Below are 139,876 nucleotides of genomic sequence, written 5' to 3'. Positions count from 1 at the left end.
CAAATATTTCCAGATATTTCCATTTCTTCCTGCATTCCTCCTCTTAACACAGGGTAAAAAAGGATGTCAGCTAACAGCTAGTCAGCTCCCTAACATTAACCCTTAACATTACAAAGTAGATGAGACTCAGTTTGTTTTGATATGTCTTGCAGTTTGCAGAGAAGTCGTTGAAAGTGAGCTAACGGTCGCACAACACAAACCACAAGCTGTAATGTTACACTACGAAAAAGTTAACTATTTGTAGCCTACAGTTGAAATTAATCAAAATAACTTACCCGAAATTTCAAGAGCCACGCTTATTTGCCTCCAGGCCAGTTGTTTTTTGTTAACATCATGGTACTTTGGATTAGTAAAATCATAAAACTCTGGGGAACCCGCAACAGATACCACTAATCTCTCTTCCATGTCTGATGTCTCCATGGAAATCAACTGGATGTCGTCATCCACACAGATTCCATTCATCCGATTGGACAATGAGAAAAAAACACCCGACGATGAGGGCTTTTCTGCTTTGAGTTGAACTTTTTTCAACTCGAGGCGCTCGGAGCGTTTCCTCAAAAATGTGAAGCGCACAGAGCGGAAAAACGCGAGCTGCTAAAACGTGTCCTGTCTGATCGGGCCCTAAGAGAACACATCAGGATGACAGGTATAATGACACAGTAAGATGACACATCAGGGCGACAGGTATAATGATGCAGTCAGATGACACATCAGGGCGACAGGTATAATGTCGACAGGTATTACAACGTAATCAGACGACACATCAGGACGACAGGTATAATGACAAAGTCAGAAAACACATTAGGATTACAGGTATAACAGAATGTCAGGTATAACGACGCAGTCAGACTATAAAATTGGGTGATAGGTTTCGCGACACAGTCAGTGACACAGTAGTAAATAGTATGCTGGCCAAAATCTCTAAATTAAAAGTATTTAATAAAAGCCATTCAATTCTGCAACCTCATTTAAAAATGCCATCAGAGAGGCCAAAATACAAAGGTACCCTTAACAGCTTTGCGGACAAAATACCTAAGCTTTAGTAGAATTGAGGAATTAATCTTTCTTGGAAATATATTCCATAACCATTGAAAAAAAACTGGAGATCGGCCCTAAAAAACACTATTCTTTATTTCCTGACTATTTCATGCTTGAGGTCAATATTAAGTTGGGTCATTTTTAGCAGCAGTTATAGGCTCCAGTGTTTGTGGATTGGTCAAGATCAGCTTTGCACATCTGAATTCATTTTTACAAAAAATCTAATTTAACAAGTGAATTTCCCCCAATGGAGGATCAATAAAGTCTAGCTTATCTTATCCTATCTTAACATTGTATAGGGGCACCAAGCCCTGGTAGAAATTGTGGTGGCAATTTCTGATGACGAGTCCAATAAAGTTCTTTGGGAAACAAAGATGTCTTTTAATGTCATTTAATTGAAGAATAAAAATAGATGAGTAAAAGCAGTTCACAACTCGAAATGGGTCAGACCAGTACTACACAGAACACAGCTGTCTAGCTGACTGACACAGAATCAAGGTTCACAGTGTATTTTATACATTACAGAAAGAATTCCTTCACACTGAGACAAAGCTAGGTGTTATTGTTTTGACTTTAGCTGAGGCACCTGAATATCTAGAGTTTACCCTTAGCCTTGGAGCTCTCAGCCCCAGACAAGGCCACCAACTATCTCTTGAGGACAGAAGGAGCAACAGTAAATCATGTACAAGATCCTGGAGAGGAGCAAACACTATCTCTACAATAATCATATGCATGCATCATCAAGTTAACCTTACCTGATTATGTCATGATTATTGACTCTATAATAGTAAAGAAATTTAAACACATGATCCAACAGGTTAACATACAAATTTCCTTCTCAGAAATTAGTGCTCGGTGTTTGCCAGCTGCATGTTAGGATGTGGGACACTTGGACACTACAGTTGTTCACAACACTGTGGCATCCTTGATATTTATCAGACCCACTTTCTTGATAAGATATTATCATGGTCAATGTTACATTGACGTTTTATTTGCCAAATGAACAGACCTGTTGCGCATTTAAAAGCATCAACATTGTCTTCATTAAATTAAGTTCCGTGCCAGATCCTTACCATGGTGCATGCTGGCGACCTGACAAAGCTTACTAAGACAATTAAATGGAATGAAGCCATCTTTATTTTTCAGTGACAGCCGTGCTTTGCTGCTCCTTGCCCCTTTTATAATTTAAACTGCAGTAAGTAAATAAGTAATTAATTGCAGTTGCCAAGAGAAATTGTTAATTGAACAACAAATAATAACTTTATTTATTAGCTTTTATCCCAACAAGAAACCTTTTAAAATAAAAATAGTCTTAAATACTCTCTTTAAAATCATCAGTATACAGTTATACACATATTAGACATTGGGACGCGGGTGAAGCTTTTTAAGTTAAATAATTTCAGTCAGACAACTCACGTTGATACTTTGAAACGCATTTTGCAACAGCAGAACATAGCTTGTGTTTGGCGCCTGAGCTCCAACCTCATCACTCCTTGCAGATTTAGTTTAGTGATGAGTGATGAGATAATATCTTAAACCCCTAGTCGGAGCCTGCGGGTGGATGCTGGGGTGGTGGTGGAGCTGAAAGTATGAGAGCAGTTATGGTGCAGGGCAGAGGCGGCAATGACTGAGCAGAGGTAGAGGCTGGAAATCTTGCAGCTTAAATAGAGGGCCAAAATGGAAGGAAGTGTTTGTCAGGTGATTGTGGAGAGTGACGCATGTCTGTGTGAAATCAGTGCAGCACGAGTTGTCTACCTGAACTAGCTCACAGGCGTCGCCCCATATAATTTACTCTAAATACTGATAGTGACCAAACCCTGACAAAGTGATGGTACCAAAACTTGCCTTTAACTGTGGCAATAAAATGTGATCACTGAGCAGTTTGCTTTTTATGCTTTATTCAGTCATGATGTGTGAATTTCCAGTTAAAATAGGAGATAACACCTGACATTATTCAGGAGCTTCTACAATGAGGGGTGAGATGTATTGTGAGTGACGCAGTCCAAAGGAGAAGCTTGGAGCTTTTGCTCTTGTGTTGATCACCTAGGATGACAAAAAGGTAAGTGCATTAACACAATGAAAAATATCTGGGGCATTGCTCATCAACTAATACAACATTATGAGGTTTTCCTACCTTCTCAGGATAGTGTGCGCCAGGTCCTGGTGTCTTTGTGGTATCACCTGGGGTGTAGTTGCGGCCTGTCATGCTGAACTGGGGAGGTTTTTGCATGTAAGTATTCAGGTCAACGGCTTTGTAGGCAGCAGGACCAGGAGTCTGGAAAGGAGAGAAAAGTACAGAGACCAAAAGTGGGTTACAAGATTTATAGATTTTTTTATATGTTATTTTTGAAAGGAAATCGGAGGACCTAAATACTATGTACATGAACCTTCTTCGGGTCGCCATGGAAGGTTCCAGATTTGCTGCGTCCACAGATGGAGTAGCAGGGTGCTGAGGATTTGCCCATAGTTTTGGGCCCAAACATAGGAGGCAGACTGTAGGCGGCTGGACCTGCAGGATAAGCAACAGGTGACGTTTACATTCTTTATTCCTTAAACTTTGAAATCCAAGGCTTAAAAAAGTTGACAAGAAGTGCAAGATGTTACCTGGTGTTAGGTTCATGCTTTGCTCTTTGGTCCTCCCGGATAGAGAATAAGCAGGAGATGATTGGAAGATCGACTTTCCTGAATGCTCGGGGGAGTATTTACCTAAAACACCAAAATAAATGTATATAAAAACGGTGCTGACAAAATCTATTCTATTGTGTAGGAGGTTTGGCAGACCTGGTCCAGGGGCATTGAACACTTCTGGCTCCTTTGGACGGCCATGGAGTGAAAAGGCAGGTGTGCCGTCTCGGCCCACTCTGGTAACGTTTGAAGGGACGAAGTATCTTGGTCCAGGGGAGCAGTCACAACTGGCCTGTTCATGACGCATCCCAAAGCTGAACATTGGTGCTTTGTATTTAGTGGGGTCATGTTTAGAATTTCCTGGATGGAGAAAAGGGACAATCAATGTCAGTTAGTGTTTTTCAAAAATTTAGAAAAGATTGCATCATGCTGAAGGCCATTTTGGCTGTACCTGTGAGTCCAGGCAGTGCATACTTGGGCCCTGGGCTACCGTAGAGGGCAGCTATGGGCCCTCTAGGCTTGTGGGGCCTCCAGGTCCCAACCCAACCTTTGGTGGTTGACATTACACTGATAAAGAGAGATGGATTGTGGCCATAAGCAAATTTGCAGTCTGTGTTTTAGCTCACATTACTAAGATTTGGTAAGTTTGACAAAACCATAAATATACTACATTACTCAAAATAATGTGTGACAAAAATATCTTAACTTTAACTGAGGGTTTTAAAACCAACAAAACAAAAACGAAAGATAAAAGCGTCTTACATATACATTAAATGTAGTAATATAAATCTCTCCCTGTCTTTTTGTTCTGTGGTTGATTATTTCCAAATCACACTTTGCATAAAAATGCACTCAAGTGAATCATAAATCATTTAACTGGCCAGCAAAGCTCACAGGTAGCAATTTTTGTGACTTAAAACCTAGGCCTCCCTGCAGTGTCAGTAAGGTACAGCAGTATTACTCAGGTACTCAGATGAATTACATGAACATTTATTAATTAAGGTCTACTTTGAATTGGTCATTTGTGTTTAAAGTGAAACCAATGCTACACCAAAACCAGTCAACACATACACCCAGAGAGGCCTGTATACAGATGTCTAGCATGTGCATCCAAATTAATCAAATCAGCATTCAGTTGGATTCAGTCAGTGACTTAAAATGAATAAATACATCATTTTACCTTATAAGACTCCTGATGCTGCTGTAAGTTTCCCCTGTATGTCAGGTTTTACCCCCGGAGCTCAGAAATGTGCACTGAACCCAAACAAATACTGTTTAGTGCATGTCAACTTTGCTATGACAACGTTGCCATAGAGATGACTCTTTGACAGGCATTCTTAATGTGTGTGTGTGTGTGTGTGTGTGTGTGTGTGTGTGTGTCTACAGTGCAGGAATTCCTAAAATGTGAAAACATAACACACTGTACGCAGGTGGTGTAAATGATTTATTAGGTATGAAAGGCAGAAACACACACAGTTTGAATCTAATCTGAGGTCCTGAATCTTAGTGAAAGTACACATTAAACAAGATGTAAAACTCTACAGGAAGAATGATATCAGTGTCATTATAAAATGTATTTCAAGTTTAAGCATTTTAACATGCAGGACTGGGCCAGTTCTAGGGTCCCAACCTTTACACCTACCACAGGACTACCTTATAGCCTATGTAATTTTGCTTTCAAGGATACATATAGGATCTTTATAGAAAACATAAATAATGCTTAGTAGCATACATACAAGGAGTAGCATGTAGCAGAAAAATGTTTATGTGTAGCTTGGCAACAGCTTTTGCTGTTCCGGAATACGTTGAGTTGGTGGAGCCAAATGAATGATTGAATCAACATCTTCTTCTTTTAAAGCCGTTGGTTAAAGCAATATTATGTGAGGTCATGCTGTTGTAGTGTATAGCTGCACAGCTGCACAGCTGTGATTATCTTTGGCCTTATACCAGTGTGCAAAATACCCAGTGGCAATCGGGGGGTCCCCCCTACCTAGTGCTCCAGCATTATGCTTAAGTCTTACACAGAATCAATACGCAATATACAAGATTTCATGTATGCAAGCCATGGCAATCAGCTGCACGTGTTGCATGCACATCACCAAAATTTCTATAAGTGAATGAAAAATTAGCATGTAATGAACTCTGTTTTCTCTTTGACATATTTCCCGACTTAATGTGCACATATTTTTCACCGTGTGTAATGATGAAGTCGAAGCAGAAACAAAGCCACAGCTTTTCACTTTGTACCGGGTAACGTTGGGTTCTCCAAATGGATTGCGGACCATTTGCAACAACGCCACCCTTGGAGGAAGGCATTACCAGAAACAACCGCGTATTCAATAATATGCTATAATAGGAAACACCACAACAACATTTTTCTGTAGGCTATTCATATTTGTGCATAAATGTTTTTGAATGATAGATAGTGGACATAGTAAGCTTTTAAAATTAAAAGATTTTCCGAGAGACCCCCAACATTTTGCTGTTGAGGCTGTCTCTGGAAATTCACACCCTGCCTTATACTAACCCTGATCCCCACCTAAGCTTAGGCTGCAACAGGAGCTGGAAAAACATAGTTCTTATTGCTTATGTTGGCAGTTTTTTAATATATGTAAAGAGTAAAAAGACGAATGGTGTTGTGTACTTGTGATATTATATTTAAAAATAAACATCTGTTCCACATTGTCAAAAGGTCCTTGATTTTGCCAACTGTCATGTGCCCTGGATGAACCACCAACTTTTTTTTTCAACATTGCTTTTGCTCTTCAAAGTGTGGCGTTGGTGCTGCAGGGCCTGGTGAGGTTTTTGTAGTTGTGGTAGGTTTCTCTCAAACTCGCCTTCAGGACCTTCATCAAAGTTGCAGGGCTTTCCATTTCCTCTTGGGGGCGCTGGTGGTTTGATAAAAATTCCAGTTATTAAACTTAACTAAACACCCTCATATACATACAGACTATAATGGGAACAATAAACACACAGACTTAAACTTTGCATGATTCCACATTTGTCTTACCCTTGTAAGGGTCCGCATCAGTCGTAACAGCAGTGCCTCCTCTCTGTGTGGACACAGGCTGCTCACTGTACTCACACAGCTCAGGAGACAGGAGATGGTGTGTCTCTGTGGCTGGAATAGTGTCGTGAAAATGACTTTCTAAAGCTTTGCTTAAGAGGTTTGGAGTACTAAGGTTTCTTTGTATGACACAGGAGTTAAAGATGACTTTTCATACATCTGTTTTCTTACCTTCTTGAGCTCACTGAGGGGCGTCTTGTTGTTTGCTCTCAGACTTAGCCTTTCTACATCCTCTGCACTCAAAACAGGCTCCTGAATGAGGTTGAGGAAACAGAAATAGGACCAAGGGAAAGATTTTACCCCAGAACGTGTAAGCAGAAATAAATTATACTACAGGCATTATGTCCTCATGTTAGATGCCACTGACCCTTAACCTTTCCAGCCAGGTCCACAACAGGCAGCTGAGAACAAGAGGATCTGACTCGGTCACCAACAGAGCCCAGCCACAGTCACTGCTGTTCAGTTCCTCCTGTTGAAAAGGTGACAGTGGCTTTAGAGCTCAAAATCATACTGATAGGTTTTATTGTAAACCCAAGTCAGCTGCTGTGTTCTTCACCTGCAGCAGAGCCGATCTTTGCAGGATGGTTTCTCCTGGAGGAGCTTGGTCTGCCATTGCCTTAGCAACAGCACGAGCGACTGAGGTTGGGACTGGGTTATGTGAGATTCTGCACAACTTTATATGAAAGAGATCACGAATGTTTAAATGCATGCATTAAAGTTTTCTTTATCAGCTTTTGAAGAATCACACTTACCTCAATGTTGGAGCTGGATTTGGGAAGTGGCTTTTTAGCCGCACACCTGGACCTCTTAGCACAGTCATGGCTTATTCTCATGCTCGATATTGGGATGTTGAGTTTATGAGATTCCTTATTGGTGGTTTGGTGGCCTGCTGAAAGTGCGGCAGGGGTCAGATTAACTGGTCTCAGATCAGGTTGTATCAGATCTTGAACACACCAGTGTCTCTCATGTCCAAGTGCTGGGGCAAAATATGGACTTAACTCCAGATCCTTAAGGAAAAAAAGCAACAAAGCCTCTATGACCTCGATATTTTTGGAGAAGACTTTCATCAAGTTTATGAGATTCTGGACAAATACTATAAAACTGTACCTCATTTACTGCGATCTTGCTGAGGTCAGAGTCACTGTAGCTGCGTTTGTCTAACAGCACCTCTCTCTTCCTCTCCAAGAATCCCAATGGCTCGTCCCAGGAGGATACTGAATCTGTGCCCACCCACGAGCCCTTATGACCCTCCCTCAGTAAAGGCAGGTACTGCTTGGCCGCCAGGGTCTCCCTCACAATCCTGCCTAGCGACCTCACTGCTGACCTCTTTTCCAGCTCAGCGTGGACCTCTGGAGGAGCGGGAAGACCCTGGGCTAAGCAGGAGAGCTGCATGCAGAGAAGGTACACCACCTAATGAGAGGGTGAAGAGGAGGTCAGAAAAGGAGTAGGAGGTAAATTGTTCTACTCATATAGTCAGGATTAATGTGGTACAATGATAAAGTCCAGACCTTAGGTGTGTGTCTGAGTACGCGTGCCTCTTGGCCGTGCAGCAGCAGTGCCTGGCGGTTGAGGTAATGCTGCAGAGTGAAAGGGGCTCCATGCCGCAGGCTGAGGTCTGGGTATTGGACCAGCTGTGTGCCAATCAGGCGGGCAAAGTCAAACACCTGGCTAATCTGTGCCCGGGTTTGGATAGAGCGAGGCCGTTTGATCCGCACGTAGTGGACGGCCTCGCTCGGGCTGATGCGGAGCGTGTAGATCAAATAGCAGGCTATCAGGACACCTGAACGCACCAGAGACACACAGGCAAACACACTGAATAAACATGAGAGGGTGATGTGTGCACAAGATAACACACACATTATTTATATGGACACAAGAAACAGGATGTTTGTTTGTTCTCACCTGTCCTGCCCAGGCCTGCATGGCAGTGCACAGCCACTCTTCCCTCCTTCACTGCAAAGGCCAAAACCTTCACTGCATCAATTATATTGACCAGAGAGGACACACCGAAATCTGGCATCCCAAAGTTGTAAAAGTAAACTGCAAAAAACAAATGTGAGCACACATGGACGCTTTTAATAACACAACAGTCATAGTTATTAATAATATAAAACTGCTTAGTGCTGCTGTATTATATAGAAACATTGATTGTGTATAACAAAACTGATCGTTAGTTGCTGCCCAGTTGGCACAAATCACAGACCTCTCTCTTAATACTTGTTCAAACCTCAGCTGTTTCAGTTACATATATCCCACTTTATGAGTGGGACAGATTTAAAGAGGGCTTTTAATTTCAAATCCTCTCAGGGAAATGTACAAAGCTACCTAATTAAACTTGCATGTTGTGTATTTACTGTATACAAGATCTTACTGTCATTGTCCATGAAGGTCTGTGGAGAGTATGTGAAACCACTTCGAGGGTCCAGGGGCGGTCCACAGTGAGCGTGCTCTCCAGGGAACTGCATGTTGATGATCGATCTGATGTTCAACCTGAAAAAAAGCCATAACTGCATACCCTCATTTTACCCAATAAAGTAACAGAAGGTGTTGTGCAAACTGTACCTCAAACTGTAGTGCATATCCACACAGAGCAGACACACTAAAAATAATAATAATAATAACTTAGACTGATATGGTGCCTTTCATGGGACCCAAGGCCGCTTTACAGAGTAAATAACGAACAGACAACAGAATAAAACAAGCAAACAAATAGGCAGAGTCCAAAGGCCGTGGTGAACAGATGGGTTTTGAGGGTGTTTTTGAAAATGTCCAGGAGGCACCGTTGTGTATCTCTGCAGGCAGAGAGTTCCAGAGGGTGGGGGCAGCAACATTGAAGGCTCGGTTCCCAACAGTTAGGAGACGATGGTGAGGGATGGAAAGCAGGCCTGCATCTGAGGACCGCAGATTCCGGGAAGGGGTATACAAGAGAACAGCACAAACATTTCAGGAATAACAGTGAACAGTGATTACCTCTGAAACTGTTCTATCATGTTGTACTTCTCAATTAGATGATTGGATGGTCTTGCCATGGCAATAATGTCGTCTGTCACCCTGCAATAGCAGGCAGTTCTCAATTAATAAACTACCAATAAGTGTTTTTGATACAGCACAAACCACAGGCAGTAACATCACAGTCACAGAGCCTCACCAGGAGGAGAAAACGCCTCGGATGACCTGTTGATTTAATTTCCAGCACTCTGGTCCTTCATAGCGACAGTCGAGTCCTCCGCAGGCCAGCAGACAGAGGAGCTTTGGTGGGATAGCCTTCACCAGATTCTCCCTGGCTTGGGAATAGGATGGCCGTGGTACAGGAGTGTGCGGGGTCAGAGTCGGTGTCATCCTGCACAATGGGAGACCCTCAAAGATCAGCTTGAGCTATCTGTTCCACAGTTAGTGGCGCAGAAATTAAAAACTTACCTTACTTATTATGTTGAAAAGCGAAGCTGTATATCCCATTTAATGTATTTCCAGAGTTTAAGTGTCACTGAAAGCAGCAGAGCATGTGCTCCTCAGCGCTGACCCACCTTCTGCTACACAAACACACACATACACAGAAGAGTACGCTGACCCAGCTCCACTAAGCCTGATTATCTATGATAAATACATTAGAACAGACATGCACACATCACAGCAAGCCAATTATATAATGCTTATACCTTCACTTATATACACTGTGTGTAAAGGTCCTAATTACCTGGCTCCAGCTTCAGATGCAAACAAATGTTGATTTCGCTGTTATTAATATGCACCAATAGTGTGTGTGTCTGTGTGTGTTTACTCTCGAAGAAGAATTGTAGTGTTGTTCATGTGTCCAAACACACCAGCACTGTTTCTATCTACACCATATTTCTGGGCAGATTAATACAGATAAATATATGATGGATGATTGGCATAACAAACCTAAAGGAGGTTGTTATTATAAAGAAAATGTATTTATTTAACTAGATTGTCTTCATCTCTGGTATATGTCAGTTTTCTGTCATGCCAAGTCCTGAGGCTTAAATTTGTGCCAGGTCTGCTGGAGTGGCTCTGAACATATCGCTCCCTTCAGTGCAGCAATGGCAGCCACAACAGCAGTGTGAAAAGAGACAAAATAACCATAAAATAAATGTTTTTATTTGTTGATACTTTCATATAGTCTTTTTAAAAAGTATTATGTAATTCAGAGGATATTTAAACATGAAATTATACCAACTTTTTAAGTCTTGCAAAAGACAGAACCAGCAGTGATGTATATAAGACATCATTGTAAGCCTTGTACTGTTAATTTATGGCTTCATACATGGCTGGCACAACTTCATCTTCTTGCACTTGATACCAGTATTTATGTTTTTATTTAACATTCTTAGAAGTAGGTTTTCCTTTTAGCTTTATAAAATGTGTTTCCCACTTCTCTCTTTATTAATCTCTAACATTTTTGTCACTTTAAATACTGTTTAGTTCCAGAGGCTTGTTCCTCTCCCTTGCACATCATGTTTGTTACTGGGATGTACTATTGCATTATTCTAACAAAATAGACTCTGTACTCTGTGTTAATGTCTGATCCCCCAAATACATTATACATACACTGACATTTATTTTCAATCTAATTCTGAGTTCCAAACACTGCAACTGTATGATTAGAAAACAATCTTTTATACAGTGCGCTGTCTATTCTCCCCTTTATTTCCATACAGACTGCTGGTCTGCTCTCTCTCAGTTAACCAGACAACAATATAGATTGACATGTTTTCCTGTTATCGCCGCATTCTCTCCAGTCGTCCAATAACATTAGAGGTCAGAACAAAGGTCGACGGCAGTGTAGGTCATGTAGAATCAATGTCTCGCTTGGACAAAGTATTGCTCTGCATTTCAGATGAACGCTTACTTTCAGCTCTGCAGTGCTAAAGCTGTTTAAGGCTGCCAGAGAGCCACGTGGCAGCTTATTACACCGATAACCTTTTAGGTCCTTTTCAAAACAAGTTTACAGAAGCAGCATCTTTTGCTGGATCAAGATGTTTTTTATTCATTTTTAATTCTGCAGGTTTGGGAGATTTTAGGAGGTAATTATTTATGACATAAAATTAAGAAGGCATGGTATGATTTGACCTCCTGTGAAAGCACTAGTAACAAAACCTTTTAATAATCAGCAAAAGCCTAAAGATTCGGTAAGATGCCAGTCTTTACAAGGAATGGAGTCCAAAACAAAACTTTTTTTTTCATTGGCTTTATTTAGAGCTTCTTTTTTTTTTGTAAAATATTTTTAGCAAATATTTTTAAGAGTGGCAGCTCCAGCAGCTGCAATCATAGGTTGGAATGTATACACAAATAAATTGATGGGCTGGTGTGTGTTTGTGTTTTAAGAAGGGTAGAATAACTAAGAATATTATACAGTATATGCCACAGACAGAACAACAACCTCAGCCCCAGGTGCAGCAAAAAAATACAGGACAAACAACATAACAACGAACACATGCTACTTGACTGTGTTGCACTGAAAAGACACTTCCTTCTTCCTGTTAGTGTAAAAAAAAAAGAAATTGTGATTAAATCCTTTTTTCAAGGTGGCGATTATAAAAAAGGAAGCAAGTCAAGTGAGTGAGGTTCAGAGGGGAAGAATCCAGGTTGATAGTGAAGTCAAAAAGCCATAAACACTCTGCAGCAACAAAGCACAAATTGCAAAACCACAGGAAGTGTGTCATTGCATTATTTTTCTTTCAAAAGAAAAAAGACACTGTAGCGTCTTAGGAGGAAGAATGAGATAAAGAAGGGTTACTCAGATTTGTGTTCAGAGGGGACCAGAAGGCACAGTGCTCCTTTAAGGATGCATTTACTGGGAGGCAACGTGGTTCCACGCAACATTCAAAATCTATTTTAGAAATCAATGCAAGTCCCATCCAACCCTTCGTCTTTTTCATTCTATGTGCTACAGGCCTTTACAGAAATCAGCTGGCATCAGATTGAGGACACAGCTGTGGAGAGCAAAGGGTCACGTCGGGAAGGGAGTCAAATATCCACAAGGGGTTGTGGAGATGAACAGCTTGTGGCAGCCTATAAGTTGTCCTTCACCAAAACTCAAAGGTTATATTATCATATCCCCCCACCCAGCTCAATAAAAGCTATAAAGTAAGTGGTTAATTAATGCAAATGCTGAGACTGGAGCCAATGTGTCGAGAAAAAACAACTCCCTTACCCGATTTATTGTTTACAGTAAATTTCCCAAATAGGCCGTTTGCTCGTCATGTGACTGAATGTGTTATTACAACCTGTTGCCATGTCAGAGTTTGGGAGCAAAAATAGAGGCTATGTAAAGAGATAAGACGGTAATAACTTTGACAATAAAAGAAAAAAATTCAAAATATCCCAAGGATGATTATATTGTCCACCAAGCCTCGGTGAACAATGATGCGAGAAGACTTTTGTGGGACTGATGTGTGTGCCTTCTCTCCCGTCCTGTGCTGTACAGTCTCTCTCTCTCATTGGTCCGGCCGATCCTTATTAGCCTCTGTTCGACAACTCTTGGGAAAGCCAGTCAAGTCCTTCATACAGGCCAGTGCCCTGAGTGGCGCAGGCTGCCTCAACATGCCACTGTGGGGTCAGACATTATATGGTGCTAGTTAGCCTTGAGTCAGATGTAGATAAAGATCTGCACATGCAAACAGATATGATGATACTGCAGGTGTGCGTAGCATGTTTGTGCTTATATTACTCACAGTTTTGTTGCGGAGTACTGTCAGGCCGAGTTTTTCTGTGATTTCGTTTAAATTTAGGGCATTGGGAAGGTCCTGCTTGTTAGCGAACACCAGCAGAGCAGCGTCCCTTAACTCATCCTCACCCAACTAGAGGGGCAGAAAACATATTATGACATCAGCTTTTACACCTGAGATTACGATATATTAGTTTAAGAGACCTGAACAAGGCGGTTGTGGACATATTCCTGAGCAATAATGAAAAAAGGCAGTTTTTGGAGTGTTTATGTTTCAGCTAATAGAAGCAGTGTATAATATTTAGTTGCATCAACATGTGAGATTGATTGCAACCAACTTGCTCCCCTCACCCTCTGATTGGAACAAGGAGGACAACCTCAACATTCTGAGGGAGACCCCTTTCCCTGTAGATATATTTGGGTCGGGGGAAATAAAAATCTTCTCTCCTTTTACAATTCTTTAATACATTTTTGGTTTCCTTAATTGATTATCTTCTGTCTCTAGCCTGATGTTTAGGAACAACTAAATATAGCCGATTTCTGTGTCTGAGTGTTCTGTGTCTCAGCTTTGTTTTAGCAGGCCAGGAAATCACAGCCCAATTGCACGCTTTGCAAATCCTCCCACGTGATTCTATTCAGCCAAACAAATCTCACACAGATACACATACAGAGGACAGATGAGGGATCGCAGCCAGAGAATTAAGCAAGTCAGAGAAAAGTACTTTCACATGGCTTTCTCTAAAACCAGAGGCGTTAACAGCCAAATCAGAGCTTTCAATCAAGAATGGACTCTAACATGTTCGGAGCCAGTATGTCTCACTGTGTCAATCTAAGCAACACTACAAGACAAAGCTCTCCCTCCAGTTAAAAGTTGTTTTTACAGGTTTAAGTCATTGTGTTTGTTTGTTTTGGAGAGGTTGAGATCTCTGCGGATAATGTGGCTGCAGGTAAAAAACTCCTGGATGATGAAAACTGCAGGAACAACCTTTAAACACGCAGAGAACCTAAAAACAAGCCAAGCTAATCGCCCTCTATAGTATAGTTTTAATAGTTATTTTTTTATCATGACTCATGATATTTAGTCTATAAATGGTTTGTTGTTTAGAAAACAAACATAACAGTATCAAATCAAGACAGAATCATATCGTCCCAGGAACTACAAGAGGTCCACTGAAAGGTCTGCATTTTCCATATACGCCACACAGACATTTATGGTCTTAAAGGGCCAGTTCTCTGATTTTCAACCTCATAATGCCATTATGGTAAAAAAAAAAATGCAATTTGGCTCTGTGCCTTTGGAGGACGCTATCCGCTTCTCCAATGGGCCCTGGAAAACCTCCGCCAGACTACATAAAACGCGTCATCTGGCGGAGGCCAGGGAGGTCGGTAAACACTTCCTCAATCTAGGAAGCCTGCCTCCGATGTCATGTCTCGTTCAAAATCATCAAGTTTGAAATGAAGAAAGCAGACCTGAAGAGTTTTTAGATGATCCTTAGACGGATTCCATATTTTCCTCATGAGACATAGCCGACACATGGAAATGTATGAGTTTAAAACGTCCTAGAACACTTGTGATTTGAGTTGTAAAGTTTGTTTTAAAAGCAAAATATGATGTGATGGACTTTCCTGCAGTAATTTATACGGTTGTGAATTTTCCTGCATCATACATTTAATTCATAGTTTCATTTTTGTTATTTTCTCCTACTTTGTGTGTGAAACATCGAGAATATTCAGAGATCAAATGCCCCCGAACCCCCGGCTGTCAAATGTATTATTTGATTTGAGAAAGGCAGTGCACGATGAGAATATTTAAACTCATTGACATTATTGTCATGTGAACTTATTTCCTTTGTCCTCACCTCATACTATTTTGGTGACTTATGAAGAATGAGACCACACCTACTATGATTAACATGTTACGTCATTAACTGACACGGACAGCACAGGATAGTCAGAAAATGAGGATTACAGTGTGTGGGAACAGAAGAACTCAACACGCTTATCCAAGACTTTCAAAATTCATGGGAGCAAATAAATACAGTTAAAAGAACAGTACAGACACAGTGAGTTTGACTATTTACAACTGAGTGGTTTAAAGGACTTTCATTCAATATACAGTTTAAATAAACTAAGTTCCTTGAAAACCCAGTGGAAATATATTTGAAGCGTGAAATACATCTTGCAAACATTAGGTTTTGGCCTACATGTGAAGATATAATGCTACTCTTCATATCATAACATTAATATTAAAAATGAAACAGTCTGGAATTCATGACTGCACAGAGGACACTATTCATGTATCACCCAGTCGAATATATTAAAAACTTACCATCTTTGTAAGCTCCTCAGCAGCCTCTCTCACTCTTTCTCTGTCGTTACTGTCCACTACAAAGATGAGGCCCTGGATGAAAAAACAAACAAACATCATTATTGAAGTGGTTAGCTTTTCTGAATTTTAAAGCTTATCAATTAATCGTTGTGTGTCATTTTTTGGCGAACAGGTCTGATTTAAGCTTCAAATGTGACTGCCTTAGCCTCTGTGTAAAGTGACTTTGAATTTTGTTTCTGACATTTTATAGACAAAGAAATTTAATTGATCGAAATAATCAGCAGATTAAATTGCAAATTAAGTTATATAAACAGTCCTTTTTAAGAAATTATCAATAATTTAATATGATCCAAGATCAAACTACTATTAAAATAGTTGGGAGTAAAGTAGTACTTATAATTTAATGGACATAAGATGCAATGCTACAAAACATAAACAATAATTTAGTTGCAATTAATCACTGAGATCCACAGTGTACATGGTGAAGAGATTGAAGTATATTATTTGACATCTGAGCATTACATTTATCTACTTTTACCAAAAGCTGTAAAGAGGCCAGAGGAAAATAAAGTACTTAAGCTTAAAAAAAGTTAATTGGAAAGTTTCCCCGTAACTGAGCAGTGAAGCTGTTTGTGCAGCATATATTCAAGATAACCTAAGTTTTGTGCCAAAACATCTTTGCTTTGTGCTCCTCGTAGAATAGTTTCAGAGCTGCAAGCTACAACCGCTCCTCACTGACCCTGCATTATCATATCTAACATTCAACACTGATACCTGTGTGTTCTGAAAGTAATGTCTCCAGAGGGGCCTGATCTTATCCTGGCCACCCACGTCCCATACTGTGAAACTGATATTTTTGTATTCGACGGTCTCGACGTTGAAACCTGTACAAGGGAGAGAAGAGAGAGAGATCTCAATGTCAAACATTTTTAGGTACACATTAAATTATTAAAGGGACAAAAACTTAACTTGATAACAACTGTCTGCCAGTGTATGTCTTACCGATGGTCGGGATGGTGGTCACAATTTCACCAAGCTTCAGCTTGTACAAGATAGTCGTTTTTCCGGCAGCATCAAGTCCAACTGCAGGGAAAACATATGATGAAAACACTTTTATCAGGAGAGGATACATGTTAGAGCTACGGGTAACAACCAGCTGTAAATACTAAAACAGGCGTTCACCTTAGGATCTTATCATCAGACAGCAGAGAACATGCAATAACAGTATATGAGACCAAAGAAGAGACAAATCAAATCACATGCACTGAGACGTTTTATTCATCCGTCTGAGGGAACAACAATTATCAAAAGCTGATCTTAAAGCTCCTGTGAGGAAGTTTCGTTTGTGTCGATTTTGGCGCCCCCTGTGGACAAAGCCGTACCTCTTATCTCTTTTGTCCTGTACATGCTTAAGTAGTGGTTTTTAACAAGTAATCTCATTCTGCTTTCTTTTAACAGTCATATGTATCACTCACTTCGAATGTTTGCCCTGGAAAATGTAAACAAAGTCATTTAGTTAATCGCTTCGTCTGACATCTACCCCCTCGCCAGTGGTTTCAGGCATTAAAAATAACTATATAGAAATAAACAATCTTCTTCCTGATGGTCTGGCTTGCTTTTTTAGGTCATATAGAGTAATCAGAATAAATTTCAGTCTGTTTCATAACCAGTGAAAAACTCCTCAAAGAAGCTTTAATATCAATTTATATTAAAGCCATCAAGAAGATATTACTCCCTGACTGTCTGACAAGAGGAATGAAAATGAACTCAACACAATGACACATATCAAGTTACAAAGAATAATATTGCTCAGTGACAAGTTAACCAACGTAAGAAACGCCATTTACACGTCAGGTTAATAAATGAAAGCTTACTCAATAATTAAAATGCATCATGAGTCAATGCAATTTTCACCCATTGACCTTCCTGTTTAAAATGTTTTTTGTAAAAGGCTAAAGCAAGTGCAGCCAAATACCGTTTCAAGAAAAACTACTATAACTGTTAAAACATATTTTCAACATAACGTCACGTCATTGGGAAACTTCCTTAAAAAGGTACACCCGAAATGTTTCTATGCTAACGCTGGGTGTGAAACTAATTACTAAACTAAATATGCTTCCTAACAACAATTACTTAAATGGCCCTGGATTAACTAGGCTTCTGTCCCAAATGTAAACTGTTGTTAAGGATTCAGAGCTTAAAACTGCCACAAAAAACTTGTCAAGAACAAACCAACTAATCGTGAAGTTAGCATAAGCTAATGCTAAAAAACCGTGCCTCAAGCTTTTACTCACCCATCAAAATCCTCATCTGTCTTTTACCAAAAAGCTTGGTGAATAAACCCGAGAATGTGAGCCCCATAACTGTCCGAGGATGTCTGAAACCAGGAAAGAAAAACTAATGTCAGCCACTGAAAAAAGCAGTGTCTGATAATATTACTCTAATCTGGATGCTGTGGTTTACACATAGGACTACTGCTCTCCGACTGCCACGTCCGGGCCAACGTGGAATCCACGACGTCATCAGTTTGAATCAACTTTATCAACACACGCGCAATCCTTGAAACAGTGACGTCTTTAAATACAATCTGATGTTTTACTAAATTAATAATATTACTAATAAAACTAATATTTGACCTTTTTTTTCACTTGAACTTTTATTGATTTTCTCAATAAATAGACAAAGGAAATATCATATTTTACTTGCATTCCAACATAGGTATCTATAAAAAGTGAGAAAGAAAAACAAAAAGTATAAAGAAAAATTAAATAACAAAATATATAATTTTTAATGAAGAAAGAAAGAGGGATTATAAGTATCTTAGTGAGATGAGGTAGCGGATAAACTATCCAAAAATATTTCGAGCCATCTGTCAAATAGAGTTAGAAATAAACAAGGGATATATGCACCACTTATGTTGCATTGGAAGTATGCCTGGAGATTCGGGGGAAAGTAGGTATTTTACGAACATTTGACCATGTAATATATTTAAATGATACCCTGCGAAACCAGTCGGGCTATACACACAAGACAGTCTCAAACCGTCTCAAAAACACCTTACTGATGTTTTTACGATGTTATGTCCGATTTCTACCGCTAGATGGCAACATTGTGCGTGTCCTGTCCAAGAGGGTCTAGGGAAACTCGTTAGCTCGATACCACAGACAGATACTACACATGGAGCGTGAGTATCTATAGGTGTTCATTATGGAACTATCTAATAAGTTATACATTGAAGAGAAATTATCTTGACAGCATAAACATGAGATATGGCAGCATGGGCATATGCAATGGTTATTTTGGTCGGAAATTACGCCAACCAAGCGAGGGGGGATCCCAAAGGGGAAGAGATAGTTAGGCTACGTTTCACTTTGTTCTTGTTTCCTTAATTATGTGTATTCCTGTCTTGCAAGACTGTAGGTAAGACAAGAAATATTGCAAATATTACCAGGGATTCCCATTTACAGTAGGTTACGCAGTTACACAAAGATAGAAAGCGCACACTCAGAGCAGGTGGAGTCAAAACAGAAGCACGTGACAAAGTGCAGCCTTATAGCGGTGTGCTTGGATAAGAAATCATCACATTTTCACAAAGCCCTGTTATGGAGATAGGTAATGGTAGTGTGAGAGTTGAATATACTGATACTTCTTTGGTTACAATGGAGCTCAAAGGTGTCCTGGATGATAAGCAGGTAGGAATTATTACACGTCATGCTTTTTTGAGCACTTTATTTGTGTGTGTGTGTGTGTGTGTGTGTGTGTGTGTGTGTGTGTGTGTGCGCGCGCGCGCTAAAATGGAAATTTTGACTAACATTACATTTACAATAATTCTAATTGTGATTCCATTTTTTAGATTGAAGTTCTCACGATTGTGTACTTGGTGTTTCTCCCTCTCAGGTAACATGCTTCCTAGTACTTGTCATTTCCCATGCATGCACCTCATCAGCAATGTATGTAACTTATGTATATCACAAAGTTATAAAGCAACCTGATTATTGTGCAGTCGGTGTATCATATCGGCAGAATAATAATCTTATTGCAATCCGGCAAACCAGTTTATGTTTTCTGTCTAAATTCCTCCAGTATTTCTTCATATTGTTCCTCTTTATCAAAGATGCCACCTATGTTACTTAGTGTATATCTTATATTTGTTTATATATTTAGATCGTGAAAACATAAAACTCCCCTCAGTGAACTCTGTAATCCTGCTGATGTTTCTTTGTTTATGAGTGTCCTTTTATCAAAGAAAGGAAAGAAAAGAAAAAGAAACAACCAAATGATGCTGGTGAAAATGCCGGAAGAAATTCAAATCCTCTGTCGCTGCCGTTAGTTTTTATTGAGCCAAGGCGAGGGTTGTGTTTAAAGTGTGTGTCTTTTTACAGCTTTTTATACAAGTGTCACATGTGTCTGAGATAAGTTGTCTTTCAGACGTAAAAGTCTGTCTCATCCTCAGACACTGACCCTTGCAATAAACCTTGGGTCAGGTTTCGTGTCAAAATGGTGCCAAGTCACCATCTGTTTGCAACTGCATGTTCTTCATTCATTTTTAATCCTATACACATGGCCAAGAAAATGATGAATGAAATTCATGCAGTGATGATTTCATTTTGCATAAAGCCTCTTAAGTGATTTTTAATACTTGTCTTATTTCTGATTTACTGCAGTGTGATTGGGAGCTTTTCCGTACTGGTGGTTTCTATAGTGAGATGGAAGCAGCTACAAGAACAGGTGAGTCGGAGTCAGGTTATATTTTCTGTATGTGCATACCTGTGTCTGTGAATTTTAATGTGTGTCTAGATCTTTATTGTCATATGGAAAACAATTACAGAAAAAAAGGGTTTGACATTGAAATTTTTAAATCTGCAGGCTGTCCCTACAGTGCTCAAAAATATTCATAACAAGCAAGTAAAAGAACTGCAGACATAAGATATCAAATTGTGCAAAAGTTAAAACAGGAATAGAATACAAGCAGAAATAGTATCGTTGTGCAAGTTTGCAGGAAGCATGTGTATTTGTGTCATTGTATTTTGTGGCTAATAATGTACCTTAAGTTTTTTATTTTCAATAGTTGCACATGTTGGTGATGTTCTGTATGTGTTGCTGAATGCTCAGAGTTTTCCAGCAAATCAACATCCATTGTGGGTATTTTCCTGCAGGTGCACCTCCTGGTGCAGCTCGCCCTGGCAGACCTCCTGGCTGCTCTGATTCTGATGTCCACAAGTGTCTTTAACCATGTTAGTTTTGAAAGTGGTGTGGTCATCTGCCAATACCTCCTGCCACTTTCACTGGTGAGTAACAGTTACTTTCACTCTGTTAGACCCCTTAGCCTAATAATTATTCTTCGGGTTGTTCCCAGAAGGGGAAGTGGTCACACCTGAGGGGAGGCTTGGGTAAATGCTGGTACTTCCCAGCTTAAGTATCTGTAGTTTCCAGTATCTAGTGTTCATCAGATCACTGTCTCAGTGTATAATTACACAGTAGTAAATTAAAGCATTGCTTTTTATATTGCACATAAGAATAAGAATGCTTCTTAAAGTTTAACATAAACTACATTTACTTTGAATCTAAAGTTTTCTAAAGTGAAATTCCATTTTAAAGTGTGAGATATAAGATATTAGTTCAGGGCAGAGTGGATATTTACTTTACACAAAACAAACATAGGAAAGAATGTCATTCAGTTCAGACTGTGGATTTATTTCAAAATGCAGATACTGAAAATATTCAGCCCTTTAAAAACTGAGTTTGCTTGACAGAAGTGACGCTGAGCCTAAAATGAATTTCCACGACTTTCGACAGTCTTTTATTGTTTTACATGGATGTAGAATCTGTGGCTGCAATAAGCGGTGCAATAAAGCTGCTGTTCTTTTGAACCAACAACTAAGACCAAATAATAAAAGATCTATAAGAGGATAATCACACATAGCAGACTACTTATGGAATATCATTTTTAAGCCCCTGTGAGGAGTTTTTTGCAGGTTATGAAACAGACTAAAATTAATTCTGATTACTATATATGACCTACAAACACAAACCAGAGACAATATTGAGTATTTCTATACAGTTATTTTTAATGCCTGACACCGCTGGCGGGGGGTAGGTGTCAGATGAAGTGATTAAATGCACGCTGCCTTTGATTACATTACAGGGCAAAAATTTAGAGTGAGTGATACATATGACAGGATAAGATGTACAGGACAAAATAAGCAACGAGATAAGAGGTACAGCTTTGTCCACAGGGGTCGCCAAAATGGACACAAACCGAAAGTTCCTCACAGGAGCTTTAAGAGATATGATATAACATGTATATATCCATGTTGAAGACCTAAGACTGCTCTAAATCTGCATGTGAATAAGTAACTACTGTAAAGTAGATGTGGAAGTGAAAGTAAGTTTTTTTGATTGAAGGGTGTCGATGACAAAGTCAACACTCAATCCAACTTTACTTGAGATGAAAACACGATATTGCTTCACATTTATTCCGGTGTATGTTTTAATGTTTTACTGTTCTTACTCTGATATATGTTTTAACTCAAAATGTAAATAACAGTATGTCTTAAATAGGAAAATATACAGCAGATCTTTATCTGCAGGGATGGGACAATAAAAATGTACCCAGGTAGAATGTCCTCATAAAGATAAAGGGCAAATATCTGAACATGGTTTAAATGATGTTATGAAAACTATGGTGGCCCTGAAGGTCAAAACACAAAATTATTTCAGAAAAACAGAAACAAAACCAAACTAAAAAACTATTTGTACTTAGACTGTTTGAAATGTTGTGGGGGGTTTTTTATGTTGTGTTTTGATCTTCAGGGCCACCATACAAAAGTCTCCTTTTATGAAGTTGGACACATTCGCAGTGTTATTAGCTGACATTCATTTGAATTAAGAGCCCTGTTACATGTCTGCAAACTAAAATGAGTACCTTTATAAAGTAATAACTGCTCAGATCCCGATATATTAGACCAAAATACAATGCCACACCCCTACTAAAATATTGTATCTGTTCGTGTTCCTCCATTTCTTTTTGCAGACATTTTATTTTATTTCTTTTCTGCTGGTGCTGGTCTACGCTTGGAAGTCCAAGAGCCCAATTCAAGGGTGGAGAGCAAGTCCCACAGAGGATGAGGTTGGGCAGGTGAGCCGTCCACTGGATTTGTAGATTTTAAGATGTACAAAAACCCTCTACTCTGATTTAATAATGTGTTTCTCTTTATCTTTCCTGGTTTACAGAGTCAGTGTAGGAGGAAAATCGTCGCTCTACCTGTATATGCCATTGTGTGGTGAGTTTGTTACCTGCATCTTTACTTTTAATTACCTTTCCCTGGTGCACGTCTAACTCTGTATCTCTGTTCGTCCAATATCACAGGCTGATCCCCATCGCAATGTACGTTGCATACGTGCACACCCCCTTCATAACATCTGCTGATCTGATTAAATTCGCTGACTTATCAGTGAATGCGATCGCCCGCAATAATAGCAAATACTGCACCAGGTGGGCACACAAGCTTCATGATTAACTCCTTTTAAAGTCACTGTGTTCAGGAACAACGAGTTAAGTCTTTTTGACCCCATTTTTCTTTTTTTCACAGTTGTATTTTGTTCTTGCATGTCTGGAGAGATTCCTGCTCTGATCCTGTGAGTATAAAACTGTAGTTATGTGGTAAATCATGATGAAATGTGAGGCAGCTTTAACGGATGAGCAATGTGCATTTTTGCTGATATGATTTATTTTTTCTCCAGGAGGAAATCCATGACGACTTCATTAAAATTTCTCTTTTCCTGGTTGTGATAACAGTTATGTTGTCTTGCTCTGTAAGTCGTACGCATCACCTTACTCTTCATTTGTTTGTCTTTAATATTTCATCTAAATGTCTCTGTCAATATAATAATGATTAATAATTTTACTCCTAAAGGCTCTAAACATGTAGGCTGTAATCATTTATTTTTTCTTGTATCAGGTCATTTACTATACAATTGGTAAATGGTATAAAGCAAATAAGCACGAGGGCCTTTTTCCTGTGGAGGGAGATGGACGTTCAAGAAGGAGGATCAGAAGAGTGTTTTCTACTGCAAGAAATATGGTCATGGTCATCTTATTCTGCTGGACTCCAGGTACACACACACACACACACACACACAAACATAGTCATTCAAAATCAACCTATTACATTTCAACAAAATAAGCCAACATCTGATTGATGCCGTATGCTTCCTTCCTGATGTAGCTCTCGTCCTCATTCTGCTGTGTGGCCTGCTCTATCGGAGTCGCATTCAACAACAGAGCCTGTTTTTCCTTTATGTGATACAGGTACGTTTCATTTATTGTTCACAGTGAAAAAGTGAAAACTGCATAATTTTGTGTTTTTCAAGAATTACATGTTTAAAAAGGTCGCCTCTGAAATGGGCCGTTCAGAACAGCTGCAGGTTTGTACGTAGAACCTTGCTTTCGCTGAAATCGACCAATCGTCATTCACCGTCATTCGCCTCATGCTGCCTTCTCGCTCTAGCTTGTAGTCAAGATTTCTTACCATTCCGATACCGCCTGGCGATTCTGACTTGTACATATAAGGCCGAATAACTGATCCTTGAGCAGCCATGTTTTCTACAACTTTGGAGTGACGGTGCAGTGCGGCCGCTCCCCAACGTGTACAATTCCATGGGCTCAAATACTGTCAGCCAATCATGGCTAAGGTCTGACCTTTGAATGGCAAAATGCCTTGCTCGTTTCCGGAGGAAGGAGAGGCTCTGAAAAATAATTAAATTAAAATATGTACACAATTTTTGAAACGAAACAAACTTATAAAAGAAAATTGATTGCTCAGCTAAAATATGTCCCCTTTAAAAAAATCATCTGATGTCTAAGTTGCATGATTATATCCTTATGTCATTGTTCTTGTTTATTTCAGGCTGCCAGTGTGTCCCTGCACGGCTTCCTTAACAGTATGGTGTATGCCTGGAGGCGGCCGAACTTCACGGAGGCTGTTCTTGGGGAGAACACGCCTCTAGTGGGGCAGGACCGCGTGGCCTTCTTTGATGAATCCCTGAGGAGCTCGTTATGATGACATTGAAGGCGCCGAGAGGCGTGCTCGCGCTGCAGCCTGAGAAAGACTGAATGCACACAATTCATAACTTCAGGACAGTTCGACTGAAACATAACGTTTCCTCATCGGTAGACTGAAGGTGAAAAGAAACGGTGCAAAAAAAGGAGGAATCGCACAGACTGTTTAAACAACCAATGACTGATTCTGTGTGGTTCACTGCTGCTGCTGATGTCCAAGTGTGGAGTTTCATATTTTAGTTTAAATTTGCACAACAAGGACTTTTGAATGAACTGTTGTTATTTAAATACAGAAATACCATAAATGTTCTGTAAGGTGTCAAAAGGAATACTAGTTTTATTCACTGTGTAACTTGTGTTTTGTCACATGTATTTATATTGCTAGATATAAGCTTTTTAAATAACTGTTTTATTATGACATGTTATCCACCTGTCTCTCAGTTCTCTGTAGTTCAAGAGAAGAACGATGGGAAACTTGTCAGGGTGGCATATTTTGCAGTCAGTGCTGTGTCATGTCTGAAGCACGTGTCACTTGATAACATAGAGTTCAGTCTCAGGAGCATGTACTCCACACCGTACAGTATGTGCTGGAACAATGACAACAGCTGAGACATTTCAGACAAAAGACGTTTCATAACTCAGGCATGGGCACAAAGATTAGCACGCTCTCATGTTCGAATATCCTGAACTCGCTGACCATGTTTAAGCATGTGTGTGTCTGTAAATGGTTCACAGTCAACCAACCTGTTAGTGCTTATGTAAGCACTCACCTGAGTCACTGATTCATCTGCTGTATTGTAAAGTCAACTGGGTGTTTAGCTATGGTTATGCACAGTCCATTTCCTTGTGGCTGCACAGTCACCAGCACGAGACTGATACGTGCCATAATACATGCCACAACACAGGACTTGTATCATCTAATCATTTCTAAGTTGAATCATAAGGTTGATGACAAATTGAGACATAAAAAATGTTTGCCTTTTTAATGTGTTAGGTATGAATTTTGTTTGGAAAGAATAAGAAACATCTCTGTACAATGAGTTGAGCTCTTGTCATAGATTCAAATTGTTGAGTCATATTACTGTAATAAAAAGCCATACAGCCTGCAACACCTGCATCTGTTGACCTACTTGTAATTTCCTTGAACAATCGATTACCTGATTTGTCCCACACATCAAGCCGATTAATGGATGCTGTGATAAAATGAATGACTTTGTTCTACAGTGTTACAGTAAAAGCAGCCATACTCAGCAAATACAAAGTAGCTGGGAAAAACAGACCCATGTCCTTTTATGCAGTTTGATCATATTTTTTTTCTTTTGGAAGCCAACCAGAGCAATCAGACTATACTTTGAGGTCAAACACCATGGGTACAAGAGGGGTTACTTGCATTAACCCATACTGTACCAATAAGATTGCATGTTTAAAGTGATAATCTCCAAGATCTCAGTTTCGTTCTTTTATCAGGATAGTGTTGCATGTGTGACGCTCCAGTTGTAACTCTTAACTTTCCTTGCTGTCGGTCGCTTTCCTTTTGAGACTGTTTGCCTCCATCTTAGCGTCGTATTTGTTTCTTTGTCTTTGGGTTTTCACATATTTAGTTAATTCACTTATTCACTTAAGTTGTATCTGTAGTCATCGTTATTTTCTTTGTTTGTTCAGCCATAGTAGATTACTGGGAGAGACCGTAAAAGCAGCCGCTTAGCTCCGCCTACCCTCTCTGACAGACCAACCACTGCTGGGTGATAGAAAACGCACCACTAACTGGGCGCCGCTTGTGATTTTTCCATGAGTCTCGCCACAGACACCCAGTCCATAATAATACTATATTTTGCAAATGTAAAAGCTTTCATCAGTGGGCCATAGGCTCAATCACCATTGTGTTACCTCATTCAGCGATAGTGACTTAACAGACATTTATTTAAATGAAAATCTTCGAGATTATCACTTTAAGTGTTGGTCTTTATGTACACATGCAGCTTATGATGAATGAACAAGACCTGCTGACGACACAGCCAGGCTGTGGCTTACAAATGACTTTTGATTTTTAAATGTGTCCTGTCTTCTGGCTCCAAGGTTGTCTGAGTAGTTTGGCACACTGCACACTAAGCTGTGTTTCATAACAAAGGTGTGGCAGTGGCAACATTTTTTGGGGGGTTATTTTTAAGATTACATAATCAGCTTATACAATGTCCTGCTTTATACAGGAAATTCCAACCAGCATGTGAGAAGCACCGTTACGAACAGAAAACACTTGTGGCTGGTTAAGCAGTCAGATTTAGCTGTGCTGACAGTTTGGTAATTGTACCAGCTTCAGGGGATATGGAGCGGTTTTATTTACCGTGCCATCAGGAGCTGGCAAAGATCTGAAGTACATAGCGCAGAATAACCTTCAAATCCAACAACTTTGATAAAGGTCAGAGTGTAAACTGAACTGACATGTAGCAGCTCCCACCTGGCACCTTTATTCATTAGCCTTCAGGGTCCTCTGCACTGGACAAGTCAAGACCTGCTAACACACTAGTAAGATTCAGTTGACCTAAAAACAAAGTATTCTCATGTTTTATAACCATAAGTGTGGCAGTGGCACAAGTTGGGTGCTTTTAAGGATATATAATTAAATTATACAACACCATACTTTATATCCTATGAGGGGAATTTAGGCCAGCATCCCTGTGTGAAATACATATAAAAGAGAACACACACGTGTTAGTGGTTAAGCAGTCCAACTCCACTGCACTGACAGCTTGTTAATTGTATGTGAAGTGTTTTATTCACTGTGTGTTCACATTTTATGCACCACACTGTCAACATGTTTATTCTGTTTTGGCATTTTAACGTTGGCCTAGTGGGGATTGACTCACTTTTGGAGCGGCCTCAAGTGGTCGCTAAAGGAACTGCAGTTTTTAGCACTACTGTGTCGACTTAATTTTTCAGCTCAGAAGGTTTGTGCTTTCTGGCCTCCTTCTTGACATTAACATGTTGTCCACATTACCTGCTTAATGTGTACATATTTGTGTGAAAGTAAATATATATTTAATGTATATATATAATTATCATGTCGTTATTAGCACTCACACTGTTCCATTTATGATTTCTTAATGCTGGTCTTGCTTATTAACAACCTGTATTTGAACGTCTGGTTCTTTGCATTAGACAAGTCAAAACCCATTCATACTCGAGTTACATTCAGAACCTAAAAATACAAAAAGAAAATGAAACAAAACCTCCAGTGTTTCACGATGAAAGGTGTGTTTATGGTAAAAAGTTTGTTGCTTTTGAAGGTTGTATAATTGGATTATACAACAACATACTTTATTCTTATGAGGGACATTCCAACCATCATACCTGTGAGAAACACGTTTTACTGAGCGACACACACCTGTCTTGGATGGTAGTAAACGTGACTGCCACAATGCGAATGAGTAATTTCATAGCTGGTGCTAAAACTGACTTGAAATTGGATGAAATATGAGACTGCACCTAAACCAACAGTGCAGACATATTAAATCTCAGGTTTAACAACACTGAGATGTGATTTTTCCTCTTCGTAAAAGTCGTCACACTTCCTCTTCAAGCATTCTTTAAAACCTGTTTGAAAACATATCTCATCAAAATCTATTTGCTGTACAGTAAAACATATTAAACAAAATACATGAATAACAAGAACATTACACAGCTTTTTCCCGTCTTCACCTTTACACTGATCACAAATATGATCACGCCTCCCTGTCGGCCGTTTCAGAGTCCAAGCATCATCTTAAATTTCTAGAAACTCCAGGAGGAAAGCAGGAAACTCCAACCTCATCACGAGGTGTTGAACCAAGAGAAGATAAGAATCACTTCTTAGTCATTTCTCGTTGTAAAGAAGTTAAGTGAGAAAATGACACTCCTCTCTTCTGTGTCCTTGAAAAGTACTTCTTGCAGTTTATCACAGAGCAAACCTTGTCTTTTCTTTCAGAAGTCCATAGACAAAGATCTCTGCTGGGCCATTTCATAGTTCCCCCTTCGGCCTCCTCCTCTGCGTACGTACACAGCGTACCTTTCATCTTCCTCCTCCTCTTCGTCCTCCTCCATCACTCTGTCCTGCCGCCCCATTGCTCTATCCCCCAAACCGTGATGGCTCTGTATTCGACCTGGTTTCATACTAGGCCAGCTTTTCTTACGCAGACTGCTGTTTAAATCCCTCAAGGGCGGTAAGGAGCTCTGGAAGTCCCCTCTGAAAGGAGGAAGCTCCAAGGATCCCCTGCCCATGCCGTGTGCAGCTTGACTAGCTTTGACTGAGTTGACAGATGCCTGAGAGCCACAGTGGTGTTCGTGAATGCATCGCGAGCCTGATGAGGATCTCCTGAGCGCCTGCAGGGACTGGAGTTCCTCTGATAACTCCCCAAGGTCACCGGACATCTCCTAAAAATGATAATATTATTACTTTTGTTATTTAGGAATAATCTCACACGTACAGCTGATAGTAAGATGATCAAACTCACCTTGTCTCTGAGAGTAAAGAGTTCATAGTGTGGAGGGTCGAACGCCTCCTGGAAGTCGCCCCGTTGGAACAGGTTATTCTTACGTACCAGCACCTTTAAATTATGATAAAGTACGCATGATTTATCAGGTAATTTTACACAAAATGGAATTAAGATTTAAATACCAAATAAATTAATTATCTTAAAGGGATAGTTCGGTTTGTTTGAAGTGGGGTTGTATGAGATACACTACATACAGTGGATGCCAGTCAGCATGGCACCGTTGTTTAGTAACCGGCCAGAGTGCCGGCACGGACGCTAGGCTATATTCCGCTGCAGATGGGGTCAACTTCACACGTAATTTATCCACTTATAAGGACGTCTCACCTAAAAATCCCCGGCATCCACTGTATGTAGTACACCTACTATTGATAAGAATCTCATACAACCCCACTTCAAACAAACAGAACTTTCCCTTTAATTACCTTTTTTCGTGGCTGTTTCACTTGAACCAGGATGGAGACGATGAGGAGCAGCAGCACCACACCCGTAGAAACACAGATTATTGTCCCATGAGTCTTTGTGATCTGGTGAAAAACACCTTTGCTCTTTTTCTCTGTATGACGGATATGAAGAGAGAGATTAAACATGAGGGACATTTAGAGGTAATAACATTACATCACTGATTTACTCGCTGCCCGTCAGGACAGTCTGTTTCTTTAATTTCCAGGAACAATTCAGAGCGTTCACTAAAAGCCAAAGACTTGATTAAAAGTCCTCCAAGCAAATTGAGGTGTGTACTTAAAAACCAAAAGGCCTTGAAGGTCTTTTAGCTGGAAAAGCTTTATAGATGATGAGATCATTATTTTCCTGCCAAAGCAAATTTAAAGGAATATTCTGTGCTGTCTAACATGAAACAATCTGCTGTCTGGTATCAGGGTGAAAAACGACATAAAGGACTTGCTGAGGAAAGGAGAAGAGGGGGGCCTGTGTGCGTGTCTTGTCGCAGACATTTAGCAGAATTTTAGCCGCACATTTTCAAGGAGGCTCAATGTGACACAACAGAGCAGGACACGACGTGGATCATCTTACATAACGCGACACAACACGTTTTAAAACAGCACAGCACAGCAAAGCAAAGATTTACAAAGTGTTTGGCAAAATCTAGAGTACCTTTGCAGTTGCTTTCATCCCAGGGAAAGACACAGTTTTGTATGCCATTGCAGACCAGAGAAGTGTTGATGCACATGTTGCTGTGGCAAAAGAATGAACTGGCTGCACAGGGTGCTGAAACACAAACACCGGTACATCAGTGTGTGATGCAAACAGTTTACTAAGGCAACCTAAGACATGTACAGTGAGAGGAAATTCTGATGTCTCTTTCTTTTCAAAAGAGAAACATGGAAACTCAGACTTTTTATAATATACTTCTACTTGAATTTATTTTCCACAACAGATACTAAGAGAATTTTGCTCTTTAACAAGCTGCAGTATTGAGTAGATTCCACAGGAGGGTGCTGCTACAAATCTATTTGCAGTCATAGATTCAACCCACTACTGTACTCGGCCTGTCACAGCTGCAGATGCTAAACAAAAGGTTTACAAAAATCTCAAGGAGAAACTCACGGTCTGCAAAAGAAGTAAACAGCATCCGGAATCTGCTGAGACGGCTCGTCTCATCCGCCCACATCCTCACCACTCCCACACCAGTGTCCAGCATGATGTCATTAGCTACTGTACTACAGAACTTGGCCTGCAAGAAACCACACACCGTTTTCTCTTACAGTGTCCGGATGTGTAGTCTCATTGACACCAAGGTCTCCAGAACAGTTGCTACATATTTATGAAACAGATACTATAATCATAAAGAAGAATGTTGGACAGACAGATAAACCCTGCTGTGTAGCAGAAAGAGGGAATTGACAGTACAATGTGATGTGCAACACATGAAGTTCATCAGATTAAAGGGCTTTAAAGGTATAACTTTTACAAATATAATATAAATCATCACTTATGGGCCTCTATACGTGTGTTAGTGAGTGTGTGCAGAGTTGGCCGTCTTTATGTTGGACAGGTAGGTGCCTCAAACCGGATAGGACAAGCTAGCGCAAAGGTAACCGACGGTGAGCATGCTAGCACAAAGGTAACTGGCGGTTAGCATGCTAGCACAACGGTAACCAGCGGTTAGCATGCTAACGCAACGGTAACTGGCGGTTAGCATGCTAGCACAACGGTAACCAGCGGTTAGCATGCTAGCACAACGGTAACCAGCGGTTAGCATGCTGGCGCAAAGGTAACCCTGATGCTGTCTGCGTTAGGTCGGTGGGGTGGGCGTGTTCTCGCACTAGAGACTGAGAGTGAGCTTCTGGTGATGAAGAGCCCAGCAGGAGGGGCCCAGTTTGAATGTGTTGTCGACAAAATGCAAGGAGAAATCTTATGAAATGTATTACCTTTAGGTCCTCAATGGCATTACTGCCATCGTAAACTGCCACAAAGTTCTTCTTACATTCATTTGAGTTTTCCATCTGGTATTCCAGGAATCGCAGGTAAATCTGCACAAGACAATGAGGAGGGGAACACTGTACACTTTGTTGTTTTTGTTTTTGTGGAGTATTTGGCTTTGTTATCAGAGGACACGTCCCATTGAAAGCATCATTGCATTAATGGATTAAATTTAAATCATTTCAAGACACCTTTATTGTTTGAATACTCATCTAATCAATGTAAATGTTTGCTTTATACTTCAGGTGCACTTATGCTGAGCTATGGATGCACTGTCAATTAATGTTTTATAATTGGAGGGTTAAATAGCATTGATATAAGGTTTTTCTTTGAAGAAGCTGAAATCCACACACATTGCAAGGAAATGGAACAAACACATCACAACCCATTGGCACGGTTGCAGAGATGAGCAGCGATGCAGGCTGCAAAACAGCCTGCAGGCTGCAGACTCATCTTTTAAACCACTGTGCTGTTTGTCATGTTGTTTCCAATGAATCACATCCCCTCTCCTCCACTTAATTCTGCAGAAAAGTTGTGCATTACGATAAGTGGCAAAAACATTCATTTTTAACGGGTCATTTGGCATACCTTGTGGTTCTTTGGTGCTCGTATAGTCCAAATGCAGTCAACTGCCTGCTCCGGCTTCACTTTGTATTCCTCCTCCACCTGACTGGAGCGGATCATGCCGTCAGCCCCTGACAGCTCAAACTGACAGTCTGACCCACAGACAGCGATGAAGGGCAATAACAAAGAGGAAGATAAAAGAAAACAGAGGAGAAAAAAGAGATGAGAGGTGATGCTGAAAAGACTTTGCATCATATTGATGTTCAACTGCAATTATCTTTGTGGTTGCAATACCTGGGATGGGGTTTAGAAGTCCTCCCACATGCAGATGAAATTCAGGGTCTTTCGGTGAAAATCAGAGTCAGAAAGCAATATTATACTTTAACAGGAATCATCAGAAGGAGTAAAGACATTTGGATGGCTAATAACAGCTTTTTTTAATCACCTGCAGTAAAGCTGTACTGGACCTGGAAGCCGACCCCCTCCAGCTCCTCATCACTAAAGAAGCGGATCCACATGAAGCGTCCGCTGGAGAGGACAAGTCCAGGACTGGCTGAGCCACAGAAGCGATTGATGAGCGGCGAGAAGCTGAAGGGGCCGTCCCGCACCTCGATGTGGTCGAAACGACACTCGAATGACGCCTCGATGTAGAAGGCCCCGTGAAACAGCAGCTCTATCCTCTGGCGGGGCAGGGCTGAGGGAAGCAGCGGGGGTATGTCACATCTAGTGCCACAGAGGTGATTCAGGGATATAATGCTAACAGAGAATACACAGATATGGGCTGCATTCAACATTACTTAGTTTTGTTCATATTTTTACATAGATGTTTCAAGTTAAAAATAGTAAAATGAATGCACAAATTGAAGAGTATGTTCAATGCATACTTTGGTGTGAAAGATAACAAGGATTGAACTCTGAAAAGTTATTGCCTGCCAGCTTGTTGCCACTTTAACCATAATAGAGGGAAAATTATAACTTACTCAGACATTTTTTGGCTTTGTTCGGCGTATCCAAACACATTTTTTAAAATAATATGTTTAGAGTCCTTATATAAAATCGAAACACTTTTTTAAATAACAGCATTTCACTGGACTAATCAGTTTAGTTTTTTTATATATATATATAAATAATCAATTAACCTTTTAATCTTTTAAGATATAATCTCTAGGATCTCAGTTTCGTTCTCTTTGGCAGCACCTATGGCAATAAACAGTAATTGCGGGAGCACACTTCCCAGATATCCAGACAGTGTCTCATGTGTGACGTCCACGGTTGGCTCCGGTTGTAACTCTTGATTTTCCTCACTGATGGTCGCTTTCCTTTTTAGACTGTTTGCCTTCATCTGAGCGTCGAATTTGTTTGTTGTATCTGTCGTCATCAATCTTTTCTTTGTTTGTTCAGCCATAGCAGATTACTGTTTACTCGCAACACTTGCAGAGACCGAAAAGCAGCCGCTTAGCTCCGCCTACCCTCTCTGGCAGACCAACCACTGCTGGGTGATGGAAAACGCGTCACTAACTGGGAGCTGCTTGTGATTTTTTCTGTGAAAGTCGTCTGTGATTCTGCAAATGCAAAGGCTTTCATCAGTGGGCCATAGGCTCAGTCACTATTGTGTTACCTCATTCGGGGATAGATAGTGACTTAACAGACATTTATTTAAATGAAAATCTTTGAGATTATTACTTTGAAATGTAAAAAAAAGTCTAATTGCTCCTCACAATTTCCTATTACCCTTCAAATTGCTTCCTTCATTTACTATAATAATACATGTCAAATAAAAGCAGCAAATAAAAAACGTTTAATAAACTGAAACCAGCAATTGTTTGACATTTTTGTTTTAAAAAATGACAAAGACGATTATTAATAGTTGGCGTATAATATCCTTTATAATGATAAATCAATTAATTATTTTGATCATTGATCATCATAACTGCTATTTTGCTCCTTGGATTCCCTTTAATTTCCATCAGAGTTTACAAAAGGATCCAACTTAATCCCATAAAAAATCTGTAACATGACAAATATTAGTCACTCATCTTTTCCTCCACAGCAGTGAATTGTTCAGGCTCAGGTGCATGATGGTTACCTTCCAGTACGTACAGGCACTCCTTGTTTGGAGGGTACGTGTTGGGGTAGTTGGGGGAGCTGAAGGTGCCTCCTTCTGTGTTTCGCACCCAGTTTCCACAGTGACGAGACTGTTGGGGCCGTTGAGACGGTTTAACCCCTTTTGATCCATCTGTTTGTAAGAAAAGAGACACATGACATTTAATGATAGAAAATGATGTTTGCCAAAAGCATCACTTTAATTACATTTCAGAATATTGGTCTTCGTTTAATATCGCTATAAAAGTAATACAGTGAACACATCCGTCTCACCTCTTGTCTTCTGTGCCACGGCAAATCCCTCCTCAATGAACAGGAGAAAAATCCAGACTGTAAAAGAAGTGGACAGTGTGTGAAGCAGCTTACAATCAAAGAATAACGGAAACAGAGAAGGAGCTTAGCAGGATTTGTGTGTCTGAGTTGCCTCGGTGCATCTGAATCCCTGAACGTATAGAGCATGGCCAGGGGTGAGAAGAGGAGTATAAGGAGGACATGCTGCTTCTACCATCTGCTTACTCCCTTAACTTCCTCCTGTTATTACATCCTCCTTTTCCCTTTTCTTTCCTTCTGAGGTTTATATGTTGACATTGGAGCAGCTGTAGAGGTTGTCATGAAAAATTCTGTATCATGAAATAATACCTTATGCGACATTTGTGTCTATTACATAAAATATGACCTAAATAGATCATCTTGCCCAAGGACAACAGGGCACTCAAATTTTGCTTTGAGTTTTCACCAAAGTGGCATTTTGCTTTGAACGTCAAATCGCAAACACACAAAACAGTAGTGTTTATACACACTGCAGGCATTTATATTCTCTGTTTGTTATATGTGGCTGTGCAGGGACCAGTTAAAAAAGATGTAAAACCTTTTACCAGCAATAAATTGTTCTGGTTTCTGACATAGAAAGTTGCACTCGTTGTTGTTGATTGGTTGAATAGGTTGGCTTCTTTTGTGTGTTGTGTTAAAATGTATAAATCAACACTGAAATATCTATAAAGAATCTGAAACCAGAAATAATCAAAGTCACCCCTGGGAAACCTCAAAGATGCATCTGTCACAAACATTTCAATACCCTTTCAATCAACCAATTTCAATGTAGGAAAGTGTGAATTTTAGCTACACTCTCAAACTCTACAATGTCTCCAACTGACTGACATAAAGCCTAATGGGAGAATTATTACTTCTTTGTTCATTTAATGAGTCTATTCCTCTGAAGCACTTCCAAAGAGATCATATTCAGTGTGTGGAGGAAGACCTGAGGCAGCATCAGCAGCATAAATCCTCCTGTCCGGGCTCTGAGCCACCACATGCTGACGCAAGAGGGGAAAGAGATTTCCCCCCTTTTGAATAATTTGGGTTTTTATTTCTTAGAATTTTTCTTCACTTTCATGTCTCCCTTTAAAGCAGAAAGAACAGAGTGCAAGTGAGGAGCTGTCACTTCAGCACCATGCATCCTTACACCGAATGTTCCCAGCAGAGATGAGTGTCCAGTTTATTAATTGTCTCCAGAGACAGAGTGTGAAATGTGTAGAAATTATTCTGTGCATATTTGTCCAAAACAGGACAGTTTGTGAGCAACGTACACAAATATGGTGTGGCACGAGGAGTCTGCCAAGAAAACGACATCTCGGAAAAAAAAGATTATGAAAGATTAGAAACTCCATCTTCTTTAAAGTCTCAGAAAAAGACACAGAAGGAGAAACGGAACAATTTCATCAAACGCCCTAAATCATCAAATATGGATTATCACTCACCAACACGCATCCTCTCAGCTGAAGTCCGCTTTCTGGGCTTTAAATTTCTAACTTGAGCAACTGTGTTTCCCTCACATCACTCCGCGTGTTTAAATCAATGGTCCGGATTAGCGCATGTTAGATTTCCAATCCAACTTTCACCTTTTATCCTAATGCCGTCGCTCAAGATGAGAGAAGCTTCCTGTGCGAAAAAACAGTCTGATGAAGTTCTGATTCATCATCAATCTCCCCTTATTGAATAAACAAAACGGTCCGATGTGTGTATCAGTGTGAGGCTGACGCGTCCTCCCTCCAGTAAACCGATCATCTGTCTGCAGCTGCTCGCGCTTTTAAGATTGGGCTCAGTTGGCGCGAGAAGGGGGGACAGCCTACTGCGCATGTGCGCCATCATACATGAGTATTAATGATATGAAAATCCGTTCATATCCGCCTGTTTGGTGTAATGATGAATGACATTAGAAATTCCAATTTTTGAAAACGTAATTGACTGATACAAGGCCAGTGTCCAGAAGGCGCACACAACCACACAGGACATCCATGCCAAAGCACTCCCTATAAATCAGTCAACACTTACATTTCTATGCAGAGCACACAGCAGGACACACTCCCTGTTGTCTTTCCTCATTTTTCTGGAAGGACACTCAGCTCAGCAGCCTAAAAAAGCAAAGGCCGAGAGTTAATGGGATAGAGATTTTCTCTGATGTATTGGCTTTAATGATATTAGCTATCAGGAGCATGGTCCCTAGTGCATCCTAAAACAGCAGCCATTTTTAATTTGCAGATGGTGAAGATGAAGCTAATTTTAACAACTTTATATAAGATTGGGCGGATTAACCTTGACTTATTGCGTTATATATAATAATTTCAATACAACTATTGTATATAATATATAATTGTACAGTAATTAAGTTAATGTACTTAGTAAGATTCCGTCCATCCATTATCTATACCTCTTGTCCTGTTCAGGGTCACAGGGGAGCTGGAGCCAATCCCAGCTGTCATTGGGCGAGAGGCAGGGTACACCCTGGACAGGTCGCCAGTCAATCACCGAAATACCCCAAGGAAACCAATGCATGCGCGGGGAGAACACGCACACTTCACACAGAAAGGCTCTCTACATCTGAACCGTGATTCAAACTAGGAACCTGTGAGGCGCAAGCGCTAACCGCTGCACCATCGTGCCGCTAGTTAACATTCCATTACTGCCTAACAGCAACTACAGAATCAGTACATGTGGTGAGATAGGTAACTTTTTTCTTTTCTTGCATTTCAATTTCTAATATAAAATATGTAAACAAATAAAAGTACTGCAGAAGAACAGCATCCATCAAACTTAAAAACCATGAAACAAAGAGCAGCACATCCTCTCAGAAAGCCCAGAGGCATATTTGTGAAGTCTCCAGGGCCATCATTATTCAGTAAGGTGGGGCCAATGTTTCCTCTGCAGTAACAACCTCAGGGTGAATTTATTTGACAGGATATGAACACACTCACCCACAAAATATATGCATAAAGTTGCATCATCTGGGCCTGTGCCTAAAAATGACACTTTTTCCTTGATTATAAAGAAAGTGTTGTCTCGGAGAGGCATGAATCATTTATTATCCGGGCTGTGTTTGGTTTGGAGGGACTGCTGTGCCTCATTCTGAGCTGTGTGACATTTGAACTGAAGCGAGACAGTGTGAGGGACTCGTCTTTAACAAACCTCGATGAAGACCAGCTGTCATGATGACCAAGTAAAGACACAACAAACTGACACCCTCATTCACACGCACCTGTGTTTACTGCACATCAAACATGTCCAAATGTGCATCTGCTGCAATGACAACAAAGTCGGTGTCTTGCCTGATTATCGTGTGGCAGCTGAGGACCTGGAAAGCAGAGGTTTTACAGAGTTTGACAGAGAAGGGGATCAAAGTGAAACAAAAAATCTCCTCAGAATGCAGACGCTGCAAACGCTGCTACAGAAGGGAAAGCTTTGAGATTTTCAGTAAACGGAGGAAGATGGAAATGTTTTCTTTGAATCCTCTGTGAGTTACTGTAATGCTGGGGAAGATTTTGTAACTCTGAGGTGTCCTTGAAGTCTTCCAGTTTGCTTCCACCATGCACATTTTGTGATTAAAAATGCTCTTTAAAACAGTCTGTAACATGAGGCCTGTGCGTGGGCTCTGTAAGAACTTTTCAACAAGCACATGAAAAAACTTCTATATGGTCTGACTGTTTTTTGAAAAACATCCCATCTCATTGAAAAAGCTATGGAGGAGCTGATCATTGACCTTGTTCTGAGATTTTTGCATATTTTTAAAAATTGTGGTACAGGTGTGTGCATACAGTTCATACATGTTACCATGCCAGTTGTACTTGTTGTGGCAATAGTTATAATGAATGAATGGGTGTCTGGTATGACTGCACCAAATTAAAGCTCATGACATTAAAAAAACGGCACAGTTAGGGCCTGTGTCCACTAACGGCATTTTTTGTGCTGGCAGTGTGCAAAACCAATGCAGTTCAGCGTCCTCTGCACAAAAACACCCTCGGCATCAGCTGTTTTTTGTCGGTGTGCTCACAGTGCTCTCAGTTGAAAACAGTTCAACTTTTGGAACACCGCCACGCTCGTCAATGTCCCTCCCCGACCAATCAAAATCAAGAAGGGGCAGGACTTCAGATTTCAACTTTGTCAACAACAACAACAACAACAGCGGAGGACAAGCTAATCTTTTCGTTTTTTCAAGGGTACAATTTCCAGGTGTAGAGCTGCCGCTGATGCCAGGACAAGATTCCTTTCCATCGTTTTTATGTTTTCTTTGTAACATTTCCTTGACAAAAAAGAAAATATTAAGCAGACAGAGAAATTTTAAACAGACTTAACGATCACTACCGAGGGAAGCAGAAGTGCCGCCAGACAACCTTCATAACCTAGCCTCAGTAAGCTCCAGTGAGAAGTGCTCTGAAATTGAGGTTGTGGGCGCTTCCAGCGCAAAAAAAACGCTGTTAATGGACACAGGTCCTTAAACATTGTCTTAGTGTCAGTTACTAAAATGTTTAATCACACTGCATCCTAAAAAGCTCTAACATTCAAAAATCAGCTGTAAATCAGATTCATTACCTTTACGAAAAGAAGTAAACGGTCATGTGGAGATCTCGGACGTTTTAGCAACATGGGATGCCTGACCACATAAAGGAAGGCAGGGAGAGAAAAGTAGAGCTTCAAGAGGACGGTGAATCCTAAACTCACCATTTCATTTAGCAGGGATTGTAATTAGCATTTTGATTGCAGTCTCAACCAGGCAGTTGATTGCTCTTATTAGCGCGTGCTTGAGGATGAAATTAACATCTTTAATTTGGAGGGGTTTCCGGTTGAGTGAGCCAGGTGTCGCTGCTGGGTGAAATCAACTTTAATTCCCTCCACTCTTTTTTCTCTTATTTTGAAAGAACACATTCATGTGCTCCGTTGCATAGATGCGTGAGTGTGTCTGGGATTGAAAATAACTACAATCACATTTCTTCTGTATTAACTATCTCTCAGGACTTGCTTTGGATCCTTCCCAGTGATCCTCTTGGTGCTGTGAAACACAACAGATTGACAAATTTAGAGAAAAAGAAAGCTGTTTTTTTCAGCTACCCAGGAAAAGTCATTAAGATCGTACCGCAAGGCTGTGATTGGCAGGAAATCCCTGTGGATTTGGCCTATTACTGTTGATGAGGAAGTAGCCCACAAGTCCCGACTGTAACAGGGTGGAACAGATTACTGCGTCCCACTGACTTCTCATTTGTCATTGATTTGTGTGCTTTCTTTCTGTCCTCACACTGCCTTTGCTCCTGCCTCCGCATTTGATATTACCACCATAGATTATGTCTGTACTAATCACCCTCATGTGATCCTACACTGAGGAGACATGAAAGCCTTTTATTCAGCATCGTTTCCTTCTTCCAATCTTTTCTTTAAGGTGCCAAACACAGTTCATCTGACACATTTTAACATCACATGTTATCATCCCCCATAATATTATTCCTTACATAATAGTCTGCAGCTTAATGTTCACTGCCAGACTGTCCCCTCCCCGTCCTCTGTAAACACAAACATCCTATTCCTGGGCAGATTTAGACATATGTGATATCATGCAGCAGGAAGAGCTGATGCTACACTCTTATCTCTGGCTCATATGACGACAGATTAGACAGGAAAAGAAACAAACGTCAGGTAAAACAACTTTATGATAAGCCACCAAAACGACCCAAAGCAAAAACCAATGTTAATAAAAATGTTACTTAAGATTACTATCCCGTATTTTCTTTACATAATCTGTTCTCTGTGTAATCAAATTTGTTTTAGTGCATCATGTCCGCCTGATGTAAGACCAATTCATCAGAGACAGAGGCAATAACAAGTAACAACTGTATCCTTGTTTAGTAATGCATTTCATTTATATTAGGTTGTTCAGTCATCATTTCTTGTTGTATTTTGTCACTTGTGTAGCTTTGCTTCCTTCCTTTGTTTCCTTTCCCACCTTTGTGATGGTGTGCCCCGTCCTTATTGTTTTCACCTGTGTTTGATTACCCAATGTGTGTTTAGTCTCTGTGTTCCTTTCTTTCTGTGCCAGTTTGTTTAGTCAAACTTTTTATCCCTGGGGTGCTGGTTTAGCTCAGCTGGTATGCAGGCACCCCATATACAGAGGCTACAGTCCTCGACGCACTGATCGCAGGTTCAACTCTCGGTCTGCCGATCATTTGGTGCATGTCATCCCCTACTGTCCCTGCCCTGTATAATAAAGGCAAAAAGCCAATTATCACTGCTCCTTGTGGATCAATTAAGCTCTTGAATCTTATCTTATCTAGCTCTGAAATTTGTTCTTAACAAAGTTCCTAAAAAAAGGCAAAAAACCAGCAAAAGCATGTCAGCACTCAAATATGCTCTTGCTGAGGCAAGATGGCGGCGAGCAGAGACTCAGCAGCTTACGGCTCTCCTTTTCAGTGCTTTATATTGTTTTTTTAAAAAGGTATTTATTTATTGATCTCTGCACTGGAAAGGACAGCCAATCCAATTTCGTTGTACTGTAGGCGTACTTTTGCACCGACAATAAAGTTCTGTCTATTGATTGTGGTTTGCTACTTTTTTGGCTTTTTGCCTTTATCATCAAGGACAGGAGGAGAGACGGGAAATGTGGGGAGAGGAGAGTGAGGGATGACACATAGTCGAACCTTCGATCAGTGCATCGAGGTCTGTAACCTCTGTACATGGGGCACCTGCTCTAAGAACTGAGCTAAATCAGTGCCCCGATTGTGCGTTTGATCTTAACTAAGAAGAACTCCCAAATAAGAAAACATTAATCAACGTCTGTAAAAACTGCAATAGACAAGTATTTTAGAAAAAATAAAAAGCTATGCAAAAGCAGGGTTGGTCGGTGAACGGTTGTTGTTATTCAGGATATATTACATTTGGGAATTTTTCTTGTGGTTGTGAAGTAAACCAGGAATAAAGTATCTGTGTCAATTATCATCTTAAAGGGCCAGTTCGCCAATTTTCAACCTCAGTCCTATCATGCTATTATGGGGATCTAATGCCATTATGGTAGAAAAAGAAATGCAGTTTCGCTCTGTGCCTTTGGAGGACGCTATCCGCTAAACTACACTTCCTCAATCTAGGACGCCCGCCTCCGATGTCATGTCTCGTTCAAAATCGTCAGGTTTAAAATGTAGACTGCAGACCTGAATATTTTTTAGACGATCCATCGGTATATTCTCGTCGTATTTCGGAAACTGTAGTATTTCACTCCAGTGTCTCTCACTGGGCCGTTCCTTTCAGAGGGAGGGGCGCAATGCACGCTGGGTGTTGTAGGAATGTAGAATTGGCGACACCACGAGCACCTCAACTTTCTCCACAGCTATGCATCAATTTTCAAATATTATTGCTTCTATGGATTACAGAGAACACCAGCTTTGACTGACAGTGGCTTTTTCCAGGGGATAATTGCTCCTTTAAGGGTGAGGCAAGGGATTTTTAGGATGATGTTGATTCACAGGTGATACATTCCTATTTCCCTGTTTGCTCTGCAGACTAAAGTACACAAGACTTTTTTAATGAACCAATGGTTGATCTTTACTGAGCCATACATAACAAGACTGAGATCATGTATCTTTTTGTAAAGCAGATTCTGATCAAGCTCACAGCTTTGCACGTCAACAAACAGTAAATGTATATTCACACACTGAATGGGTGCTACATCTTGTCTTTGAAGATGGTTTCACACTGGGATTAGTTGGCGCTTTTATGTCGTACATCGGTCAAAGTGAAGTGGGAGCTCAATGCAACCTAAAAAAAAATAATTTCCTTAAAAGGTTAAAAAAAAAATCTGAGGATGTTTCCTTCATGTTTCTATGCAGAAAAGAAACACAGGTTTTGCTTGAGGAAATAGCAGTCTGTGATTGTATATGTGTACTTATATGACCCTGGGTGACACATGCAGATGGCATCATGTCCCTTGAAACAGATTCTCTTCTTTACCAGCACGATATCTTCACTCACTTTAAACATCCTGCTCTTCTTAAATCTCTCTCTCTTTTATGCCATATGGCCAATCACAACGAAAGATTCCAGGACAGAAGGCAAATGGGAGTGACCCTCACTCGGAGCAGGATTAGGGACAACTAGAAGATTAGTCTGGTTCTTACCAATTAGGGCCCTCGGGGGAGGAAGAACATGTGGAGAGGAGGCTGTGGAAACCAAGAGGGGATACAGGTTAGATTATAAAACAATTACCTATTGGACTTTCATGATCAAGTTGTTCAACAGCTTATCATCTTTATTTAAAAAAAAGATCTAATTCAAAACCTATGCATGTTGTCATTATGGATTAGTGTGTTTTGCACTAAAAAACTAGGCTCTTAACTGTTGACATCAACGTCTAACCAGCCTTTAAGAAACCCTCAGTGCTCGTGCTCTCATGTCAGTAAGTTCAGCAGACATTTTGGCCATGCTCGACCCACAAATTCTGCAGCAAAGCAGCAACAAGCTTTACTTCAGCAGAGTACAAACAGAAATCTTCTTAGCGCCGCCTGATCTGCGGATGTGGCATAAAGCCTGGAGGAGGATAAGGTCAATGCCACTTTAGGTTCTCAAAGATTTTTGAATCATTCTGACAGAAATGTAAGTCTTTAAACAATGATGGTAATGAGTTAATGATGATGAGTTATAAATAAGTAATTACCAGCGTTCTGGAATATTGTATTTTCTAGTGATGTTATAATCAAAATACATAATTATAAGTGACAAAATATATGCCAGTACTACAGTTATAAAGCTTACAAAATGCCTACATTGACAAGTAGTCTAAATAATAATGTCGGCGGATTTAAGGGATTTTTTAATCAAAACCAGTTCACTCCTCTGATTACTCATTCCTCAAAAGCGCTGAATTCGACAGCTTCAGAGAAAGTGACAATGTGCGTGCATCTGGCTGTTAACATGCTCTTTGCCTTGAGATTTTTTTCCCTCCCTTTTCTCCCCCCACTTTTTAATTTAGTCAAATATACAAAGCTGGTCTTTGCAATCAAGGCCTAAGCACTTGCAGGAAGGGGCTTTAGAGACATAATTAAAAGGCCTGAGAGAGAGAGAGAAGGCAGCTTTGGGGACAAAGTGACAGAAAGTGAGAGTCTGAAGGTTGTTTTGAACATCACAGATTGAAAGAGGGTGATAAAAGGACAGGGAGGGAAGAAAAGGGGGAGAAAATGTGTCATGCGACTAGACTAACATGGATTATCTGCTGCTGGACAGAATAAGGCACACAGGGCTGGTGTTCACACGTACCCAAAATTAATTTCAATGCTTAAAAAAAAAGGACACTTTTAAGGAAATGTTGGTTTGTGTTGCAGACATAAGACTCAACATGCCAATCAAAATATGTGACGGGGAAGCAATTACCAAAATGTTCCCAAAGTATACTTCAAGTAACAGTAAATAACCAGTAAATGTGGACGCACTGAGGCGACAGAAAGGGATGTGAAATTTGGATGATCAGACTTTGCAACACGGTTTTAATTACACAGCACACTACTGCAACCCTGATTACTTCCAACAACGATAAACTGTACTCTTTTCTCTCTCTCTCTGTGTGTACTCTGTGTGTGTGTGTGTGTACTCCATCTGTGTGTTTGTGTGTGTACTTTGTGCGTGTGTGTGTTTATATAAGTGTTCTAGTACATTTGTACAAGATCGAAGTGACGATAGATGAGAGACGGAAAACAACTTCATTATATTGTACCATATACAATGTAGTTTTTTCAGTCACTTTCTTTGAAAGAGGCAACAAATTAGATCTCCTACATCACTACATTTATTTTAGAGCTTTAATTACCTAACTGAGATACATTTACATAAAGTTAAAGCATTTGACCAAGGTGTTAAATATGATGCTTTGTTATAATGACACGACAAAAAAGTGTATATTATTTTTCTAAGAAAGAATTTTTAAAAACTGAGGAGCTTTAATGCCACCAAATAGACTGATTGGAATCAGTACAAGACTACACATGTATGCCCAAAAAGAAGAGTTGTTGCATTGAGCGTATCGCTTTGTCCATAAATATATTATAAGTAGGCAGCATTGTGTTTTGGAAGTAATTCCTTGTGGCGCATTAAGCTGTTTGTCCGCTGGGTGGCGCTGAAGACACAGCTACTGTGGTCACGTGGCCTCACCAAAATGCAAACCCCTTGTTTTCTGTTTCCTATTCACTAAATGGAGGGTCGTACCTTAGTAACCATGAAACAAATGTACCAATGATGTGAAAGTATTGTGAAATAGAGCCGAATATGTCCGAAAGGCGCCGGGCGCTGCCCTCATGGATGGCGAAGAAGGAGGGGAAAGTGACAGAGAAGGAGCCGCTGAAGAGCACGAGAAAACGGAAAACTGCGAGGTACTTGGCGAAAGTAATCATTTCAAAGTCTCGGTATTATGTTTCATTAAGTCACAGTGGTTAACGAATACACACGGGTGTATTTTCAGGGCTGTTTTCTACTGTATGAACGAGAAAGAGCTGGTGGAAGCGGCTGTTTCATATCTTACCAACGCTGCCTCCGAGGACGTGGCTCTTCTGACCGACCACAAGGTGGCGCTGTTTCTCTCTTCTATAACCGTTCAAATAATTTCCTAACCAGGAAGAAATGCTTTGAAAGTCCACGGTATATATAAGCATTACTTATGTAGAAATAGTAATATTTTTATCCTTGTACATGTTTTTCACTTATACATGCAAAGTAAAGTATATCAAATGATAGTAAACCTGCATGTAGCTCCAGCTCAAGCCTTTCAGGTAACTCCCATATAGGCCTCCAAAAAGTTGAAACAGGTTAACTTACCTAAAGCATTGTGTAAAATGTGAATGATTGACCCTCCCCTCACACACAGGATGAAGACAAAGCAGAGGACAGCACTAGAGAGATAAGGGAAAAACCTGCCACTTCAAAGACGCTGACAGAGGCTTTACAGGAAGACTCGTTTGACTGCAGTGATGCCCAGGAGATGACATATGTTTCAGAAACAGATGTGGACATTACAGAGGTGGAAACAGTGCCGTACACCAGGAGCTCGCAGCATCAGGTACCTGAGGGTCAAAGGTCAGGACCAGAGACTAAAAAGGAGCATTCACAGAAGCCAGCGAATGCAGCAGAGGAGGAGGATGATGCTTTATGCCTTGTGCGACAAATTTTTTTTACCTAATGATGAACTGTATATGCACTTCCATCAAAGTTATAAATTCAACTGAAATTATCAGTACTACTTGTGACAAGTCCTCCATAAAGCTACAATTCGGAGAAATTATTCTTTAATTTGATTTAACTGGTATGTAAAGTTACCATTAAGCATCTTAAAGCCTGGCTTCACAAAGTCTGCAGCCTTTCAGTATCAAGGCAGCTGCTACATCTTTACATCTCGTGGTGCTCTTTAAATTAATGTCAATATGGACTGAACTAACATGAATTAACAGGATGGCAGAGCAAGTTCAAGATGTAGAGATAAGATATAAAGTGGATCCTTTGACATTAAATGTGAAACTAACTTTATCTGTGGTAATGTTCGTTTCAGTGGTTAGAGATATGCAGCTTTTAGAAAACTACTTTAACCACGTGAGCAAATCACTGAACATTTGACACTGAGTTTCCACTAATTTACATACTGTTCTGTGAAAAGAGAGCCCCAGGCTCTCTCATGTTGACACCACAGATTAAAGCTTTACATTCATACTGAACTGGAAGATCATACAGCATACTATTTTATTTGAGTGTGAATTTATTTTACGTAAGTGTTGTAGGTTGTAATACTTCTCTAAATAAATGATGAAGAAGCTGTTTTTTCTTGAACAAGCAGCAAGACTGCAACTGTCAGCATCAACTCGATTACTCTACTACCTTTTTACACCATTTTAATCTCTGAAAGGCCTCTACATACCAAAAAAAGCAGGCCATATATCCATTTTTTTTGTTGTAAGAGATTTATTTACACAGTTGGCCTTCACTTTCTCAAACCAGTTTGTCTAGAACTCAAGAGCTCTGTAGCAGCAGGCAGAGACAAGAACAGTTTGTTCCAGTTGATTTCACAAATAGAAATGTAACCCAATCTTCAGTTTATCACAAAATCTGAAAACGCTTTTGGTTTTCAGTATAGCATGTCGAACAAAGCAAAGATTTAAACACTGTTTGATAGCAACGTTACAAACAACATGTAACAAAATAATTTGAATTCTTATAAAGAAAATGTTTTGATTAAACCTCCATCAAGCATTTTAGCTTCAAGATTCTTTTCTGTGAACAAAACGAGGAGGACTTTTCATTTGGACCCATCTAGTCCCAGTCAGACTTTAGCCTCCTCCCTGACACAAAGGTCTGCACAGTCATGATCCCCAGCTCGATCTGCACAGCCACACAGACGTAGAACCAGGGGGTCATGTGTTCCCAGCTCACATACGACCAATTGAGTAGCAAAAAACTGATGATGCCAGTAAGCATTAGCAGGCTTGATACACCCTGGAAACCCATGCTTAACCAGAGTGCCGCACTGTCTTTGGCGTAAGTTGCTAACATCATGGTCAGCAGGGCAAAGGCCACAAGCACTACTGGAATGTACAGACCCAGGATAACCATTGTTGTGAGGATGTTAATTGTTATCTCAGATTCAGCTCCATTAACAGGTCTGCAGTAGGACAGTTCGCCATCTTGATCTGTTAATCTGCAGAAGTTGTAGGGGCTGATGCTAGTGTCATTGGAGAGGATGAACACACCAGCGAAAAGCATCAGGGAGGTTAACATCTGAACGAAGACGAGCAGGAGGAGAAACATCCAAATACAAAAACAGTGCCCTGTGGGTCTCCTCGCAGAAAGAACAGCCATAACTGAAGTTGTCTTAGGCCGTCTGAACTCCGCCCTGTAGATATAACATTCACGTTGACTGAATCAAAACAAATCATTTCTTAAAAAAATAATCACAAGAGTATTTTTTTTATATTTACAAAAAAGACCCTGTACAATCAGTATTTGAGTGAACTTCATTGATTTACCTTGAAGAATCAGCCTTAAAAGGGACGTTTGCCAAGTTGTCAGCAACACACTTGAACTAGCAATAAATGTGTCACAGATTTAATGTTCAACCAGCAGCAGATCAGCTGATCTCAACATGTTCAGGCGCCCTACTTCCTGTTAAACACACACACACACACACACACGTTTAAATGGAAAGGACTGTCTCTATCTGTCATGATAAAAAAAATCCCCAAATTACCGGAATATATTTTTTTTTATCTTTTACTGACGGGTCAGTACATATTCAGTTTGACTGGTTAAAGTATAAATGTAGTTTGAATCTGTGTTGTTTACTTACTTTTGAGATCTGAGAGGAAGACTTCATTGTGGCTCAGGAAGTGCAGCGGTCAGGGGGTTGGCACACGACGCGCGCATACACCGTGAACGCGCACGGCACAGAGCAGCAGCGTCTGCAGAGCATTGCTTTAAGTGGTACGCGCCCTAGCAGACAGTTTGATTTGCGGGCTTCTCCACGCTGAGGGTGCGAGATCATCTGCGACTTTTTCTGCTTTTACTGCAACGCAAAGAGGTTTAAAAGGTTGGTTATTTTTGTTTTTACTTCATGTTATAACCGACGCTGTTTTTTTTATTTCTGTACACTTTGGTTATTTTTTAGTTTGTTCAGCACGAGAGGGAGGCGTGGTCGTCTGCAAGAGTTTCTTTGTTCGATTTGTTTTGTTCAGCAATTATTGGTAAAATCACAGAGATTGTTTCTGTTTTTAAAAAGCTGTATTTATTGTCTGTATTTTTGACACGTCATGATGGTATTTACTGAAAAAAACATTTTTAAATGCTTGGTGGTTCTCAAAGTCAGCAGAAACAAGGTGGTTCTTTTACAGAATTTCAAAATGCAAACAAAGGGAAATCATACACCTTTCTTTTTTTTAATTCATGGGACTGCTATATTAAGTGACAAACGTTTTCAGTGCAGGTTAAACTCGTCCAGATTTATTTCTAATGGCGTTAACACGTGAGCGGTTGCATGCAGTGCAAAGCAAGCAAGAAAGAAAGAATCGAACAAACAAATCCTTTAAAAAAAAATATTGGGCATGTTAGAGACATTCACCATATAGTGACGCTTTAATCCCGTCACAGCGTATAGCACATGCTGTACATTCAGCCCGGGATGTGTGCAAGAGAACATCATGTACCATACCTCCCAAAAGGGAAAAAGTTAAGCTCAATCAGTTCAGTGTACCCTGACACGTTTAAGACTCTTACCCTTTTTTCTTTTTGTATTTTTTTTTGTAATTTTGAACAGTTTCATATTCAAGAATTTGGAAGAAAGCAACACCTCACTACACATACAATGACTGCAACAGGAATCTTATGTAATGTCGAGATAAAGAAAAATTGTATTCCCCTTTTGTAAACAATTACAATTTGACCTATTTTTAATTGAAAATGATTTATTTCTCATTCCGTTCTTCTCGACAGGTTAATCATGGGAAACAGGTTAACCAGAAGGCGAGACGCCCCAGCCGGCAGCCCTGAAGCTGCTGCGACTGAACAGAAGCCTGCAGAGGAGCCAGCAGCCACACCAGCTGCCACACCAGCAGCAGAGGACTCTGGGATAACGCAGACTCAGGAGGCTGTCGACATCGTAAAGAATCTAGAGGTGGTGGTGGGGGAGCCAGTGGCACAAGTGGCGTGTTTACCATCTGAACCGTGTGTAGCAGTGAGTAAGGGGGCGGATGCTCCTGCTGCCCCTGAACCAGAGCTTGTGGCAGCGGAAACCCCAGCTCCAGTCCAACCTGAGCCTCCTGTCTCTGTCAGCGAACCGTCACCTCCAGAACCAGAACCTGTTGCAGTGCCAGAACCTGTTGCAGAACCAGAACCTGTTGTAGAACCAGAACCTGCTGCGGTGCCAGAACCTGTCGCAGAACCAGAACCGGTTGCTGAAGCTCAGCTTGCTCCAGAGCCCGTTCCTGAACCAGAGCCCGTTCCTGAACCCGAGCCCGTTCTCTTACCAGAGCCTACCTTAATTCCAGAGCCAGTAGTTGAGGCAGTACCTGAGCCCATCCCAGAGTCTGTTCCAGCCCCAGCTGAGGCTTTGGAGCAGCAGATAGACCTGCTCAGCCAAGAGCCTCTCCCTGAGCCAGTGCTCTCGTCACCACCTCTGATCGACATTGGCATCCCTGATGTAGCTCCTGAACCTATTGACATCCCCTCTATCCCTGAACCCCTCATCGCAGACGAGCCCGCAGACATCCCGCTGGTCAAGGAAGACGACATTGAAGTTCCCGTAGTTTCAATGTTAGAGCCGGAAAAGTCTGAGGAAACATCAGAATTTGTGGAGAAGCAGATCGAGATGGAGGCTGAAGATGATTTGGAGAAGCTAGTGAATGATGTCAACATGGAAAATGTAAACGGACTCCTAAAGAACTTGGAGCTGAAAGGAAGTGACCTTCTCACTGATCTCATTCCCACTGATGTCAAGATCCCAGACGACACTCTCATCACAAACATGAGCACTCCCGCCGAGCTGATGTGAATCCACAGAGGAGGATTTGTGAAAGAAGTGATTGAATATTTTTCTGTGAAATGCTCTTAACCTTGTCCATGAAGTCTGAAAGAATCACAGATATGATGTTTGTTTTTCTTACTCTTTACGGGGCCTAATAAAGGCAAATGGTTATTTCTCTGTCAAAATGAACCTAATGTGCCAAATGAACTCTGGAACCACCTGATTTCTTGTCACAAAAAATTAAATATTAACACGTATATGTTTTTGATACATTTATACAGCCACGAGGTGTGTGGGTGAGGGGTAAAGGCTCTAACAGCACAGGGAACATGTGCGGACATGTCAGTGTATTGTTCGACATCGGAGATCGTTCTCTATGCAAACTCACCAAACAAGATTTTAAATGTATTTCTTTCCATTGCTATAGAAGAATCATTCATAAGGGAAGTGTGTACACACTGAAAAGTAAAATCTGATGTAGGTGTACATGGGAATGCACAGCACTCACAAGTTAATGCAAAATGACAGGCAAGGGACAGTAGCAATGCAAAGATGGAGACAGTATGTGCAGACCGCTTTATAGCAAGACACAAGAGTCCAATAAACATGTATTCCTTAACATACTCATATTGGGACCTTGCAATATTCCTCTAACCGGTGTGATCACCATTCTGTTGTTCTTTTAATCAAATAAGATGGGTTTTTTTAACCTAAGTAGTGGCTTGCTTGTAAAAATAAAACTATTATTCCTCATGTGTGATGGTCATGTTTTTCTTGAAGACTTGTTTTATTAAATGTGGGAATATAAATGAGGGGACAGTAGATACAAGGCCACAAAGCTAAGGCAGATAAAGGCTTGTCCCATCATTATGAGCACTTAGCAGGCCTCTTAAACGCACATAAAGGAGCCACTGGAGCTTTCTCCATTATGCAACATGTTTAACAACACACCAGTATACATGTGTGGAACACAGTGTACATATGGAAATCAAATTCCAGCCAACACAGCGCAGAGCATGTAAGAAAGACAGTGCCTTCTCACAGTCTTGTGGGAGAGAGGATGAGAGGGGAGGGAGGAGAAAGGGGAGGGAAGGGGGGACGGAGCCACATTCTTTCCAGAGGAAGGAGGTTTTCGGGGGGCCTGGGTCAAAAGTCTTTAGTGTGACTGCATTTCAGTCCATGAGAAATCTGCTCCTCACATGCCTCTCCCACCACACTCCCCCCCCTGCTCTCACTGCATTGCTATCCCAACATCCTGACTCAGTAGTCAGTGGTTTGGTATGAGACGCCACTTCTGCCTGCATAGAAAGGAAACTCTGAGAAAAACTCTGCCATTTTGACAGCAGTGCTACCTAATGAAGAGACTATTCTACAGTGTCATCAAGATGTACGACGTGCAGCTGCTCTGTTTAACTTTATAACACACAAGTTATATCAGAACAGCATTGTGGTGCACCACTTGTCATAATTCATAATCATATTAGGCTGCACTCCCAATAAATATGTTGTCTTGTCCAGCCACACCTATCTTTAAAAGCCTATAAGCCTCAGGGCATGGCAGGCGGTTGAGACCCATAGTTTTGGCAACATGCTGATGAGTCCCGGTGGAGTGGGAGAGGCTCTCTTCAGACAGTGATCTCAGTTAAGCTAGCTGTTGGTAGAGGACACAGTTAGCAGAATGAGCTAGTGCTTGATGCACACTGAGAATAGATCAGCAGCATGATTTACACTATTTGTGATTCCTGTCATACCAGAGGCTTTCAGCTCAATAAACAAGCAGTCTGCCCTCTTCTCGTTGGCTGTGTCACATGGAAATACCATTTTTTCCTTTGTGTGTTACTATTTACTTTTCTACCAAAGTTTAACATTAAAATTTTGTCACATCATGATTTTATGGTATGTTCTGCTTTCTCATACATTACCAAAGTCAATTCACCTTAATTCCCATTTCTACTGGACTACATTCTGTGACCTTTTGGCTAACTTCATCAGCTTAAATGAAAATGCAGATGTAGAATAAGAAATCCGACCTGACCTGGAAAAGACTCCTGACAGAATATTTCATGAATCGTTGCCAAAGTGTTCAGGGTTGGGCCTCTTTACTGCAACAACCCATGAACACATGGTGCTGTTGCAATCAAGTCTGGCAGACACACTGTACATGTGACACAGTGGTGGTGATTCATCAATGGCAGTGCAACAACAAACAAGGATTTAACATGGCCCTTACATAAAGGTTGTACATCGAAATCAGTCAAGATGTTCTAAAGGCGTCTGAGTCTTAACTGACACTTTATCCTTTTTTCATGAATTAAAGTAATAATCTCGAAGATTTTCATGTAAACAAATGTCTGTTATGTCACTATCTATCGCTGAATGAGGCAACACAATGGTGACTGAACCTATGGCCCACTGATGAAAGCCTTTGCATTTGCAGTATACAGTATTTTTATGGACTGGGTGTCTGTGGCAAAAAACACAAGCGGCGCCCAGTTAGTGAAGCGTTTTCCATCACCCAGCAGTGGTTGGTCTGCCGGAGAGGGTAGGCGGAGCTAAGCGGCTGCTTTTCCGGTCGCTGCAAGCGTTGCGAGTAAACAGTAATCTACTATGGCTGAACACACAAAGAAAAGATCGATGACTACAGATACGACTTCAAAAATAAGTGAAAATCCAAAGAAACAAAAACAAATTTGACGCTCAGATGAAGGCAAACAGTCTGAAAAGGAAAGCGAGGAAAATCAAGAGTTACAACCGTAACCGTTTGTCGCCATTAGGTGCGTAAAAGAGAGGGATATTTAAATCTGAGAAATTAGAACTTTAAATAAGAAAACTTAGAAAGTATTAACATGAAGATGACAAAAATTTAAGAACTGTTTTAATGTTTTGAATATTGTTTAAATAACAGAAATAACAACTAACAACATCTGCAAAAGCGTTATACAGTGCTTTTATAACTTTTTAAAGTACAAAAAAACCCATAAATACAAATACACTACAATATATTATAACTATCTGAAGGAAATTAATATCTCTTTGAATATTTTGTGTAATAAATAGTGGTTTAGCTGAAAGGAGTGAAGGTGTTTTAGATAAATCATAACTTATATTAAGAGGAGGTATTTATAAGAAGGCTCAGGATCTCAGCACCAGGATTACGCACAGCTAGCTTCTGTGGGTTTAGCTTTCTGAAGAGAAAAAAAAGAACCAGGCCGTCAACCTAAATGCACTTTGACAGATATGATAGAAAAGGCCAGGTTTCTTGTTTAAAAGAGATTTTTCCCTGTTACCATTAGCCTATTGTATTTCGTAGCCAGGTCAACATTGGTGCGTGCGGGTTTGAAGGGGTACGGCCACAGGATGGAGTTCCAGGAGAAGCCCAAATTCTTCACTCCGCACAGCCGGTAATGCGCCTCCTCGTGGCTGAAGTCTCTCCTCTTTCTTCTCTAAGAATCACAAAAAGAAAGAAAGAAGAAGTCATCATTTGAAACATGCTTGAAAACACATTTATATCGTTAGTTATTCCTAGTAAAAAACATCCTAGAGAGACGCCTGTGTGACTAATGTTAATAGACCGTACTGGTGGTTCGGCTCATTTTCACCCATTAATAGCACATTTTACTCGAAGGCATTCTGGAAAGCATATCGTACAGCTTTAAATTGATTTCACAACCTCCAGGCAGCAATTGGTTTCAACTGATTTCAGCACGCTATGGAAATCAATTTCATACTGACCATCTGATGTTTTAAGATCTGTGTTTGTCCAGTTTAAATGATCATGGCATGGTAGTACAGTTGCAAGTATGTGATTTTATATGCATTTACATTACTCTAACAGACGAGAGTAATTGGATGCACAAACTTCTAACAAACTAACAAACTTACTATTTGCAGTATGCATGCGATGGTATGAGGAAGCAGTGGCACAGCTACATGATTTTCACATGAAGCTGCTTCTAAATGGGAAGTGATTCTCAAATGCAGTAGTTATTTTCACCGTACATTTCCTCCTTTCACCCCATTAAATATTTTTTACCCCTTGACTTTAAAACTGAAACCATCATTAGTCCAGTATTAGCTGCTCTGCACTGACTTCCTGTTACATTAAGCCCTGATTAGCCCTGATGGGACGGCTGTGGCTCTGTGGTTGGGGGTTCAGTGGTCGAGGCGGGCGTCTCTCAACCGGAAGGTTGGGGGTTTGATCCCTGAACGCTACAGTCACATGTCGAAGTGTCCTTGGGCAAGACACTGAATCCCAAATTGCTCCAGAAGGCGTAGCCATCAGTGTGTGAATAGGCATAGAATCCTGATTGGAGATTGCCACTTAGGCCTTTGTCTTTAATGTGTGAATGTGAGTGTGACATGTAGTGTAAAAGCACTTTGAGCGGTCAGAAGACTAAAAAAGTGCTATATAAGTACAGTCCATTTACCCCTTTAAGGTCCTCCTCCTAGTATAAAAGCCCTTAGAGGGCTAGGACCAAGCTATTTTGTATACTTCCTTTTAGCTTGGATTCAGCAACATTGCGATCATCAGCTGCTGGTTAACTGGAGGTCCTCAGCAACATTTGAAAGAGATTCACCCTCTCTTAATTACGCTTCAAAGCTATGAAACAAACTACCTGTAGATAACAGGGAAGCCAGCTCACTGAATACTTTTTAAAAGAAGCTTAAAGCGTGTCTCTTCCCTTTAGCCTTGAACTATCTATAACTTTAATGACACCGGCTTTTTTAAACCTTTCTGTACACTGCTGCTCTTCTTTTAAAATGTTGTATTTTACTTAATTATACACATTCTTTGTACTCTATTTTCTAACTTTATTATTATCGTTATTAGGTGGGCTTTATATACCTTAAGTTTAAAATTGTCCATTTTATTTTACGCATTCAATCCTCATCTTATTATCTATTGGTTTTTACATTCCATGTTACTTCTATGGCACTCTATCCTTGTTTTATGTTCCTTATTTTAAGCACTTTGAGCTGCTTATTATTGGGCTATATTGGGCTGAACCAATAAAGCTTCTTCTTCCTCTTATTATTATTATTATCATTATTATTTATATAAATATAAGCACTTGCAAATGTGTCTCTAACAGATGAACTGTGATCTGTGTTAGTCTTTATCTCATCATCAACAGCTGAATGTCCACTTTTATTTCCTTCTCTTTCTCTGTGTGTAAACATAAAAAAGTGCGTGTTTGTGTAAAAGCCTGAGATGACGCCAGGTTCTTGCAACTCGTACTTCACGTACAGAGAGACAATTACTCTTTTCTCTCTTGTCCTGCTCCTCATTTGAGCGATAATGCATCACCAGTTGTGGCTGATACAGCTGCAGAACACAAACAACATAGGAGGAGAAGAACGAGGAGGAGAAGGCAGGAGGAAAGAGGGCAACACTAAGACTTTTTTTTTTCAGGGAAGAGGAGAAGGAGTGGAAAAAATGCTGAACTGGACAGAGAAAGAATGAAATTGTGGACTGTGCAGTGGAAGAAAAACTATAAACTCTCCCAAATGTGGACTCACAGAGGGAGCATTGGAAAATACATTTGGCTGAGAGGTATAAAGATATAGTAAATCTCAGCATGACAGCACAGAGAGGCTGCACTCAACTACAGCGCCTCTCTCTACAGCTGAGAGTCTGACTGAGAGCTTGATTGAAAGCAAGGGGAGAAAAGAGAGACGGATGGAAATAAAAACCACAAAATATAGATCCATTTAGTTTTAGTCTACAGTGTTATAAATGTAATGCAAGGACAGAACATGCAAAATCATGAAGGGAGCAGACGTAAGAGCCTGTCCTTTGTATGTTATGCAAGTGACATGGCACTACCATGTCACTTGCATTACGCAAAAGAATCATAACGAGCCCTTTCAATCCCTCTCTCTGTCTCTCTCTCTCACACAAACACACGCACACACACAAAGACAGACAGACAGTGTGTTTTACAGAGTGTGAAACAGCTTCATACAGCTGTGCTGCTCTGAACCAGCTCTGGCCTGCACTGTGAGAACACTGGCTGCAGTTCAACATTCCTCCTGCTCTTTGTTTGTCTGCTGCCAACAACACACAGCGGAGGACAGCTCCCACCACAGGCTCGCAATCACAACATTCACACACACTTAAAGTGATCCACTGTAAATACCATTGTCTGGTATCGCTTATTTACCTTCAGCGAGACGAGTCCTTTTCAGGGGAGTCAAGCCTGGACCTGAGGGGAGGAATGGCGAGATCAATGCTGTTCAGTGTGAAAAATATAAACGGCAACGATCACTGATATGTCGCTGTGATAGTGACACAAACATACCAGGCTTGTTATAAGACGTCGATATCCCTTGTTTAGCCCCTCTGCGCAGTGGAGCCAAAGTGATGTCTGTAAAAGGTGGAAGAAGACACACAAATAAAACTAATAGAATATTGTGGCCTCTATCTAATAACATCAGGCAACAAGTAATCTACTACTTTTAATACTCAAATCATCTGTTAAACTTTTTCTGTCTTAACTTAGTTTAAGCATATGACATAGGCTTGGCTTGCAACTTAAGGAAGCAACTTTCTTCTACTTATTTTGGATCTCGTGCTTCATTTATGTTCATACTTTCAGTTCTCTCATCTTTAACTTCTATAATGTTCTTATGCAACACATTGTTGACGTGTTTAATCTACGTGTACTCATTTCCTACAGTCTACAGTTAAGACATGTCTGTGATTAAGAGCTAAATAAGAATCACACTGTTGCATAATTCTTACTGTTGTAATTCTTCCAGTGGTGATCAGGCAAGAAGCTCTTTCCCGTCCCTGCTCCTTTATGCAGCGGAGTCAGGCAAACATCTTCAAAGGAGAGTGAATATGAGACAATGTATAGCAGACAATAATGTGTGTTTCATACTGAGGACAGAAACAGTTCTGAGGTGATGATTAAACAAAATTAAACTGAATGTATGAAACTGTTAAGTTAAGGATCTTATGTATATGTTGGTAGTATATCTACATTTATCTACGTCAAGGTAAAGCACTATTATACATACCCACTTGAAAAAAATATGCCATTTCTATAAAAACATACAAAGGGTGGTCATAGAAGTAATGACTTGTTGTGACAAGTAAAGTGAGACATCCATCAACACAGTAAGCCTCATGGTAACTGTGAGTCCTCCATTTGGCAGTTATTTTACTGGTGGTTTATTAGCGTTCTTTCTTTGCCGATCACAATTACTTTGATACATTGATTCAAGTAATATTCTATGATAAAGTGAAGAAAAAAATGGCAGTAAACCAGATTAGAGGTATATTTTGCCAACCCTGAAACACCAACACCAACTTTAGGAAGCACTCCACAGATGCAGAGAGCTCAATTTCATAATGTGTGCTCGACAGGAACTACCAGGGGAGCCGAAATTAACTCACTGACCAATCAGATTGCAGCAAGAAGTATTTTCTGTGCATTTTGCCTCCTACCCCTCCAGTTTTCACAGCTTCTTTGTGGCATTGCAGCAGACACTCTGTCAGAGTCTGGGTCGGCCTGCGTCAAAGTGTTGCCTTGGTACTTTCTTTCGAACAGAAGGCTGCAGTAAGCAGTCCTGAACCGCTCTGTGGCCTCCTGGAGAACCTTGTGCATGTCACAGCTGTGTCGGCAGGAGCTTTGGAGGGATGCAAAAGTGCGACTGTTCACCTCCTCGAAAGGCAGCACACAACCTAAATGGGAGAAAGAACAGGGATGCATGGAAAAAACTTAAATACAGGGATGATTATTTGATTGGCCGCTTAACATTCTCCTACCTGAACACCGGATCTGAGAGCATGGTCGTTCCTCCATTCGGATTTCCCCTGTATTATTAATCTCACTGTCCTGTAACTCTAAACACAAAAAAATGATACTTGGAGTTTAATTTAATAAGAAAACTTAAAATAATAAGTTTGTTAGGGGTGCAAATCTTTAACTCTTACCCTTTTCAGCAGTTTTTCCTTTCATCATTTCTTCTGGCACACTGTGCTTCACTGGCGCTGGGAGCATAAACAGGAGACTAAACAAAAACAGAAGGAAAGTCATTATAAAAGCCTTTAAAAGGAGTTTTTTGTAAGTTAGAAGTAATCGACAATGTGGGACTCTACTGACTTGTCTGCTGTTTGATGTGCTCTGTCTCCCTCTAGTGACCGCAGATGGGAGGACAAGGCTCCAGTACCCTTGCATACTGGGCACCACACTTCCCCTCCTCTGGTTTTCTCTTCCTGCATACTTAAATCGGAGCTCATGTTTCTCACTAGGCTGTCACCCTCATTCTTGATCACATTTCTGGCAGTTTGAAATTTAATGTTGTAACCCCTTGTTTCTAAATGCTTAGGAGAGCTGGTCCATCTAAATCCTGCTGGGAGGGTTTTAATGCTCTCCCTCTGAGGTAAGGCTGGAGGGGCAGATGAAGTCGATGGGACTGTGTGTTCCATCTCGTGCTCAGCCTTCAGAAGAACATGTGCACACATCATGAATCACCCTGCTACAAATTGACTCTACTCTACATACACGTATACATGATCTGTGTGAATGTTTGTCTGACCTTTGCCTGTCTCTTCTCTAGCAGGTCGATCCTGTGCAGCAACTCTGTGGCTGAGCTCCTGAAGCCTTCCATATTTTCAGTCTCTCCCTGTCTCACTATCAAATCGGGCAATTCCAAGGACATGGCTTCACCGGCAAAGACAAATACATCATTTATTATGAGTGCTATGTGTTCTCCATTCGACCCCCATGTTATTCAATTCCTCTTTCTCACTTACACTCTCAAAAAGTTAAACAAAATCTAAATGGTGAACTGCCTTAAAAACACAGTGCTACACTGAGCCACCCTGCTTTTATGCTTGTATGGGCTTTTAAACATTCATCTTTGATGATAAAATATCAGATTGCTATGTATTAAATGTGAATGTGTAAATTGTGTTGTGTTAAATACTTACAGTTTGATGTAAACAACACTGTTATGACTTACTGGCATGTTTGCAGGTCTGCAATATGAACGTAGCAGCCTTTCTAACCTCCTCATTTGTATCCTCTGTGAGAAGGGTTATGATAAGGGGCAGGCCTCCACACTGTACCAGCTGGGACTGGTGCTCTTCTACAGACACAAATTATGATACATTTATGGAAAGCAAAAATACTCATGTAACACTGACAAAAAAAGGAAGACAGTTTAAGTCAGTAGTAGAGGGTGGAATTAGCTCCAGTGTTTAAAGTGTATATAGGAGGAAGAACACTCTTAAGACACAAACAGAACACTACTGTGCAGTCTTACCAGAGGCCACAGTGCAGTGGCCCAAGGTGAGTAACACAGAGAGCCTTTCCTCAGACTCTAGGTGTGGGCTTGCCAGCAGGAAGAAGAGATGGGAAACCACATCGTACTGGGCCAGGCCTGAAGCGAGAGCAGCTACACAAAATAGACAAAGATAAGAGACGGACTTGTTTCCTAAAGTGAACTGTAAGCTGCATGAACCTGTGTGTGAGAGCGATACCTACTGTTATCTGTGATGCAAGCCGACAGGGTCTTCGATATAGTGACAGAAAGCTGGCAAGACAACAAGCTGGTGTCTGCTGCAGAGGCAAGACGAACCAGTGCAAGGGTGAGACTGTCCAGACCTCCTGAGGCAGAAAAACTCTCCTGAACACAGGCTGCAAAAACAAAGATTTGTTGATTAAACGGGTTTCACAATAAAATAAAAATTGCAGTTTAGGCAAAAGTCCATTCTGTCACGTGTAACTTACAATTGTTAGCAACTGTCATTGCTATGAAGGAACATATGGACTGGAAAATCTCAGTGCGTGACAAGGTGATCTGCTGAAGCCAGATTTTTATTAAGGGAAAAGCTGCCACACAAATACGCTGCCCCTCATCTGGAAGAACAAAGGAAGACACAATTAACAAAAGGAAAAAGTTCTTGTCCTTATTGTAGATATGAAATTGATGCATTTCTCCATAGTTTGACTTGAAAATAGTCGCCTAGATGGCATGGATAACATGCTCTGTGAAAGACACACAGATGACATTACCATTCTGGGGGTTGTTCACACATCCACAGAGAGCACTTGACACAGATGCCCAAAGTTGGTAGGTTTGAGTGGCATTAAGTGCTCTCAGAGTAGCCTCTGTGGAGAGGGGGAAAGTTGTCCTGCAAAGACCAATAATTTTAAGCTTATATGTGCTAATATGCAAACCTATGTAAACTTGTGACAGATGTTTGGCTACATGAGATTACAATGTTTTATCATAAAATACCTGAAGAGGTCCAGAAGAATATCTAAGCAGCCAGTGGTTTGGGCTAGAGTCTGTCCTGATTCTGTGAAAGCAAAAACAGACACATGATTGCTACAAACATCTGCTTAACATAAAGCAAGACCATCATACTTTCAAAAGTCGTCTATAACATGAACTCCCCCCAACACACACTTTTTGTTCAATTTTTATGTAACAGATTTCATAAACTTGACACTAAACCAAAGGAAAATCATGTAAAGTGACATGCACATATATGGGACGGCCGCTCGCGCTCCAGTTGTGGAGCCTTGATCTTACTGTTGTTTGCTACCAACACGGAGAGCAAATAGACAGACACTCTCTTCTGTGTCAGCGGGATGTCTTCTTTCATCAACCAACCAGCAAGGTCTGCAAATGTCTCCTTTCTGCACAGAGAATTCTTGCAATACACTACCAGAAGGAAAAAACATAGTGGATTATGCATATGTAAATGTGTCATTTAACGTAAAAAGGACATCCTTCATAAAATCCGCCTCACACACACATGCCTACCATTGGCCTCTGCCAGGGTACAAAGTGTAAAGAGTGCTGTCTCCTTAACATCTGAATTAACAAAACTGGATTTGGAGAGGTTATTCAGGAATTCCACGCCTCCCATTTGTCTCAGCAGGTCAACATTATCCTCTGAAATACAAAAAATAAAAACATTACAAGACAGAGTAAAGATATTATATCAGGGTGTTATAAAGAAAACGCCAATGCGCCACTGACTAACTTAACTGTCTTAAAACCAACCAGACTAAGGGACTATGGGACGGTTAGTGTGTATAGGAATTGGTAATGACCAGAGAAAAGTTTAAATTTCCGTAATAAAAAGTTAAACATTACCTCTCTTTTCACAGATTGAGTTAATAGCAAGAAGAGCTTGTTTCTGTAAATCAGGACATTTCATCTGAAACTTCAGACACTCGAGAAGCAAACTGAGATCTGTCCTCACAGCTGAAATACGAAATCACAAATAAAGTGTTAACAAGACCCGTGTTTGTATATTTACAATGTTACATACTTCTAAAATGAACTAAAAATATCCAAATGTGTCTTAAGCAACAAACAACTTAACTGTTTCGACTGTTGCTGGATTCCTCTGATTTGCCCATTGCGATTGTAAAATGACTGTTTGGTTTACAAGCCATTAACAACAGTAAAAAGTCACCCAAGTCTGGATAAATTAAAACAAGAATATCTCTTTAATTCACCACATCTAGCAAATCTATATTTCGTGAGCTGTCGAAAGAAATTTAAGTATTTTACGGAACTAGCAAGCTATCTTAAATCATTGGACTCTAATTAGCTCGTAGTAACCATGACGCCGAGTCTGCGCCGCGCCAGTATGGAAGCCCGAGAGTGTCATAATTCACTACTGAGTTTACACGATTTACATGAAAACACAGCAAAGTTGGCGGTGCTATAGTGGGGAAAGCAAAACACTGCTAGTAACGTAATAAAGATAACAAGAAAAGGTTTTTACAGCGCTAGTGTGGTACAGTAAAGCCCCTTTTACAGTTTTTTTGCTGACAACAAAACAGGTCCGTTTCAGTATTAGAGTGGTGGGCCTAATAAAGTCACCACTCCACACTGAGAAGGCCAGCATACAGTTAATTAAAACGGTCTTAAGGTGGCTATGTTGCGCTTACTGTAAATATGAAATGAAAGTGACACAAATTTCTGTGTTCTGTTACACAAAGGATGATGCCACTGAATCATACCTACAATCCAGCTATAAATTGTACTTGATTCTCTTAGAGCATACCACTTTTCAGCTCTTTCTGAGTAATATTTCATTAGTATATAGCTTAGCACCATATATTTGTACATGTACAACAAAGTTGCAAAAGTTAAAAGATTTAGTCATTTCTGGTAGTGTCTACAATTCAGTTTCCAATTACATTTATTTAAATATTCAAATTTTACTCTGTTACATTTTAAACCACACAATGACACAAGTAAGGGCACTGGTTTGGCTCAGTTCGTAGAGCAGGCGCCCCATATACAGAGGCTACAGTCCTCAACGCACTGATCACAGATTCGACTCCTGGCCTGCCAATCCGTTTGGTGCCCTGTCAACCCCCAATCTCTACTCCCCACATTTCCTGTCTCACTTCATCGGTCCTATCTAATAAAGGCAAAAGCCAAAACAATTATCTAAAAAAAAAAAAAATAACACAAGTAAAACTTCATGTACAAAAATAATTTGCAATATATACAATGTTGTGCATATAAGCAGTTTTATTTTCTGATACCAAACTTAGCTAATATTAATAGTACCATTTCGTGATGTTAGCACCGAGAAATTATTGTAAACAAACACTTGATTTAGGTCAATTTAACACAACACATTGGCTGGCATGGCTGGTTGATTTCAGCATCAAATTGTATATTACTCTAATAAAATTGTTCATCTTTCTTTCTTCACTTGATCTACATTAGCTTAATTTAGAATCAAGACAGTTATTGAACTGTATGTTATCTAAAAAAAAAAGTCAGATTACTTGTGATATAACAAATTCAATACATACAAAAAAGTATAACAATGTGAAATTGTTTCTCACAATATGTCATTCCCCTTTTTCATTAGGGCATCTGATATACTTTGTGAGTAATAAACACAAAAAATCGCAAGATAGGGAGGCAAAAAATGGCACTGATGTCCCCTATGAAGCACAGGTGTTCTGTTGATATGTGCTACCCATCGAGATGTGCTACTGCTGGGGCAGGGTGATTCTGTAGTGGGAGGATGATTTGATAAGGGATGTTAGTCGATGGAAATCCGTCACCCCTAAAAGCCTTAACTTGTTAAAACCAGTGTAGTGCTACTCGTGTAATATGATATAACATTATCCTCATGCAGTGCACTCACATCTGTTTGTTATCAAAAATATAAAATCAGCTAAGGAAGAATTTTTCGACAAGGCAGCGGAAATCGTCAAAACACTCCAAACACAGCCGTGACGTAATACGTCGGCGTCATGCGTGGAGTCACGGCGTTTCTCCATCGACATCGATTCATTTCTAAGTTTGTACGTATTTGAATCAGTATGTGTTTATTCTCCACACTTAACGAATACTGTGCACATCAGTTTATGCGCCGACGTTTTGCTGACTCTAGGTTTTTGTACAAGATTAGGGCTAACATGTAGACATTAGCGAAGCTAGCCAGCTAACGTTAACTTACCAAGCTAACGGCGTTTTAAAGTTAACTTTATACGTTGTTAGCGTATTTAATCCAGCTATCTTGTCTAAACATACACAAAAGAAATGTCAAAACAAGGCGCTATTCGGATTTGGCTTATCGTTGAAGCACTTAAATCATGTTAATTTTAAGCCGGCTAACTCGGAACCTTGAGCTAGCTGTCTTGGCGTTAGCTCCTTTATTGTCTAATGTCTTCATGAATCGTACTGATATCACAATTACCTAATTTGTTTCCCCTTTCCCTCGACATAGACATCCGACTGATTAAGTTGCACAACAGCCTACCAGAAGCGTATGATCATTAGAGATGTCTGGACGTGTGTGCGCCAGCATCTTTCAAAGAGCTTCAAGCTACACACTGACACTCCCCTGCTCTGCTTCATCACAGGTTTGTAACCTGTATGATTAACTTTTGTTTAATTATAATATTTTATTATGAATATGAATTTTAATTTACGGTAAATCATATTCTAATATTGACTGAACAGTGTTCTGTGTTTGTTCAGTTTACTCTCTTTGAAGCATTCCCTTCTTCTCAGCCACGACCAGCCCACCATCATCACTTCTCATCCTGGGGCGCCTCCAGAGCAGAGCAGTTGGGCTTCAGTATACATGGGTCAGCAAATTGTTCTCAGAGTGGGCGACACCTCTCGACTCGTCAGGATATAGACTTCCAGCTCAACCAGGTCCAGATCAACAGTATTCTGCGATCTAATGAGCAGGTGAAGCATGTTCTAGTGTCGTGACTTGTTGAATGTGATAACACAAAATGCATGTTTCTCATTTCCTAAGTTGTTTTCTGATCAGATATCAGTATTGCATCATAATAACTTTTTAATTACGCGTTATCATGTACATCTATGTCTCAGACTGTTAGTGTTCCAGAGTTCGATGGCAGGGGCCTTAGTGCTGTGAGGAAGTTTGAGAGCAACCAGCTTGCTGCTAACACTCCTAATGAAGACCGTCGCAGTGCAGCCACCTGCTTACAGGTATGCATCTTCTCCTCCTGTGTCTGTGCACTTATGTCTCTACTTTCTCCCCCTTCTAATAAGATTTCCCTGTCTTCCTCAGTCAAAGGGCATGCTCTTTGGAGTGTTTGACGGCCATGGGGGCTGGGCGTGTGCACAGGCTGTCAGCGAGCGGCTGCTGTACTACACAGCAGTTGCTATGATGCCAAAGCAGAGCCTCGAGGAGCTTGAGAAATGCATGGAGCATGGCAGACCTGTTCCCCCTATCTTGCAGTGGTACAAACACCATGCAGACTTTAACTATCGTGAATCAGCTTCACTTTACATTGACCACCTCAGAGTCTTCTGGCAAAACTTACTGGACAGTGAGGAACATGGTGAAGGCATGAGGTGAGAAAGCTTGGATTTTCACCTGCATGAATATCTAATATACAAATGAATCCACATGTGATTGGTTCATCTTCAACAACCTTCCGTCATCTCCCTTTTTTTCAGTCCTCCTGATGCTCTGGATCGTGCTTTCAAAAGGCTAGATGCGGACATCTCCTTAGAGGCTCAAGTCCCTCTTTCCAATGACCTGATGAAAAGCACAGCCATTCAGGTAAAACAATATGCCTTGCTTTGTTGCTTAAGTGTATTGAAGGTCAGACAATGCCGATACACAGGTATCATTATCTGTCCAGGTTGCGTTTGCTGGTTGCACTGCCTCTGTGGCTCATGTTGGCACAGAAGGGATCCATGTGGCGAATGCCGGTGACTGCCGGGTAGTTCTAGGGGTGCAGGAGGAGGATGGTTCGTGGAGCGCTTTGCCACTTTCCCAGGATCACAACTCCCAAAATGAGGCGGAGATGGAGCGGATCAGGGCCCAGCACCCACCCTCAGAGAGAGACACAGTGGTCACAGATGACAGACTTCTCGGGGTGAGAGTTCTTCTTAGTTTTGGCTCTGTATAATGAGTTGTCTGCTGAGTGTTTAGTCCTAACCTTTTATCCTGCTCTCAGGTTCTGATGCCACTGCGTGCGTTTGGTGACGTAAGATTCAAGTGGAGCCATGAGTTGCAGCAGAGCATTTTAGCCGGCTTAGAGTCCGGAGTGGACCTGGACTCTCTCAACCTGTATCAGTACACTCCACCTAACTACCTAACTCCACCTTATCTGGATGTGGCACCTGAGCTAACGTATCACAAGCTGAGACCTAAGGACCGCTTTCTGATCCTTGGCACTGACGGCCTGTGGGATGAACTGGGGAGTGAAGAGGCTGTGCGTCTGGTTGGAGAGCACCTGAGTGGGATTCACCTCCAGGTTTGTATGGGGACTCAAAATGAAACTAGTGTTATTCCCAGCACATAACCCATTTTTATCGTTGAACCATCACCCTAAACCAAGTTCCTTCTGTCCCTTCCTCTTTCAGGCTCCGGTTTCTCCCTCTGAGAGGCAGCTCAAATTAGGTCAAATGCATGAGCTGTTGCTTAAACGTAGGGCCCGAGCCTCCCCTGCTCTGGACACCAACGCTGCCACTCACCTCATCAGACGTGCTCTTGGCACCGGGGAGTACGGAGAACTCTGCCAGGAGAGACTGGCCTCCATGCTCGCTCTGCCAGAGGACTTGGCTCGCATGTACAGGGACGATATCACAGCTACTGTGGTGTATCTGAACTCGAACCTGGCCCGAGCTCAACGCAGCTAACAGAGGTTTTTACAAAGCTGGACAGAGATTTAAAGAGTTATAATAACAGTCATCTCTGTCCAGATCATAGCCAACAAATTCTCCAGGCTGTCTGTTTGGAAACTTTTGGGACCATCATTAAAACATGTTACATAGAATGATAGGTTCAAGTGAATTATTTTTAAATAGCTTTTTAAATGCCACAAACCCACTTAGTTAACATATGTTGCATATTGATAGTGAAAGGATTTATAAGGTCAAATGAAGAGAGGCTTTTGGCCCTTAACTGTACAGATGAAGGACATTTTACAGACCTTGTTGCATATCAAAAGTGGACATGTTGGGAGTAAATACCAGTGCACTGTGTCATGCATACACTCACCTTGTTCCTTGTCGCTATTTGTCTTGCACAGTTTGCTTCAGACAATCAGTCTATGGTGTTTCTGTCTGTTTACGTGGATGTTTACCTTTTGTGTAAGCTGTGAATTACATTTTGTGTAAAATGTACAGTCCTCAGTGTGAAAGTTAAATGTATTAAGCTGACCCTCCTCACTTTAACAAAAGATGCTTCCTATTAAAAAGTTGAGAAATGATTTTGCTTTTGAGACATTTCAATGACAAAATAACAAAACTACCATTTTGCAAGTTATAGGCAGCTTAAGCCCTGAGCTTAAGTCCTGAGCTGTGTGGGAAACAGTTTTCAAAATAAACGTTGCTTAAGTGTTAGTTGCTGAGTGTCATGGGAGCCAATCTGATCCCGGAGTGTTTTGTAAACACATGCATGCTTTCCTCCGAGAAAGTTCAACCCTAATGATCTGCAAACAAAATCTAAGTGAAGTCAGGCAACTACTTTAATACATGCTATAAGTGATTCATATTTGTGCAACCCACTTACAGGTTAATTGACATTACATGTATTACTCAATTATTATATGTTACAGTGACATCGCCATTAACAAAAGGTGAGCGTGGATAGCCTCTCTGCATAAACACACACCTGCATGCCCGACAGCGCCTGAGGTCACCTCCAGCTTCTTTGTTTTTCCTGCAGTGATAAAATCAAACAACTGCTTAGTTAGCATCAATACAGGCAGAGTGAAGCTCAGTACACACATGATTACTGTAGCCACGGGCCGTTAGAAGAGCAAACGCTGAAAGGACTGAGGAACTTGAACGTAAAAACTCTCTATAAGGAGAGTCTGTTAATGCCACAAACTTGGCAGGCTGCCAGCGGGACAAAGCAGCAGATCCAGCGTGGACGGTCGCTCCTGTGACGGTGGAGGAAAGGTCTGTAAGGGTTTTTACACTGGAGGAGATGATGGCGAGCAGCAGGACTACAAGGGTGCTCTATTTCTTGTGCCAAGTCCAGGTGAGTTAAAAGTTCCAGTACAAATACATTAGTCTCTAGGTTATGTGGTAAGGTATGTTTTATTACTAGTGTTTTACTCATTAACACTCGAAGTAGATTTGTTGTCCTGATTTTTTTGTTAAAAATGTGCCTGTAAAGCAAAATATAAGCTGTAAACCTACTGAAAAATTCTACTTTTATTTTTAATTGACTAGTTTTTGGCTGCAGCAGCATCTCAACCGTGCTCCAGCAGAATCATCTGCTCAAATAATGAGAGTAAATATCCAGAGGTATGTTTGAGTTCATTTTACAGTTCCTATAAATCAGTTAAATTACAATGATAAATCTGACTTGACATGTGTCAAACAGAAGAGCACTGACATGGGCCTCGAGCAGCTTCCCACCTTTGAGTTTCCACACATGCCTGTCAATCTGCGACGGATCAAGAGGGAGTGGGTTATTCCACAAATTAACTTTCCAGAGAACGACTGGGGTCCATATCCCAAATTCATGGTGAAGGTAATAAAGCAGTAAAAAGCAAGTTTAATTATTCTGACTTCATTTCCACTAAATGTATCTGCTGTAATTTAAGCCAACTTGGCCAAAATATCTTTAAAATCGTGTTTCAGATCAAGTCAAGCAAAGACGAAAAGGTGGCGATAACCTACAAGATCAGCGGGCCGGGTGCCGATCAGCCTCCTGAGGGTGTTTTCACTGTTGATCGCAGATCTGGGGTGCTATATGTGACGCAGCCACTGGACAGGGAGAAGACAGCCAAATACAGTGTGAGCTAAACAAGAAAGAGCAAAATCTCACTTTTTTACAGATAATTGCAAAAACTCCCTTTGCACGCACAATATTATGTAGTCTGTGTTGTGTGTTACAGCTGTGGGCCCATGCGCTGAATGAGGGCGTTAAAGCCGAGGAGCCCATGGAGCTCGTTATCAACGTCATCGACCAGAACGACAACGCTCCAAAATTCACTCAGAACCCTTTTTATGGCCGAGTGAGTGAAAGTGCCAACATTGGTGAGAGAATATAAACAAATGTGTAGACACAAACACACACACACGGCACAAGGCCAAGCTTAAACACCCAAACAGGAAGACCTTGAACAGCCTTTCACACACAAATACACACTCAGTGTTCCATGAACACACACAGAAAAATGAATTACATGTTTTTTTTTGTTTGTTTTGTTTTTCATGTCCTTGTATTTTGATTATCCCTTAACACTTTGGGAATTTTCTCTATTGCATTCATGCTAAAATTTCACTAACCTAACGTAATGCTTCACCTCATGGTGTAACTTATTTTTCCCGACAGAGGACTTCATCACAAAGGTAACAGCGTTAGATAAAGATGACCCACATACAAGCAATGCTATAATCAGGTACAGGATAAAGGCTCAGATGCCTCAAATGCCCAAAGAGGACATGTTTGCCATAAACCCCGTGAGTGGACTCATCAGTGTGAAGGCAGGCGGACTGGACAGAGAGGTAATGGGATCGTACACTAACAACTCTTATTTTATTTCTTAATTGTGGTTTCCTTTGTAACTCATTTCCCCGTGTTAGACTCACCCAGAGTACAAGCTGATCATTGAGGCTGCTGACATGGAGGGAGATGGGCTTACATCCACCTGCACTGTTGTCATAAGCATCACGGACAGCAACGATAATGCTCCAGAGTTCACTGTAACGTCTGTGAGTTCAAATTGCCCAAATACTTCTAAGAATTTTTTTTTTATCTGTACCTGTGTTTAGCAATGCTTTCTTACTTTTCCCAGATATCCACATCAGCCCCTGAGAATGAGGTCGGAGTGGAGGTATTAAGACTAAAGATCATTGACAAGGATGAGTTAGGATCTCCCAACGCCAACGCCAAATACTCAATAATCAAAGGCAATGAGAGGGGAGACTTCAACATCACCACAGGCCCTGATAAAATTGAAGGAATCCTCAAGACAGCCAAGGTAAGGAAACACCTTTCCATTTTATTCAAACATATTTGCAGTTTTACTCACCATACAGAGTACATCATACTTCTTCCCATGCATCGCTTTCAAGGATCTGGATTTCGAGAGAATTCCTGTCTTTACTCTGCTGGTGTTGGTGACAAATGAGGCGCCGTTTTCCGGGCCGGTATCAACCTCGACGGCCACAGTCACTGTAAAAGTGGTGGACAAGAATGAGCCTCCTGTTTTTAGACCGGCAGAGATCCATGTGAGCGTCTCAGAGGATGCAGAAATAGGGAGCTCTGTGGCCGACCTCAGAGCTAAGGACCCCGACACAGCCAGGAAACAGAGCGTTAGGTAATAATTACGCATAAATACAATAAATATGTGGCCTTATTGTGCATGTGGTATGTATAAATTATGATGTTTAAGTTATACTTTCTCTTGCTTTCAGATATGAGTTGCACAATGACACTGCCAGGTGGCTGAATGTTGATAAAGACACAGGATCAGTCGTGGTTAGGAGCAGCATGGACAGAGAGTCGCACCGTGTCAAAGACAGCAAATACACAGTACTAGTTTTGTCTTATGACAATGGTGAATTTGCACTTTTAGTCACCTAACATCAAGCCTTCTTTATTTGTCAACCTTTAAACCTGACTGAACGTAACCCTGATGTGTCCTTTTCTTTTCATCCTCCTAGACACAGTCCCAGCTACAGGGACAGGTACTCTGGTTGTGACTTTATTAGATGTGAACGACCATCTTCCTGTGATCAAGCAGAGGAAGGCCAGTCTATGCAACAGTGACCCTTCTCCTGTCCTGCTTGATATCGTGGACCTTGACGGAACAGGTCATGCTGGACCGTTTACTGTCGAGCTTCAGGGAGAGCACAGGATCAACTGGACGATTAGCACCAATTCCACAAGTGAGAGAGCTCTTACATACCTCGAAACCTATTCAACAAAAAAACAGCCATGTGCTCGAGAAAATCCGGCTCTGTATTATTCTGCTTTTTTTCCTTCCTTGCAGGCAACAAGGCAGCCCTGGCCCCCAAACGAGAGCTGTCCCCCGGGGACTACTATGTGCTCATGCGTATCTATGATGCAGGCATGCTCTACCAAGAAAGCACACTGGTGGCAGAAGTATGCCAATGTCAAGGAGCCGTCTCCACCTGCTTCATCCCACGCTCCGCCCCTCGTCTGCGCGTCCCTTCTCTCACAACCACAGTTCTTGGAGTCATTTTTGTTCTTTTGTGTATGTAAAGGTCACTTAATGCTCTAAATTTGTTTGGTTTAGGTTCGGTTCTGTCTTTAGCTACTCTGATTTTTGTGGTTGACTACAGTACTGCTCCTGCTGCTGCTGTTGTTGCTGAGAAGGAGGAGGAGGTCCGAAAAGGACGTGCCTCTTTTTGAAGAGATACCCAGGGACAACATCTTCTATTATGATGAGGAGGGAGGAGGTGAAGAAGACCAGGTAGGAGCAGGAAATTGTGATACAGTTGAACAAGACATTAGAAAATATATATATCGGTCTAAGAGTTACAGAAATGGAAGTAGTCGGCTTTAAGTTGCACTCCCCTCACACATGAAACTAAAATGCAACCTAAGAGAAAAAAGTTCAGATATAAAAAGAATAAAACATAATGAGTGAAAATCCCTCAAGCTGTAAGAGTTACACTCAACTGAACGCAAAAGACAAAGCAATCTACTTAATTAACTTTCAGGCTTACACTCTTTAACAGAGACACAAGTAGGCTCAGCAAAAATATCTAAAGACAGGCAGAAGGTGGACATAAAGCTGCCTGAGAGTCAGGAAAACTAAGGTTGGCAGAATAGGCATACTGTACTGATAACATCCTGTGAAACTTAGACTTAGAGTCACGCTAATATTCTTGAAGCTGCTCTTTCAGTGCGATATTAGCAACCAGTTGACTGTTTTCCCTGCCTGTCTTCAGGAGTATGACCTGAGCCAACTCCACAGAGGGCTTGATAACCGTCCTGAAGTCTTCAGCGCTGATGTGTTTCCTACTGCTCAGAGCCGACCGTGCTACCGCCTACAACTCAGAGCCAATGAAGAGATCGACAAATTCATTGAGGATGTGAGTGATGCAAAATATTATATACAACAGCTCGGACCAAGTAATCTGATTGGATAAGAGGCATTCCATGAGTGCTGATATAGAGAACAACATCACTGAGACTTTTTACTCCGCCTCTGACCTATAGTATATTTACAAGAATATATAACTGTGTAAAAATCCTTTCCTTGGTTTCCCCCGTAGAATCTTCACGTTGCAGACAGTGACCCCACAGCTCCTCCGTATGACTCTCTACTGGTGTTTGACTATGAGGGTGTCGGCTCCGAGGTGAGTTCTCTCAGCTCCATCAACTCCTCAGGCTCGGAGGAGGAGCAGGACTATGAGAGCCTTTCCCACTGGGGACCACGTTTCAGCAGGTTGGCTGACCTGTACACAGGTGGGATAGAAGAGGATGATGACACAGAAACACTGCCAGGAAAAACAGAATGGGTTTAAAATTTAAAGATCGTCCAAATAGTTTTTTTTATCTCCGAGGTCCTCAGAGTGCTGTGTGACCTCTTTCAGCTGCCGTCTGTGGCCTGTTCTGCGATGGGAGATGCTTTTGCATTGTTTATACAGCTTATCTTAAATAACACTAACGCGGAGTTCCTCAAGGCTCAATCATAGGTCCAATTATATTTTCTTTTTCCCCTTTATATAGGTCTAATTATCCATAACTTCAATGGACTTGTCACTGTGTGGTTGCATTGTTGCCTCTTACTCAGATAACATGCTGGAGGCCATATGTGTGTAACTTTTTGTATCAACTTTTACACGTCTTTAATCAATCATTTTTAACCCTCATCTTATCCTGTGTTTCCAATAATGTTTTCTTTGTTTGTTATTTGTTGTTTTGTATCATGTTAGAAATGTGCTTTACGAATAAAGTTATTTCTATTTGTAAATGTCTGCAACTAGCTGCTTGAAAGCACGATCCAGAGCATCAGGAGGTCTTAAAAAGGGGACATGAAGGAAGGTTGTGAAAGAAAAATCACATGCAGATTAATTTGTGTATTGAGTTACTCATGTAGGAAAATCCAAGATTTCTTACCTCATGTCTTCACCATGTTCCTCACTGTCAAGTTGCCAGAAGACTCTGAGGTGGTCAATGTAAAGTGAAGATTCATGATAGTGAACATCAGGTTTTGAAGTCAGTTCAACGTCAGGTTTTGACGTCACCCCCTCATTGGGTTTTTACTTCAGCTACACGTCAGGATTTGACCTCTTCCAACCTCCAACAATGAAATTTGATGCCAGCCCAACGTCAGGTTTTTACATCAGCAGAATGTCAGTATACATCCTGACATCAACCCAGTGTCAGGAGTTGACATCTGTAAGGTTTTGACATCAGCTCAATGTCAGGATTTGTCGTCAACCCAACAGGTTTTGACGTCAATCCAACGTCAGGTTTTGACGGCAACCAGATTTGAATCCATCCATTATCTAGACTATTTTTCCTGTTCAGGGTCGCAGGGGGCTGGAGCCTATCCCAGCTGTCATTGGGCGAAGGGCGCCAGTCAATCACAGATCTGACACATAGAGACAACAGACATCCTTTGGCACTCACACCCACACCTATGGGCAATTTAGAGTCACCAACTAGCATGTCTTTGGACTGTGGGAGGAAGCCAGAGAGAACCCACGCATGCACGAGGAGAACATGCAACTCTGCACAGAAAGGCCCACCTTGCCCAAACCGGGGTTTGAACCAGTGACCTTCTAGCTGTGAGGCAACAGTGCTTACAGCCCCCAGATTTTAATACTCAGCCAAAATCAACAACTTTCCAATGAAGTATGGAGCAAGTTAATAAGTTATCTATGAAGTTATTTATCTTTGTAATATTTTATTTACATGATTTTACCCCCATTTCATCTCATTATGGTTTTGTGCATTTGTGTGCCTTGTGTTTTTTGTTGTTGTTTCATTTCATTTATCATTAAAATGTGTTGAATGTGTTGTAGTTATGCATCAAAATAAGTTTTTATTTGTAATGTACTGCTTTATTTATTTGAGAGTGTGATGTCAGGGCACAAAGTACAATATAAAGCTATAAAAAGAAACCGATCCTCTGGTGCAAATGTCAGCCCTGTCCACAAGCTGAAAAGCTCTTTAGACGTGACCAATTTCTGACCTGAAATCACTTCCTCAAGAATGGACTTTAACCATTCTTTATCAACTCAGGTGGACTTTCACCCTCTGGATTTCCTTTAGCCTGCTATGGAAAACCAGCAGCTGCGGGAAAATCAGTCTCAATGTTTGTTATTACAGTTTGATGACATTTTCTGCTGAAATGACCTGTGGATAAAGGAGTTAAAGCTTTCGGAAAGGTAAGTGCTTACACTGACTGATATCAACCGACAGAATCAGATGTGTGTGTGGGTTGACTGATTTGAAAGGGCAGGGCGTTTTGACAACATTTTTCTCTCTCACACAAGATGACACAGAACATGTTTCAGGAGGGGCTGTACCAGGTGTTTGTTAAAGAGACACCCCCAACCCCTTCATCGACCCAGGTCTCCACGGATAACGTGGTCCTCTTAAATGCCAGGATTCATCGCTGGTTTGGAACGGTGGTTAACAGCAGAGTTTTAGTCGCTGGGGTGAGACGCTCCATTCTGCTGCTTTTCCAGAACATATATTATATCTTTCCTTTGAAGCTTTTCTACTCTCACTTGCTTTGTTTGTGTTTGTCCTCAGGTGGTTCAGATCCTCAGTGCCTTTGCTTGCATACTTTCTACAGTCACCCATGCATGCGTGAGCTACAACTGCTCCGTCACCATGACAACACCAGTGTGGTCAAGCCTATCTGTGAGTCTGGGTTTTATCACTCAGTGTAAATGTTTTAGACAGACAGACAGAAAGAGCGAGGGAATCAAACACTGGCTGATGAGTGTGTTTTTTCAGTATTTGGCTGCTGGGTGTCTGGCAATAGAGGTTCAGAGGAAAGCTACTCAAACAAAGGTAAATACTATGAGTTATAATCTTGCTTATATAACAATATTATTAGCTTTACTAATGTTGAATTTTTGCTGAACAGATCATCACCCTAATGGGTCTGAACATCTTCAGTCTGCTGTTTGGCTTCACTGCGCTGCTAGCTAACAGCATCAGTTCTGTAGATCCTGTCGCACTCAACACAAACCAACAGGTACTTTGGTTTTGAGCTGCCTTAGCTTTACATACTGAACAATACATGGTTTTTGAGCTGTCACTGACTCTTTTCCGTCTCGCTCTCCACCGTCTGCCTTCTTCTCACCAGCGTGTCGGTTCATATGTAGCAAAAGGGAGCTCCATAATGTTTACTGTGCAGTGTTTTCTTGCATCAGTCTACATACTTTTCCTGTCCTGGAGAGGCCTACGTCGCTACAGTGCTCCACATACTCAGGCCTACAGCCGAGTCTCACAGGTAAATATAGTAGGATGGAACATGCTTGGTATAAGAGAGGATTTTTTAACTATTGATTTGGGTACTCTGGTCATTTCCAGGTCATATGAAAACCTTAAATGGCATCTGATTTTTTTTTTTCTCTCTTTTCTGGAGCAGACTCAAGATGAAGCAAACGGGCCTCTACTGGAACAAGAGGAATTCAGTCTGTAAAGACCTGAAGAGAGGCACACTCCTGCATGCACAATGTTACTGTTGTTTATCAGGGTCTGAGTGGGTTTTAAGAACAGTTTATATAATCCTGTTTTGTTAAATTATTTAAGGTATTGTCAAATTAGATCCTGAATGATGACTGAAAAATCACTTCTCCTTTGGGGTTCATTAAAACTCAAACACATGTATACATGTGTATATAACCACATCAAAGTCATAAGAAATTAAAGCAAACATTATTATGCATGTTTTCACATTTGGGCAATCTTATTATTTAACCAAATATTATTAAATCTGATTCTAGTTTTTTCTTCTGCTCTGTTTTTCTTCTTCTCTGTGGTGAACACTAGAGGGCAGTATTGTCCCTGTTATGACCTGTTTTACAGTCTGATCCATAAATCATATCCCTCTGTTTAGTCTAAGAAAAGAGGCTGAAATAGTTCTGTAACAAAAAAATTGTTAATAATTAGAATCAGCAGGACTTGTCTGGTGACTGTAGAGCAAACACTAGATACTGATCATGGCAACAACAGATTTTAACGAGAGGATGATTACTCAGCAGCAAAGATTGTATCGACCAGTGACAGTGTCAGTCAGCATCCTAATGAGGGACACCATGAACATGCTGAAGTGGACATATGGGGAGAATTCCTATTCAAAATGAAAAGATAATTTCATGATCACTGAGGGACAAACTGGTTTAAAATCCTATAACTTACCTTTATTTACAGTAACAAAGTAGGGCTATTAAAGTGCATAACCAATTTAAACTTATGATATTTTGAGAATGAAGAAGGGCATATCTGCTGCATTTAGCATTTAACACTGTCAGGAGCAGGGAGGCCCCTTGTTGTGTGAGAATAACAGCACGATCAGAGCATTGTGAATTCCCTGTTTTAATGTATAATAAATATTATGTTTTAGTAAACTTGCCCAGAACTTAAACAATAACAGATGATGTTGCAAAAGAGTCCTCACAAAGATATATGTCCAAAGTGCACAGAGGAGAGACACAGTGACGGTTGTGTGTGTGTGGTGGGTATTTAAATGATGGAGGATTTCATTAAGAACATAAAGCAAGGTCACACACTTCTTCTTTACACAAACACACCCACACACACATACACACACAGAGTTGTAGGAGAAAAAGTTTCTCACGGCATGTCTGGCTAACAGCTTCCAGCTGTTGCCTGGTTTGGAGAGCTGCTATGGGAACATACCGAAGACAAAGAGTAACATGGATTCATTAATAAACAGACAGAGAAGGAGAATGGAAGAAAGCAGGGTGAGCAGGTTGGGTGTCCTGCAGAAACTTACGACCGATTTCTTTCTAGAAACTACTTTTTTATGCCGTAAAAAAGTACTGTATTAAGTCTGTGTAACCAGTGTTTGATGATATGCGCTAACATGAACAATCCATTTGCTCAGATGTCTGCTTCTCTTCAAACATAAAGTTTCCTACAAAGAAAGATTGTTCAGAGTACAGTATGTGACATAGTGGCATGCAGATCAAAACTAGCTTAAAACCTACGTGAATGAATCTGTGCAGCTGTTCAATCCACTGCTCCTCTGCCGGGTGATGAGTCATAACTTTCATCTTGTGAGTGTATCTTCCTCCCCAATCCACAGGATATCCTCCGTCTCCCTCTCTTGGAGGACAGGGTGTAAAGAGCGAAGTGAGTGAGGCCTGGATGTGATGACAGGAGGGTGAGTGTGTCCGGAGGAGAGGAAGTACATGCGGGGATTCCCTTTGATGAGTCTGACTACTCGGTCTGATACTCTGACCTTTCAGCAAGAACAGCCAGGAAGGATTTGATGTGAGCCACCTGGGAAGGAAGTGAATAACTAAATAACTTAAGGAAAAGAAAACAGACGAAGACATAATCTTGAGAACATTCATCAATAATTTATTTTTCTTACTCTGAAGAACCACCACGGCTTCTCATCTTGAAAATTCATCGTCAATTTCCAACAACACAGTTTTGAAAAATGTAAAGTTACTATACAAATTTTTAATAGAAAAAAGAATAAATTAACTGTGGAATTCAGTTATTTTTTTTTTATCAATTCCACATTTTTTTCTACAACACCTTTAATGTATTGTTACAGTTGAACAGAACTGATAAAATCAAGTTACATGCTCTATTGTCTGGTAGGGGGAGTGTTCTACTATTAAACTGTCTGTTAAAATAAGCTTCATTTTGCACATCTGGTATTGAATCTATTGAAATCGATGAAGAGGTGTCTAGATCCTACGTGACAAAGCAGTAACTGGTCATTTTGTAGCACCTGAAAGGGTTGTTACAATGTCAGAACAAAAAAAAAAAGAACAATACATGTTCATATAAAATGGAACATTGTTAAAACAATGAATGTGAGTGTTAAAAACCCCACAAAACCTTACAGTGCCCCTCCGTACATACAGGTAAAGACTGGTAAAAGAGTTAGTTCAGTTTCTCTTAGGTGTACAAAAACCTCACACGTTTCTATGGAGCACAGAAAATATGGTATGTTTGGAGCTACAGAGGGAGGGGACGTCACACTTCTTCACATTGGGCTCAGAGGTCAGAGATTACCACAGGGTTAAAATGGCGAGGCAACACTATGGAGCAAGACGTGCTAATAAAAGTCGGATGCTGAATATCTTTGGGGTCTTTATTTGTCTGTGGATCTGCAGGGCATGCACGGGATTATGTCTTGAGTGAGCATAGCAGGGACAAACTTGCACTCTGATAGTGTTGTAAATTTTCCAACTGGAGGGGGTGCTGGTTCCAATCCTGGGTAAAGTGATCCAATCCCACCAGACGTTGGCGGACAAATCTTGCGGAGAACCAACCATGCAGGGATCGGGCTAAACCTTCTTCTTACTTTAACAAGAAAGCGTCAGGTTACAGCGACTGATGTGAGTGCATAAAGGAAACACAACACCACGAGGGACAGGGTTCAATTCCTCCCATGACACACAGAATGTTACACCATCTATCCAGACATAATGGTGCTATAAGGTAAAAAAAAAAGCATGTCCACTTGTATTTCCGAGGTGCTGTCATAATCTTAGTCAATTTAAAACCTGATTTTCTGCAACAATAAAACAACAGACAAACTCTGTTTAAGGGACGATGAGGTTAAGTGATTCAGGGGCAGCTAAAACATGCAGAGTTGTACTTGCGTCATACAAAACCAGATGTGCTTTTCTAACCCTGTTCTGAATATCTGATTGTTAATATGGATGAGTGAGAATCTCCACTTGAAATGGTTTATAGAATTGTTTCAGTTCTGGCTTCTCTTGTGCCCCTGACAGTGCAGGGATGTTCATTAATGTTCGTATTTGTTGATGTGCATGTACTAACAAAATGTAACTCGCAGTCCATCCCCTATAGACACTGTTAATGTTGTGCTTTTTAGAGTAGCTTTCAACATTTCCAACCACACCTGATGCCAAATCATAGAGCTGTCTGCTGCTGTTTAATCTGATAGCTACAGACTGTGGGGTTTTACTGTCTGGGTTTGTATCTTGAACGAGTCTCTGTGTCAGTGCTGAATTACAATACAAATGTAAAGCACCAACACGTTTGGCACTGATAAACTTGCACCCATGCGTGCCGATAATGTGATTTGTTGTGACAGTCACGACAGCATTGAGTTTGGCTGTCTGTGTTCAGTAACGCTGAAGAGATGGAGCGGAAGATGAGAAAGCACAGTGCTACAAGAGGTGCTGACAGATACCCAGCGTGGTGAGAATAGAGCCGGAGGAGGAGGGAAGAAAAAGAAAGATGTTGAACAGCCTCAATATTGAACTAAAGTAATGGATGCAACCAGAAAAGTCCTCTTTTAGGGGTGAAAATGAAATATTACACCCACAATAAAACATGACAGTATACGTGACTTGGTGTGCTCATGTTAACACCCCCTATTGACCCCTCACCTTTGCGCCCCTGCCTCTCACTCTGGCTTAGCACTGATCACAGGGCGACACGTGGCGCAACAGACTGTTGCGGACAGAGAAATCTTGTCAAGACCCAAAACATTAATGAAACACTTTTGATGAAATCACTGAAACAAGCATAGATTAATGCCAAACCCAAGAACAACTCCAAATCCTCCTTCTGATGCTCTAATAACCCTTTACTCCAAACCTCACAAGGCAGAGAACACAGCAAAGTGCCTGCTTCACTACACTCTGTAGATTCAAACCAGTTTGTGTTCTTGTACAGTGTTTGTTATTGCTGTAGTCCCCTTAAAAATCCCATGAACCATCCCGACGCCATCACTTTGAATTCACTCGCATACGGTTGCAGTTACTTTTCTGCAAGGGCACCAGCCCGCGGACCCTGGTGCGACCAGTCAATCCAGTAGTTGTCTTTGGTTGTGGGTTGAACTGAGAGGAGTTGAAATTGTCGGTAAATCCAGATTGGTTTTCCAAAAGTCTGTCATCTTCTCTTCTTATAAATATGCAGGGACGAATAAACGTAAAAGACGAACAACATTAATGAGAATAATGGAATCCTACACAGCTCGTTCTGGCCTGGAAATGTCTCTGTTTAAACTGGTGGCTCAAATCCAGCAGGTATCCTCTGATTGGGTGGCAGTGCACTGGAGTTAATGAGATCGGGGCTGACAGAAGCTGAGATATGAAACAGATCCGGGTTTGGCCGATGTTGGGTTGTACGTCTGATATTTTTCTGTGCTCTCTTTTCCCATCGCTCTTTCCCGTTTGCTTGTGTGCTGAGTGAGTAAAGAACGGGCTCTGTGGTGCTGCAGGGCATCAGTTTAACAGCTGAGGTGGCACTTCTCAGTCCGTCCTGTGAATTCTGCCCTAATCAGAGCCCAGCGAGTGTGTCCCTGTCCAGCTGAGCTGTGAAAGAGGGGCTTAATAAAGAGGTGGTGAGATGGATGGAGGGCAGGATTTAGGGAGGAGGGAGGCTCATGTCCAGTCCCCCGGTCTGCTCAGGGCAGGGTTTTTGTAGGGCCTTGAGGATGAGGTTGTCAGTTGTCGATGGGAAGTGGTGAGGGACAGTGAAGACGCAGTAGGAGAGGGCAATGGGACTTTTCTGGGCCCCATAGGAAGGTCTCAGACCAGGGTTCCAGGTTTGGCCTTGTCGTGTCCGTACCACTGCACATCTGCCAGTTCTGAACACAGGGGGCTGCTGAGGAAACAGCTGTCACTGAACGACCTGCGGAGGAAGAGACAGGCCAGGATAAGACTCACAGATATAGGTGCTTTATTTCAACATGTACGTTGATTAACCTTCCAAATACTACCAACTATATTGTTTCAAAAGCCAGTTTGTTCTCTGTTATAACACATACAGCACATAATGAATTTCTATTAGTAAATCCTGTAAGGAATTAGCCACAGTGTCAGAGCACAGAGCAGAGCACATGCAGAGATCAGATACAGCCAGAGAAAGATCACATGACACAGTTACCACCACCACCAACAAGCAAGAAAAATGTGCACATTCCCCCTTTGTCGGCCCCCCAAAGTTGATGGTGTAAGTGACAGATTCCTATGAATAAAAGTCTGATAAAGATGAACCTCGACTTCTTATTTTAGTTTTTTTTTTTTTCTCTCTGTTATGCTGCTGCTGTGTTTACCCAACAGTAAACTGTAGGTTTAGACCCCTGCGAGGCCGAGACCACAGACAGTACCTCTATGCATCAGAGCTGGGCTGAGGGGGAGACTGACAGACGTCCACAGTAGGAGAGCTGTCTGCTGTGCCTCTAAACAAGGAGAGAGGACACACACACAAGGAAAGGAGGGTTAGTGCAGAAAGAAGAGAGAGACAGAGAAAGATCCGACAAATATTAGGTAATAAGAGAATTTTCCATGAAGAAAAGTTTATCAGAGGTTGTGAGAAGATGGAAAAAGAGATGCAGTGAGTGAAAAAGTGAAGAGATGTGATGTATTTGGATGTTGAGGATGAAAAAAGTAAAAGAATAAGAACCCCATATCATATAAAAATCATTCTTTAGGATTAGTTCAACAGTAAAAACAAAGTCAGTCGACAGTTAAAGCGTGTGGGGATGTTAGAGTGAGGTTTGAATAAATATCAAGAGAAAAAAGCTGAGTAGCCAAGATGGTGTTTTCCAGACACACGAATGTGGACAAATACATCCAGGTCCACCTGAGTGTGGCCTTGATTTAATCAGTGTGTCCTTAAAGTGGGGGTATTATGCTAATTTCAAGCTTCAAATTTCATTCTGTGATACCTGTGGAGTAGCTTAGCATCATTTACAGTTAAAAAAAACTCATCATTTTTCTCACACTGGTGCTCTGTGCAGGCCCTCATACAGCCTCTGCCTGAAACAACTCAGTCAGCTCTGTCCCTTTAAGAAATCCCACCCCTACGAGCCTGCTTTCTTCTGATTGGCCATTTATCCGAAGCCTGCTGAGGCTGCACTTTGTGACGTCACAAAGTGTGCGGTGTGTACATCGTCTTAAAATGTGAACAGCATAATACCCCCTCTTTAATGCACATATTCATACCAGGTGTAACGGGGCATGTGTGTCTCTTACCCGCTCTGCCAGTTGAGGATGTGCTGTGGGCTGCAGGGGGGCGTGGGCGTGGCTGCATGTTCGCTGGAGGGCGTCATACTCCTCTGGCTGTGAGGGGATGCAGCTACGGGAAAAAGGCCGACAGTAAGTCAGGCTGAATGAGACTACCTAGAGATAAGGACCAAAGGAATTTCAACTATGCTCCACATAAAGGGTTGGGGGATGTGGCTTGTGTGTGACAGGGGCCATTTGCCTCAGGGATCGTGTAACACTAGAGTCACATGACAGCACTGAGCTCAGGCCTCGTTGGCGCAGTAGGCAGCGCGTCAGTCTCATAATCTGAAGGTCGTGAGTTCGAGCCTCACACGGGGCACTTCTTTTTCATTCTGCAGTGACATCGAGCACATGGGGTGTCCTTTTATTCTATAAACTGTATATTTATAGTCACAAGAAGCCTTATGCTCACACGTAATGGACCAAGTAAACTCTTCCTCTAAATGCACAAAAGTGGCTGCAGAAAAGTCTGGCGAACTCATCATTGTTAAAATCTCTGAATAAACTTGATATTTGTACATACATGACAATCTTTACCCACGTAAGACAGGTTTAATGTGTATAAATGAAGAACACCCACCTGGTGAGCCCTTAGCGAGTGTCCCTACTCTACTCCCTCGACCATGTCCCAGGGTGCCTTGCTGTGACCCGGTCTCGGAGGAAGTAGACCCTGAGTGTGAGTGACTCCTCTCCTTCAGGCTTCCTGAGGACCTCTGGTACCAGCACCGCAGCTCTTCAGACACTGCCGCCCTCCCCCCTCCTCCGCCTCCACCACCCTCGCGCCCCAATGAAGGAGTCCGTACGATCTGAGAACGAGAGGGCGTGAGTCGGCCGCTCCCTTCTCCTCCCTCCTCTCCCCCCCAGGCCTCTTTGTAAAGTCCCCCGGCTGTGTAGGAGCTTGAGGTCTTGAACTGGGCCTTTACGCTGTAGTGGCCCTCCTGATCGCTCTCCAGGCTGCGCACCACCACAGGGTTGGGGCTGCCCTCCACGTATAGTGGGTACTCCTTGATGCGGTACTGGGAGGAGGGCTGGCTCTGACTGTGGAGGTAGACTCCGTGGTGTCCCCCTCCAATCCCACCTCCACCCGAGCCTCCTCCAGAGCCGTTCTTAGCTGCAAGGTTTGGCATGGAGCCAGAGTTAGAGGAACCAAGGTGACCTGCAGACCTGGAAAGAGAATAAAGTACAACACATACATCAAACTCACAACGGAACTGTTAATTATTTTAAATATATGTATTTTACATATATTCCTCTTTCCCTGATTTTCCCCCGCCCTTACTTGTGCCTTTGCCTCTGCCTCTGCCTGGCTTTGGAGGGCGAGTCCTCTCCCAGAGTGGAGTAGTTGGGGTTGCTGCCGGGGGGTCCACCAGGGTAGTAATGCTCTGAGCTGCTTTGGCTGGTGCAGGATGAGCAGTCATCCAGTGGGTCAGAGCCATTGGAGCCGCGTCCTGGGCCCAAAAAGAAGTCAGGGCTACCCAGTGTGCCCAAGGTGTGCGGATGTGCGTCAGGGTCGGACACCAACAGTTTGCCCTGGGACTCAAGGCTAGAGCTGCGGTTCCTAAAGTGCTGAGCGAGACTGTGCAGACGGGTGGGACTGATGTCCACTGACCTGTAAGATGCAGAATCACAAAAGACGAATTAAGGGGCTGAGCTAGAACAGGTTTAAAGAATTATTAGAATTGAAAACTGAATATACAAATTAAATTTTGCATTTTTGCTCTCAAAGAGACAGCACGAGAAATCTCCAGGAAAGTAGGCCCTGTAACTCAACTCCAGCTGAGGTACAAATGGTACCTAGAGATGGAAGTTTTAAAAACTTCAAGACTTTAAAGACTTGAATAACCAGTAATAAACTGAAGATATAAGGACTGACCTAGTGGAATGTACGTAGTGTGGGGTCCTGGTCTTCAGGTCAGGGGTCGACGGCATGCTGGACTGAGAATTCCAGTGAGGGAGACTCCTGATGGGGCTGCTCTGCAGAGAGTTACTACCCCCTGCCTCGGCACTGCCAGAGCTCGGGAAACGCCGGTGACTGGACAAACAGGCAAGGAACAATTGTATTACTTACACAGCTGACTTTGCTTTGCTTACAATGAAAGTTACTTCACATGACCTTAAATGCACAGATGGGTTTTGATGAAAATAATGCCGGACAGCCTCCCACATATATGTTAAAAACCAGTAGCTCTGCACACTCATACCTGGAGTGAGAGGAGCGTTTCTTGACTTTTTCATAGGGCTCGTCCAGTGACGATTCACTCCACATCTTGGGTTTGATGGGGGATTTATCGTAGTCAGAGCGTGTGTAGTGCAGGTGTCGCAGGCCGTCCAGGGACTGCGGTGGAGGAGGTCGACTGTGAGACGGTGGTCGAGGAGGGAGGCCCTTGTGAGGCGATGCTACCGGAGAGAAGGTGGGGGTACCTGTCACTTGAGAATCATCTGAAAAAGAGTTATCGTTAGATTAATGAACAAAATAATTATCATGAGAGCGAGTTATTAATAGAATCTTGTGAAATAATGCCAGAGAAAAAGACTCACCATCATCCAAGACCAGTGCGTCAGACAATGAGCTGTCTTCAGAACCAATATTGGCCTCTATAGGACAGAGAAGAGATTGTACAATTACACAATCTAAAAGCTTTAAAGCCTGATGTTCAGAGATCCTTTATGTGTCAAATAGCATCAGAGGAATTTAGAGGAATAGTGCTGTATTTGGTGGATGCTACAGCTAACAAATCAAGAGATCTGAAAAATAAAGAGTGCACTGGTACCTTCTATGATAAGTGATGCCCTCTGCGTAGGCTTCTTGCCAGATCGGACGCGGTACTCGTTGATAGAGTTTTCAATTTCCTGTAGCTTCTTCAGTGCGTTCAGATAAGAAGTCTTCCTCTGCTTCTTCAGCTTCTTACTGTTCACATGAGGATCGCTGGCAAGACGCCTGGCTGCCTCCGTTATCTGGGACTGAATGGCAAACTCCCGCTCCAAACGCTCCAGTTCCTCTTCCTGGGATAAGGAGCACAGGCACACAAACATGAGTGTAAACTCAGGGTAACACAAGAACAACACACAATCCAAAATCAACAAGGCTTACTTTACAGATGTATTCAGACTGTAACTCTCCCATGCAACGTATTTGGTCAGACACACACACACAAAGCTTTGCCAGAGAAAACACACTGCGGAAGTCATTTATCTGTGCTGCAGCCGTGCATTTTCTCACCACTGGATATATTCTCTATTGGACAGTCTGTCCCCCAATAATAACACCGCTCCATCAATCCATCCTCTCCTCCTCTACACTCCTCCTGAGGTTTAAGGGGGAAGGGACTATAGGGTGAACAAAGTAAAACAAACTTTGTCATGCTGCAAATGTACTGCATATTATGTTTACTGATGAAGAAGGGTTCTAAAGGACACTGTTAAATAGTAGTATAGTAGAAAGGTGATCATAGGAAGGGAATACACTGTGACTCACACTGTGTGCGGACATATATGTGAGAACACACACATGATTTCCCTCGCCTCCAGAGAGACAGAGCACTGATGTATTCACTTGGGTCAACATGTTACCGAACTACCTCAGTTCAGAGGAATCCCTCGCTCTAACAATCCCTCCACACTGCTGCCAAAGCGGCTTCTGTTTCTGTGTGCGTAAGGTGTTAAGTTTAAATTAAGAAACATTCTGCTTGCAAAGCAATTTTGTGATATTTTGTCTTTGGATCCTTTTCAAAGCATACAATCTCAGCAACACCCGCTCACAGAACACACTCATGCCTGCACACATACAGGCGCGCACACAATCCTACTATCACCACTTCCTGTGGCGAGAATGCTGCCAGACTATTTTTAGAAGTTCTGCTGCTCTGGAAAATAGAGCCGTGGCACAAAAGACAGCGAGGCAAAGATGCAGTACAGTAACTTTTTACAAGGTGCAAGACGTCTCAGTGTTCTCAGTTTCCTTTGCTTTCTCAGCAAAGAGACTAGGGCTCAGTTAACTCCTCCTCATCATCTAGACTATTATCTGAGTATTACATAAAGGTGCATTTAATCCTGAACAACTCTCCATCCTCACTTTATGACTTTAAGAGCTTCAAACAACCCGTTTTACTCTGTAACGTCCAAACTCTGGTTATTAATAGATCATTCACATTGCAGTTCTTATTAGCAGTTCTTATGGCTAATTACTGCAGCACAGTGCATGGTGCAGGTACCTGTGGTACTATATATTTGTGTCATATACTGACACCACTAGATGACCTGTTTTTTACGCCTATGTTGCAAGCTGAGAGGAGAACAGCTAGAACCTTACCTCTCCCTTAGGAAGAATTTTCTGCTCATCCAGCTTGAAGGCAGTACCGATCTTCCGTCTCACTGTGGGCGGCTCCTCTCCCGGATCAAGAGGATATTCCTTAGGAAGCTTTCCTGTCAACTCCTAGGACATATGAAAAGGAGACATGGAAATAAATCTACATCGAAAGGAAGATAAAAGTCTTTATGTTTTTTATAATGTGCCTGTGTTTTCTCATACCGCCTCTCTGATGCAGATGCTTTTCAGTTCCTCTAGTCTCTGTTTTAGCGTTTCCTCCAGTGCTTCCTGCCTGGCCCTCAGCGCTGCCAGCATGTCCTTTTTAGCTGTCTGGGAGCTGTCCGATTCCTGAGAACCTGCAGGGGTACAGACAACACAAAACATCAGGGTAGGAGTCAGGAGGACTGGAGGTGTGTGCGTGTGTGTGTGTTTTGAATTGTGGGGATCTCTGTTTAGAGGCACAAAGTGGAGAGGGGGGAGAAATTGTGCGTGCACCTGCTAGCCTCACAGGATGTTTACAAGGAAGTGAATGGAACGCTTCGATAAGGAAAATGAGTTTTAGTTGTGTTTGTGCAAGTGCGAGTGTTTGGAGGAAGCGGCAGATTAGGACAAAGTGTGTGACGCACATTCTCCAAGGCTCTGCGATGGGGCCTGCCTCTTTGAAAACAGCACCAACACTCCCCCCGTTCTGATTCAGTACAGTTGCTGTGCTGTCAAACCCCAAACCTTAGCAGTGACTATCCAACTATTCTGCTTAAAAACATCAAGTTTGGCGAGTTTAGTGATGTTGAACAACATACTCCTGTCGCGCCTCATTCGCAGGTTTTAAATTGATTAAACATAGTATAGATCTGGCGATTGTGGTGGTCAGACGGAGACGTGTTGACCCTGTGTGTGGCAGAGAGGAGAGGTGTATGGACATCACAGCCACAGTGACATGTTGATGTTGCTGGGCAGAGATGGCCTCCTGTCAGAAGTGGGTCATGAAATCATAGCACTGACAGCAAGGAGACAAGTGACAAGACAGACATCTGTACATGTGAGCAGAGACACTGTAAGACTAGAGCGGGACAGGGTGGAGGAAAAGGTAAAGAAGGAGATATGGAACAGAAAGCTAGAGAAATAAAGGAAATTGATTAAGGAGGAAAAGGGGAGATATATGCTTCTATACTGAGAAAAGAGAGGTCAAGGAAAAAACAGATCCAATCCGAAAGACGATATGTGGAGGGATCAAAGTGAGGAGAACACGGATGGCATTACCGAAACAGAGTAGTGTTCTTCTTTCATGAAAACAGTCATTGATTCAATTCGATTTTCTCCTCTCTAAACTTGGTCGTGCACAAATGTGTGAGTCCCAGTCATTCGCTAAACAGAGATATCATTGTTTTAAAGGCTGTCGTAAATTTGTACACTGACCCACTGCCCTTTTCATTCCCTTACCCACTAATTTTAGAGGGGGCAGGGGCCTCTGCAGGATGAGTCTGTGTGACACAGCGGGTGGAAATGCTGTTCTACACATACAGAAAGACACTGGGTGGGGCGTGTGTGTGTCTACAGCATGTGTGTGAGAACATTTAGCACACAATCAATGGCCTCTTTCCAGAAGCAGCTGTTTGTGTCCCTCATGTTGTCAGCGAGACTCCCCCTCACCACCACACATGCAAAGACAAAGACACACGCGTATCAATCTTTCTCCCTCCCAGTCTGTCAGAGCGTCTCTACTGACCTGAGGAGAGCAGACTGCCACTGCTGCCGCTTATGATTTTGCCTTTACTGCCCATGTTGGCCAGTTTGGAGGTCTTCAGCGTCCCTGTTTCCGTGAGGTCTATAGCGATCTCACTTAAACTCCGCGCTGCATGGATCTTAGACTGGACAGACAAGAAAGGAGAGGACACATCATTTAGCAGTGAAATTACAACACTAAGACTGACAATGCTTGCTTTATTTGCTGTAGGTCTTGTCATGGGCCTGACTGACCTTGCTCTGCTTGCGGTCCAGGTAGAACTGGTGTTGGCTGATGGCCATGGCCCAGATGGACTTGATGAGTGCAGGACAGGCGTACCACGTATGCACAGCGATGCCACTGTGACCAAACGTCCTTCTGGTCACCGACGCCCTACAGTAGGAGCGGACACAAGGCCTCCTTATATACACTGAATACAACAGATAGCTACATATTTACAACACTCCCACAATTAATGAAATTATTGCAGTTCTGAAGGGGAAGACGATTTTAGATTGAGAATAGTTTGTGAAAGAGCCACCAACGTTGTTCCCCAATGTTTACTCATCCTTCTTTAAACACACATCTGTGGCTGAGCAACCGACCGGCTCACACTAATGACAGCTTCCTTTAAAGAAAACACCACTGCTCTCTGTTTCACCCTGCCCGTCTCTTTTTGTCTCATTCCCTCCCCCCTCTGTCTGTAGAATAACACTCCACACATATAACCATGTTAAATAAACACAAGGAGAGGTCACTTCCTCCTGCAAAACACCTATCACACAGCCATCTATCCATCTGCGGTCAACTATTAAGGGTTTACTCTGTGTGCGTTTGTGCATGCAATTGGCTACACAAGTGTGTTAATAATCAGGCTATCAATCCGTGTCAGGCTCCCCCGGGACATCCCCGATATGTTGCTTGATTGCCAAGACAAACAGTGCAACCATTACTGCATTAGATTTCCATCTCTGCTTTCCTGCGCTGTACGCTTTGTAGTTTGGATCTTACCACATTCACATGTGGCACAGTGGTAATTTACGGTAAAAGCTTCTGGAAGGTGTCCATAACTGAGGGAGAATTATATCACTCCAAAATACTAGGCGGAGAAAATTCAGTAGCAGTGATGTTTAATCACTGAAATAGATATGGTGTAAGATAAACATCATGCAAGTCAAACCATAAACACAGATATTTGATAACTACCAGCTTATAATCGTGATATAAATTTACCTCCTGGGGTCATGAACTTCCACTGAAAACTTCTTCTCTCTGAAGTAGAGGTTCTCCAACTGTCGCCATTGGAACACCTGAGGTTGAGGAGAAACACAGACTCTTCAGGACTGCTCACAGGAAAATAAACTTCACATTATCCATACAGTCTTTTGCCAAAATCCTTCATTCTCTTCTCTGTATGTTCCTATTTGTCTTGAGAGAAAATGCAATGGATAAGGATGAGGAGGAGGAGGAGGAGGAGAAAAAAATATGGACGAAGCTGACAAAGGAGGAGTTAGAGAACCTAGTCTGGAGCTCTCTGATCAGGTCCAGACCAGGCGTTCTTGTCCACAGTGGATCCCTCCGCTGGATGACCTCACTCCGCAGGAAGACAGTGTGAGAGGGAGGAGGCTTTCTTTCCTCTGCCTGGATTTTCTTTTTTCCTCTTTTCCGCCCCCTTTATGAACCATCAGCTCCTCTTTAAATGAAGTCAAAGCCAGCTGGGCGAGAAAGTTTCCCCCAAGACGTACTCCACAGCACGTGTGTATCCTAAATCCTCCCAGGCGCAGGGGAACAGAGCGTTACGAGGTGGTGGGTGTTCACCATCTGCAGGCATGTGCGTGTGTGTGTGTTGGTGGAGAGAAAGTTTGTAAAGTTAAGTTTCCTCCTCTCCTGTAGCTTCGCTCGGAGGGCTGAGGAGGGAGGGGGCGTTGATACCTCCCCTCCTCCTGACCCCTCCTCCCTCCCTCAGGGACTGTGTTTCCTGCTCTGGGCTCTGTGGTTAGGAGGTGTGTGTGTGTGTGTGTGACGAGGGGTCAGGGGAGGAGTGATGAAGGGGGAAAGAAGCTTTCTGCGGCCCCAGCAATTGAAGTGCCCTTGCTTTGTTTAGTCAGACCTGTGCGCACACACACATTCACAAAGTCTGAGTCTGTTTCTCATTAGAGAGGAGAGTGGGCTATTTCAGAACACAAGTACGCCTGCATCTACCAGCTGGAGCAGACATGCAAACACACACACACACAGGCTTCTGATGTAAACTGGTTAAGCATCTGTAAAACAGTTACTAAGCTGCATAAACTGACTTAAAGAAACAAAGTAGAAGCCTGAGCTATGACAGGACGAGGGAGGAAAAGAGGAGAAAGGGAGCTAACAGGTCACAGCCCAGGAATTTTAACAGCCTGGGAAAACAATGGTCAGAGGGATGAGAGGGAGGAAAGAGGAGGAGGGGGAGAAATATTATGAAAAATGTATGTAAACACAGCCTAATGTATGTATTTATATACTGTATGTGTGTGTATGTGTGTGCACCAGCGTGACAGAGGAAAATCGGCCCTCTTATCTTAACTGTGGCTGTAGCGTACATTTTCAATGGAGTGTGAAGCGCTAATGTAGCATGGTGCTAAATATAGCGGGCAGGGCTGATAGTGTGAGTGTGTATGTGTTGGCTACATATGGGCCAGAGCTGTGGAGATAAGATAGGTGTTTGTAACTGTGTTCAGGCACGAGACCACTGAAGCTGCTCTCAGCACTTAGTGAAGTACACTTTGCAGTATTTAAACAGCAGTCACAACAAAATGCTTCGCAGTCACTGTCACGGTTCAAACTAGACATTTGGTTTAGCTTCCGTGCTGTTTGAAAAAGTGATGTAGTTACATAAGAGCATTGTATTAATGAAAACTTTGTAGTCTTAATGAATGACTGTGAACAGCATGAATATCTTTCTTTGTTAGGAACTTAGTCCAAGCTAGAGTGTGCTTCTGTTTTTCAGACAAGGGTGGTGCATGTGTGCGTGCATACGCTGTAAATCCTCTTCCTTTTGACTGTTAAACACTCGCACAATAGCACAAACGCACGCACAAGCAGAGGAAGTCATTATTCATAAAGGAGTGGGTGCTCATGTGCTCAGACCCCCGTCTGTTTCATAATAATGTCTGCACAGCCGAGCACACATCCATTACAGATGAAAAGGTCAGATCTGATAGAGGGTAAAGGCCTTTCTTCAGGGTGGTGGACTCCCCAGGGATTACAGGAAGAATAGAAAGTTTAAATAGCATCGACCAGTAGAATCGCAGTGAGGCCAGATATTATTCTTTGCTAGAAATGGACCAGAGGCTCGAAAAAGGGCTATTGTTTCACCCCTGGGTGGGGCTCCGGAGTGCAATACTATATCCACCAGTTGCCATGGAGATGGAGATACACTCTGGGAGCACTTCCTGTTGTTTGTGTTTTGGTTGTGGTTTTTGGGAAGTATGACATTTATGGAAAAACAACCCAGAAAAGGCTGTTTGTGCCGGTCAGTGGGTGTTTACTTTCAATCCACTGCAGAAAAACTGATCAATATAACCTGCATTTAAAATGACCTTGATTTCAACCAGGTCGCTCTGTTTAATAAACCTTGTTGCTGCTTCTTCACAGTGTTGACAGAAGCTTTTTCCCTGTTAGCCAATCAGTCAGGTAGCCAGTCAACACACAGAGCCTATAATGTCTGACTAAATGAGTCAGAACATACTAACCAGGCATTACTACGGTGTGTGGTTCGGTAGTAAACTCTGAATGTGTCTGCAAGTGACCTGCGGTAAGCAGGCGGGGGTCTGCTTACAAACAACAGGATCTCCCCTCGTAAAAAAGACTAACTAATTAAACATAATTGCCTCCACTACAGACACACACACACATATTATAAAGCACAACCTGAAGTCATTTAGTTGATAATTAATGATTTTAAAGGGTTTTTGTTCACTTTTAACTGCGACAAAAGACTGTAATTAGTACCAACATGTCTCATAATTAGTGTTCCGCCTCCACCTCTCTGAGTCATTGGTTACTGGTACTTGACCGGCTGACTAATGACCAAATCAACGTCTCTTCCTCTGCTTTGTTGAAATAGGGATGACATACTGTATGGAGAGCTCTTAGTGACTTCTATGAGTGTCCTTCCTGTGAAAGAAGCACCATCCAGCCTCCTTTGTCTGCCTTGTTAGTAAAAAAAATGAGCCTACTGTGGTCATTGGGACTTGTTAGTCTTGTGATGTTGCATTCAGTTCTGACGCTTAACAGAGCAATGACTCAAACTGACAGTTGTTTTGTTGCTGCAAGTTCCACATGAGATGAAGTGGACTGTGTTGCAAGTGGATTTTTTCCATCACCATGCTGATTTAACACCTCGACAGCCACAAGATTTGGAGCACATGGGAATGAGGCAGGAATGGGGCTCAGACTCACTCTCAAACACAAACAGGAACGCTGTGGCAGACGGGAAATATTCATCAGCGTGTTGAGTTCAGAGTTCAGCCCAATTCCTGTGTGTGGGAGTTTGAATTCACTAGTGCGTGTGTGTGCGTTTATGAGCAACAAAGTATCAGTGTACGTGTGTGAGTGTCTTGTTGGTCAGTGAGTATGCAGGCTAGGGACGCTGTTAACCCCATTAACACCCTATGAGACAAGCCAGAGATCAAGGCCCTAAACATGACTGGGGGTCAGAGGTGAGCCAGTGCACTGACTGGCAGGAGGACGCCTTTCACAGAGAGGCAGAAATAAAAGCAAGACAGGATACAAAACATTCCAAGACTGAACGTCTCCAGACAGTCGTATTTGTACAGCATTGTTAGTCCTCTTCCTAAACACATTGTCCTGACTCACTGAATGGAAAACTTTGACAGCAGTGGCCATGAAAACAAAACAGACAGAAGACGTTTCCGTTTGAAGTAACACAATATTTATATCGACAAGCAAGCGTTAAAGACAGTCGAAGAGTGAGAGCTTAAAATGGAGAGATATTTCAGAGCTCAGGAAGGCTTTGGTCATCTCAACCTTTAATAAAATAAATAAATGTTTTTAAGCTTCTTAAAAGAGAGATCAGAAGGAGCATCATCTCACCTTTCTGGGTTTAACTTTGTCCTGGTGGTCGTACTGAAAGATGCCTTTATAGCTCAGACCCAGCCACCACGGGATCCCCTGCTTGTCCTAAAACACACAACAACAGAAATACCTCATGAGAGGTTGTGCATGTGTGTGGAACTGATAACAGAGAGGGAGTGAGAGACACAGACACAGGAACACACAGTACAAATAGCCTCCTTCATATCTCAAATCCCAGACGGCATGCTGTTTCAGAGTGAACAAAAATGTGTGTTTTGTGTGAAAAAGGAGAAGGCAGAGTAGTAAAACTGTACCTTTACAGCGTAGTAATGTACTCCATATGTGGGCAGGGACTCTACAATGCTCATATAACTGTGAGGAGCAGAGAGACAGACATGTAAGGGTTACAGAGAGCACAGCAATCCACACAGTGTACAAACATAACCAGAGACATGGACACACACTTACTTTACAATAGCTTGTCCTCTGGACTGCCCATTGAGCTTCTTGAAGTGTTCTATGACTCGCTCTTCACTGTAAGACAGCACAATAAAGAGAATAGGAAAAATGTCATGAAGGGATAACTGCAGAAAAAAAGAGCTCCTGCAATGTTGTGTGGTTTTTCTGGATAGCCTCTCACCAGTAGGCCAGAGACGGGTGCTCCTTCAGGGCCTGGGTGGGCAGGGCAGGCAGCTTTTTTAGGTCAGACCTGGTTGCATCATTACTGGGAAGGAGAAACCACAAGACATGGTCAACATTACTTTCAGCTAGAACTACCATTTTATGATTTAGGCCTTACAGTTTATTTCAAAAACTGAGTAGCACTGAACAGCAGAAAATGGAAGACCCATAATATTTAGTGCAACCGGTTTGCAAGAAACTGTAAGTTTCCTAGAACTGTCTTAGAAATGAGATGTAAACTTAAAAAAAATGGGGAGAAAGGAACTCAATTAGTCAAGAGACAGGAATGAATGCTGATGGCCTGGGTGCTGTCTGTCTAAGAACAGCTGCAGAGACTCTGACAGCTGGAAACAGGAGAGCATTAATGAGCAAGGATACAAACACGGAAGATGAAAAGGATATAACAACAGGGATGGATGAGGAATAAGATAAGGACAAAGACAGAGTAAATGAGACAGGGATACCACGCAGAGAGCCAAGGAGACTTGGCCCCGGATTCAGTTTTCAGACCTCCAGTGGCAGGAGGTCTTAATACCCGACTCTAATCCCCTAGCCTCTCTCTCCTGCCTCCGCCAAGGCCTCAGAGGATTGGGGAAAGCCCTGGGAACATGACAACCTATGAGCTAAAGCCCTGGAAAGATCCCATCCACCCTGTCCGGCTGTTCTTCAACGTGTGAACACAGCTGTGTGTCTGGACTGTCTGATGTCCATTAAAATAACTACTCTTTATGCAGAGTCAACTTGGTTGTGTGCACAACGTTGGCATTAGATGAGATGATAGACGGGCATTCAAGTGGTTGAGTTTAAGAACTACAGCTGGAGAACTATGACAAGTACATCTTCAGACGCCACATATTCACATTCAGTCTAAAAACTTTGAAATTAATACTGAAATTCCACTTGAGTAAAGATCCGCTTGTAAAATTACTTAAAGAACAAACTATGATTCATAAGGCTTATTCCACTAAGTAGAAAAAAATCATCTGGTTTCAAGGACATTTTTAAAGCTAATTTTAAAAGGAAAATTATTTCTGTAGAGCGACGCAGAGGGCCGGTTCTATAGCGCTTTTAGACCTGGGAGGTTTGTATGTGTGGGAGGGAGGGGTAAGAAAAGGGGGAGGAGGGTGAAAGGAATGTCTCCAGAGTGTGACACATTCCAGCCCTCTGTAGGATATCGTGTTTATTTACTCCTTTCACTGGCGGAAATGAGGTCAGAGGTGAGTCTGCTGTAGTCTGTTATCTGTGCTACAAGAAAGGGATGAGGGGAAGAACGATTACGGACTTTAAGCCAATGACACAGACATCTGTAGAGCCACCTGTGGGAGGTAGCTCACTTGAAACATGTACACGACTGAGAAGCTCCACCGCTATAGGGTGTATCAAATGTATTACGAGATCTTTCATAAAAAAACAAAATAGGAAGGAAGTCTCTAACAATGCAGACCGTGTCTTTAATTACAGACACACAAACACACACAAATAATCCATGCTTTTCTCAGGTGTGGCAGCACAGGCTGAAAAGAGTAAATCAAAGTAGAACAGGGATGGCAGGAAAGAAAGAGGGAGTGATGTTAATGAAGCTCAGAAACAAAGACAGTTTTCAGTGATGCACCTGGATGCTCAGGAGAGCAGAGGAGCAGACAGACCACTGATATCACTTCTATTGTCTCTTTGTCTGTCTGTGCCTCTCCCCTCTGAATCAACATGTATTAACCCAGAAACCTCTGTTTGGAAATAGGAAATGCACTTGTGTGCTTACCTGATGAAATCGCCTTTAGCCTCCTGTAAAACAGAAAGGTAAAAAGGTTTACACGTATGGATATGTGAGCAGTGATTGTAAAACGTGTGTTCATGTTCTCTTTGTAAAGGTGAGTGTGCAGTGAGGCCTGCTGGGCTGGAAGCAGATTGAAACATTAAACCTCCATCTAGAGTGAAACATCTGAAGGGGCCTACAGAGCTTATACCTGATACTGTACATCTGCACCTGCATAGAGGACACACACACACATATACACGGACAAACCTGCCCAGTCTATGTGTAACATGACCTTGCAGCATTGCGGTTAATGGACTGACCTACTCTGAGAAGGGATAGGAGAGTGAAAGGGCTGCCGTTGAGGAGAATTTGTGAAGTGAAAGAGTTTTCCTGCTGTTCTGTGTTACATTAGCATTGGATGACTGCACAAAGTATATAGCTAGCTGCTAGCCAAGAATTTTGGCTATGACAGTTGAGCTTTGTAGGATTTAGCTTCACTGGCGATTACTGACTAATTGATTTGATTGATAAAGTCAGTTAAATCACTGACAGTTAAGACCGCAGTGATATAATGTTTAATCATCGTCAAGAAAACATCAAACTGTAGAGCTCTAGCTCCAGTTCCAATAGCTCCTGGAAAAACTAGTGTGTTTGGCTAAATGAGCTCAAGGTGACCAACTCCAGGCAGAACACCCACACATACACGCACTAACAAACACACTTTATCTTACTTGTAGAATATACGAAGCCAATTCGAAGACAACATCGCTGTCCACTTCAATGAGCTCCTGCAGAAAGAAAAGAAAACAGTAGACATGAATGACACATTCTCCTACTGCTGGCAAGAAGTAAATAAATAAATAAAAGAGTAAGAATGGCTCTGATAATCCTCCATTAATTCAAAATGGGTTGGTGGTTCCTTTCGTTAAGCTGCCATTCCTTCCCCCTTTTTTCCTCTCTCCCTTCTCTAATTTCATGACCTCTCCATGTGGATTGAGCTGACAGATTAGAAGCAAAGGGATGCGGGTCTAGAGAGGGGGTTTAGAGGGTTGAAGGTAGGAATGGATGGTCTGGTTACTGGTTACTTAGTGTATTTCCAAAGGTGTTTTGTTAATATACTTTATAATATACGTCTGTTTTTACACATAATAATTTCTGATTTTGTGCTATTTGAGGACATTTGAACCTTGTGAAAAGGTAGACAACTAGAGAAAAGAAGAGTGGGCATAATTTATACATTTTAGAGACACTATGGGCTAAAAATGTGCATGGGTTTCATGTTTCAATGTGTGTATCAAACCTATTCCTGGACATATAAATGGGATTCTATGCATCCACTGAGGTGGGGGAGGATGAGGCTTAGGGGGCAGTGAGTAGTGGGTCAAGCATGCCAGGAATGTTCCCTTTACAATCCACCACTTAATTGGTTGGAGATCAGACAGCCAGGATGAAACACAAGACAGAACAAACCCACCCTGAGTGTACCACCCAGCGCGGCTACAAATCGTCACATACTGTGTGTTATTTTACTGTCTGTGTTCCCACAGCACAACAGAATGTTTCTCACTACTTATACAGAGCATGACTGCAGAAGGTGAACTGCCTGTACTATACTTAATCTACTGTGTACACGTTTTCCTTCCCATTCCCCACTTTCCATGGTGTTGTCACGATCACCTAATGCAGAACTGGTAGGGAGATTATTTGGCTTAAACTACACAACCTAAAGCTTACAATGAAAATGTAGGTTTGACTCCTTTGAAAACATTAGCTAAGGAATAAGAAACCTTTGTATGACATACTATATACAGAATATGCATTCAACATACTTTTTCCCATTAAGGCTTAAGACATACAGATCCCTATGTTAGTCTGGAATGATATACTACAGTATATTTGAAATTGTCTGGGCACATACGCCCTCTTCTGGACATAACAAAAACTGCTCAGCAGTGGTGTAAGAGGTGGGAACTGCAGGGTTACAAACTCACTACTGGATGAATGTAAAACAGTAAACAGTCTCCGCTCACTATAAGCTACCAAACATATGGCTTTATCTGAGTAGGATGTTTTAAGTCACTGAAAGAATACAAAAAATTGTGAAATACATACTTCTTTTTGGGCAATCTAGCTTTCAGTGTTTAATTAAATTCATTTAATCACGGTTTAAAAAGGCAAATTAAATGTGCTCCAACACTGACAGATGGTAGAAAATGTTTCAAATTATTCGCTAGTTGCTGGAACGTGGTGCGGCACATAACATGATGGGAAACAGCTGACAAAAATGGTTCACATTTTCTGCTTCATCAAATTAGTGCGGAGCGCCGAAGTCCAAGCTTGGCTCATGTGGCGTCTCTTCATTTACAACCCAAAATGGGCTAATGAAGTGGCGTGCTTCAAACAACATAAAGCACCACACTGCATTAATTCAGATTTTAAATATGAAATGGGAACAACTCTGGCAAAACTACAGTCCAGAAAAAAAGGAACAGATTACAATATTTCCCACCAGTTCTGTTTGTAAAGCATTTCAAATGTATTTGTTTGTTGTCATACACAACTATCAGGAGTATTTACAATATGCTTTTTATAGTCATGGGTTTACCTTGTAGATGATGGACTTGGCATTAAGAAAAAACAGCTCAATAGTGGCATTGTCCTTCAGGTAGGATATACTCTCTATGTAGAACCTGAAAACATAGAAAGAAAAGCTTCAATTGTTTGCAACAGCAAAGGCATCAGGAACACATGTTGACCTTCAATCATTGAGCTCTAACAAACATAAGTGACACATAGATAATACAGGAGAATTAATAAGGCTACACATTAACATTAAAGTAGTGTCTTATGCAGATGTGACACAAATGCTGCAATGACCAAAGTGACCAGAGGGGGGCACACCATACCAAAGACTGACCCTGCACACGAACATCCTTTCACTCCCCTTTTAACCGATTCTCTCTCTCACCATGGAGGCTGGCAATGATCCATTATTAGTTTGTGAGTGTGAGCACATTCCACACTAAACACACACACACAAACACCCACACACACCGACCCATCCAGCGACCCTCCCACCCAAACACGCACGCACTCGGGTTGAATGTGCACATGATGCACTTCACACATTGTCTGCCTCTCTGCATCATCAGCAGTGTGTAGGGATTCCACATGCACATACAGCACACACACAAACGCACGCTCTGCCACATACTGGAGAGAGAAGCACAGTAACCCACTTCTGGTAGAGTGGTGAGGAGGGAGCTAACATAATAATGCGGTCTAAATTTAGCTCATGAATGCATGCAGAGCCAGAGGGGAGCTACAGTGGTACACGAGGAAGCTACTCATTGTTATCTGATGGAAGTGTACATCAAAACAAACACATCAACACATCAAAAAACTCTGTTTATTAGTTGATGTGTACCTACAAGTATTTATAATGTAACCTACGCACGTGTCCCTGCGAGCACACGTGAATGAAAGTGTCGATTTTCACACTTATGAGTATATAGGTATCGAGTGAGATGGATTGGAGAGGGATCAATATTCAAGGGCCTAAATCGCGTTACACATTGAGCTGCGAGAGAATGAGAGGAGCCGTGTCAATATTCAGTGTGAACATTTAATTAAAGCCACAGCGTTGATGAGACATACTCACACTGCCAACACAGCAGCAAGCATGCAAAAGAGGCACCCATTGAATCAGCAGGAGGTGGGCATCTGACTAATGTTTATTGGGAACACATGCATCACAAAAATACCTAATAAGTATTGCAGACATGACAAACATGCACCTGCGCAGAGACAAACACAGAACCACACATACAGAAAAAGACGTGTGTTGTTTTGATGAAAACAATATGCTGAGGTTGTTAATGGATTCAGGCCTGACATTTGGGTTGATTGTTGCTCCGTTTCAGTCCTGCATCTGCCTATGTGTGTCTAAGAAAAACGGTGGGTTATGTGTGTGTTTGTGAGGGGTGGGGTGCGGGGTAGTCAGAATGACATTTTCAGAGATTGAGGTTAGAGATTGGACTGAACTGCGGGAGAAAAGTGGGGGATGAAACCTCTAAAATGGTGTCAAAGTTCACAGTGTCACAGCACCACGACCACATCTTCAAACACCTATTAGTCAATGTAAATACACACACAGTGACCTTCTCCCTGAACGGCCCACCACCACCACCAGACAGACACACATGCACAGTTGTTTTATATGGGTCTATAGATGACTTAAGATTAAGAGAGATGGTAACAATTTGGGGTGTCATAATCCACAATCACTTTGACTTGATTTTCAGGCAACAATTCAATGCAACGTTAGATTTACACAATTTTCCGTAGCACTTACAGATATGCCTATGATTATATTTAATTGCACACAAACTTTTCACTTTTGGGAAATCACAATTGAGGCTTTTTGAACGCATATCACTGTCTGATTTAGACATGAAGGATATAATGTTATTATTCATCTTAAAGGAAGAAGAATTTTCTAGTTCTTCTGTTGAACATGTTTCTCGTGTTCCCCAGTCATATTTTGACTCCAGCTGTGACCATCATGTCTCCAAAAGTGCAGCTGCAATCTTAGGCCATGTCTACATGTACACAGGTATTTTTAGACCTTTGTTTCCAAAAAAACCCTGTCCACACAAGTCCAAAGAAACGCAAAAACAAATGCTGTTATGACAATGCCTCACCAACAGGCACTGATTTAACCCAGTCATGCAAAGAAGAAAAAGAAAACCGCAGCCAATAAAAGTCTGAAAAAATCTATTGCCGGAAGACTAGCTGGCGGGCTGGAATGGCGCATCAAGGAATATGCATCCCGATGCCTCTGTTCCTTAATATAGTGGACGAGTAACTCTACATATATGTGTAAAACTGTAAAAAGTCCTGCTAGCAAGGTTAGAAGCATCACTGTTTTTGCCACGTCGGTCATTTTGCAAGGACTGTTGCCTCATTTGTGACGCCTCGCAAAGTAGATAATGGCGCACAGCCTGACGTAACAAGCCAAAAGCGTTGTTTGTGAGTGGACGAAAGGCCGAAACACAGAGAAAAGGCTACGTTTTGAAAAATACCTGTGTACATGTAGACATGGCCTTAGCTGGACTGTTTCTACTATGAGGTGTTTTTGCCCTTTGAGTGTGCTCGAAGAACCACTAATACAATTTTGATTATCAAAATTTAAACTTAATTTTATTTTTTTATTTGTAATTTAGAATCAAAATTGTGACTCTCTTACTAACCGTAAATATCAGCACAACTTAAAGGGAATAGACTTAACCAGTAGGAGGAACTAAATATACTTATCAGTACATCTTTTGAGAGAATCACTGCTGCACTGAACAATGACACCATTGTACACTAAACAGAATGAACAAAAGGTTTGTGAGCTAAGAATATGATTTTACTCTACAGTCATCGAATTATGTAAGCCTAGAGCAGTGCTGAAAATGTCAATCGGAAAATTACTACCCAATGACACTGTTCAGCAGTTATTGTGCGTCACGTTGCTATGTACGTTGCTTACCAAGGCTCAGTCCCTGGGGTGTATGACATCATCGAGATATGTTGGGGACAGAGAGCAACAGTGGGTCCAAAACAAAGCTTTGGCTTTCCCTTTCACTCAGAGTGCACTGTGTGTGTGTGTGTTTGTTTGTGTGTGTGTGTGTGAGCATGCATGTGAGTCTATGGGCACTGTCACTTGAGGCTAGGAAAGATTGGAAAATTGCGCCTCAAGTCAGGTGAATTATACTTTCTTTTTCAGTAGCCAACTGAAGATAAAATACCAGCAAATACACACGCACAATACAACATACACAGGCCCACTTTGCATTTCAGTCACATCTTCACACATAATCCACTGCCTGTGTGTGAATCAGGGGTGTTTTATATATGAGTGGGGCCATTGTATGAGCAGTAACAAAGGGCTGAGAGAGGAGTGTGGTATTGTAGTGTGATTAAATAACCCCGTCAAAACAGGTCAAACAGGAGAAGGCTTTTAACTGAGATAATGATTTCAGTACAGCAACAGCAAGAAGTGCACTCTGCAAGGGCACATGTGTCATCGTATGTTGCCTCACCTGAGTATTTCCTACCCTGTGAAGCTCAAGTGAACCTTTTAAAAACAGAGCTATTCGATGGGATTTGCATACAACGCATACTGATGAGGGCTAAGACGCTCATGATTGGCTGAGAGGCCCTGTGGCGGGAGTTAAACACCCAGGTCAAAGCAATTTCACGGGGGCCTGTCATAACTAACCTTGTTAATCTGTTCCTATTATCACATGAAGGCAGGTGCATACACAAACACATCTAAACAGACCCACTGCATCCATCTTTGTTTCTCTCCTCCACAGACACCATGTCCAACCAGAGACCAATGTTTGTGTTAGTCAGATTGATGAAGACGGACTCACCTGACACAGAAGTAGAGGACGATGGGACCAGACTTCTTGGGGAACTCGTGTTCTAAGACTCTGCGGTCCAACTGCAGCCAGCTAAAATGGCCCCTGATGAGACAAACAAAAACAACCAATCAATATTATTATTCAGAGTATTCGCAAAATCTCCCCATTTTTCTTTTCCTCTGACCATTTCCCCCCTTCTGTTCCCCCCACTTCTCTCCCCCTCTCCTCTCTTTTCTCTCTCCCTCTCCAACAGAGAGGAGAACTGCAGAGACAGCTTGTCACCCTGGTAACCCTGCATGGTCTCCTGAGCAACTGAGCAACATCTCTCTCAAACTCTCCCTCCTTCTGTCTCCGTCTCTGAATCTCTCTTCCCTTTTCCCCCTACACACAGCCTCTTTGACCACTGAACGGTCAGAGCCGAGGCGTCTGCTCTCCCCAGGCACAAGTAACAAATCTACACATCATAGAATTAGCCCTGGGGGACTGAGACTGCAAAGCTGATATTGCTTTGCTGGACTGACACTGGTTACAGTACATGTCACAGCCGTGTAAATGCCACAGAGCAGAGGGCAGCCTTGTTAGACACCCATGAGTGCATGTGATGAAACAAAAAACAGAGAAAACAAAGGCCATGGCAATGTTTGCCTGTATGTAAATCTTTTGTATGTTTGCATGAGTAGTTCTGGACGAAGCCGTGGTGAGCCTGTCTTTCTCGGTCACAGAACACAATAAAACTAATTTGAATGTCACTTTTGCATATCAAGCTTGGTTCTTGTTGCAAGTCTTCAGGCAGACATAGACTTGTGATCTTTTGCTAGCCAAGATCAAAACAATCATGACCTCAACATCAACAAAACCTTTTATATCTAGGGATCTTTTCATCAGTTTATGGATCAGTGCAGTATGCATTATGTATTGATTGATTTCAATATACAGCCTAAAAAAGCCCTTCCATAGCTTAATAAGCATACACAAAAAAATACATGTTATAGGAGAACTTCTCCCCTGGAAATTGGCGTCATAGCTGTGGAGAAAGTTGTACAAACAGCTCATGGAAGGAAAAAGGTTGGGAACCACTGGTCTAAAAGATCTTCAGGTCTGCAGTCTACATTTCAAACCTGACGATTTTGAACGAGACATGATATCGGAGGTGGGCATCCAAGATGGAGGAAGTATAGTTTAGCAAGCTCCCTGGCCTCCGCCAGATGATGCATTTTACGTAGTCTGGAGGAGGTTTTCCAGGACCCATTGGTGAAGTGGATAGCGTCCTCCAAAGGCACAGAGAAACTGCATTTTTTTTCCTACCATAATGCCATTAGCTCCCCATAATGGTATGATAGGACTGAGGCTTAAAAGTGGCGAACTGGCCCTTTAAGTGTAGAAAAGAAAATTCAATTCACACTGGAAATTCTTCAGAAGAAAATCAGAGAATTCTCAATTTTACTTCCTTTTTTTATCTTCATCAGACATGGCTAGAAGTGTGCATTGTCATTAACATTGGTCTAAAGCAAGCAGGAAGTTGGCTTTCTGAGACAAAAGAAACACCTGCTGAAGACTTACAACTAACAGACCACTGAGAATATAAGCTCAAGTGTAACTGCTGATGTTATCAGGACTAGTTACGGTGTAATAACGCAGAACTGACAAACTGAAAAAAACAAAACAAGATAAATAGGAGACCGTCCTTGGCAACTGATGCATCATGTGCACTTGAGTTTTCAATGGCAGTTATTTTCGAATATGACTTACGTTTCGTCTGTGTACGCGATTCCAAAGTACTCCTTCTCCTTGAGGTTGAAGTGAGAGGCCACAAGATCCAGGAGGTCCTTAGCCATCAGCTTGGGCTGCAGGGAGACAGAAATAAAAGCATTGCTCTCAGTTCGTTTTATTTATCAGCTGCATCTTGAATTGTTTGTGAGTGTAGTGGTTTATCACACTGCAGTTTAATTGGAACAACTAAGTGTTAGATAGCCTTATGTTAATGTATGCTATCAGCAATTGATTTACTGCAATGACTAAGCATTCTGACTAACACTTGGGTAAAAGAGGAAAAGAGCAGGAGAGGAGGAGATAAATGAGGGAGAGAGAGTGCGAGAAAGATGGATGGAGTGTGTGGATGTTGCTGACAGTGCAGGTACCCTGCCCTTCCCCTCCCTCCCTCTCTCCTTTCCGCCTCTCTGACCCACACCTCTACTGCAGAGTCATGGCTCTGGGCTCAGCCACTGTATTGCAGGGAGAGGGTTGCAGCTAGCATAAAAGCTCGCTAGCTAGTTAATACACGGGAATACTATCCAAGCTATATGTGATGACAACCTCCATTCATCACAGCACTCAGAGCATGCAGAGCATCTTAAAGCCAAGCAGAGGCCTGGGACTGCTGCCATATGCTGCTGGTCCGTGACATCCTGAGCAACAGCACACCCCACCCTGAGGTTAACCATGGGTGTGTCTTGCTGCCTACATTTTCATCACACACGCGCACACACACACGCACAAATCTGCATGCACATACGAAAAACCCAAAGCCCATACAGAACATAAGGAGGAACACATGCTGTGTACATACAGGAGAGATAAGCTTAAGAGAAAATATAACTCTGTGTGCAACAAAATATGAACACACACACACACACACACACACACACACACACCTCACAGCTATATGTGCCTAGTCTGCATATTTGTGAAAATCTTCCCCCCAAGGTCCTGTACTATCTACTCACTGCACAACTACAGTGACAGTTACTGGGAGCTATTTAAAGAATAGGAGGTGATGTCATGCAGACAGCAAATACACACACACATGCACATCCACACACACACACACACACACACACACAACTCCAATGACCTAAATCTCATATAAGCGCAACGCCTACAGTGATCCTGCAACACAAAAAGGCTCTGGAGAGAATGGAAGCGATGGAGGGAGCTTGAGGAGAAGCTTACATATAGGTCAATTCTGCCTGTGTTAGACTTATACCACATAATGCTTTTAAATACAGAACAGCATGGTTCTTACTGTATGAGATGTCTATACTGCTGTGTTGAGGATTGAGGATATCATAAAGAGAAAACTTTAGTACTAAGTATACTTTAGTATATTTAGATTCAAAATAATAAACTCTCTGCTCCTCCTAAGGAATAGGATCAAACTGATGTTAATACATGCTGTCTCATACATCCCAACAAGGATAGAAGTACTGACTGTCACCATGTTTAAGGGCTGATCTGTCTGACTCACAAAGACTCCGATTGGCTCTGTTGTTTCTCCAGATGGGTGTGGGTCTCGAAATTTGATCTTAATGAGAGTCTAACATGTTTAAGATGTGGAAATTTAAGGTGTGGAAACAGGCTATCTTTATAGTATTAGCAGTAATACATGTTTTGGTTCAGTCTGAGACACATACTGTTGTGGTCTCTCATTACCACACAGCAGTCCACTGCCTTGGCAACAATATCAATTAAACTACACCCAATGCCACCCCAGTGTAACCAACAATGAGCAGAGGGACTGGGACACGTTGACACATGAATTAAAGTGTTGGAAGGATGATATAAAGACAAGTGACCCCAGATGGACCCTGTTAGGTAAGAGGCTGAGTTTCTTGCCTCAATGAAGCAGACTTAAAAAACCACATGTGCTGCAACTGATAGTATAATTGAGTTAGGTTCTCTCTTTAGGTGACGACTCACACCTTCCACATGCATACACACATCCTGACACTACAGCTTATCTGTGATATTGCAGAAACTGACGGATGTGTAATAATGTCGGGGAAGATACCAACAGTGATACAGATGCTGAATGACAGGTAATATAGAGAGTGATATGGCATACTAGGCACACATCTGAGACACAGTGCATTCCTATTAATACAATTCAAACACCCATACCGTATGTTTACACACATACACACTATAGAGCCAGCTATCAGACGGTAAAGCTCTCTGCAAGCTTAGACAGCATTAGTCCTAATAGACATTTAGCCCGTGCCTCCTCAGCAGCACAGGTAATTAACAGTGCAAGAATTACAGGGAGGTGCCAATGAAGAGGAGACATGCTACAGCAAACCTCCAGACAAGTGACAAACACACAACAGTAGCTCACTTGGCTGGCTGGCAGCAAGTCCAATCTCAGCAAACAGCGAGCCTGGCCCTTGGCGCCTTTAGGAGTGCTCAGATTTATGGAACTGATTTTTTCAGTGGCAGTCCTTAAGAGTCCAAGAGTGGGTACGGAAGGGGTTTTTAGCCACATGTTATTTATGTTTCAGTGTTTGAACCAATGCTATGTATACTTATATATACTGTAGCATGTTAAGCTAAAAACCCTGGCATCGACATAGGATAGGATACACTTTTAAACAACTTCAAACCCAGTTCACCCATTAGCCTACACCACTCTATCCTTAGAGAGTAATAGCCACATCACTGACATACATTTATCACTCAGTGGTGTATTTGGTGGTTAGCTTCCAATTTTAGCGCCTGGTCAATAGGTGTGTTGGCATGCAGTTCCCTACCAATGAGGCTTTGCATAAACAAACCACAAAGGACACGCTATCAAAGGCAGGAGGAAGGGGATAAGGTAGCGGGGAAAAGGTGACACTTTTTGGATTAAACAGCTGGTTCGTGTTACAATTCAGTGACAGAAAGAGATCCAACTTCTACAGGCTAGCTGGCTTTAACACAAAGCTGCTAAATAATTAGGGGAGACATAAAGTAGACAAGTAGACTACTGTAGTACTGCATTTATACTTTAAAAAATCAACTGTTTGCACGGCGCATCATTTATGACCATTTCATTTTTTTTTTTTTTTAAATAATACAGGACACTGCAAAACTAAGGATAAGATTGTAATTTCCTGTGCTTCTACTCACAACCTGCTGGCTAACTGTATATCCTCCAAATGAAGAGAGGCAAGGCCAGAGAGTAGGAGAAAGACGGCAGTGTCCTGATTTATATGACAAGGGTTTCTTAATAATATCCGCTCCTCCGGACTTTTTGTCATGCTATGTCTCTTGCACGAAACTGTAAAAATACCACTGGCTATACTTTGTATATTATGTGGTAAACAAAAGAGATTTTCTAACTCACAAATTCAAGTACTAAATTTACTGTGATGTTTTTCAACTCGTCAGCACTTTACTTCTTGACAACCAAGAGGGTAGAGAATGAGCAGATAAGAAGATGAGAGGATGGATGAGAAATTGAGCTGCTGCAGGTACAGGCAAGTAAGGTGCTGAGTGAGAAAAGAAGATATGGAGAGGGATGAGTGGAAAGCCAGAGAGATGGAGAGAGGAAGAGGAGCAGAAAGAAGTACCAATTTGTAAGAGAGGATCAGTTCTGGCAGAGTAATCAAATCAGAAAGTCAGCAGACCTCTCCTCGGCTCTCCCCTCCATTTTCTTCTCTCTATTCCCATCTCTTTACTGTCATCTCCTGTCTCTCCATTCCTGAGCTCCTGTCTCACTTTTCTATCTCCCCGAGTTTCTGTGTCAATCTTTCTATTCTCTGCTGGCTCTTCTTATCCTGTTCCAGGGCAATTACCTTCTTTTGTCTCTCTCTCTTTTTTCCAGTGCAAGCGGGTAATAGCCAGACCAAAAAGGGAGCTAAGGGGAGTCGGGAAGAGTGGAAGGAGCTTCTAATGCTACAGCCAAACCAGGAGGGCTCTTATAGATGACCAAAGGGAACGTCATCAACAATCAACGAAGCAAAAGAAGTGAAGGCTGACTTTGCTGTAAAGAGAGGGCCGAACCATTTATACCCCAACTAATCTAAGAAAAAGCGATAAAGAAAAGTTGACTGTAGTTCCAAGAGGCTATATCGTCGTCTGACAATAGCCAATGTGTTCAGAGATTGTACCCCAACTAATACATTTGAATTACGTTACAAAACTTTCTTATCCAGGTTTAACCCTGGTTTCAAAACAGAAATTACACCAGAGCCGACCTACAGTCGCTGTTTGCAAAGGGTAGGGGATTTAAATGGAAATGGATGGCGAGACTGAGGGGTTCAGGGCGCTGCTGCTCTCTTTGGTCATTACTGCAGAAAGGCCTGCTGGGATGACTGCAAGCTTAAAGCAGGGGGAGGGGGGCAGAAAGCTGCTTTGTTGTTCCAAGATGTTTAGAGGATAAGATAAAGCATTGTCAACTACAGATAAAATAGTTTCTGTTCAGGACACCATTTAGACTGAACTCTATATTGGGATGCATAGCTTCTACAAGGAGAGTAAATCAGGGCAGGGTCCTAGCACACATCCTTGTGTGTGCATTATTGTGTGTGGAGAGATCAGGTGAGCATCAAGAAAAAGCAAAGTCACCAACTGCTGACCGAATTTCCCTTAGTCAGCATAAAGTGTGCCCTTCAGGACACTAGACATCACTTCTCGCTCGATCTAAGGAAACTAGAGTGTGCAGAGAGAGAGGCGAGAAGAAAGAGAAGAAAGAGCAAGAGGGCGGGAGGACTCACCTGTACAAGGAGCTCCAGCTTCCTGTCGTCCAGGAGATGGACCTGACATCGCCTCCCCTCTGTCATCTGAGAAAAGGGACAAAAAGGAAAGGGATGCCTGTTAATAGCGTGTTTATAAATCCCTTACAGATATTACATGTTATGCCAACGCAAAATAAAAGCAGACTTTTGTTTGTGTCTCCACTTCACAGTGACATGTGCGTTTGATATGTCAGTGAAATCTTCACTAGGTTTGCTAAGCTAACGACACACAATGGACCGATAGAGACAACGTCCTGCGCTGCTGTCTTCCTCAGGGAAATTTCTAGCATTCCTCCTTAAGCAGGAAATCCATTATCCCTCAGTGGAGTACACTAACCAGAATTACTACAGCTGCCTGTCGACAACGCTCGCTCGAGTGTTTGTCTGTTTTGTTGATACAAGGCTTGCTGAATAGTGCTGCAAAAAACTGATAATATTCGTCTGCCAAGTTGAGGCGTAAACAGTGAAGCAGGTGCAATGATGAAACAGTCAACTGTGGGAAATATGTGCTGCATACACACAAGCTAGACCAAACACCCCATCCTGTCTTAAAGTGTGCTACCGCATGATAAAACGCTAACAAAAACAAGTCCAAGGTTTAATAATTCGCTGCAGAAATAAAGTCAAACATCTCACGAAAACATGTACAAACTATGCCAGAGAATTCAGCATCTGTTTTGAGTATGTATGTAAGTGTGTGCTGGTGTTTCCAGCACATGTGGAGTTTCTCTGCAACTTAACAGGAAGCGGGGACCCTGAGGAACACAAACACCCCTTGGCTCCTCCCACACTTCCCTCACATCTGGGAGATGGGGAGAGGGACCATGAAGGAGGAAGGGGTCTGAGTGCGGGTGTGTGTGGAGGGGTTAGAAATGTTGGAAAAGAAGGAGTAAGAGGGAGACATCCTCATTGTAAAACATCTGATGAGAACTCCCTCCAAAACATAGATGCCATAAACATGAGCACAAGCGTAACCGGTTTGTAACTCCTCACCATGAGGATCAAATTGACCACCTGAGGCTCTTGCAATTTGGTAAGGGTGTGTCCACAGCGTGAGTACAACAACTTTCCCACCACTCATGCCAGCTTGCAAAAAGGTGGCAGGATGGAGGTGAGAGTTTAGCAGAGAGCTGAAGATACCAAAAAAAACCAAGGTAGAGGAGTGACAGGGCTGTGTCTCTACACTCATCCCTGTGTGAACTCTGCTAAGTGTGTGTGTGTGTGTGTGTGTGCTTGTGTGTGTGGCCTTTGCTACTTTGAAGGGTTCAGTTTACCCCTCCCACTCGCCATTGATCTCCTGTGGTTTGAGGGTTTAGATTGGGTGCACCTGTGCACACAGTGACACGCAGACACACATACACTTATATTTTCCAACGTCGGCTTTTGTTTTCATCTCCCACTATCCTGTGTTGGAGTTGTTTTAGTCTGGAAAATATTCCATGTTGATATTGTATATAGTGACTTTAATTACTACCATGACTACTAAATAGCAGAAGGTCAGTGGTTATCAAGTTATATAACAACCCTGAGATGTCAAGTGTATCACAACTTGATGCAAAGCTATAACATTGAAACAAATGTCAAATTACTGAAAACAATAGTGGCTCAACTTGCCTTGAAGGAAAGAACAAGACTACAGTACGGTGACAACAACATCTTATTTTAGTGTCTTGTCTGCAATCTTTTAAACTGCAATGCAGACAGTGTACACACACACACACACACACACACACACACACACACAGTACACACACTCTCCCTGGCATCCTGCTTTAGTCACCTGGGAATAGTACAAACCTTAACGTCAAGGTGACAAATCACTGCCTGGAGGCTAAAATTAGGCAGCCCAATCTGGAGGAGACAGATGCTTATTGGTTTTAGTCATAAGATTCACTTTGTGGTTTTGGAAACATGCTAGGGAGTTTGTATACACCATGAAACCAAATGTTATAAAGTTCCTAGAAATAGCTTCTTGTCATTACTTACACCACATAGTTCACATTAGTGTTTTAAGCATGACAAAATCACTGTCTATATTTGCAGCATCCTGACACTGGCCTCTGATGCATGTTGTAAACATTACAATACAATGCAGACCTACTGAGAAGACAGAGGCTAACAACACATGTTAGCTACATCACCTTGTCCTGGTGTGTGATTCATGCTGTATGTAATCCTCCAACATTTCTGACCCATTACTAGCCAGCTTGGAATTGGCTAACGTACATCTTCAAGCCTGACTCACTGGCAAGAAACGGTGAGATTAAAAGACAATGAAAACGAAAATGAACGGTATAAAAAGCAGCCATGTTCATAACGTTTCATTATTTCGCTGGAGCTGCCAACAAAATTACAGAGGCACGCACACACACGCGCGGGCACAAACAGACACACAGACGGTTGACAGGGATGCTTGGTCAGTGCTGGCGACGGCACTAACGTTGTCATTAGTTAGTTACCTTGCAAACAACAGCTCACTGTGAGGCTCCCACGCAAAAACCGGCTCCAAGAGGAGGAGGGAAAAAAACAAAAATCCCAAATTATTAATCCCAGAACGAAACGAGTCGAGCTACTGCCAGAAAATCATCAAAATACACCCCTTTTCCCGGCCGGCCTAGGGGAGGAGGCACATCAGCATCCATGTTAGTGACCATTAGTTAACGTTAATTACAAGAGACGCTGCTCTCTGTTGTCTCAGTATCCTCTCCACGTCACAGAGCTGTTACATATCATGTCTTCGCCATTCAAGCTCGAGACAACTCGGTGCTAATTAACGGCGACCGTTGAACGTTTTTTTCCGAAGCTGGCTTCCCTCCTTCCTTCCGAAAGCAGCAGAGAGCTTCTCACGGGGCTAGTCCCGGTCGACCAACCCCCTCCTCCTCCTTTCGCTACCGGCACCGTGCACAGTCGGTGAGTGAACGTGCGGATAGCAGGAGACCGTACCAACGGTCAGCAACCGAGGGGGACGACGGGAAGAAATGGCCAACGGTCGAACGTATTCCAGGCTGCCTTCACTTGCCAGCTATGTTTCTTTCTGTCACCGGAGTTGCTTCGAAAACACGGGAATAATGGAGGCAAGATGTGGGGGCGGGGAGAGGAGGAGATATGGGGAAATTTTCTGCAGCAGCAGCTCACAGCCTCACATGAGACTGAGAGAAACTGCAGACCTCTCTCTCCTTCCCTCTCTCTCGCTCTCTCTCTCTCTTTCTTTTCCTCCGTGTGTGCTTACAAACCCAAACAGACATCTGTGTCTGCAAAGCACACCAATAGTCTGCCTTTGAAACAAGTGATGCACTGCTGATAAATAACAATGAGCGGTAATCACAGTCTACTTACAATTGAATCAGCTGTTCTGAGAAATGCAGGCTTTGTGGGGGAGACAGAGTTCCCTTGAATACCCCTATCCTCATGTGACTTATTACTGTGACAGTAGTTATAGCCTGTATGAAGCCCATACCAATATATTATATATAAATATATTTTGATAGATTTCCACAGGCTCAAAACAATGTAAGTTAGATCGCCACATCCTTGGCTGGGTTGTGTTTTTAACTCTCTCTTTCTCTCAGGTTTAGCTTGCTTGAATGATTTCTGGCCTTAAGTCTACTGAGGCCGTTGGACTGACTGTTTTTTTTTTGGCCTAAATTGGGCACTTGTGTTCACCTTATGCAGCTGGAGCAGTAACCGTTGAAACCACAAGTTGTTAACATAACAAAATCGGTCTAGTTTTTAGTACTATAAATAGAATGTGTGCTGCGAAGGAAAGCCTATACCTGCTGTCAATAAAGTATTTGAATGACTCGGCAAGTATAAGCTTGTCTGCTCTCTATTACATATTACAATAATCCCCATGTTATGAAAACAATGTGAGCCCTGTAGCATAGGTACATTTAGCACCGTCTGCTATCTAAAGATTACATCTATCTTTTTTTCTTTGTTATTAATAACTTTGTCTGAGCCGTATGCAGTTGCGCCATATTTGAAATATGGCAGGCAGTCATTAATCTTAAATTTGCAGCATTCATGAGAAATTCTCTCTTTGCAGACATTAGGCAATACAGAGACATAATTAAGTTTTATGTGCTTGGCTTGAAAGAGTTTGTTGGTACATTAGTTTATGCTGCAGGCCCAAAATTCAGCTTAGTTAGCTGAATGTCATGAGAAACTGGGAGGTGTATCCGTTCCACTCCTGCTGGATTTTTCTGTTTCTGGATATTTTTGGCCTGTTCCAGACACCGGAAACTGCCCTGTACAACTTAAACATCTCCAGATGACTTTCTTTTTTTGCTTTAATACATACAGATGTCCCTCCTTCCCTTTCTCCACTTAAATACATATCTCTCTTTATTGGATGCTTCCTCAGTTTGCTATCACAAGGGCTTTGTGTTTGACCAATGCAAGGGAGAGAGAAGGGGACAGTGCAGGCAGGCAGGGGAGGAATGGGCTAAAAATGACAAAGACAGAAGAGGAGAGGGGGGAAAAAATGCAGTAGGAAGAATTTTACAGTTAAACTCGACGAGTTTATGAAGGATTGTTCCTGTTTGGAGTAGGTTTGAGGAGGTCCAGAGGAGCTGAATGTGAGTGAGAAAGGAGGGGGCAGATTCACAGAAAAGGAAGGAAGAAGGGAAGCAAGGCAGGAAGGAACAATAAACATCTGTGATTTAGTGAGCCTCAGTGTCCAGAGCTCATGCCTCTTAACTTCCACATACATGTTCACCTTTCAGTGACCTACTGAGAGTGTTGCTGCCACAAGGTGAGAAACACATGTAGGTGTGACATATCTGGGCCCTTACAACGCCTTGTTATGGAGCCAGTGGGCTTCTATTCCTGGCTGAGGTGTGGTCCTAATGAGGTGCTGATCTGGTGTATTTCAATGGTGCTGGGGTCCAAAGGGGAAAGATCTGGATGGGTGAGGCGGGTTTAACAGGCGGTGGGTATTAGAGTCAGGTTTTAGGGTCGAGCAGGGGGACGGGGTTGATGGTGTGTGCTGGAAAAGGTAACCTATATTGGTGGAATGTGATATAAACAACGCTGAGCGGTTAATTGAAGCAAGATGGAGAATCTCTTTAGCTGTGGGACGCTGCGGTAGGCAGTAAAGACTGACACACACACACTCTCCATGCTCTCTGTCTTGCTCTGTCTGTCTTTGTCTACATCTCCCATATTTATGGAGACTAAACAAACACACACTCTTAAACACGTCACTGTGAGAGCAAGCATGGTCTGACACCACGATGATTTATTGCGCTGAGATCATTATAGCTGAAAAGGCTTTTATGGCTCGTCGTCAGTTTTGATGTAACAGTATCTGCATGTGGTGCGGATTACATTACAACACAAGATTCAGCAAAACACAACGTAGCTCTATAGTTGAACGAGTTATTGAAAACTTGATGGAAAAATAATAGCAGGGCCGAATCCAGACTTCTTCTCCATCCAGTGCTTCAGAGTGAGACAGAGCAGGGAGGGTCATGGAAAGGCAGCCAGGAATGTCTACAGAAAAGACTGACCGGGAGAAATCTGTTTTGTTTGTTCAAGTGTGTGTATGTGTGTGTGTCTGAGAGCTCCACCCTCCCTGCCCGTGAGTGACTCTGGGACAGAAATGTGGTTCCAGTTAGGGCGTTTTTTAAAATCAGAAACACACTGGCACTTCAAACAAGCTGGAGATATTTCTGTAACCGACGCCGCTTTGTTCTTATTTTACTACAAAGCTCAGTTTCCCAGACTTTACCAAAGTTTTCTTCTTCAGATGTTTCTTCCCCACATCTTTACATAGAATCACAACTTTCGCTAAAACTGACAGACGAAGATGCTTATGAATTTCAAATGCGACATGGGCACTTAGGTATAGCCCCGTGACTGCACCAGAAGATAAATGCATGCTCCAGCAGCAGCAGTGGTCATATATTCACTGACAAAACAAACCAGAAAACTTTCTCTAAATCACTTGTTTGTAACTTTTTCACATAAAGACCAACACCAACTAGAACACCCTTAAAGTTTCCAGGGAACATCAAGTGTTTAACCTTGTAAACATCTCCATGTGGTGTTTTTCATGTGCCACAAGACATATCAGGGACAACATCAGCAGTCATCTCCATGGCTGGGCCTGTCTGCTTTGAAACTGCAGTGTACCAAGGACAGGCTGAACAACACGCTTTCAGATTGGCAGGTTTGAGACGTCACTAACATGATGAGCCAATCCCGTTAATGGAAGGAGTGACGCTGTGCATATCATTATGTGCAACCTATGTCAACCACTTCGGCGATGTGCAAGCCAGCTGTTACCGTCATCGTAACTTTTGCAAACTCACTACTGACTACTAACGTTAACATTACTACTACTTATTACTACATTTCAAGCTAGCTAAGTTTCAACAAGTTGCCACTAAACGATGGCAGAGACATGTTTTGTTTTCACGGCACAGGGGCCGGTTAGAAATGTGCATAGTGGGCGGGGCCTATGCAGACTGGGGAATTTTTAATGAGGGAGAAGGAGGAGATGCCTTGGGAGGATTTTTACAGGGTAATTAAATGTATTTTGCAGAAACGTATCAAACAATTTATTATTTCAAGCAGAAGATTTTATATGTCTTAAAAACATGGCTGGAGCTGCTCTTTAAATACGGTTTTGAAGCAGGGTTTGCTTTTAGATCACTTCTGACAGAAAGGACACAAAACCCATGACCAAAATAGTAATCAATTACGTCATTATATTACTTATGGATGGAATTATAGAGGATATAAATAGTTGCAGACCCCCCAAAAGCTCCTCAAGGGACCCTGGAGGTACCCAAACCCCACTTTGTAAATCTTATGTTCTAATTTATGACCAATGAGAGCTGCTAGTTGCATCAGAGAGAGAACATTCAGTTGTGAGTTAGAAATATAAACATAAAAATCCCACTGAAAGGTCAACTTGTCTCATCTTTAAATAATCAAATACTCCGTTTTTTAAATACTCAGCATAACAATGCGATTGCTGTACCAGTGCGTTGTCTCTCTGTTCAGCCTCTGCTTTCATGTCCACGTCCTTCTTCCTCTCTCTTTCTCCTTTCTTTCTTTTTTTTTTGTGTCTTTCTGTTGATTTAACCATAACCAAAAGTACGTGGCATCATAAAACCGGGTCAAATATATGTATTCTTTGCACAAGGACTCATATAATATGAAGCCTGATGCTAAAATTAGTTCTAAAACGGGACCACTGTACAAGCAAATTGAGGCCTTTCATTGCGATGATACTGCGCCACAGTGTGTCAGCTTCAGCGCAGGTCACCTCTGGACACATTTGCATGCAGGTTTTTCTTCATCTATGTCAGTTTTTTATGGGGATGAGATGTATTCAAAATAGTCTAAAAGGGTTATTCCAATTTGCCTGTTTCCCAACGGAGGGACAAACCTGATACGTCTCTTTCACTCTCTGCTCTCGCTCTCAGATGACTTTCTCTGCTCAGCTTTGCCCTTCGCTAACAAGGGTCTGACATTCCTTAAATTCCACTGTAAAGGGAGCACTCGGCTGATGAAGTACGATGGTTGTGTCGCTATATAACCTGGCCACCCATCTATTTTTTGTTTTGGATGAAATGTATCTGAGACGATTCGGTTATTAAAGTAGCTTCCGAGGAAGGGAGGAAAGGAGGACGTGATCGGGGCGAGAGGGGGAGCCAGAGCACCGGCTGCCTGAACACGAGGAGCAGAGAGGACAAGTAGGTGCGAGTGATGTCATGTCTTCAAGACTTTTATCTCAATGAAACACAGCCTTGGTGATCATGGGGGTTGATCTGCGAGGATCTAGGTTGTCGGTGTGTCTGTGTGTGTGTGTGTGTGTGTGTGTGTAAGTCACTCACAGGGGAAGGATCTTTTACCCCCACACCTCCTCTCTTCATTTATAATTTACACGGTGAGAAATCACTGCAGACCTGAGTGACCCTGTGTTCACTGATACTGCTGGCAATGCACACAGAGAGAGAGAGACACACAGTGACGTAGAGCAGGGTGTTTTGTTCTGCACTGATAAAGGTATCCTTTATATAAATGTATACAGCATGTGTGTGTGTGTGAGCGTGTGCACTAAATGTGTGTGTGCGCTCTTTTAGTGCCTGTAAACCCAGCACACCTCGTCGATGGTTGAATGTTCATCCTTGATTCTTTTATTACTCTGCTGCTTATTCAGCCTCTCTTTCAGTTTCTCATAAACATATAAACAAACACACACACACACACACACACACGCACACACAGCTCATGGTGTAACTCAAGGGCACTGTGTACTGCCAAGCAGTTGAACTCTGGTGGCCTCTCTCCAATGTCCTGCGACTGGATAGAATACCAAACACTCAAACCATTTAGCATGCTGAATATTAAACAGTCCTGTCTGCTTACTCCTATATATGTGTGTGTGCTTCTCTGTATGTGTGTGTGTCACAGTCCTAATGTATTCGACCAGCCTATTAAACATGTATCCTAAGACCAGAACAGCAGGGGAGAGGAGAAAAGGGGTTTGGGCTAAAGAGCGCCTAAATCCTCCCTGTTCTTTGCTAATTTTGCCCTTGTGTGTGTGTCTGCATGTGTGTGTGTCCGTCAGGGGCTCAAAAGACCCTCCAGGCCAATTAGGGAGACAGCCACATCATTCAAGGCACCGGCTTTACAGGAGCTTGGTGAGCTCCCGTCCACATAATAACTCTTAGGTTTTAAAAGCACTCGCTTCTTTAGTTGAGTGGCACAGGCTCAACCTGCACTGTCAAACACACACACACAGACACACACATAAATGTTTGACCAGCTTTGCTCCCCCCCCTTTTGCTCCCCAACCTAAGATGCAAACAAAAGTTGTCATGACAACTTCCTGGGAGATGTAGCTGTCTCCGCCATGCACTCTGCCTGAAATGTAGGGCACTTAGAGGAGGAGGGGGCACTGTAAGACAATGCTAAGACACTGTAACAGGCAGAGGCAAGACTCTGGGGTTTATCAAGTTAGAGTAAAAGAGAAGGCAATGAAGGTTTCCCTCACAATCCAGCGAACAACAGTATCATGATCCCTAGATGGCAAGGGAATCTACAAAGTCGTCACGCACTCATACTTTTTCAAAGACATATTCTCCTCCCACCTGTACCCTTCACTCCCCCTCATCATACCTCCCCCTGCTCCGCCTCAGGCTGCACCGGCTCAGGTGACGTAAGAGAGCCGTATAGGGACAGGTATATAGAAGAACAACAACCATACACAGGCTTCCACGGTGAAGACAGCGAGGCTCACAGGGGAAGAGTCTAAAAAAAAGGGTGAAGCAGACAGGCACGACAGGGAGTGGGAATAAGCTGGAGATGAGGCGGGCAGACAAACAGAGGCAGCATAATAAAGAAAACAGAAGCAATGCAGAGATAAGAGGAGATGATGTGAACACGATGCAGCTAAAGAACCTCCTCTCATCTTCCCTCGAGGATCCAGGCTGATGTATTTCTAACCACAAATATCGGAGTGAAAAAGATGTATTTGCCCGTCCAACATGCTCTGTCCTGCAGCCCGTCTGGTCTGCTGCCACTGTTCTCTACAGTCGGGATTTATCACTCCATAGCTTTGGCTCAATGTGACTGTGCTCCATTACTACACACTTGATTCCTCTGAGCCAGGGTAATGAAAAATGACCCAGCTCATCTGCAGGGAGAGCCCTCTGGCAAGTACGTGTGGTCTGTGTATGTGTGTGTGTGTGATATCTCTTGTCCAAAGGGAATCCCGTCATTGTAAAGGTATTGAATGACTCCCATTTGGCCATTTCGCCTCGGGGAGAGCCAAAACCTGAAGGTAGGAGGTGGAAAGCTTTTGCTGGAAAACATAAAAACACCTGATCAATCATGTGCAACAACTACAGACGAGCATTCGGTTTATTTTTTAAGCTTAAGTGCAAGAATTTATTGTAGAAAGCTTGTTCTGTACAGACCTTGAAAACCTTACAATTCACACACACGCACATTAATCCAGCCAGCATAGAATTGCAGAGCCAATGTGAGCCTGTCTTCAGTTTGGTGTGTGCCCAATTTGTGCATGCATAATTTATCCAACAGATGTACATACTTAAGAGAGACACAGAGTTTGATGCCATTTGCAGTGTTAAGGAAGTATGATAAATATTTATGACAGAGTCCCCCAGTTTCTGCATGTATCTCAAATGGTGACTGTTGCCTTTACTTATGAGAGAGAGGACAGTGGATGGTGGCAGAAATGGGAGAAGAGGGAGTGGGGATGACATGCGGCAAAGGGCTGAGGGCGGGAGTTGAACCCAGGGCCGCTGTGTCAAGGACTGTAGCCTCTGTATTTGGTCACCGATTTAACCGCTGAGCTAAACCGGTGCCTGTTATGGGCTACCATTTGTTCCAGATGATCACCATGCCTCTCCATCTTTCCCCCTGGCTCTGTAGTTGTGAGTGCCGGCTGGCCTCAGTCATGAGATGTACACATGCTTCTCAGATAAGAAGTGGCATCTACTGTTATGATCGTATATTGGCATTTAAAAGTCTAGACTCGAATATAAGATGATCCCACTTTTTCAGTAGTACGTAAGGGGAAGAAAACGGTCTTAAATTCAGACCAATAAGGTATTTAGGTTTGGGGAAAATGGTGATATTTCAACAATCATCTAAAAGTTAACATGTACAAAACTGTAAACCTCTGATCGGTAAACACATGTAGACACACTGTTAGAGGCCTTAATATCCATACAAACGGGGGATCTGAGAGTCCCAGAGAGGGATTTCCTCAGATATTCACCAGATTCTCCTCGTAATCCCTGGGGATTACGATTCTATACCAGGGCCATAACCTCTGAATTTAAAACATTATAAACCCTTATATCCCCCTTCACTAATGCCTCAGTTAAACCTGTCTCTTCACCCAACAGAAGAGGACCACCTCCAAAAACCCCACAATGTCCAGCCTGGCTATTCAGTTGCGACTCTGGCCACGACTCAGACACACTTAGAGGATTAAGGGGGATGCCGGACAGATTTATCAAGTAGGCCGCTCAACCACGGCCGAACAAAACACCAGCAAGATATCACAACCAGTGTGTTTTATCACATATCCAACATGGCAATTGATATCTGGAAAAGTGTTCATATTAGGCAAACTCATATGAATCTTTTTGCTAGGAGGATGTACCAGGATGGTGCATATACCAAGATCCAGAAGTACCATCCTGTTTTCAATGAATGATTTGCCTCAAATCACAGAATCAGATTTGTCTGTTGGTGCGACAGTGTGGTACGCGTGCGAGGAAGTGCCTGTGTCTAAGCATGCAAACCCATGTAATTAATCAAGTGAGCGGCCAACCTATCAATCTCACATTACCAGAGAAATTAGATCCTGGCACGGCAAAGAAGCTTATGGTGCACAGTAACTTAATGACATGGCACATGAGGGAGAGGACGCGTGTCCTGCTTTAAATGTTTAACACGAAACAAGACCAAGAGACACATTTATTTCAACCAAATATGAACGGCAGATACAAATTTAGATCTTCATTTATGATTTATGGAGTTGTGAGAAAATTGTTTCCCATGATTGAACAGTCCAGACATCAAGAAGCCTTGCCCTCCTCTTTCTTCTCCTCTCTTTACACACACAATTACACTCACACGCTGTGTATTTGATAAACCTGGGAATGGAGCAGTGGAAATGCTTTCCAGATGAGCTATGCAAATAAGACCCTATCCCCGGGGAGACACTGTAAACGGCTTCAACCACCAACAGAATCCGCAGAGCGCTGTTTGTGTGTGCGCCTATGTTAGGGTATCAAACACAAACATGCCTGCAGCTAGTTGCAAAGAAATTATAAAATTACAAGAAAAATAAACAAAGTGCTGGAAAAATTCGAGACGATGTCTGGACCCTCCGATCTCTCGCGTCACCAAACTTGTCTGTGTCGGCCCTGGGAAAATATTTTCTCACATACAAATCCTGACTTTGGCACTCAGAACAAAGATGGCTGCCAGACATGGAGAGCGATCAAAATTCCTCAGTAGGAAGTCACAAGTTCAACTTCAACCTCTATCCAGTAACTTCTTGGCTGGAAAACAGGGAAAAAAAGGAATAACGCTGGGAATTAGCACGAACATGGAGATTTCCTTTTCTGGATATTTGCCTGCTTGTCATTCGTGTACTCACTGACATCTGCTCCAGTGGAGTGCGAGAACAAATGGATGATGGATTGAACATAAGGGTCAAAGAGAACCGAGAACAATCATGTCCTCTTCAATGGGAGCTGCTCTCAATCACGGAGTTTTTCCAAGGAATCCACATTGCACAGTTTGACTCAGTACCCACAACTTATCGGACCACAAACAAGAGGAGTAACTGCTCAGACACTCATGAACCAGCTCCTAGACAGAGGGAGGATTGTGTATCTTGGTTATTATAGAGTTATGCTGCTGTGTCTCATCATAATGGACTGGGACTCGTCACTGGGAAAGGAGTAGGATCACTGGCAGCGCAGGGAACAGTTAAAATCAGTGGGAAAGAACTGGCCTGGGTTTAATCCTTGATATGGCGCAGAAGAGTCTACAAACGAACAGAGCAGGGAGGTGGAATGAATATGTATGATAGATGTGGCATAATGCAAGCCTTTAAATATGTATACAACTTTTCAGTGGAGCTGCGTTGCCAGGAAACAACTCGGATCTACGTTTATTTGACATCCAGGAGAACCGGCTTCCTGTCTGTTATTAACGAGCGCTGCTACAGGAAATAAAGTTTGGGTGTTTATCTTGTCAAGTCTGAAACGATGTACAAGGATGCTGAACACGCTGAGGATGAGTTCTGCTTAATAACACGTCACCTCACATTATTAAGAACAACATGATGACTAGAAGGAGGACTTGAGAGTTGCAGGAGAGCTATTACAGGTGAGGAATTCTTGCAACTCTGTTTGCTACAGTCTGTCGTGCCTCTGATTCTCTATGCAGGATATCCTGCCTGTGGACTAGGTCAGGTGGTGAGAAAAGAAGAGGAAAGAAGAAGACACAAATGCACACACAGAACCCTATGGACATGATTTAATGGATAGCTGTCGGAGTGAGGGGGCTGCACGTGGACATGCACCTGGGGGATTCGGCCTCGACAGTGCCCAGGAAATGACACGGCACCTCTTACAGTCCGTATGGGGACTTGAACAGGCCACCCTCTGGTTCCCAAGCCAAGTCCCTACAGACTGAGCTACCGTCTACCCCACTGTGCTACTGTCTAAAAAGGTGCTGATAGGAGAAAAAAAACTAGGCCTAAAGATACAATTTACACAGATCAAATCAATAACAATCGAGAGCAACATGAGAAATGACACGTGGCAACAAACACCCTGACACACTGTCTAACAAAGCGCTGCCCTCACACGCTTGTCGGTACTAACCCTATTTAAGGGTCATACCACCAGAGGAAAATGTGTGACTGCAGGCTGTTGAGTCAATATTACTCAGCCTGGTGAATAAAAGTGTGAACACGCAGCTGCAACCTCTCACGAGAGTAATAAGATCACATCTGCGTGTGCAAACATAGCGCAAACGTTGCACTCCGCTGGAAACTGTAAAGCCACAGCTCAATCACACAACACGCATAAAAGCACATTATGCGTAAAAGTGTCACCTTGACATATGTGCCACACACTATAGCGCGGTAAAATACCAGGGCTGGTGTCCTGGTTGAGTATGTAGGACTGCTGTCGTCTCCAGTGAGAGTTGGAAGGAGAGCAGAGAGTTAAATAAGATATGAAGAAGTAATTTAAGCAGGAGAAAAAGTCAAAATAGAGTGTCAGCGAGGGAGATGAGACATGGGGGAACAGGTTTAGGTCAGAGCACTGAGGTGGAAATGTATTTTCACTTCAGGATGATGGAAGGAGGTTAAAAAAGAGTGGAGAAAGTGAAAACTGGCTGATAAAATATGCAAAGACAGTTAATTCCTCTCTCTTGTTCTTCCATCTCTCTCTGTTGTGAGGCTGGGTATCTCATTAACAGTAATAGAGGAAGCTGGACAGGGAGGCAGTGCACTGAGCCAGGGATATCCCCATCCTGCAGCCTGACACACTGACCCCTCATTCCCTGCTTTTGTAGCTCCCACCACTATTAATTGCTTCACCGTGGACTGTACCACCACATCAGGCCAGGGGGGGATATTGTTGGTCGCCAGTGAAAGCAAACGCTGGGAGGATGTTTGGAAAAGTTTTGAAAGACCTTGGTTTGAAAGGTGCGTTTTAGTGTGGCCTCTTTCAGATGTCTGAAAGGGGAGGGGGTGTTAGGGAGGGGTTTGTCTTAGGCAGGTCTGCTATATTATTCAGTTTCCTCTGATTGTGTTGCCCTCCCTCAGGATGCTTAAACTTAGGAGCCTCTTGAAAACACAGCTGAAGGCAAAAGTTGGAATAACAATCCGGCTTATTTCCCTCTTGAGAATAAAAAGGGAATAAGAGCTAAAAGGCAGGAAAACCTACAATGTGTGTTTATGTAAATGTACCTGCATTTTTATTCTACCTACGCTGTATGGTGATGTGCAATACAGAACAGCGAGTGCTTTTTGTTATCTAGCAAAAGGCCTTCGATGGTGCCAGCTGCAGCACACAGGGCAGGTGAGACGCTCGGGGAATACTAATGCCTCCATGAAAGCCCTGAGTACCAATCCAGACAGTGAAGCGAATACTGATCAACCATTTTGCTGAATCACAGCTACAGAAACAATTGCTTTTGATAAAACAATTAGCCTAACTCATTCACTGTTGAAACTGCAGACACATTTAGTGTGTCAGAAGTTTGGAGCTGGATTAAACGTGTAAGGCAATGGGAGGCAAAGTGACTGACCAGACAGACTATAAAACAGTTCCTCTGTGTGTTTTGTATGCAAGTACCCCCTCTCACATATCCATAGAAACACTTACCAGCTTAACAGCTTAGTTACTGGCTCCTTTAAAGTGACCCTAGCAACAAAACTTCCTGCATCCTTTCTGAGGACAACACCTACAAAAGAGCACTCTACACAGAGGCAACAATGTAAGACAAAGCAGTGTTTTTATGCAACAGATGAACTTGGCTGGACAGCGCTCCACATGCACCTTATTTGTCCTACTTCACAAGCAGGAACTCTGCCACAAGAGCATGTAACCCAGTTCTGTCCTCCATGCTTAATGAAACAGATCAGTCATGTTAAACCCTTGACCTGTCTCTGGCCCCGGGCTCTCGCCTGAAGGACATACCTGGCCTAAAGTGCATCGCCTGTTCTCCCTGTACCACTCTCCTTCTGTTGTAGGCCTTTGCACAAGACTGGAATCTTTCATATTTAACCAGATGTCTCCACAGGTTGCACCACTTGCAAACAGATAGTGGAGTGCAAATGTAATCCCTGAACAAAGTAACCCTTAAATTTGTAATGAATTCCCTGTGCAAGGGTGCCTGTTCAAGTGCACGGAAATGCACATGCATATCATGTTTGTTCTGTCAGTACATAAAGTGCAGCCTACCTGGTAGAGGGGCCTCGAAACACACCTGTGTGTGTGTAATAGATGCAGGGGTACAGGAAGGTTCCTTGCATGCATGCGAAGTCGTCTGAGGGCAGTTGAGGTGAGGGTCCACAGCAGACCCTGCCGAGTACAGACGGCCTCGTCTAGACCCAACAAGACTGCCTCCATTGCAGAACAGTATCACATTAACAGACCTTTTTTGCACAGGTGAGCCGTTACAGGTAGAATCCACAGAGGCCAACGGAATGAGCAGAAATTAGCCTTTGCAGTCCTCTTGATACCACTTAGCTCCAGTTGATATTAATAGTGTCATCTCTAGAGGTAAACCACAGAGACACAGGACAACCCCGTGGCTGTCTCCTCTCCTTCCCTCTCTGTCCTCTCAGTCTCTCTGGGATTCAGCAGTCTGATGCCTCCTCAAGGTCAAACTGTGCGAGTCCTTCTGTCCCAGTCCCAAAGAGCCACCGGCCCCAGCTGACTCTTCCTCTCTGCTTCCTCTCTCTCTTTTCTTCTCCCTGAAGCAAGGCACACTCTGTCCATTGGTCTGAGCGCTACAAACACAAACATTCCTACTGAGGAAATGCAGCCGGTCTCCGAGTCTCTGCGATTGGTGGTTGTTGTTTTTAAAGCGATATGCACTCTCATACTGCTGCTGACATAGAGAGACTCTCTCTCACGGTCTTACTTTTAAAGAGAGAGAGAGAGATGCGTGCAGAAGCAGCACACTTACTCGCACACCTGCTCAGACTGGACATTGTTTAAGCTTGTCTTTCAAATTCGCTGAAGACGCTCACTCAAACGCTCATACATGTACATACATACTCTACACAGAAGTGCATACATTCACGCCCACGCAGACCAGAAAAGGGATGGAAAAATGCTGATATTCTGTCTCCAAAGTCATGAGTGTGCAAGTCTCTGGCAGCACTGGGATTGCAGCCAGAACATTTTTAAAAAAGGAGACATGCAGTTTTCGTTGAGGCAGTTTTCCCAGGCTGGAGTATCCTGACCTGACCCGGTCTAATCCTTTCAAAATCGGAGAATACGCAGCCCCTCCAACAGAATGTGGAAAACATATACATATGATGTAGAACTTTAAATATTTCAGAGAGAAAAACACAATGAAGCTTATCGTACATTTACGAACCCACACCCATTTGAAACAATGGCCACATGGAGGCAATAAAACCCTCATACACAACCTGTGCCAGGCCTACAGTCTGTGTGTGTATCCCTGCCAGTCTGTGATAAACTCCTGGCTTAACATCACTCCTCAAACAACACAGCTAAGAAAATCAATGTTCTCTATGCAAGAAGAATGTTACAATCATTATGAAACAAGAACACCGATATGCAATATTTCTAGCTTAAACAGACGCCGTCTAAGCCCGGAGATATACTTGCTTTGTAACCTTGCGTTCGTGTACTAAACCGTCTGCGTCATAAATGTATGACGTTCACATACTTGTCTATGCACCACGAGTGTTACTGGAGGATACCTCTAGAGGGCACACCTCTGAGCTCAGGCCGTATGTGCAGGATGTAAACAACAGACACCACTTGAAGAGGTTACTAATATGGTGGCTAATTCTGAGATTACGACAGAAAAAGTGACGGCTTTTGTGGGTTCGGTGGACGCCGTCCTCACTCTGTTTCTCCAACAGTTTCCTCCGTGCATGGTCGCAACTGTCCCGGACTTATTTCCATTTAGTTTTGCAGGTTTCCACATCGACTTTTAAAATGGAACCTATCTGTGGCCAGCTGTTTTCACAGGCATGTTTGTTGCTGTGGTAATGACACATACAGATGTGGATAATTTCAGACCTATTCTATGAGGTCTTCTCCGACACTTTCTGCCTTTGTTGTTCCTGCTGCTGTGTTGATGCTGTCACATCCCCTCTGCCTCTGAACTCCCCCTACTGTTCATGTGCAAAATGCATCTCGCGTACGTGTAGACTTCATTTTTGAGGACGTGCACAACAGACGCTCCAAACAGACGCAGGGTAGCCATCATGCACACGTAGTTAACAGCAATATTGTATTGTATACGTCCATCTAAACATTTAAGAATAAAAAAGCCATATTTAACTGATGGTTTTTTTACAGCCAGACTGACTCCCTTTCCCCCCCCCACTTTCCTTCCCCTTTTGTCAGAGAGTCGTGATCAATAAAGAATTCAATAATTCTGTTCTGTTCCGTAATTCTCCGCCTGCATAGCAAACCCATTCTGACTGTGGGCGGATTAAATGTCAGTTCGTTGCTCGCTCTGATTCATGGAGGGGGTTATCGATGCGAGGGGTCGCTCCTGTACTGCTGAGTAGGTTGTGTGTGTGATTTTGTGCACAGCATGGTTCATTCCATTTGTTTATTGCTTAAAGTCGACGTGCACATGATTATGTTGCTTCACATATGGTGCTACTTTCTCTTTCACTGGCATGGACGGGTAATTGAATAGATGGCACAAAAATCCTTTTACAAAGCACGTGTTCTCATATCACTCCCTCCACCGCTCCAGTTTCCCATCCCTCTCTCTCTCTCAGGGCCTCATTTTGCCCTCCCAGTGGTGTCTTGAGAAACCCATGAGGAATGTGGGGCATTCGTATAGTGTGAATTTTCCAAAATGAATCAGGGCTACACACAAGGCTGGAGACATTTACCTCTCAGCCACTGTAATTTACGAGGGGTGTAAATATTTGTTGTGGTAGTGAGGGAAGGCCGAGCTTCGGTATGACAGTGCAGCGTTCCCATGATTCCATGTGTGCGCAATGTCCCGCTGAATCCTGGGAAAGGTCACGCAGGCCCTGTGATGTAAACAGTCAGCACCAGAGCGTCAGCTGGCCGGGTATCGCTATAGCAATGAGACGGAGAGACGAGGACACTGTTTGGGAATGAACAGCCAAGCGGTGAGATAACCTGCGTATGGTTACATTCTTTCTTATGATGAATCTACATAATGATGATTAATAAAGCTTCAACCTGAATCCAGTCAGTCCTGATACAGCCTGGAGAGAGCAAAATGAGGAGTAAACTCTCTCTCCCCTCCATCTCCTACTTTCTCCCCTCTTTTCCTCTTTCATCTCTCCCTCATATCGCTCTGTATCTCTCAATCTTCCTCCTGCTCTCTGATCTCCACTCAGGCGTGTTATACTAGAGTGCAGGCAAGTCAGAGAGAGAGAGAGAGAGATAGGGAGAGCAGTGGAGGGAAATGGGTCACAGACACCATAAATTCACAAGAACATTCTCAGCTGGGGCTCTCTCAAATTCTAGCACACAAAACAACTGTGCAGAAGGGAGGATAAACTCACGCCTCATCTCTTCTGTTGCTATATTTGTTTAAGTTATAATAAACCATCTTGCGTCTGCAGCTTTAATTTTCTCGCAGCTTCATTTCCAACACCCACACACACTCGCCCGTCGCTGTGATAGAGATTATAAGTGACATACCTGTATAGGCCCCGGTCTGAAATTCAATTCCGATCAGTCGACTTTAATGTGATTGTATTAGAGGTGCAAGCAGGGAAATCAATAACATAACGTAATGTGGCTCAGGAGAGGGATGGAAGCAGGGAAGCTTCTTTATGTGTGTGAGAGAATGTGCGTGCGTGCCACGAGCGCCGGTCTCCCCTCATTCATGTGTGCGCTCTTGCAATAATTATAATGGGGATACCGTTTACTGTGCGTGCAATCAAAGACCCCCACGACAACACAAAAACCTTTGAAGTATTGGGACGTGTTAGTCTCTTAAGTATAGAAGTTGACCTAGTTCATGTGTTATATGCTGTAATATGCTACACCAAACACACACGTGCACACACGCTCGCGCTCAAGCTAATCATTCTCTCCACTTTGCCTGGCAGATAAATATTAATGAGGATTACTATGTTACTGCTGCACACCCACGGGAAAACAAGAGACTGCACCTCTCTCTTTCTAACTGTTCTGTGTCTCTGTCACTCATGCACGCCCACCCACACACACGCACACACATGCACACACACAAAAGACACCCCTACTAGCTGCAAAATCTTCAAGAAAGTCTTAAAATATAACACATAGGTTCTTTGTTTTTTAACTCTTCTTTCTGTTCCTCTTATTCTGATTCACACACACACACACACACACATTGCACTATGAATAAACCCCTTCATATGAGTGAGTCACAGACAGTGCCTGCGTTCCCATTGAGTCGTGTTATCTCTGCCTAACAAAGGGCGCAGATTGTGCTGGGATATTTAAGGAACATTTTAGGGTCTCCACATCCTGTTTTTTTGGGGGGGGAGATGGAATTTAACAAACTCCTTCCCATCAGCCCACACTCGTCTTTTTTCTTTTTCTCCGCTCTGTCTCTTTCTTGAAAAGGATTCCACGCAGTCGTTTCTGAGAAAAGAGGGGCCGAGATAATGAAGAAATCATTCTGTGCTCTGCATGAAGGTTGCGGCGGATTGAGGCACACAAACAGACACGCACACACGCACACACATCCGTCCATCCGCTGGGGATGTTTTGGCAGAGGACAGAAGAGTCCGCTCTCACCATAGCTACCCCTGCTAGCAAACTGTCTCCATAGAGAAAACACATTATCAGCAGCTCACTGCCTTCGGCCTTCACTCACAGTCGATAGGCGATCATCTCTTCATTGTTTGATCACATTTACTTTGAACTAGTGCGCAGCTGCGCTGTGTGTCTGTGGGTCTGCGGGTTGATTTTTGGACGGGGAATAAAAAGACAGAAAAAAAATCATAGCAGAGAGTGATGAAAGAGACAGAGGGGAGGGGAGGGAGAGGGAGTCCCCCCCTTTTCCTCCAGTGCTCAAAAACATTCTTCCTTGTGAGCTGCCTTGGGGAGAAAAGGGGGGTCCCCTTTCATGCCGATCAGGGTGTGGTACAAGCGGGGCCTTCAGGAGCCTTTAGCTCCAGTTATTCCCACATCTCTCTCTCTTTGTCTCTTTAATTGGACAGACTGACCACAGATCTCTCACCTACAGTCCAGGGGGCAGGTTGATATCCCTGGGAATCAATACCGTAGCGAGGCAAAGAAGCTCCAATATATCTGCTATCAGAGGGATGATAAAAGAAAACTTATTTCGAATGTTCCTTCGCAGTTGCTTTAATGAATCCTGACTCTAATGTCCAAACAATTAGATCAGTGTGATGAGAAACAAGCAGAGCATCAACCTGACCCGCAGAGAGCCTGAGTCCAGCGCTGACCTTCTCCCTGATTGGTGCAGACAAGATGTCTAAAGGTAACGAGGATCGATTAGTATTCCTGCCTCATCACATGCACGGCTGCTTCGAGCTTTCAGGCCTTTTGTGCTAAATTACAGTCGTGCTTTTGTCTGTTTGCATTCCTATTCCGCTCTGAATGTGTACGCGTCTCTATATGTCTGTGCCCGTGTGAACTTCTCCCTCTCCGACAGCGATCGTCTCCTCCCACCTTTAAACCCCCTCGCTCCCCTGCCGTGCCCCTGACAACAACATGTTTCCTTGGAGAGCGATTCCACCTCCTGAAATCTGAAATGTTTTCCTTTTCCAGACATAAACCGCACACACACACACACACACACCTCTAGCTCTCCCGCGCTAACCCTTTGTGTGTTTGTTGTTTTTGTTCTTAATTTCACAGAAAAGAGCTGAGCAGCTTAACATGATAGCAGGACAACAAAGGCGGAGTATAATCCTAATTCAGACAGCTCATGGAGGTAATCTAAACAGTAAACATCCCCTTTAAGAAGCTGTTTTAAACTGTCAACACCAACCGTGCAATGTATCATCATCATATTATACTGTTAACACCGAGGGCTTTGCTGGGACTATCTGTAAGTCTTCCAACGTGTTTCTTTCATGTGTTGCCAGTTTAACTTTGTGAAAACTGTTACGCAAGAGGTAAGACGCATGACAAGTCCTGATATGAAGATAGTAGGAGTTTTATACTGAGGGGGAATGACGTGTGGAGAAGGTGATTCACAGAGAAAAGGGGGAATAATTTGGTTTGACTCTTCTTCTTTTGTTCTTTGGGTAATGAGGTACATTTTGTTCGGATGTGTCATAGCTGCTGAACAAAGATGGCTGTGTTCTCCCTGTAGATGTTATACAATTAAGTGTGATAGAGGCCTACATCCATCAGAAGCTACTGACACAGACATGAGACAATTTATCTGCGTTAGTTAACAGACAGGGCACAGATGAGGACACGGAGGATCCATTTTTAAAATCCATCCATTTTCTTCTGCTTATCCGGGGCCGGGTCGCGGTGGCAGCAGGCTGAGCAAAGTGACCCAGGCGTCCCGGCTTTTTTCCAGCTCCTCCTGGGGGATTCCAAGGTGTTCCCAGCCCAGACAGGATACATAATCCCTCCAGCGAGCACTGGGTCTGTCCCAGTTGGACGTGCCTGGAAAACCTCCAAAGGGAGGTGCCAAGGAGGCATCCTTATCAGATGCCCGAACCACCTCAACTGGCCCCTTTCGTTTCGAAGGAGTAGCGGCTCTACTCCAAGCTCCCTCCGGATGTTTGAGCTCCTTACCCTATCTCTAAGGCTGGGCCCAGCCACCCCTCAGAGGAAACTCATTTCGGCCGCTTGTATCCGCGATTTCATTCTTTCAGTCACTTCCCAAAGCTCATGACCACAGGTGAGGGTTGGAACGTAGATCGACTGGTAAATCAAAAGCTTTGCCTTCAGGCTCAGCTCCCTCTTCACCACGACAGTCCGGTACAACACCAGCATGACTGCTCATACTGCACTAACCTGTCTGTCAATCTCACATTTCGTGGATGCTAATGGTTTTCAGGGAAAGATGTTTAACCACTGGGATGTACATCGACAAAAGTATGCATGTTTAATGGGTTGCCAAAGGATACAAAAAACTACGCTTTCAAATGTGAAAAAGCTTTTAACATTTCCATTCAAATCATAGATGTGTCAATAATATTTTGTGAATGCTGTTTCTGTTGTTTGCAGCTCACACTGTTACGTAAGTCGGGGTTTGGATGATAACGCAACGAGTTATCTAACATGACAAGTCAGAGCAGGACAAAGCTGCAGCTGTGTATAAAAGCGAAAGCATTTCAGACGCTTGTTGAGGACACGTGAAGGTTAAGTCAGAATCTCTAGATTCCCGAGCTTTGTTCACCTGCCATCACCGAGGAGAGAAACCAGCCAGACGGCGTTATCATTTAAATACTCTTTTAAATCATCTCTGTCGATCGATTGAACTCGCTCCTCTGCCTGTGCCGTTTGATAACCGTTTGAATGAATATGATGCATTCACTGCCGTACCCTGCAAAGCTGATGCACATCCATCTATTCAGACGTTTTTCCTGGAATAGAGTACAATAATGCGAGCGAGTCTATGCAAATCACAACAAGTAATCCCCCTTCAGTCTGTCTGCACACAGCTGGCTGCAGGAAGAATGGGAGGCACAGAACGGGAATGCAATCAGGAAAGAGCGACAGAGAGACCTCCCTCCATTCCTGTGTGAGAAAATCTGCTTTTCTCCATTAATTAAGGTGCTCTGAGTGACTGCATGTGTGTGTGCGTGCGCAGCCAATCAGTAGCTGTGGCAATTACCTCTTTCAAAAGCACAGTGAATTTTCAGTTTCCTCCAATCAGGCAGTATTATGACAGACAGCCAGATTCAGTTAGATCAATCATCTTTCCAGCCAGTACAGAATTAATGAAAGACAAGCTGGAGTCTTTGGATGGTGAGAGCTGGAAGAACAAATTTGCTTACTTCAGTCCAAATATAAAAGTTATCTTTGGCAAAAGAACCAGCTTGTGTTTATCCGTGTAAGGAGATGTGAAGGTTAAAGTTATTTTAGTGCTGCAGCACGGTGGGAATATGTTTATCCGGGCTTTTTAAAGCATTTTTCATCCAATATGCAGAAGCCACACTGTGTAATTCATGACAGCATGGGTACAGTATGTGCGTGCATGTGTGTGTGTTACTCCACCCGCTGCGTGCGTTTTCAATCAAAGAGAGAACTACAAAGACACCAGCGACTCTCAGAAGCGTTCATGGTATTTAGAAGTCACATTGAAAGACAATTAAAGAGTTAATGAAGCTAAAGTGGCATTGCGAAGAAGCAGGAAGGCCAAAAGGGAAATTAAGTTTAACTCGGTCCTGAATGCATTGTTGGATACAAGGAAGTAGTCACTGATTCACCTCATTCCAGTGGAGTGACAGCATGAAAGAGTGCCGACATGCTTCACAGAGTGAATGCAAGGGGGAGCCACAATCTCACAGCTGCTAATACGTGTACTTTCTTTCCACGCATACGTCTCTCGTGGTGTAAACAACTTTGTGAGAGAGCAAAAAGCAGTGAATCACCTGGCAGGTTACAGCCTGTCTCCTAAACTGACATAAAGGTTGACTTCGCTACACACATTCCACGTCTTAAGCTTAGCTGGAAACTATTATCTCTTGGCTCCAGCCCACACCCACCACATCTACACAAACACATAAACACTGAAGCGCCTGATGTCTGGCAGACAAAGTGATTCAAATGTAAGACAAAAAAAAGGCACAGGCAGGACAGGATCCTGCACTTCAAATCAAGCTAAACAAGGCTGTATGTGAGGCTCTGCTTGATAAAAGGAACTCATGTCTCAAGTCAGTTCACTTGTGCTGACAGTGACGGGCAAACACTCAAAGACAGCTCTCCCACAGTGAGACTTCCCTGTAACCTTGAATTCGAGGACGGCGGTGGAATACATTAGCCGAGACAGACTGAAAGATTGACAGACTCGCACTGACAGGATGGAAACCCAGAGAAGTATTGTCCACGTTCGAGATTAAAAGCTTTGCTCTCGAGTTGCCTCGCACCAACTCAAATCTAATACCATCCCCTGGATTAGCCAGGAACCTTTTAAATCCCACTTACACACAACAGCACGGCAAGACACGGTCACCCAGAGAGAGATAGAAGAAGAAGGGAGAAAGTGCGTCTTACCCTCTCTCCACTGTTCCTCCGGAGAGTTCCCACCGGCAGCTTTAGCATCAGCCGGCGGGTTCTCCCGGGCGTCACTGCTCCCTGGACCACCATGGTACGCTCCAGAGTGTGTGTCTCCGTGGGTGTGTGAGCATGTGTGCGGGAGGTGGGTGTCCTCGTCCCGTCCAGCCTGGCAGCCGAGGTCCACGCGAGTTTTACGCGTGGGTGTGTTTCCAGGAAAAGAAGTGTTTGATGTTAGTTTGCGGGGGTGTGTGCGTGTCCTATGTTCCTCTATAGGCTTTTATATCCCTCTGTGGAGTAACTCTTCCCATTCTGCTCCTCTCTGCCACACTCCACTCTGCCGCTCACGAGGTGAATGAGTGTGTGAGAGTGAGAGCGAGGGAGCGCGCTTTGTCTCTCCTCTCTTCTCCTCCAGCTCTGGCAGCTCCCCCCCCCTGCCTCCCTCCCTGCCTGCCTCCCACACTCACTTCCTTCAGTTGGGGGCTTAACCAGGTCACTGGATTAATGTGACGTTATGGCTGTTATTAGCATACGCACGTGTCACGTGATCCAATAATAATTGTGTTTGAGCATATATAGCATACCCCCCACCATCCACACACACATGAACACACACACACTCACACTCACTCACAATCAGTCCTTACAGGGGATCACGTGGGGAACCTCAAAAGGAATATGGGATGTTTTGCCATCTGGTAGGGAGATTATCTTTGAAATCCCACATCCAGCTTTCTCTCCCTGCACTGTCTGGACTAGGACACAAAGGGAGAATACGCACACAAACGCACACACAGCACATGCATCCTTGCACACAATGCTCATGCATGCAGATATTGATTAACCTATCACTTTGCATGCAGAAAAGTGAGGAAATCAGTCTGTTTTTTTTCCACAAAGCAGCGACAGTGTGGATTAAAACCCTTGCAGAGATCTTTTATCATGTTGTCTGCAGCCCCTCGTTCAGCTGAGTCAGTCCTCTGTATCCGCCGCGGTGGTCTTTACATGTCCATTAAAGCTATTGCACTCGTGAGTTACAACCGCGCCTAGTGACTTACTGTCATATTCTCATCATCACTCACCGCTGAGCTCTGTTTGCCTCTGCACATCAATACTGAACTGTCAGCTGATTAACTTAAGTGGATCAACGCACACATGAAGGCCCGCACAGATGTTCAATATGCACATATGCAGCACACATGTACACGGTCGGTTCAGCACACGCCTTGTACGGGCTAGCTGCGCTCGCCCAGTAGCACTGGATTATAACCAGTGAGATTAAGCTAGGTCATCCCAGTTATGAGGTATTTGATGCAGGTCAAATCAGATTAAAGCGTCCAGTCAAAATGAGCAACCAAACAAGCCCTTTTCAATCCCACCCCCATATCGTTTCTTTAAGTGAGGACCCCCAGCAGCTTAACTGACATGATACAAAAACACACACATTGTGGTAAAGCCACACAACAAGCATACAGGAGAAAATCATCTGCAGTGGTAATCCCTGGTAAGCATTATTTATTCATTACCCTGGCCCACATCAGTGTGTGAGTGGCTGTGGCCTACATGAGAAATATCAGAGGGCTATTTATAAACTCAGTGTGCCGACATCCAGGTCCTGCAGATGACACACAGGAAGGATTGAAGGGGAACAAAAAATACACGTTACATTTGTCTTTGTGCAGTTAGCGGTAGTGTGTGATGTGCGTGTTTGACGATAATTCAAATCCGCGGTGGCAGAGATTAACTGCCAAAGCTGATTTGGGAGACAAAACCTCGCATCTTTCATGGAGATCTCATGTGACACCTTGACAGGGAGATGAAGATACACCCTCCTAATTGAACAGTTTAAGTATGGTTTGCATTCCTTTGTTCTCCTCTGCAGCGCTTGTTTGAGATTGTCTGAATTCCACCGCCTCAAATCCAGTGAGGTAATAAACTCTCGTCTTGACGGGAGGAAAGAAAAAACGAACATCTTACTATTCTTGATGCCTCGGGCTAGATGCACAATGACCCATTTCAGTCAACAAGCACGCGAAAAATAAAGGCGAATGGGATTTGCAGTTGGTAATAAAAACATGGCAAACAAAAAAAGTAAACAAAATAATCGCCTGATTTTACTTGTTCCATTTAGAACCAAAACTAAAGACTATTAATACATTTTCCAAGACAATCTGCAAATAACAAGAGAGAAAGAAAAGAAGAAAAGATCACTTCCTGGCTACAAAGATTGTGAGGGGCAAACAAAGCGTCTGGATTGTCTTGGCTGTATTTTCTGTGTGTTTGTCTGTGTGTGTTGGAGTGTGTCTGCCTCGTCTTTGTTCGTAGTTGCTATAATAACAAGCAATGGTTTTCAAATGTAGAATCCCAGCATTAATTTGTCTTGATAACCCAGCCTGTCTCTGCCCACGGCTGTCTGACTCATCCCTATGGTCCCCTGATTGCGCGTTTATGTGAATGTGTGTGTGTGTGTGTTATTGTGTATATGTGGGTGTGTTTATGGAAATGCCCTCAAGCTGGACTCTCTCCACATCCCAGGCAGTGAGGGAGGAGGGTTGAATGTTTATGTTTCAAGACTCCGCAAATTACCAAGGATTGAGTTACACCATCATTGCGCAGTAAACACAGATAAACGCTAACATAGCTAAACAATACCACCCTGAAAGTACAATACAATTTATTCCTCACTGTATGCTACTGTGTATGCTTCTATGTGTATGTAAGTGTTGTCTTTTTCTATCTCATGAGAGGGAGATGAGCAGAAAGCAGGGCCTACAAACCCTTCATCAGGCCAGAACCAATCATAATGACTTCTCCACAGGGGAGCATCCACTTCAATTATCCTCCCCTCCGCAGTGTCTGTGTAAGAAGGCCTGGGAAACACAGTTACACGCTCAAAAATAACAGACAGGCGATGAGATTTCTAAGGAAATGGGGGCATTTGTGTGACTCATTGTGGAAAAAACTGGGACATATTTAGATTTCTGGGAGAGATTTGGTGGAACGCGGGGACAGGTCGTCCTGGTCAAATCGTGTCGCTCGGCACAACATCTGCTCAACCCGCTGTGAGGTGGCATAGTGTGTATGTGTTGACTATCTGCTTGTGTGTGTTTCAGGATGATTATTATTTCAACCATTGTCATCAAAGGACTGTGGACTGATGATCACCTCCATATTTGAATGTTTATGACCTCCACATGGCGTGCAGACATTGCCTTGAAAAAAATATCTGTTAGTGCAAACTGATACACTTCTATTATACAGTCATCTATGCTATGAATTAGAATATGTCATTCCAATGGGCCAATCAGTAGTCTATTATGAAGGCAGCGGCAGACTTGAATGAGGCACAAGATGTGCAATTTGCCCCAGTGAATAGCTCACAAGGCTTCTGAATTATTCACTCGACTCTGCTGGAACGTCGCTGCCTGAGCTGGGCCAGTTGACAGCAGAATCTGGACCATGCATACGATAGAAATTGAAGGCTGAATGGTAATAGCTGATTAGTTAATGGATGTGCACATGAGAAAAACTGAGTCGAGTTTATGGTAATTGTCTTTTCTATACTTATTTGGGCGATTCTGCAATCAGAGGGAGGACTAATGAGGCATGGAAATGAGACACATCTGCTCAATCTAGATTTTATTATTCAAATTTAATTCATACTATGGGGAGAGCTGAGGTTTTCCAAGAACTTTTTATAATTGGGATTTGTTACTCTGCTCTATATTTTTTCTATATTTATCAACAGACTCCATGAATAGAAGGCTACAATGACAGAAATATTGTCTGTGCAGCTAAACCCTGATTTATCTGGAATAGACCAAAACCAGTAAGCCAAACTTTGCAGTGTGTGAAAAGCTGCTTTATTACAATAAACTGAAACTGTCATTTATAATGTAAACTGTAGTTAATACCACACAGCTTATTGGGTATCAATCCATAAGGGGATATAGTCCCAAATAAAATGCGCTACTTACTCCTGCTTGGGTAAGCTGTGTGACCCACTTTTTAAGATGTACGTGTCTTAAGTTGGAATAGTCGGGCTCGGAGCTGAATGCAAAAGACACGGTGGGGCAGTCAAAAATTACTGACTTTTTTGTTGTGGTGTGTTAGCAATAAGTAAAATTTGGAATACATTAGATACAGCTTTAAAAGCTCAGACAGCTAGGGCATCCTGGTAGCTGAACACTTAAAGGGCATACCACATAACAAAAACATCCCCGGTTAGAGTCTTTGTTGCAGGTCCTACCTCCTCTTATGTAAAACTCTATCCTTGTTTTTTCAAGCTGCTGTACAAATAAACTTGTCTTGCCTCTCTTTCCCCTTGCTTCCTGTCTGCCTCTGTACTGTTTGTTTCTATCAAACAAAGGCAACCATGCCAAAAAGAAAAATAAGCATTACAAACAGGGTCAAGTTGCAGACAAATTGTTTTGAATTTCTCCAAAGTTATGCCTCGGTCCTGAGAGGACTTGACACTGTGACTGCAGCCTCATACCGATCAATTCCACTATCAGATTAATGCAGACAGGAGAACAACTGTTTGTTGGGGAGCGTGGCAAAGCCAGAGAGAGGGGGAGAAAAGAGAGAGAACGACAGAGCTAGGAGGAGGAGGTCAGCTTGCTATAATTGAACAATTTTGTCAGAGGGCAGAGGACACACCCATTATATAACAGCATGGTCACACATAATACCCACAGTGGATGGCCTCGATGAAACAACACATGTACAGTAGCACCGTCAAAAGAAAATAGAGGGAGAATAGGTTATGCACATACACTTTGACACACACACACAACGCCATGATACAACAGTTGGTGGAGGGAGTATCAGTACGTCACAGTGTTTGTGCTCCCTGCAGACTGAATGGTCTCAGAGACCTCAGGCCCTTTGTGGCGGAGCGGCTCTGACAAAGATATGAACTAGTGCTTTATAGCGGCTGGAAAGAGAGGAGACATTGCTTAAAAGAGCAGCTGTGATGGAAACAATCCCATACAGCTGAGGTCTTCCTCTGTCGGAGGAGACGAGGAGGGTGGGCGAGGGGGAGAGACGGGATGTTGAGCTCTGCCTCCAGGCCTGCATCGTGGAAGGGATAAGGATGGTGGGGGGAGATGTTTGTGGGTGCAGGAGGAGATTCAATTAGGCTACACAAGGATTGAATGCATTTTTAATCACAACGCTTCATTTCTTGATGTGACTGTCAGCCTTTGAAAGAGGAGCCGCCGTCTCTCTCTCGCTCAGCAGACCAGCTACACAATACCCGGCGGCTTTGGCAGGAGCTGAAATGACGCTGCTGTGAACGGACATTTTACACCCGGAAAAAATCTAATCACCAGATACAGATCTTGTCACTATACTCTCCGAGAAAACATTTCATTTTAAAATTTCCCTTGGTCTTGTGACAATCACATTGAACAGTTTCTTGTAAATATGAGCTGATTCCAACAGTGCTGCTGGGTTTTCTTACTGGCTTTCTGAATTCTAAGCTGGAAGGCATGACTTTGTATCCACGCCATGTGCAGTCATGTGCTTGAAATCTATTGTAGTGGTCCTGAATGCAGAAGAAATAAAATTATTGACCTGAAAAATCTACAAAGCTGCTAATGACTCCGCTTGGATTCCTGTTTCATGTGAGCGTTTAAGGCAACAAAATAGTGACCTCCTTTTCTTGTAGTAAAAAGGTTGTAAAGGAAGTCCCATTCCCTCGGATCCTCACGGCTTTCCTGAATCATTCATATGTGCTGCTGTGCTAATGAAAATAGCTGTGCACGCTTGAATATAGCTGCCAACGACCGGCACAGATAGCGCTCTGGAGTTCTTTGTCTACTGGAGGATGGAGAAGCACTGTCATTATTCTAATGACCTTAAATGTTCCTCTAACAACCTCTGTCTCTCACTGCTGGGTTAATTCACACAGACAGAAATGTTTTAACCTTATACTTAAGTACAGTCTATACAACATATTCCTGTTGGCTTCCTGTTTTGGAACACACTGACTAAATGTTTGCAGTAGAAGGCGATGCCTGATCCATGACACACGTCTACTGCTGCTAAGCCTTCCCATAAATGGGTTTAATTCACCCTGTCTTTATTTGATGGTTCACTGAAATGGGCCTCTTCTTAGCTCATGTCTGCATGTCTTAACATTTGTGTGTGTGGGTACATGAGGGCTTGGATGTATGCATGCATTGCTACATGCATGCTCAGTAAGCGCACGGTCTGAAAAGGGCGCAGCCGATTTGAATATTTCTCATTTGAGTATGCAAAGTGGCCAGATAAGCCCCTGTTTTCCAGCCTCTTCCAGCAATTAGAGGAATAAATAAATAAATAAAAATAACAGGCTATTAGGACGTTGAGATGAAACGTAGAGGAAGGAAGCATTTTCCTGATTCCTGTTTCTCCATCCCACATGCATGAATAATCCAAATCCTCTCCTGGTCGTAAACACTAATCTTTATTGCCTGAGTCATAAATCATCTCTTGGATATATGAAATTGACCAAATCTCCAAAATAGGTTGATGGATTCAGGCGTCAAATACCCATATATATCAGTGACATCGATGCCCTGCAGCTGGAGCAGTGAAAGAGTGCTGATAGTGTTCATTGGGGGCACAGTATATCTCGGAAAAGGACACATTACTGCTTCCTCCAACAGATGCCTGTGACTGTAAACAATGCTAAAGGGAAACAGCAGTTTAACGACCAAACTCATTACAGCATACGGCACATCAAAGCAGCCAGGGATCCTGATGTCGTATGTATAGTGAGGTGCAGAGGTAGACTGAATGTGCATGTTGTTGTACCTAGTATGTGAGTGCACGTTTCTGTATCTGTGTGTCAGGGATGCAGTGCCTACCAGGTTTTCATTCCCACAGCTCAAACGCTTTGAAAACCACAAATGCCTGAGTAAATCTACCTCCAACCAAACGTCATGGCCAATAGAAGTCTCCCTATTACATCCATCAGACTTTCCCTCTCATTCCTCTTTCATCCCTCATTTCCTCACTCTCAACCCTTGCTTCCTTAACTTGCCGATTTCACTCATTTCTAATCAAAAGATTTATTTCTATCTGCAGATACATATGAAGGCTGCAACCACAGAATGCACAAGTAAC

General features: G+C 42.4%; 12 protein-coding genes, 1 long non-coding RNA gene and 1 other non-coding gene across 15 annotated transcripts; 7 read left to right on the top strand and 7 right to left on the bottom strand.

The window, feature by feature from the left end:
* Positions 1 to 2,988: 2,988 nt before the first annotated feature.
* Positions 2,989 to 4,226, bottom strand: cimap1b (ciliary microtubule associated protein 1B). Its single transcript, XM_069687053.1, has 6 exons — positions 4,115 to 4,226; positions 3,820 to 4,023; positions 3,643 to 3,744; positions 3,426 to 3,547; positions 3,173 to 3,313; positions 2,989 to 3,081 (listed from the first exon to the last, which is right to left on the bottom strand). The coding sequence occupies exons 1-6, from the start codon at positions 4,224 to 4,226 to the stop codon at positions 2,989 to 2,991; spliced, it is 774 nt and encodes a 257-aa protein (XP_069543154.1).
* Positions 4,227 to 6,428: 2,202 nt separating this feature from the next.
* LOC138613540 (protein tyrosine phosphatase domain-containing protein 1) lies at positions 6,429 to 10,069 on the bottom strand. Its single transcript, XM_069687238.1, has 12 exons — positions 9,879 to 10,069; positions 9,701 to 9,781; positions 9,102 to 9,220; positions 8,633 to 8,770; positions 8,239 to 8,510; positions 7,838 to 8,140; positions 7,483 to 7,737; positions 7,287 to 7,403; positions 7,098 to 7,199; positions 6,902 to 6,982; positions 6,674 to 6,784; positions 6,429 to 6,551 (listed from the first exon to the last, which is right to left on the bottom strand). Exons 1-12 carry the CDS (start codon positions 10,067 to 10,069, stop codon positions 6,429 to 6,431), a joined length of 1,893 nt encoding a protein of 630 aa, XP_069543339.1.
* A 1,867-nt stretch (positions 10,070 to 11,936) lies between these two features.
* LOC138612577 (ADP-ribosylation factor 4-like) lies at positions 11,937 to 18,231 on the bottom strand. Its single transcript, XM_069685915.1, has 6 exons — positions 18,039 to 18,231; positions 16,747 to 16,827; positions 16,519 to 16,628; positions 15,745 to 15,816; positions 13,423 to 13,548; positions 11,937 to 13,297 (listed from the first exon to the last, which is right to left on the bottom strand). The coding sequence occupies exons 1-6, from the start codon at positions 18,103 to 18,105 to the stop codon at positions 13,208 to 13,210; spliced, it is 546 nt and encodes a 181-aa protein (XP_069542016.1). The 5' UTR covers positions 18,106 to 18,231; the 3' UTR covers positions 11,937 to 13,207.
* A 1,172-nt stretch (positions 18,232 to 19,403) lies between these two features.
* On the top strand, positions 19,404 to 24,806 carry LOC138612702 (C-X-C chemokine receptor type 1). The gene is made up of 12 exons (XM_069686103.1): positions 19,404 to 19,436; positions 19,598 to 19,641; positions 20,409 to 20,472; positions 20,901 to 21,032; positions 22,778 to 22,882; positions 22,978 to 23,027; positions 23,114 to 23,239; positions 23,337 to 23,382; positions 23,488 to 23,559; positions 23,706 to 23,859; positions 23,973 to 24,055; positions 24,654 to 24,806. The coding sequence occupies exons 1-12, from the start codon at positions 19,404 to 19,406 to the stop codon at positions 24,804 to 24,806; spliced, it is 1,062 nt and encodes a 353-aa protein (XP_069542204.1).
* A 2,971-nt stretch (positions 24,807 to 27,777) lies between these two features.
* On the bottom strand, positions 27,778 to 36,221 carry neto2b (neuropilin (NRP) and tolloid (TLL)-like 2b). The gene is made up of 12 exons (XM_069686250.1): positions 36,198 to 36,221; positions 34,714 to 34,770; positions 34,424 to 34,573; positions 32,783 to 33,031; positions 32,632 to 32,679; positions 32,362 to 32,489; positions 31,722 to 31,823; positions 30,898 to 31,024; positions 30,445 to 30,558; positions 29,757 to 29,887; positions 29,293 to 29,385; positions 27,778 to 29,212 (listed from the first exon to the last, which is right to left on the bottom strand). Exons 1-12 carry the CDS (start codon positions 36,205 to 36,207, stop codon positions 28,763 to 28,765), a joined length of 1,659 nt encoding a protein of 552 aa, XP_069542351.1. The 5' UTR covers positions 36,208 to 36,221; the 3' UTR covers positions 27,778 to 28,762.
* Positions 36,222 to 44,938: 8,717 nt separating this feature from the next.
* Positions 44,939 to 46,879, top strand: LOC138613264 (uncharacterized). The gene is made up of 3 exons (XM_069686894.1): positions 44,939 to 45,107; positions 45,197 to 45,299; positions 45,599 to 46,879. The coding sequence occupies exons 1-3, from the start codon at positions 45,004 to 45,006 to the stop codon at positions 45,908 to 45,910; spliced, it is 519 nt and encodes a 172-aa protein (XP_069542995.1). The 5' UTR covers positions 44,939 to 45,003; the 3' UTR covers positions 45,911 to 46,879.
* On the bottom strand, positions 46,678 to 48,128 carry LOC138613265 (uncharacterized). Its single transcript, XR_011309721.1, has 3 exons — positions 48,065 to 48,128; positions 47,745 to 47,880; positions 46,678 to 47,611 (listed from the first exon to the last, which is right to left on the bottom strand). It is a non-coding gene; the product is annotated as an uncharacterized lncRNA (long non-coding RNA).
* Positions 48,129 to 48,209: 81 nt separating this feature from the next.
* LOC138613097 (uncharacterized) lies at positions 48,210 to 50,979 on the top strand. The gene is made up of 2 exons (XM_069686680.1): positions 48,210 to 48,304; positions 49,204 to 50,979. Exon 2 carries the CDS (start codon positions 49,211 to 49,213, stop codon positions 50,258 to 50,260), a length of 1,050 nt encoding a protein of 349 aa, XP_069542781.1. The 5' UTR covers positions 48,210 to 48,304; positions 49,204 to 49,210; the 3' UTR covers positions 50,261 to 50,979.
* Positions 50,980 to 53,281: 2,302 nt separating this feature from the next.
* On the bottom strand, positions 53,282 to 61,623 carry terb1 (telomere repeat binding bouquet formation protein 1). The gene is made up of 20 exons (XM_069686102.1): positions 61,587 to 61,623; positions 61,355 to 61,465; positions 61,019 to 61,150; positions 60,785 to 60,916; positions 60,488 to 60,548; positions 60,262 to 60,380; positions 59,977 to 60,105; positions 59,731 to 59,883; positions 59,510 to 59,641; positions 59,207 to 59,332; positions 58,781 to 58,905; positions 58,345 to 58,682; positions 58,176 to 58,252; positions 58,008 to 58,085; positions 57,687 to 57,923; positions 56,979 to 57,059; positions 56,536 to 56,601; positions 56,398 to 56,466; positions 55,325 to 55,398; positions 53,282 to 53,676 (listed from the first exon to the last, which is right to left on the bottom strand). The coding sequence occupies exons 1-20, from the start codon at positions 61,621 to 61,623 to the stop codon at positions 53,497 to 53,499; spliced, it is 2,457 nt and encodes an 818-aa protein (XP_069542203.1). The 3' UTR covers positions 53,282 to 53,496.
* A 1,857-nt stretch (positions 61,624 to 63,480) lies between these two features.
* On the top strand, positions 63,481 to 66,975 carry pdp2 (putative pyruvate dehydrogenase phosphatase isoenzyme 2). Its single transcript, XM_069686589.1, has 9 exons — positions 63,481 to 63,543; positions 63,969 to 64,104; positions 64,223 to 64,438; positions 64,586 to 64,705; positions 64,788 to 65,074; positions 65,180 to 65,285; positions 65,368 to 65,604; positions 65,686 to 65,985; positions 66,095 to 66,975. The coding sequence occupies exons 2-9, from the start codon at positions 64,024 to 64,026 to the stop codon at positions 66,368 to 66,370; spliced, it is 1,623 nt and encodes a 540-aa protein (XP_069542690.1). The 5' UTR covers positions 63,481 to 63,543; positions 63,969 to 64,023; the 3' UTR covers positions 66,371 to 66,975.
* Positions 66,976 to 67,916: 941 nt separating this feature from the next.
* On the top strand, positions 67,917 to 72,209 carry LOC138612775 (B-cadherin). Its single transcript, XM_069686214.1, has 14 exons — positions 67,917 to 67,987; positions 68,067 to 68,216; positions 68,327 to 68,482; positions 68,584 to 68,725; positions 69,024 to 69,196; positions 69,275 to 69,403; positions 69,487 to 69,672; positions 69,767 to 70,011; positions 70,109 to 70,251; positions 70,358 to 70,582; positions 70,687 to 70,911; positions 71,000 to 71,130; positions 71,612 to 71,755; positions 71,939 to 72,209. The coding sequence occupies exons 2-14, from the start codon at positions 68,079 to 68,081 to the stop codon at positions 72,188 to 72,190; spliced, it is 2,289 nt and encodes a 762-aa protein (XP_069542315.1). The 5' UTR covers positions 67,917 to 67,987; positions 68,067 to 68,078; the 3' UTR covers positions 72,191 to 72,209.
* Positions 72,210 to 74,170: 1,961 nt separating this feature from the next.
* On the top strand, positions 74,171 to 75,348 carry tmem253 (transmembrane protein 253). Its single transcript, XM_069686101.1, has 6 exons — positions 74,171 to 74,335; positions 74,433 to 74,543; positions 74,640 to 74,696; positions 74,773 to 74,883; positions 74,995 to 75,141; positions 75,280 to 75,348. Exons 1-6 carry the CDS (start codon positions 74,171 to 74,173, stop codon positions 75,331 to 75,333), a joined length of 645 nt encoding a protein of 214 aa, XP_069542202.1. The 3' UTR covers positions 75,334 to 75,348.
* Positions 75,349 to 77,219: 1,871 nt separating this feature from the next.
* Positions 77,220 to 133,094, bottom strand: frmd4a (FERM domain containing 4A). Of its 2 annotated transcripts, XM_069686003.1 has the most exons (24): positions 132,764 to 133,094; positions 108,312 to 108,377; positions 103,591 to 103,685; positions 101,851 to 101,943; positions 98,031 to 98,115; positions 96,157 to 96,213; positions 95,429 to 95,451; positions 93,629 to 93,712; positions 93,457 to 93,522; positions 93,303 to 93,360; positions 93,007 to 93,093; positions 89,149 to 89,225; positions 88,170 to 88,308; positions 87,919 to 88,060; positions 86,415 to 86,548; positions 86,196 to 86,318; positions 84,658 to 84,889; positions 84,425 to 84,481; positions 84,088 to 84,325; positions 83,760 to 83,918; positions 83,166 to 83,495; positions 82,467 to 83,050; positions 81,854 to 81,956; positions 77,220 to 80,507 (listed from the first exon to the last, which is right to left on the bottom strand). In XM_069686003.1, exons 1-24 carry the CDS (start codon positions 132,854 to 132,856, stop codon positions 80,405 to 80,407), a joined length of 3,228 nt encoding a protein of 1,075 aa, XP_069542104.1. In that variant the 5' UTR covers positions 132,857 to 133,094; the 3' UTR covers positions 77,220 to 80,404. The 2 variants fall into 2 exon arrangements, with proteins under 2 accessions (XP_069542104.1, XP_069542103.1); XM_069686002.1 differs by lacking the exons at positions 89,149 to 89,225; positions 93,007 to 93,093; positions 93,303 to 93,360; ... (7 more) ...; positions 108,312 to 108,377; positions 132,764 to 133,094 and adding an exon at positions 80,986 to 81,057 and having other exon boundaries at positions 80,422 to 80,507; positions 88,170 to 88,295.
* trnam-cau (transfer RNA methionine (anticodon CAU)) lies at positions 82,133 to 82,205 on the top strand. Its single transcript has one exon. It is a non-coding gene; the product is annotated as a tRNA-Met (tRNA).
* Positions 133,095 to 139,876: the final 6,782 nt, after the last annotated feature.

The sequence above is a fragment of the Semicossyphus pulcher genome, unplaced genomic scaffold (assembly GCF_022749685.1).
Source record: "Semicossyphus pulcher isolate SPU_LCO1_2020_fin unplaced genomic scaffold, fSemPul1.0.p SCAF_8, whole genome shotgun sequence".
NCBI classification, from domain to species: domain Eukaryota; kingdom Metazoa; phylum Chordata; class Actinopteri; order Labriformes; family Labridae; genus Semicossyphus; species Semicossyphus pulcher.
Note: the sequence above shows the minus strand (reverse complement) of the source record. Positions and strands in the feature narration are given on the sequence as shown.

Coding starts and splice junctions, on each gene's coding strand:
- cimap1b (XM_069687053.1), bottom strand. CDS start 4,226: ATGTCAACCACCAAAGGTTGGGTTGGGACCTGGAGGCCCCACAAGCCT. Junction 3,745..3,819: donor GTTCAATGCCCCTGGACCAG/GTCTGCCAAACC, acceptor TTGGTGTTTTAG/GTAAATACTCCCCCGAGCAT. Junction 3,548..3,642: donor AAGCATGAACCTAACACCAG/GTAACATCTTGC, acceptor CTTATCCTGCAG/GTCCAGCCGCCTACAGTCTG.
- LOC138613540 (XM_069687238.1), bottom strand. CDS start 10,069: ATGACACCGACTCTGACCCCGCACACTCCTGTACCACGGCCATCCTAT. Junction 7,200..7,286: donor AAAGATCGGCTCTGCTGCAG/GTGAAGAACACA, acceptor CCTTTTCAACAG/GAGGAACTGAACAGCAGTGA. Junction 6,983..7,097: donor CCTGGCTGGAAAGGTTAAGG/GTCAGTGGCATC, acceptor AACCTCATTCAG/GAGCCTGTTTTGAGTGCAGA.
- LOC138612577 (XM_069685915.1), bottom strand. CDS start 18,105: ATGGGGCTCACATTCTCGGGTTTATTCACCAAGCTTTTTGGTAAAAGA. Junction 16,828..18,038: donor ACAGATGAGGATTTTGATGG/GTGAGTAAAAGC, acceptor TTTTCCCTGCAG/TTGGACTTGATGCTGCCGGA. Junction 13,549..15,744: donor CTGAGGAGCTTACAAAGATG/GTAAGTTTTTAA, acceptor CTGCCCCTCTAG/TTGGGTGAGGATGAGTTAAG.
- LOC138612702 (XM_069686103.1), top strand. CDS start 19,404: ATGGAGCTCAAAGGTGTCCTGGATGATAAGCAG. Junction 23,240..23,336: donor AATAGCAAATACTGCACCAG/GTGGGCACACAA, acceptor TTTTTTTCACAG/TTGTATTTTGTTCTTGCATG. Junction 24,056..24,653: donor TTTTCCTTTATGTGATACAG/GTACGTTTCATT, acceptor TGTTTATTTCAG/GCTGCCAGTGTGTCCCTGCA.
- neto2b (XM_069686250.1), bottom strand. Junction 34,574..34,713: donor CGTGGCACAGAAGACAAGAG/GTGAGACGGATG, acceptor TCTTACAAACAG/ATGGATCAAAAGGGGTTAAA. Junction 30,559..30,897: donor GTTTACTTCTTTTGCAGACC/GTGAGTTTCTCC, acceptor TTTGTGTTTCAG/CACCCTGTGCAGCCAGTTCA.
- LOC138613264 (XM_069686894.1), top strand. CDS start 45,004: ATGTCCGAAAGGCGCCGGGCGCTGCCCTCATGGATGGCGAAGAAGGAG. Junction 45,108..45,196: donor AGAAAACGGAAAACTGCGAG/GTACTTGGCGAA, acceptor GTGTATTTTCAG/GGCTGTTTTCTACTGTATGA. Junction 45,300..45,598: donor CTCTTCTGACCGACCACAAG/GTGGCGCTGTTT, acceptor CCTCACACACAG/GATGAAGACAAAGCAGAGGA.
- LOC138613097 (XM_069686680.1), top strand. CDS start 49,211: ATGGGAAACAGGTTAACCAGAAGGCGAGACGCCCCAGCCGGCAGCCCT.
- terb1 (XM_069686102.1), bottom strand. CDS start 61,623: ATGGGCAAATCAGAGGAATCCAGCAACAGTCGAAACA. Junction 60,106..60,261: donor TGTGAACAACCCCCAGAATG/GTAATGTCATCT, acceptor TTGTTCTTCCAG/ATGAGGGGCAGCGTATTTGT. Junction 58,906..59,206: donor GCAGACCTGCAAACATGCCA/GTAAGTCATAAC, acceptor TTGCCGGTGAAG/CCATGTCCTTGGAATTGCCC.
- pdp2 (XM_069686589.1), top strand. CDS start 64,024: ATGTCTGGACGTGTGTGCGCCAGCATCTTTCAAAGAGCTTCAAGCTAC. Junction 65,286..65,367: donor TGAAAAGCACAGCCATTCAG/GTAAAACAATAT, acceptor TTATCTGTCCAG/GTTGCGTTTGCTGGTTGCAC. Junction 65,605..65,685: donor CAGATGACAGACTTCTCGGG/GTGAGAGTTCTT, acceptor TCCTGCTCTCAG/GTTCTGATGCCACTGCGTGC.
- LOC138612775 (XM_069686214.1), top strand. CDS start 68,079: ATGGGCCTCGAGCAGCTTCCCACCTTTGAGTTTCCACACATGCCTGTC. Junction 68,217..68,326: donor ATCCCAAATTCATGGTGAAG/GTAATAAAGCAG, acceptor ATCGTGTTTCAG/ATCAAGTCAAGCAAAGACGA. Junction 70,012..70,108: donor GCCAGGAAACAGAGCGTTAG/GTAATAATTACG, acceptor TCTTGCTTTCAG/ATATGAGTTGCACAATGACA.
- tmem253 (XM_069686101.1), top strand. CDS start 74,171: ATGACACAGAACATGTTTCAGGAGGGGCTGTACCAGGTGTTTGTTAAA. Junction 74,697..74,772: donor GGAAAGCTACTCAAACAAAG/GTAAATACTATG, acceptor TTTGCTGAACAG/ATCATCACCCTAATGGGTCT. Junction 75,142..75,279: donor CCTACAGCCGAGTCTCACAG/GTAAATATAGTA, acceptor TTTCTGGAGCAG/ACTCAAGATGAAGCAAACGG.
- frmd4a (XM_069686003.1), bottom strand. CDS start 132,856: ATGGTGGTCCAGGGAGCAGTGACGCCCGGGAGAACCCGCCGGCTGATG. Junction 93,523..93,628: donor CACCCGTCTCTGGCCTACTG/GTGAGAGGCTAT, acceptor GCTGTCTTACAG/TGAAGAGCGAGTCATAGAAC. Junction 89,226..93,006: donor ACAAAGTTAAACCCAGAAAG/GTGAGATGATGC, acceptor CCTCAACCTCAG/GTGTTCCAATGGCGACAGTT.